Source organism: Lepisma saccharinum, chromosome 20 (genome assembly GCF_977018435.1).
Source record: "Lepisma saccharinum chromosome 20, izLepSacc3.1, whole genome shotgun sequence".
Lineage (NCBI taxonomy): Eukaryota > Metazoa > Arthropoda > Insecta > Zygentoma > Lepismatidae > Lepisma > Lepisma saccharinum.
Window position 1 is genome coordinate 2,255,089 of NC_139248.1, and position 144,179 is coordinate 2,399,267.

The 144,179-nt window shown below is 37.2% G+C and overlaps 3 protein-coding genes across 8 annotated transcripts in view; 1 reads left to right on the forward strand and 2 right to left on the reverse strand.

The window, feature by feature from the left end:
• The first annotated feature begins 27,316 nt into the window (after positions 1-27,316).
• LOC146003640 (uncharacterized) lies at positions 27,317-67,828 on the forward strand. Of its 5 annotated transcripts, none has more exons than XM_083141964.1 (8): positions 27,317-27,450; positions 31,640-31,803; positions 33,572-33,709; positions 34,629-34,717; positions 36,674-36,879; positions 43,933-44,070; positions 48,267-48,400; positions 65,954-67,828. In XM_083141964.1, the coding sequence occupies exons 2-8, from the start codon at positions 31,736-31,738 to the stop codon at positions 67,662-67,664; spliced, it is 2,484 nt and encodes an 827-aa protein (XP_082998090.1). In that variant the 5' UTR covers positions 27,317-27,450; positions 31,640-31,735; the 3' UTR covers positions 67,665-67,828. The 5 variants fall into 5 exon arrangements, with proteins under 5 accessions (XP_082998090.1, XP_082998093.1, XP_082998094.1 ...); XM_083141967.1 differs by lacking the exon at positions 65,954-67,828 and adding an exon at positions 55,831-57,219; XM_083141968.1 differs by lacking the exon at positions 65,954-67,828 and adding an exon at positions 55,834-57,219.
• A 24,424-nt stretch (positions 67,829-92,252) lies between these two features.
• Positions 92,253-116,496, reverse strand: LOC146003641 (uncharacterized). Its single transcript, XM_083141969.1, has 7 exons — positions 116,170-116,496; positions 111,629-111,806; positions 109,702-110,074; positions 107,945-108,159; positions 103,364-103,516; positions 99,022-99,095; positions 92,253-94,057 (listed from the first exon to the last, which is right to left on the reverse strand). The coding sequence occupies exons 1-7, from the start codon at positions 116,238-116,240 to the stop codon at positions 92,533-92,535; spliced, it is 2,589 nt and encodes an 862-aa protein (XP_082998095.1). The 5' UTR covers positions 116,241-116,496; the 3' UTR covers positions 92,253-92,532.
• A 4,491-nt stretch (positions 116,497-120,987) lies between these two features.
• Positions 120,988-144,179, reverse strand: part of LOC146003642 (uncharacterized) — a 27,006-nt gene continuing 3,814 nt past the window's right edge. For both annotated transcript variants that reach the window (XM_083141970.1, XM_083141971.1), the window contains exons 2-7: positions 142,129-142,324; positions 140,308-140,548; positions 139,248-139,447; positions 131,281-131,433; positions 130,232-130,305; positions 120,988-124,890 (exon numbers count right to left, since the gene is read on the reverse strand). In XM_083141970.1, the coding sequence (XP_082998096.1) occupies positions 123,513-124,890; positions 130,232-130,305; positions 131,281-131,433; positions 139,248-139,447; positions 140,308-140,548; positions 142,129-142,324 (2,242 nt within the window). In that variant the 3' untranslated portion in view covers positions 120,988-123,512. The remainder of the gene's footprint in view (positions 124,891-130,231; positions 130,306-131,280; positions 131,434-139,247; positions 139,448-140,307; positions 140,549-142,128; positions 142,325-144,179) is intronic.

Here is a 144,179-nt window from a genome sequence, read left to right on the forward strand (position 1 = left end):
CCTATTCACACCATGTTTGCTACTACTGTCAGGTTTTCAAAGATGTGCATTATGTTCTTGAGAAGAAATTGTCTGCTTTGATCACTAATGGCATTTTGTTTCTGCAAGACAATGCACACCCACATACTGTCCACCACATGAACTTGGCTGGGAGTTACTGCCACATCCCCTTACAGTCCTGACCTAGACCTAGTCCCAAGCAATTCTTCACCTGTTTGGGCCCTTACGAGTTCCTCAGAATTTAGCATTTCAACAGTGACAAAGATGATAAGCAAGCAATCCGATCATGGTGCTGGCATACTTATAAATCTTTCCACTCTGCTGGTATCCAAGCACTACTGAAACACTGGGATAAGTGCACCCGTGTACAGAGGAATTACATCAAGACATAGAAAGTATTTTCTATATATGCAAATGTGTTCTGCAATTCTAAAAAAATCAAGTCCTGGTTTGACTTTAATGTCCCTGTACAAGAGTTAAAGCAATAAAGTTATTGTTGTAAAATATGTGTCAGTATTTTCTCCGGTACCCTGTGCATTCTCCCCTTGGACCATTCCAGGCAGGCTGCATGGTTTGTTATCCTATGCTTCATAAAAGTGTTTCTGCAGTTACGATGAAGTGTGTGAGTCTATTTACATATGTTATTACAACAAACTAACAATTTTAAGGACATTCCTGGCCACAAAATTTGAAGCAATGATCCATGGGTTGAAGGGCACTGGAAATGTTTACAATTGCAAATACAGAAGAGGAGGGGGAAAAAATTGAGCTAGAGCTTGAAGAATGTGCTTGTAGTCTGAAAATAAAGATTGTACTGTTAATACAGCTGTGCAATTCCTCGTAGGTAAATATTTTTAATGTGTGTATTCAAAGTTTATTATTGTATTTTTCTTATTTTGCATAAATTTTCTACCACTTTTGACTAATCCCGATGATGATGATGATTACGGTCCAGATAATTATGTAATTGAATGTTGTTGTTTTTTTGTTGTTTTTTTAATATCAAATCAGTGAAACATTGGCATTTCGTACCAAATTGAGCATGGTATTTTCATATGTAATAAACATACATACATGGCAGAACATACATACAAAACACTGTCTTGAAATTCTTCATGCAAAGTGTGGGAAAAATCATTTTGGTTGAAGAAAGAGATGTCTTCCATTTTGGAGGAAATCACAGGGTAGTGGATACAATAACAATTTTTGTTGTTAACTGCTGAGTGGAGACAATAGTTCTGACAGTGTGTCCTGTTACGTGACGAAAGGAGAAGTTTGATATTTAAAAATTGGAAACTAATTTTTTGTTCTTTACTGTATTATGTATTGAACAGGAATAATTAAAATATTAAGTGAAGTATTGTATTTCTGTTGGTCTGTCAGACTTGAGTAACTTGTTTCTAAAAAAATAGGACAGAATGGACATTTCGACTCAATATTTTTTAAAGCAATTTGAAAACTACACTCTGAGAAAATGACCCCTGCAATTTTTCGTGTTTCTCTAGGTTCAGTTTAAGGGGAAAACGAGACTTCCAAAGTTGCGAGGCTAGTGTTGCACTGCAAGCCCCGCCCCGCCATGTTAATACGTCACTGAGAGCGTAGCTGACGTCAAGAGAGAGCTCGTTTGTTGTCTGCTTCGAGCGTCCAATTTACTGGAGGTAGCCCACGGAGAGCCAACGTGTACAACAGTTTTGCAAATCTATGTAGAGTTAAATAATGGAAGGGAAAGCTATGCTTTATAATGGTCATTCTTCTATTAAATATCCCTGCTGTTCACGTGAAAGATAAACGAAAGAGTTCTGCTGCTGGCATGTTTTCATCAAGTCACGAGAAAACTATTGCTTGTAAAATTGGTTACTGACCAAGTTTTCAAAAAATATATTTTAAACTTATATTTATCGAAATTTACCATAAACCATGTAGTGCAAAATAAGAATTTTCACTTTACTTATAACGCCTATTTTTACTTTACTTTCCATAAAGTGGGGTGTAAGGGGTGCTCCTTCCACATAGTGCACCCAATAGTCAACCTCACTTCCATGTAGTACACCCTGGACTGCAGACTAACGAGGCTCTGGCGACTGGCCCAATGCCAGTATAATTTTGTTTGTGTTGTCCTGTGTTTTGTCCTTATTTTTGCTGAATGCTCCTTTACAGCCTCAGCTTTTAACGAAAGAATATTTTACGGTTTTAGTTATGCAACGTTAGAGTTGTTATGTGTAACGATAAGGGGCTGGACCCATATAATGTGACGGGTGCAAAATAGCCTTATTGCTGATGCACCCAAAATTTCAAATTCAAATTTTCCATAAAGCAATTTCAGTCTGTGTTTCATTTCTGTTACGCAAATTAAGATAAAATATTTTTGTGCAAATAAGAGAAAATACACTGAAAAGATTACATCAGTTGCACAGTACATTTCAAAGCTAAGTTTATATGTAATTATTACAAGGAAATAATGTATATAACATTATATCACATACTGAAATATATTTTGAATTTTGTACTGTGTTACTCATCTCTTCCCCCGAACGCATTAATTAATTGGTTCACAACCTCATCACTAGGGATCCTATTGAGATGAGACATGGGAGTCTTGGTTTCGTTCTCGTTGAGAGTTGTAAATGTCTGTCTCGGTTTCATATGGCAATTGTCATTTTTGTCTCAAGTCTCGAAAAAGATAGAATTGACAACTTATGCAAAGGCTTATCATACAAACTTTTACAGTGCATAGTGATCATAAAGACAAAACAACGTTTCTTAATTATTTTTTTATTTGTTTGACTCCTCGTTTCAACGCTACGAGCCTTCTAAAACTGGATATTATCCTGCTTATAAGTGTATATGCAAACCAAACTGCCAATTCAGAATTACCACGAATGAACTGGCGTTGTAATTATTATACACAAAATTCATAATTTAACTGAGGAACTCGCATGTTCCAGGTTTGACTCGAGCTGGGCATGACTGTTCTTTGTGAATGTCCTTTCATTGAAGTGGAAGTTGTTTAATGGAGGAGGGGGGGGGGTTGCTCGAGCTTTTGGGGAAAGTAGGGCTAAGGGGATACTTTTATTGTTAACGTTAGTGTTGCCCACGAGAAGAGACATTTCCCGTCTCATCTCATAAAAGGAGACTGGAAAGCGAATGTTTCGAAATGAGACTGGACAGACCAGAGTTTCGTCTCGTCTTGTGGGCAGGTTGGGTGATACTTAGATTGTGCTGGTTGGTGTTGGTGGCAGTAGGGGTGGGGGAGTTTCTCCTGCACCCCGACTTCAAATACTGCTCATAGTCATTGTCGCGATTACCCAAAAGTGGAAGAAATTTGACATTAGAGAAGATACATACTAACCATTAGACAATATGACTGAAAACTGACGTAAAAGTAGGATAAATTTGCCATATATATATTAACTGAAGAAAACTGTCATTTACTACAGGAAATTGAAAACTCCATGTACCTTTTTTTTTTTCATTACCATATCACCTCTTATATTGAAGAAATTTTTTTTAAACCCGAGTGTTCTAAATGCAGGGTGCAAAATCCAGAGGGGAATTTCCCCCCCACCAATGAACTTGTCCTGAAATTTCCCCCCATCAATCTCTTTTTGATTTAACAAGAAACAAACAATTAATTTGGGATTTGAATATACCGTGCGTCCATTTCGATCTGCAGCCGAGAGATCGGGAGAAGCGTGGCGGGCGGCGCTGACGGAGATGCCGACATTTGCGGCCTGAAATGCCCGCTTATTTTTATGGACATATGCAGACATTTATATAAATATTGCAAAACGAGCACTAACCTGTGTTATAAGAGTATGGTTTTAATTTTAGTAGCTTAGTGACTGTATGTGCCGATGATTTTGACACGCCCACCTCTTGTGAAACACGGCGTAGAGGTTTGTTTGGAGAACGTTCTAACGCTGCACCAATATCATCGAGTTTTGCTTCGGTTAGAATCCGTCGTTTTTGCTTAGGTGTTTTAAAATTTAATGATACAGTTTCTCGTAATTTAAGGACAAGATGTCTAACCGTATCTCTGTGTGGAGTTGAAACGCATGGGAATTTCTGTACAAATTACCTACACACATCTCGACACGAGTTTGTTTTCACGTAGGTACGTGTCATACATAAAAAAATCTTTGTTCTAACGTGAATCTTGCGGCTGGCATTCCAATCGTCTCACTGACACGTCACACATACACACTACAATAACACAAACAAGTAACTGCAAGTAACCAAGAATACCACTCTTGCGCACAGTACGAAATTAACACGCTCTTGGTTTACATTGCTCGCCACTATATTTACAACTCTGTCTTCATCTAGTCGCGAAGGAACAAAAAACTCGAACTCGGAGATTTCGGATTGCAAGGAAGCTCACGAACACTATTGACTTTTAACGGTTTCTTCTACAGCGTAATCTTGATACAGTGTTGCACATTCAAAACCTCCAAACGATCCCCATCGGCACAAAACTCTTTCAAGGATATAAACTTAAGCAGGACGTTACTGGTCAAAACTATGATTAAAATGTTTTATTATCTGTGGCTCTTAACATCGTTTCTAAAGCGTATTTTTTTGTGTATATAAGAGCAGAACTTGGATGAATTACAGAAGAACTTTTGCGTGTTATAACACAGGTTAGTGATCGTTTTGCAATATTTATATAAATGTCTGCATATGTCTATAAAAATAAGCGGGCATTACAGGCTGCAAATGTCGGCATCTCCGTCAGCGCCGCCCGCCACGCTTCTCCCGATCTCTCGGCTGCAGATCGAAATGAACGCACGGTATTTGACTTGAATAATATCGAAAATGTACAAAAGGAATGGATATCAAAGAGCCTCATCTCTAAGGACACTGAACACAGCTATCCCCAGAACACAGAAATGAAGACTGACTTGTTATTTCTTCTCCATTTCTCATCGGCTTTCGTTAGCAACCGCAAAGTATATAAATATATTAATAAAACATGCAATAGCATTTATATGTGGATTTTATACAGGAAACTATTATCTCCTCTTAATGTGTCTTAATTTTTGTCCCTCCCTCCTTAGGCAAATCATTGTTCATAGCATCAGTAGTAGCTACATTAAAATCTTCAATTTGCAATTACATTTTGAATGAAGGACTGCCCATATAATATGTAGTATAATTTAATATCATTATTTAATAATTGACACTTATTTAATGACATTATATATACGTGTGTGTGTGTATATTCACCTAGGAATATAGTGTGTGTGTGTGTGTGTGTGTGACTGCCTGCTGCTTCCCCCCACCAATCTGCAGTGATTTCGCACCCTGTATAAACATATTGTTATTTTAAAGATTGCGAAGAAATATGACGAAAATAATTGTAATTCCAGAAAAGACATTTTTGTAACAATAATTTATTGACAGTCAGAACCTATGTATTGGCAATGAACAAGGCTGTTCACGTGTTCAGCCATTGACTGTCACCTTACCAGTATTGCTTTGTCAGCGTAATAAAAACCCTCTACCGAGTGGCTGAATTATAGTAAATACTGCTATACTGTTAGGGTATAATTCATATCTAACTAATGGAGCACACATTATTTTTGCACTGGAAGTTATAACAAGATATAAGAGCAGAACTTGGATGAATTACAGAAGAACTTTTGCGTGTTATAACACAGGTTAGTGATCGTTTTGCAATATTTATATAAATGTCTGCATATGTCTATAAAAATAAGCAGGCATTACATGCTGCAAATGTCGGCATCTCCGTCAGCGCCGCCCACCACGCTTCTCCCGATCTCTCGGCTGCATATCGAAATGAATGCACGGTATTTGACTTGAATAATATCGAAAATGTACAAAAGGAATGGATATCAAAGAGCCTCATCTCTAAGGACACTGAACACAGCTATCCCCAGAACACAGAAATGAAGACTGACTTGTTATTTCTTCTCCATTTCTCATCGGCTTTCGTTAGCAACCGCAAAGTATATAAATATATTAATAAAACATGTAATAGCACTTATTTAATGACATTATATATACGTGTGTGTGTGTATATTCACCTAGGAATATAGTGTGTTTGTGTGTGACTGCCTGCTGCTTCCCCCCACCAATCTGCAGTGATTTCGCACCCTGTCTAAACGTATTGTTATTTTAAAGATTGCGAAGAAAATATGACGAAAATAATTGTAATTCCAGAAAAGACATTTTTGTAACAATAATTTATTGACAGTCAGAACCTATGTATTGGCAATGAACAAGGCTGTTCACGTGTTCAGCCATTGACTGTCACCTTACCAGTATTGCTTTGTCAGCGTAATAAAAACCCTCTACCGAGTGGCTGAATTATAGTAAATACTGCTATACTGTTAGGGTATAATTCATATCTAACTAATGGAGCACACATTATTTTTGCACTGGAAGTTATAACAAGATACTACTTATTTTACGCAGTAAGAAATGACTGTCACTTGCACGGCCCATGCTAGTTTACGAGACGAGCAGAAGCCCTGCCTGCACACATTTCTAAAGGATGACGTCTGGCCTGTCTAGTCTGTGCAGAGGACGTTTTCAAATGTGTGATGTAGGAGGTGAATTTCAACAGTGTTTGAAGGCATGTATCTCGAAAACCAAAACAAATATCGCTGAGATATTTTTGCACATTTCAGTTTGATATTATTATCAGTAAAATGAATATATTTAAAATGTTTTTCATGTCATAGTGGAAATATCCATTGTTGGTAATATGATTTTGATATTTTATTTTCCAACTTTTTGAATGGTCTCAGTATATATTTTAATACTCATGTATGTACATATTTTACTTTTTTTTTACTACTTAATTATCTGGTCCCTAATGATGATGAAATGCTGATTTTACAAAATTGATGATGGGATGCACTGAAAGGAATGAGCACTCAAACACTCAGTAGCAAGACTGATTGAGTTGACTCAAGGAAGAGAAGTGGTGAAATTTATCATAATGTTAAATGTAATGCATTCTTTCGTACACCATACTTTCATTTCTTAAATTCTTTGTGTACTGTAATGACTGCCCTGGGAAGTTTAGTAAATCAGAAAGTCAAAATCTGACAAATGTGTTTGTCGTAAGTGTGTACTGGACTGGGAAAAACTTCCCCGTTTCGATCCACAACAGTCAGGGAAATTTGAAATTCTTTTGTTTAAAGTAGTTAATTCTGTCTTTTTTACAAGTAGTATCTTAAATTTCTTGCAAATTGCGTTTCTTATTCAGGAATAAAAAGAACAATTTCTTGAAGCTGTAGAATAGGTACAGACCATACCAGCTGTCTCCAGTCCGTATGCTTGGTTTAAGTATTTTATAGGGAAATATTAGGGATAAAACAGCAAGTGCAAATTTTGACAATCCATGCATTTAGCGTACGGACTAAGGTCTGGACCGTACGTCCATACATTTGTCAGGACCGTTTGGTTGGCAATGCTGCCCTGCTTCACAGCTGGGACAGGGTATAGTAGGCCTGTAACCTGAATTTTATTTCAGGTGGGGGCTCATCCATTATCATGAGCCAACATCTATAAAGTGAAAAAGTTAAGGTAGAAGCACCTAACTATTCTATGTTAGAAGCCCTGAAGATGAATTTCTCAGGATATTTCAACTTATACAAGATCTCTAAACTAGTAAAATTATGTACCACTATATTATTTTAATTAGATATTTTTAGGATTTTGGGAGGGGCTTCAGGACCCTGACCCAGGCTTCGAGCCTGGGGTGTAGAATTTGAAATTTTACAGTCTCAAATTGCCGCCCACTTGCAGGGACATCGTTAGGGAGGGGCACGGGGGTCACTGGCCCCCCGAAACGTTCACGTGGCCCCGGCAAACTGTTCTACATTTGCTGAAAATTTTACATTCATGACAAATATTGCGACTTTTTGTCATTTTTCTTCATTTAGCCTCCACCATTGTTGTCAAAGGTCCAGGAACCCATAAATTCTAATGGGTTTTTTGGGTTCCGTTGCAGGACCGGAACCTTTTTTCTTGCACAATTTAAATTCGGTCCTAGTAGTGTATTGTTCCATTAAAAAAGGTTCCTGGACCTTATTAAAATTCAACCGGAAAAAGGGTTCCTGCACCGTATTTAAATTCAGCCGCAAACAATCTTCCTGCACAGTATTTAAAATCAACCGGAAAAAGAATTCCTTTACAGGATTTAAATTCATACGTAAAAAAAAGTTCCTGGACCGAATTGAGGCCTAGAACCCATTTACACTAGTTGATTTTCTCTCCCGGATGGGAAATGAATTTATTTACAATTCCTGGACCATTAACAACCCTGGGATTGTTAAAGATCAAGGAACGCATAGCTACATTCTAATTTGTTCTATAGGGTTGGTTGGTTTATTTGGGGTTTTAAGTCCACTCTATGCACAGTAAGGCTAATCGGGACTGGGCCTATAGTTTAAAGTGGGATCCGAATCACTATGTGCGTCCACCGGTTATCGAACCAGGGACCCCTTGATTACAAGGCAACGACGCTACCACTGCGTAATCGGGAAGGCCCTGTTCTATGGGGTTCCGGAACAGGACCGGAACCTTTTTCTCGCACAATTTAAATTCGTACCAAGTTGCTAATGGTTTCATTTCAATATGGAACTACGACCCTATTTAAACTGATCCGGAAAAAAATGTTCGTTGACCGTATTTAAATTCATCAGGAAGTAAGGGCCCTGGACCGAATTTAAATTCATCTGGAAAAAATATTCCTGGACCGAATTGAAAACTTTACAGATGAAAAGGTTCCTTACAGTCCAGAACCCATTTACGCTTGCTGATTTTCTCTCCTGAACGACAATTGAATTTATTTAAAATTTCTGGATCTTTAACAACTCTGGCCCAACAAATGCAGACGCTGTGGTTGCTGCGTAGGCGGGAGTTGGAGAGTTGCTGTTTGAAGTCCACTTTATGCACAGTAAGGCTAATCGGGACTGGACCTACAGTTTAAAGTGGGATCCGAACCACTTGTGCCTCCACCGGGTATCGAACCCGGGACCCCTACTGCGTAGGCGGGAAAGTTGACTACACATACAAATAGAATTAATCCGAAGTTACAAGGTGTCGATCAAGGTTGACCAGGACTTTTATTTATAGACAGGAAATATACATACAAATGCATAGAAACACCAAAGTATGTCAGTTTTTCAAAGTATTCCCCCTGAATACCCAGACACCGTTGCCATCGTTGTGGAAGTTCCATGATGCCTTTGGCGTAGAAAGAACTAGGTTGGTGTCGTAACCACTGCAGGACAGCGTTCTTCAGTTCCTCATCTGTCGGGAAGCGTGTCCCGTCCGCGAGTTTTTTTTTTCCAGTCAACTTGTGAATGAGGTTTCATTTCTCGCCATCTGATTGGCTGCTGGAAAGTTACGGTGCTTATGGTATCGCTAAAAAAGTAATCGCTAAAACTCCGCAGTATGTGTTAACAGACGTACATTGAAATCGAACCATGTAAAAATTGCATTCCTAGCATGATGAAATCGCAATAAAACAAAAGGAACTTGGGCCAAATTAACTTTGCAATAATGATTAAGACTTGAGGAATGATACTACAGTCCAAATTAAGTTTGAATATACTTTTAATTAACAAAACTTGCTACATCTTAATTAGAGAAACACAATTAGATTTTATTGACAGTAAAAATGTTTGTATTTTTAGTAACGAAGATTTTTTAAAAAAATATATTTACCTTATATCCATTTTTTTAAAAAATCTGCTATTGCTTTTTTTTTTTGCATTTTCTGCCTGATGTATTACATGCCTCTATTGAGTCTAAAATTCAGGACCTTTTTTTTACCTTGTATTGTACTTTTTAGATATTGAGACGAATATTTTTTTTAAAAAATAATGAAACATAATCAAGACTTATACTCATCCATACATGTCTCTACCAGAGCTAAAACTATTCTAAATAAATGAAAAATTATAATACAGGTGTTCATGTTTCAAATTATAAGTGCATTTTTTTCCCACAGAAAAATCTACCAGATGGCTACGATTACCACATAACATCTTATCAGCAAGAATCTGGAGGATTCGAAGTTGAACTGAGAATGTCTATTGATGATCAAAGTGATGTTGAAAACTGGTTTAGAGCTTTTCAAAGTAGGTCCAAAACTACTTTCCGAGTTGACAAAACATTTCCCAACCTGGGACCTAAAGTTATTTTTAAGGTAATGTCTCAAGTTGTGTGATGACACACTATACATGTAGCCTACAATCAAGATAAAATTATAATTATTCTGGAGTCACTCAAGAACACTAATATTTTAATAATTTATATTCCTTTTTGTAAAACAAGCCAGGAAATTGTACAAATCTAGAGGCAATGCATGATGCAAAGTTCTTTTCAGAATGGGGCGTAACATCCTGGGATTTTTTAGCTTTATTTTTACACATACGAGTAAGTAACAATGGCAATTTATTCTTGACTGTGCATGTGAAAGCTGTTTTTTAAGAACTGTCTTGAATGTTTGAAGATCCACCAGTTCACAGTAATTTGATCCAATTTCCAGGGTCTTCATTACAAGTTTAAAGTATTTAACATGGTTCAACACATTAAGCATTTAATATTTCCAGAATTTGTAATATGTTATTTGATCCATTAAATGAACTCTTGGGCAAGCTCCTGAGAAACTAAGAAATAGGATTGAAGCGCCAAAAGTTTTGAGACAAAAGCAGTAATTATATTGTTACCTTGTTTTACTTTACTGAGAACAAGCAATTTCAATATTAAGACTGCATTAAATATGTTAAGATTTGTGATGAATTAGTTGTACTAAAGTGTAAATGAGCCAATCGGTAGAAAGTATTCTATGTAAATGGAGTATTGTCCTCTATCAAACAAGCCTGATCTCCTGTTTGAAGTTTTATTTGGTCATTGTTAAGTTTGCTTTAGCTGGACTATTAGTATTATTATTATTATTATTTAGATCAGTACAGGATACAGTATTTTTTTCTTCAGTGCCATTCACATGTATCTGTGAATATGCCAAATTCTACAATTTTTTATAGTTCGTTCACTTTGTTGTTTTGTTATTTCTGAATACTAGACTGAGAATACATTACAGGGTTGCTACGCTAGCAGTCAAACAAAATTCAAGTATAATTCATATAATTTCAGACTCTCTAGGCTCAAGTTCCCAAATTTCACTTGGAGACAATATTTCAAATGACAATCCTGATATTCGTCAGTTTCCAAAACCTGAGACTGTATTTTACAACAGTCTTATATAACCAGAATTAAATTACACATCCTTAAGGAGCAATTTTTGATAATGAACATTACTAATATACTAGGAAAGATGGAAGTGTTGCATGTGATGTCTCCTTATGTATGTGTGTGCTTTCATACTGTGTACTTGTCCATTAGACTAATCATATTTTCTTTACAGAAAACCTTCCGATGTCAACATAATACACGCCCAGCTACCCATGATGTAGTTAGATCAGTGAAACATACAGGTTGCAATGCCAAAGTGACAATCACTGTAAAGAACAAGCATATGAAAAGGTGAGCACATTGCAAATTCTGGCCACGTGAGCATGTACTAGTATTAAGGAAACATATATATAAAACTTTTGTCATTAGCTATTCTGAGCTTGCATGGTAGTCAGCAGTTTATTGTAGTAGTGTTCACTTGCTGCATTGTGCAAAAGTGGAAATTTCAAGTCCATGAATTAACCATAATACAATATTTTAAATTTTGTACATTTTTAAATTCCACTTGGAAACACATTTATCCTGGATCAAGCACCATATTTCACTTTGTGGCAACATTTCCATACCTCATAGTTCTTTCATTGGGTTATATGAACCAACAAGAGTGTGTTGCAACTTTGCTGGTAAATGAAATTTATTTATTGCTGAAGTGTGAATTGTAGAATTTTAATATTGAAACAGTTCATGCATGACACATATATGTTCCTTTTGAGTTAATGTTTTATTGTGGGTGTAGGAAAACTGAGGTGAAAAAAAGAGATACACAGATATGTGTTCCAAATACATTAATGGTAAATATGTATGTGAAGGGAATTAAAAAAAAATTGGAATGTTACGTTAATTTCAATCTATCATTTATCACTTTACGTATACTCTATTTGAAGGCATTTTATTAATTTCTTTGCAGAAGTAAAGATTCTCTATTAGCAAGCCATCCCACTGTAATAACAATGAGGCTCACACACAACCATCCAGTATATGCAGCTGATGCTCTTCGTCATCGCAGACCAAATGATGACGTTAAGGAGCAGATCAGAAACCTCTTCGCAAAAGGTCATTCCCCATCATCTGCCTTGGAAGTATTAAAGTATGACCTACAGGAAAAATATGGTGATAAATATTATCAGGTTGGTAATAATTTACTTTCTTTAAATAATGTAAATGCAAATTGATGGCGAAGCCATTATCTTCCTTTGAAAGTGTGTGTTTTATCTTTTATCATGAAAAAATCAAGGAATCGTACAAATCATTGACAATATTTCACTTTCCTTCCATGGGAATGAAAAAGAAAACTGTCAGTGAAAGAAGTGATTAACATGATAACTTGCTTGGAGTTTTGTGGATAGTACCTACATAAATAGTTAAAAATAGATGTATTTAGCATGACCAAAGTACACTACTTTCTTAGGTAGCTTGTCTTGTTTTGACACTATATGTAAATACATTCTTTAATATTTTTTTTTTTGTCAATTTCTTTGTAAATAATTGGTAAATAACTTTTATATTTAGTTTAGTTGATTTGACAAATCTTATGTAGCAATATAAAGTTTACTTTTTGAAATAAAGCAATAACTTAGCTTCGTTGGTGACCAAGTACATTGGATGGTCCACTCGCAAATTCACTATCACTGTTCCTGGTTCGGATTTGTGACTGTGCTTGAGGGTAAATCTGTTGGCTTATGATAAGCAAATTCATGTGTAACATCCAACCATTAGTAATAATAATATCTTACTTAACAAATGAAATTGAAGACTCTGTATTATGATTACAACTAATGTAAAAAGTTACATGACAACGTAATGCACCAAGCTGGCATCTTGCATGTAAAGATGTTTTCAGAAGTACAGTAGATTGACAGGTGCTTGTCATAAATAATCAATTGCAGTAAATTAAAATTAATATTCACTGAGAATAGTATCACAAAATAATCTATTGTTTAAATGGCAATTTGGTTGTCATGCTACTGCATACTAGAATGAGTAAAGTTCCAGTGTATGTAAATGGTTTTATGTATTGTATTGATTGTATTGTATCTTGTATCAATCACACACACCTTTGGTCAGAATCAAATTCACAGAAAAATGCACCAATTGCACTCAGTTTGCCATTTTGTTGTTAGGTGAAATGGTCACACATCACTTTCTTCTTTATGCTCCTCAATCTAAAGTGAAGAAGTTCAAATATCTCCGAAGCTTCAGTGGCTACTCATACATCATAGCTCATACATCTTGTCTGTAGCATTATTATTTATACATCAACATGGATTGGCAAGGACAACCAATTCAATGATTGCTTATAGGTCGAAATTGGAAGGAATTTATGAAAATCATTGTTTCTGTAGTTCTTTCACTGGATATCATGTATTTACTAGTCAAATCTTCAGTCATTTTGTGTGAGTTCCTAATGAATCATATTTGAATGAAGTCAATATTTCCATCAGAATAATTAGCAGAAAATTGAATGGTAATTTTAGTCTTTGTGGCTACAAGCTCCAGTGTTTAAGTTATTTTTAAGGGGATTTTCTTCAGCCAGACTCCTCAATTCGTCCTTAAAATGCTAGCTGTAGTATTGTCTCGAAAATCTAAATAACAATACATGTCACATTTCTGGGACACACAAGTTGCGAAGAAGTTCCAAAAATTAAAATTGCATCTGTAAACATGAAATAATTTAATCCTTTTAGGTATGGTACAGTATGGAATGTAACACATCATTTTTGTATCTGAATGTTAGGAATGCAAAGAAAGGCAAATTAGTTATGTTGTTGCACCAATGCCAAAACCATGAATGTGCTCAATCTTTGTTATATAAATATGATATGTTATGATGTGGTCCGATGATACGTCAAATTCCTGCTCAAGAATCAACCGGTCCAATTCTATATTACTCTTTCAAATGCACGCACTATATGTGCTTCCAAATCTAAATTTATAAGAAATTTAGAATAATATAATGTTTTCATTTTTTCTGTCTTAATTTCTTTTAGATCGCTGCTGATGGTTCCTTATGCCCAGATTTGCAGTGGTGTTACAGAGAATATTATAAAATATTCTCAAAAGAATATGGAGCTTCTGAGGGACCAGAAATGCTCGAATCTTTGAAAAAATTTGTAACGGAATACAACAACAAAGTGGGTGATGTATGTGCCACATTGGATGAATCAGATGACCATCTGATTGTTGCTATTTGTTTCCCATTAATGAAGAGAGTCCACCAGCTTCTGAAAGCATCTGGGGAAGTTGTGTTCATTGACTCCTCTGGTAACATGGATAAGAACAACAATCGAGTATTCGTTTTGATGGCTCCAAGCATTTCTGGAGGCTTGCCATTAGGTATTGTAATAACAGATTCTGAATTTGAGTTTGTTATTACCAAAGGTTTAGAGCTGCTGTCATTATTATTTCCCTCAGAGGCCTTATTTGGTAAAGGGAGACAGGGCCCAGATATTTTTGTCACTGATGATAGCCGTAGTTTAAGAAATGCCATTAAAGTTAAATATCCGCATAGTGCAATGCTGTTATGCAAGTTCCGTGTGCTTCAGGCATTCTGGCGCTATATATGGAACAGTTCACAGAAAGTATTAAGAGAGGATCGTCCAGAGCTATTTACCATGTTTAAAATGATGGTCAATTCTCCAAATGATGAAGACTTAGACGAGGCATACCTTCAACTTCTGGGGAGTACTTTAAGTCAAAAGTATCCCAATGTTGTAAAGTACCTCGAAAGCAGGATGGAGAGATGAGATGAATGGAGTCTTGCTAGACGAAAGAATCTTTTGATACGAGGTCACAATACAAACAATTATAGTGAGGCTGCATTCCGAGTTTTGAAAGATAACATTTTACACAGGTTAAAAGCATACAGCATTGTACATCTCTTTGATTTCTTGAGTGTAAAATTGACATCTTATTATGAACAAAAAGTAGTTCATACTTTAAACAATAGGAGTAAGGCTGACAAGAGAATGAAACAGTATGAGGCACAAATGAAATTCCTCCATGCAGAAAAAATTGCAGATGATCAATACAATGTGAGTAACAGAGAAAAGGGCACAGAATATGTTGTAGATGCATATGTTGATACATGTTCCTGCCCTGTAGGTTTTCAAGGTGCTCCTTGCAAACACCAGTATTACGTGAAAGTTCAGTTTGGCTTGCCTTCTGTCAACTTTCAGGTAGAAGGAGACATGGAAACAAAAACAGTTTTCCATAAAATATTGACAGGCTCTCATCCAGAGGACCCAAACTGGTATAAGTCTCTCCGGTCATCCTCAGAAGGTCCAAACAATCCAGAAACATCATGTCTCGACAATACAATGCCAGCTATACAAAATACTGAAGATGAAGAATTGTCACAGCCTTCAAGTTCTTACCAAGCAGAACATGGACTTGAAGTTTCAGATGCCAAAAGAATGCTCTCTTTGGCATTCAAGAAAATAGAAGATAGTTTAGAGGCAAATGAGGAATTAGCAAAATCAATATCCAAATTTGCTTCAAATGTGCTTAAAATGTCAGACTCAAACCTTTCTTCTTTCTTGGTTTCTAGTGGGAAATATGGAGGACCTGTGTCTGGGAGAAGAAAAATAAATGTACAGCCTACAGCTGTAGCACGTAGGACAACATATCTCGGTGGGAGAAATATTCAGAACACAGGTCGCCCTTCCAAAGCACAAAGACTGCCAGAACATGCATATGCTTTGAAGAGAAGAAATCTCTCTACGTGGGCAGAATTACCAACACCCAAACGGAAGGCTGCACCACATGCTCTGAATGCATGTGTAGAAAGGAACATAGCTCTTGGAAAAACTCACCACAAGAAATCAGCATGAGTGCTTGCTTTACCTAGAAAAGGGTAATCTACATACACTGCTTCAAAATTGTCGTAAAGAAGATCAAACAACATACTATACTGTACTTGTCTTTGTATTTTTCTTTCAACCTTTCAGTCTTACACATGCTTTTCTTCATGAACTTAACAAGTGTAGTTTTAAAACAATGGTAAAATTGATAAAGGATAAGAGGAAGATAAAAGGTATGAAGAATTAAATCCTCATTCCTGTTGTTCATTCACATGGCTCCTGTACCAGATGTAGGACGGAAAACATTGAAAGAAGAAAAACTAGTATCCTATAGTATTGATTGTAAGTACTGTGATCTGTACAACTAATTGTACCTTCAGTGCTTTGAAAAGTATATGCCTGTTATTTTTAAATTAAATTATTTCAATGTATGATAATCTTGCTTCCCATGTTTCTTTATGTACACAGAGATATGATTCTTCATGCTAACCCGTGATGATTATTGCATTGCTTGTAATAAATTGAATTTTCAACTTTGTGTGTGTGTGTATGTGTAAATACATATTTACTGTTTGTGCATTTGTATTCAGAATATAACCTAAAACAATGATTAGTTATCTAACATGTACATTTGAAAACAATAGAATTATAAAGTATAAATCTGTCATGTTTTGAATCTGTAACTCCGATACATTTGTTTTTTCTTGTGCAAATTGATTAATCATACATTTAATTGCACAATATGGAGTGCACTGAAATTTCTAGTTCAAACCAATCAATTATGTATGTTACAATTTTTGCAACATTATTATATATGTTGTGAAATTTTCCAAAAAAAAGAGGAAAAAAATCAGATTTTTATTGTTGAAATACACGTTAAAAATATGTATTCAGTATGTCTTATTTTCCTTACTGTCATATTCTTTCACATGGTCTTATCTTGCCATATTTTTGGCCAGTCACTTCCTTCAAGCATTTAAATTAATTATCCATTTAAATTGAAGGCACTTATGTGTACTTTAACCCTTTATATTGAAGAAGTATGACCAACACAAGTCATGATTTTGCCAGTACGTCAGCGACAGTATTTCTTGCATTATGAAGGCAGCATCGCAATTATGCATTGAGTACAAAACATCACTTATAGTGTTCTTTAAGTACCTGTAGGTTAAGAAAGCATACTTAATCCTAGAAAATCCACATTGTGAGGCTGATGTTTTAAAAAACTATGTATTTTGCATCAAGACAATTGAAGGGCTCGGGTGTAAAACATGGTGTGTGATATTTTGGTCATTTTTTAGTTACAAAGTACAATGTGCCATCCTTCAATTTTAGAGTGAAATTGCCATTTCATACAATTTGCATTGGACTCGGTGAAGCCTTCTGAAATTGGTAAACACAACACAAACACAATTTACCTACAGTATAGCTTCTAATAACCCTTTTTCTTAATGAACTCAGAAATGACCAAAATGTCACTTACCATATTTTACACCCGAGCCCTTCAATTAATGAATTTCCAGCCACACACTTCTGCATTTCACTGATTCAAATGGATGTTATTGGCAGTGTTACAACCCAGAAGTGTTCATGATTGTACATTTAACACACATTGAACAACCAATATTCAAGAAATAATAATAGTAAATTCAGGCCAAGACAATTTCTAAAACCTAAAACTTTTGCTTGCAAGGCTTGGCATCAGTAAACTACTTCACAATATGTTCAATGTTTATCTGTTCCATTTGCCTATGCTCAGTATTCAAAATGGTTGTTTGTTAATTTTTGCTGAAAAGTACTATACTACTTATATTTTTTATTAGGTTTCAGAAATCTACATTCAGGTGTAAATTGAGAATTTGTGTATTTCACATTTGATTTTTAAATGATTTTTTTTCGGGGCCCGCAAAGCCACAATTCTATTCTGCACCGTATATATGCACTTAGTAAAATCTGTTATACTTGACAGGCAATGAGATATTATAGTTTTTTTTATATTTTATCTTAATTTCAATGCATAACACAAATAGAAACTAGAGTTCTTTGCAAGTTTAAAAACGAAATGCTAGGTGGGGGTACCGGTGCATGCATAATTTAAATTGTTATTGCACTGCAAGTTTGTAAAGTAATTGAACTTTTTATGTAATCTTATACTAGCGTGTAATACAATCAGGAAGAAAGGTAACATTATTATAATACATATCTGTGAAACTGGCAAGTTTCTTCATTCCAAGCTTAAATTTTAATTCTTAAATTTGTAGTGCACTGGCATTGATTTGTTATTAGACAAACATAGGAAGTAATTGATTTTTTAAATTTGATAGCAAGGAGAGGAAATTATTTGGTATATCAGTAACATGGTATGGAGAAAAGTATGTAGACAGAAAAACATATTAACAGAATGGAGAAATATGGGATATCTTGTCTTCTGAGTAGCATGACACAAGTCACTATAACTAGTGTTTGTACTCAAATTTTTACTACTGGTAGGCAATGTATTTCCTGGTATGTGGTATTTTAATTATGTTTAAGTTATATTACAATCTACTCAGTTCTTTTGTTATAGAACGACCGCAAAAGAATTTATGGTCAGAAAAAACTTTATTTTTACAGCGCAATTAGTTATCGCAAAGCAATATTTAAAACGGTAATTCAAGTAAACTAAGTTATCCACAATTGTCCATATTACCATATTCATTTATCAATAGAAAAAAGAGGTGTAGCTATGTAGAGTGCTTTTTTTTTTTCGGGGAATAAAGGTTCCAACACTCTTCAAGGTGGTTTGTTGTGTCCACAATAGGAACTACTCACAATAGCCTCATCTAGTCCACTACACTTTTTGACTCTCTCTGCACTTGTGCGTGCAACACAAACTCATCTACTTCGTTGATTTGGTGTTTGCACTATGTTATGGAGTGTGTGGTGTATGATCACGTGCTGCATGCTAACTAATCAAATGAGATTTCAAAGCAGCAGACAGACATTTGTTGAATCTTCTGAATGTGAACACAGCTATCGTCTAGTTGATTAAATGTCATTTTCTTGCACCAGCCTGGCACTGAGATACGCCTGCACTATACCACGCGTTAAGAAGTGTATCGAAATAGACTGGGACAATATGTTGTACTTTCATAAATGATCATGCATCCATGTAGTTACATACATATTTCTTTGGTTAATACAGCATACTGCCAGAAAAATCCACTGACTATGTAACAGTGGTATTGTTCAAGTGGACGTTTCAACTGATAAAATTGCAATACTCTTAAAAAATGCATCAAAAGGATATATATATGCTGTACAATTCAAGGAACTGAGGCATAGGAATTTTCTCAAATTGAACCAAATACTTGAAGTGGCAATTTCTGGGTGTGAGGAAATGAAGATGCAAGTGGTGGTCATACTGGAGTTTTCTTAGATTGGGAATGCATTCTCCATATTAGCCCCATCTAGTTCGCTGCACTTTTTGACTCTCTTTGCACCGAAGCATCTAATTGGTTACACAGTGCAACACCAAGTCATCTAGTTCAATGATTTGGAGTCAAGTAGTGTATTTGGTATTTGCACTACATTTTGGGTCGGTGCATATGTGTCATATGATCACGTGGTGAGTGCTAACTAATCAAATGAACGTTTAAAGCAGCAGACAGGCATTTGTTGAATCTTCTGAATTTGAGCACCGCTTTCAGTCTATTTGGTTGAACGTCATTTCCTTGCACCACTCGCACACTGGAATACACCTGTACTATACCGAGTGTCAAAAAGTGCAGTGCAACACTGAACTCAATTGACTACATGACAGTTGTTGAATTCCATAAAATTGAAAATTAACAGTGATGATTGATGAAACCCTATTCTTTGCAACATTATGAGGTTAGTAATTGTACTATATGTAACAAACACAGCTAAGTCGGAAACTATCCTCTATGGTAGGTAGTTAGCTTAGCAAAAGAGATGAAAGTTGTCTCGAGTGGTACAGGGTGCGATTATTAACTCTCTGTTTCACCATATTATCATCAATGTACATTATTACCAGGTGGTAGAGTAGTAAAGTAGAAATAGAAATTCATAACAAATGACTAAAATAAACCATATACATAACACATTCAGTGGGGAAACCATCTTTATGTGACTTGTGCCCATGTTTGATTTGAATTATTTGTTTATTTGTCTATGGTTTATTTTAACATTTTTATCAGTGTTGCAAATCATTTTTTTAATAAAATTGTACAAATGCTAAATATAATACATCCTTGCAACAGACTTACTGCATCTATCTACATCCTATATTTTCTAACAACGTATGGTGGTAGATATTAAAAATCCAAGCAAGAATAACATACTTGTATGTTATCATCAGCGAGATTAATGTTTCTCTATGTACCTTTACATAATACCATAATACAGTTTTAAACAGAAAAGGGAATAATGAATCACAATTTTTAATACCCACAATCCAGTACCTACCTGTATACTGTGTTTTATAAAATTCGGAACCAAAATTAACCAAGGGAAAAAAAAACTACTTTTCAAATAGCAATTATTGTAGCAAGATCTATCCTAGTTCTACACATAGTATACAAAATTTTCGTGGTTATTTTCATTATCAAGGAATAGTAAATCTAAACATTGCTTCATAAATCAAGCTGCACCACAACAGAAAATTCAGATGTCCCTTTTCTGAACCTATTTTTTTACTGTTACACTTCTGAGATGGAAAATTCTGGATAAGCACCTGTGTTAGACAGGGGTTTATCCACAATTTTTCATTTGGGGAGTGTAAGTTCAAATTTAGGTATTTTTCGAGCAAAAATAACCATAAATTTGCCCTTTTTTAAAATATTTAAATCACTGGTGTTAGGAGATGGCATTGTATTCATGGATGTCAGCAGGATTTTTCCCCCCAGAGAGAGACAAACAAAGCAATTTTTGCCACGTCAGGGAACAAACAAAGCATATTTTCCACCATAGTAGCATTACACCAGTCTGTGATTACACCCTTAAAAGGCACCCCTTCAGCTTAGACGTTATAAAGTTCCCCCAAAGCTCCTTCGAATATTAACACAGATTAGTGTGACAAATAAAATTGTGTGTGTAATTTTAGTAGACCAGGGTATGATTATATTGTATCCAATATCTACACAATATTTTTTTCATTTTTTCAATGCGTTTTGTAAAGAAATGGAATGACTAATATATATATCTATGCAAGCGCGCGCGCGCGCGTGTGTGTGTGTTTAATTCGAGTGTGCAAGTTCCCCTTCCCCCTCAAGAAACAGACTGCTACATTTATGCCAGATGTAAAAAAAGCAGCAAATTTGCGATGAAAAATATGAAATAAATTATTTTACAATTGAATTTGATAGTTCTATATCTGATTCCATTCACGTGTGTAATACTTCTTACATAATCATTCATAATTAATAATTATTCAAATGATCAGTTTCTCTACACTTTCTTTACTACTTTTTAAAGTCGCCTACATCATCGTGTACAGCGCAAATAAGATATTCTCACAATCACAGCACCATAACTTTCCAACAGCCAATCAGAGAGCAAGAAATGAAACCTCATTCACAAGTTGACTGGAAAAAAAAAATTCGCGTCCCGCCCAAATGCTTTTTAAGAGCCCCAAACAAGTGGAAATCACTGGGGGCTATATCTGGGCTGTAAGGACTGTGGGGTAAAACTTTCCAGTGCAACTTGGTCAGTGTCAGTAGCGTACGCAGGATTTCGTCAAGGGGGGGGTTATTTCTAAAACTTTCTCCAAATTCACATTACCTTTGATTTATTATACTTTAATTAAATAATAATAATCACAATTAATTAATAATACTTATAATTAATTAATTAGCTGAATTACTACTAATAATACTACTAATACCACTACTACTATTATGTAGTAGAGATGTACATAAATATACCATTTATGAAAACAATAGAAAGAAATTACTTTCTAATTATTCAATTTTTATCAAATCCTGGGAGCATTTTTTTGTTTTTGTTTTTGTTTTTTGTCTGGTCAACGAGGTGAGACATTTTAAGGGTGAAGAAATCCATAAAACAAGAAAATATATTAAAATAAATTGAAATAATTAAAGTATGGAACTCATCCAAGAAGCTGCGGTGGTCTGGTCGGTAGAGCATCTGACAATCACGCAGGAGATCCGGATTCGATTCCCGAAATTGGTTGGAATTTTTCCGACATCTTCCCCGCATAAATGTCCCCGATAATTCACATCTGGCTCACTGTTCTTACCAACAAAACATTTTGCAATAGTTAAGCTTATTGTCGTTTGAATAATTGTCTAGTCAACAAGGTGAGACTTTTTAAAGAGAGACATTCAAACGTAAAAGTGATAAAAGGTAAAGTGCTCCCCTGTGCATAGCACCACGCCATGAAGGCGTATAGGGGGTGTGGGGGTAACGCCCCACACTTTCTTGATCCGGTCGTGAGTGGGTGTGATGTGATCAGCATCACGCCCCTGACCGCCTTTACCCCCCAGGTACCCATGTTATTCGACGCTGGGTGGGCGCCGGGGCCGCTTTCACCGTTAGAAAAGTTCCCGGATTTGAACCGGCCGGGGATCGAACCCGGGACCTTTTAGCATGGTAGTCAGACGCGTTACCGACTGAGCCACCGAGACATTCAAACGTGCTGCGGTAAATAATAGCTACAATGGGAAGGCAGACTGGTGACTGTATTCTTGTCCGCCTAGCCTTTGTCTATACATTAGCCTCTAACAACGAACCAAGAACTTTCTTTAGTTAATTCTCATTGTTCACACAAAAATAATACATGTTCTTTGAACACTGGCGTACGTAGAGGCATGGCCGATGGTTAGAGGCACATACTTTTGGTAAATAAAAAAGCAAAATTTCAGTATAAAAACAGAGTCAATTTCGGGTTCAAAAGCTGTAAATAAAATGAAATTTCGCTGTTATAGCGGTATATAAAATTACATTTTAGTTTTAAAAATGTGAATATAATCCCAATTGATTTAAAAACTGCACTATTGAACAAAATAAACATATCCCTTCTAATAGCACATTAAATCATTACCAGAATATTAAGTTTATTCCTGTATAGAGGAGTCCATTTTTGCTTTTCAAATATTTACAGCAAAATTAATAAATTTTCCGTGAATTGCATAACACACAGGATACTTCAGACTTCAGAAAGTGTCGCGTCGGTATATAAACGGTAAATTTCGTGTTTAAGAGTCTATTTCGCATTTTGCAGTTCATTTCGCATCATTTCGTGACAAAACAGGGTAGGAAAATGCACCTCACACCTTTCAGAAACCTTAAAAATTAACATTGCAATGTGTTATTTCAAATTTCGTTTTCTTTTTGTCAAAAACGAAATATGCATGCCTCTACAGATGATGCTACAGCCCCTACCAAAATTTTGAGAAAATCAGAATTTTCAAATAAAAATCCGTTATAAGAACTTTAAAAAATCAAAATGTGTAAATACGAAACCTCATTTAAAGTGAGTCCCGATTACCAATTTTGTCTTTGAATACAATTTTAATAGACTGAAAAGCTCCAAAAATACGAAATATTTTATTATGCATCCTGCCCTCCAAAACGAAGCCATGTGTTATCCACATTTACTATTCCGGCCCCTCCCCACCCAAAAAAACTGCGTACGCCAGAGTATTGAACATTGTTGCAACTGAAACACTTTCAAGAACTTGTGCTTATTTTCAAGGCATCACTCTGAAAGACGCGTGTGCTTGCAATGCTGTGCTTTTCTCCATGCTACATGGAAATAATAATTCAAATTATTATTATTATTATTATTATTAGTGGTAGTAGTAGTAGTAGTAGTAGTAGTAGTAGTAGATGTAGTAATAGTATTGTCCCAGATCTTTGACTGGTAAATTGGCCATTTAAAATTTTTTCCACAGCATTTTTCATAATATTTCACAAGCTCAAGGGGGGGGTTTAAACCCCGTAACCCCCCCCCCTTGCGTACGCCACTGGTCAGTGTTGTTTGAGTCAAATGGGCCGTGTGTGCCCTGGCATTGTCATGGAGAAGAATGACATGATTCGACAACATTCCAGGTCTTTTCTTCCGAACGGCCCCACGTACAGCACCGTGAAGCAGTGTTGAGTAATACTTGGCATTAATTGTGGCACTCTTCTTCAAAATATCCACATGGATAACTTCTCAACGCCGATATTCACCGGAGTGACTGCAGTTGGGCGAACGTGTCCGTGCGGTTCATTTGCTACCAACTCCCGGCCTTCACTGAACTGTTGACACCATTTGTACACTCTTGCCCATGACAGTGTTTGTTCACCACACTGTGCTTGAAGTCTATGCCAAATTTCAGCAGGTTTCACCTTCTACTTCACGAGAAATTTCATTATACACCGCCGTTTCACAGCAACAGATACACTATGCCGCCATCTTTGTTTACAGTACTGCGCATGCGCCAAATGTGTCTCAAGGGATCATGGTTACTCGTAAGGAATCATGATCTGTCCTGCCGAAGTAATGCAGTGCTACATTGTTTAATTAATATTTTACGCACGAAAGTCTTGCCCAACCTTGAACGACCCTTGTATATAGCGAATAATAGTTACTTACATAATAATATCATGAAATATGGAGAGCCAAATCACTTATCAAGCATTTTCTGTTATTTGCCTATCCTAGTGGGAGGGAAAATCTTTTGCCCTTTGAGGTGAAAACTGTACCTGGAAATTCAAGATGGCATTTCTAATTTTCATTTCAATTTGGGCTGACAACTCCGTGGTGGAGTGGTTAGCACGTTACGCTACGAAACAGAGTGTCCGGGATTCGAATCCCGGCCTGTCTTCTTTCTAATGGTCCTTTCATCTATTTAATCTTAACTCATTCTCATCTTCACGATTAGCCAAAAAGATTGAGAAAAGTGATGTAAAATGAACCAAGTCAATAAATCATTTCTATTTCGTTATTTTACGCCGCTTTTTTACCTCTTGGGTTAAATGCGACGATGAGATTGAATGATGAACCGAAGGAATAGCGATGCGAGAGACATGATGCAACCACACCTGTTAGAGGTCCAAACCTGGGCCTCTGGTTTCGTAGCGCGTTATGCTCAATGCTTCGGGAGTGGAATCCTTTGAATGTATAACTATACAAGTAGGGTGAAAGAAAGCAACATTGTACTGTGCAAAAAAGCAATGTTTAGTTCCTCTAAAGAAAACTACAAATATTCAGTAAAATTAATTTTGAAGGACAAAGCCTGCGAAGTGTTTTCCATTCGGTGACGCGAGGTCATCACATTGAGTCCCATATACGTAGTTTTGAGAGTGGCTTTCGCTTACATATTGATTTCAAGTAGCTTCCCAATTGTCCTCACGATGTTGGGCCATCACAGACATTTTGGAGTTCCTTCCAGGGATCAAACCTTGAAGGTGTCGTACCAAAGACGAGAGCGCAATAGTTTTAGCGCGCGGGAATTTTGTTATTTCTATTGCCATCATATAATCAGTTTCGCACGCACAAAGAAGATTACTTTTAAGAAATTAGATGTGTGCATAAAATTTCATATATATCGTCATCATTCTCCAATATGTACAGTACGACGCCACAAAAGACTCGGGCATGTCCCATGGGATAGTGATTAACGGTGTCGCCTTGCACTAAAGGACGCCGGATTAGATTCTGGTATAAACAATATACATGGGATGCCTATCTTGAACACATTACACAAACATTTCATTTTCGCACCGTTGTCATACTTGTGCACCTGATTTCAACACCCTTTTATATCTAAACCCACGGAAGAGGGTTTTCTCTATTTCTCAATTTTCTTCAAGCAAATTTACAAATCTACGGAGTAACGACTAATGAAATTGTAGTTGGTATCTAAATCTGACATAAGAGAAAATCCATGGATTTTTAAAGACTCTCTAGATGCCATTAAGTTAATGCGTTCATTGTGCATTTAGATTATCGAATAATGGCCGGGGATTTCGCGAGTCTATATTCGTAAATTTTAGGGGGCTACAGGAGAATATAATATTCTCTTCCAACAAATATATATATATATATATATATATATATATATATATATATATATATATATATATATTAATGCGTTTCCTTGTCCTTGTTTCAATTACTAAAACTACGGGGATCGTTACTGTGAACGCACTAGGGGTCAGATGGTAGAGCTATGTTACGTTTATGGTCCCCATACAATCTCACTGACAGGCTTCTGGCAGGGAGTGGAATGATGTCAAGGGATGTGGACGACGTACATCTTACCTCTCGGCCAAGCGGTTGAGTGCGGACGTCAGGCGACAGAGCACGGAGTCCTGAGTTCGACGGCCCACGTCTTCTTGCCCGTGGCTGGCGACGAAGCACACGCTGGTCTTGGAGTATCGGCCCTAGAATAGGCGCCAGGACGATGGTCTGACCGACGGCTACAAGTTGCAGGCCGTGGTGCTGAAGATAGTCAACTCGCGAATGTACTGCGGTTGCCTTAGGCGAAAGCTTCGTCTCGGTTTCCCGAGCCGGGCTGAGACCTGAAAGGTGTAGAGGTCTTCGCCTGGGTTTCTTCTGGAGGTCCTTGAATTCTGAGCCGACTGAGAGTCGAATTCTGGTGCTTAGGTCTTTCAAGCTGCTGGCAAATACTTCCTAGCTGCTTGGACAGCACTTCCGTATTTGCCAGCCGATGGCGGGCTTGAACCTGGTAGTATCGAAGAATGCCGTGTCTCCTGACGTCATGTGTTTCCGCTATTTGTGGAATGTTACCTTGTGTTTGTAAATTGTGGCTTGACCGAGCACTGATGTCTGGCGAGAGATTTCACCTTTTTTACAGTCTCCCTTGAATCGTTCCACAAAATATATATATATATGATATATTAATAGTTTGTTAGTTTTTAATGGTTTGATAGAAAAAATCTTTAGTTTTGGGCCCCCCCAAACTGATCAACCTAGCTACGTCCCTGCCCACTTGAGCCACGGGATTTTAAAAATTTCCCGGCATGAGCATCACAAGTCCCGAAGTAATATTTATGTATCATACTGTACAAGTATAGTTTTGTATATTTATACAACGTAGTTGTTCAATTGTTATCTTATTAGTGGTTAGCTTCGATTTGATCATTTTCATTTATTCAATCGGGTCAGGATATTGAAGAGTTAAAATCAAAGATTTTATAAAATATATTTTCCAATTTATTTTTGGTGAAAGTAAGAAACTTGCACCATTTTATTTTGGGATTATTATTACGCTGTATAAGTTACAAGATTCTGCTTAGATCGTTCGTTTGAATTGTGTCGTCTGCTACGCAATCACGATTTTGAAATTTGATATTTTTCTGCAGCAAAATGTACGTTATTTCTCTTGTCTGTGATGTAACTGTAAAGTAAGTTATCGTTGAGTGAGGAAAATGACAATAGGTAGGTTCTTTATAATTGTGTTGTTTGTTAATTTTTAGTTTTTTTTACTTTGCAGATGAAGGTATTCGTAAGTTCATAAGTTCGTTTTGTATTTGGTCGTATTTAGACTTCGTGGTTTCGATATGTGTTTATAGTAGAATCCGATGTTTTGATTCGTCTTCATACGTGTTTTCTACATGAACAGGTTTTCAGGTTACTTACATTACAGCGTCTTTCGTGCAAGAGGTTTTTCCCGTCCCGCTCCTAATATCTTCACGTATGTATGTCAGAATTGGTGCTCTTTTCTATGTGCTCATACAGGGAGCAGCAAGTAAGTTCTTGTAGCAAGTCCGTAACCAGAATTTTATTTCGGGGGGCATTCCATATCAGCAGTCACCATCTAAAAGGAAAACAGTAGGGGTAGAACTTCTGAAGACGAATTTCTCAGTGTATTGCAACAAGAACTTACTATGCAAGATGTTTAATCCTGATAAGCAGTCGGTAACGCGTCTGAGTACAATGCTAAAGGTCCCGGGTTCGATCCCCGGCCGGTTCAAATCCGGGAATTTTTCTAACGATGGAAGCGGCCCCCAACGCCCACCCAGCGTCGAATAACATGGGTACCTGGAGGAAACCCTGGGGGGTAAAGGCGGTCAGGGGCGTGATGCTGATCACACACACCCACTCACGACCGGATCAAGAAAGTGTGGGGCGTTACCCCCTATACACCTTCATGTCGTGGTGCTATGCACAGGGGAGCACTTTACTTTTTTTTTTTTTAAGTAGAATAAAGGTAACTGTTCCGAATGTTTAATGATTTATCCCAAGTTGTGTAGGAGTTCTAGAAAGTACTTGAAAACACTGGAAACTATTGTATCAGTAAACTCTAGGCTAAGCTTGGAGAATTTAGCGCTGTTAAAAGCTTCACTAAAGAATTATTTACGAGATTAATTATGATTTTAAATGTAACTTACCTGAGCAGACGTTCTTGAGTTTTTGCAAATGTTCATGCAATGCTCAAAGGGGGTTTTATGTTTGAGACCAGATATTATGTTTCCGGTGTTTCTAGAAACGTTACATTATAATGCTAAGAGCCCCGAACCTGAGCCATCTAACCCAACAACAAAAGGATTAAGGATATTTTATTTAAATCTGGCCCACCTAATAACAAAAGCATTTAGCAACGAATTACGTCTTTGTATACCACGCACCTGAAGCAGATGTCAGTAACAGTCATAGCCAAGATAACAGCAAACAAATGGTGGTAAGAATTGACAATATAGAGAAAGTCTCCAATTTTGTTAATTTTCGGTATACTAACTAATTTTGGCCTCCTAATCACGAATCTGTTGTAAAAAACTGGGGGTCACGTCTGGAAATTGTACATTTTGATGAAACATTGTTCGTTAGACCCAAAAACCATTCACAGGTAGCCCTAAAAACCATCCACGGGTAGCCCCACGAACCATTCACACGAGGTTAGGTCTGTTAGGTTAGGTTCCATTACCACCCATTTCACCTCTAAATTCATCGAAAAAATAGGGTTTGTACTAAAATTGAACATCATAAATCATTTTCTTGTAAAACAACGGCGTGGTTGGAAACAATGACAGGAGATTACATTTTCGTTTGTAAAACTACGCATATACACCTATATATATATATAAAAAATTCAATCGTCTTTTATTTCACATTTCCAGACGTGACCCCTGGTTTTTTACAACAGATTCTTGATTATGAGGCCAAAATTAGTTAGTATACCGAAAATTAACAAATTTGGAGACTTTCTCTATATTGTCAATTCGCTCCCAAATGGCTGCTTGCAAACAGAGAATCATACAGGAGAATACGAAAGGGAGAATTCCTTTCCAGAAAACACACAATAACACTCTGAACTATGCGTTATCAGACATAATTAGAAATCCAACCATGAATAAATTTTCTATACACCATGATAAATTCAGAATTCAACAATGAGAACATCCCTTGAGTTAATTGTGCCAATGAGAAAGAATGATGAAATGAAAGAGTGTAGTTGCATATGCATCCATGATACAGATCCAATTTCTTAGGGGTCACAGTAGTTTAAAAGGGCCTCCCTGATGTCGCAGTGGTAGCATCGTCGCCTTGTAATCAAGGGGTCCCAGGTTTGATACCTGGTGGAGGCACAAGTGGTTCGGATCCCACTTTAAACTGTAGGTTGAGTCCCGATTAGCCTTACTGTGCATAAAGTGGACTTAAAACCCCAAATATATCAATCACAGTGGTTTAAACACTTTAGCAAAACATTTTATTGTTGTTTTTCTTGTATGTACGCATTGCTTGCATTATAGAATTATTTTCCTGTAGTTTACGGTTATTACAAGCATAAGAAAACAGTTTTTCTTTGTGACGTTTCAGGAGAACACACGCTCCTTTCAGACAACTGACTCAACAATTCAAACATCAGTCCATAGGAAAAAATTAGCGGGGGAAAAATATATCCATGCCAAATCAGAACATTCGCGTATAACAATGGATAACATATTTTTAAATTTTTTCCTGAGAGCACAAAGACTATGTTCTAATAATGAGGATATCAAAAATGAAGAAGAAAGGCTCTTTAATATAGCAAAAGAAAATGGTTTTCACACTAACAGAATAAACCAAATCAAAAAACAAGTTGCAAGAAAACTAAAGGAAAAGAGAAATACAGACAAAGATGAAAAATCTGTTGAAAAGAAATTTGTGTGCATTCCATTCCACAAGGGATTCTCACATAAAATTGCAAAAATTTTTAGAAGTTTTAATTTCAAAATTGTTTTTAAATCACCAAGAAGTTTGGAATGTACATTTAATGAATTCAAAATGAGAAACTCTCTACCAGATGTGGAAACCACAGGAATATACATATATGTATATTATACATATATATATGTATATATATATGTATAATATAAGTTGTTCATGTTCAAAAGATTATGTGGGACAAACAGCAAGGAAAATGGCAATAAGATGGCACGAACACGATTTGGACATTATAAATCTAAACCCAAGAACAGGTTTGTCAACTCATATCATCGAAGAGAAGCATTTGATTAAAAAGAGAAGGGTTTTAAAAAGATTAACGGGAAACACAGAGTTGAATGTCTGGGAAGCTTCGTTCATTGCAGAAGAACACTGGAATAAATTAAATAATGAAAATGGTAACATAGATCCAGTATGGAGTTTTCTTTTTCACAAATGGAGTAAGCCACCATCTTTAAAATTTAATGTAACAGAAAACATAAAGAGACTTTGTGAAAACAATGATGAATTTGAATTGCCTGATGATATTTTGGATTCATAATTTAAATAAAAATAAAACAGACTGCTTTTTTCACAGTTAAGTTGCTATATTACAACAATGTAACATTGACAACATCCATTATATAACAGATTCTTTTTGTTTAAAAATTACTAACCATTGTTATAACTGTATCTTTAGTCAAAATGAAAATAAATGTCTGATGAAAGGAGCGTGTGTTCTCCTGAAACGTCACAAAGAAAAACTGTTTTGTTATGCTTGTAATAACCGTAAACTACAGGAAAATAATTTTATTGTTGAATATCCCTATTTTAAATATTAATTTATTACTTTAAAAAAAACAAATTAACATTGTATTTTTTCCCCTAGAATATTTTCGGCATTAGGAATGATGAAATAGCACATGTGCAAAGAAATATCCATGCCCCCCTCAGAATTTGAATTTAGGATTCATGGCTTTGTACTGTTATAAGCTAACCACACCACCATGGATGCAGACCGTCGTCTGATATATAGTGTCATGTTGGATTCACATTTTTTCTCAAATATAATATATTTTTCAACAAGATGATGTGGTTGAAGAGATTGATCAGAAAGTAATATTTACTAAATATAGCACATTAACAAGCTGTTATATCTGTTGCCATACAGATTACTATTTGGAGCTAATCTCTGTGGCTGAATGGTTATCACAGTGTGCTATGATGTTAGGGGTCCCGGGTTCAAATCCTGACCTGGGCATTGGTGTTATTTCTGAGTGTGTGTACATCAATTTCATCACATCACTCATCCTCAATTTTGCAATTAGCCAGAAATGGGAGAAAAGCGAAGTAAAATAAACCAAATCAGTAATACTTTTAATTTGGTTTAATATTTCATTTTGTTCAAAAAGAGCATATCAAATGCATTTTTTCTTTCTTCTAGATTTACATCCAATATAGGAAGAAAAATGAAAGTTAGCAAATGTGATGTTGATATTATTTTGAGAGCTAAGTGATTTTGTAAAAAAAAAAAAAAAATATGCCAGTTTCATGCTGTGCTCCTAATTGCAATAATGTACCGAAGAAATCACACAGAGGATTTTACAAGTAAGCACGTTATTTATTACCTACAAGTGTTTCCATACAATTGTAACATAGTGATTTTTACAAGGTGATGTGATAGAATTTTTTCATATAAACAGTGTGTACTGTTCTTCAACGCACAGTCTCCACGTTTGTTCACGTGCCAAGTGCAGTGGCATATTCCCCCATGCTAACTGGTATACCACAGGTAAACCAACGTTTTTCATTTATATAGAACCAGACAATCTGAAGTTGTTGGACTCTTGTTTTTGTTTTACTTGATTGCCAGGCATTTGTATTTTATTAATTAATAGTTAATTAATACATGGATTGGAGATTTAATAGTGACAACTATTTATTTACAAATGATGCAAAAGAGATACCTCTGTGAAACTTTTAGAACTCTTCAATGTAGTCACCAGGATTGTGTACAACCCGATGTGGAAGTCGCAGTATGTCTATAGCAGTGCCTGTTGAGTTGATGGTTTGAATGTAGTGGTCTATTGCCTGAAGAATTTCTGGAACAGTTCAGAAGGGGATGCCCTTCATCTTAGGCATCAAATCAAAGTTACAGGGGCTTAAGTCTGGGTAGTATGGGGCTGGTAGAGCACCTGTCAGCCCCATCAAGCTAACCAATCAGCCACAGGTTCCGCTACAAGCGTCGGAGCATTGCCCTGCAAGACGATGGGAGGTTTCAGCAGAAAGTGTCGCCTCTTCTTTGGCAACGCAGGTCACAGGCAACGCCTCAGGAAGACCTTGATGGCAATGCCGTAGTGTACGGCCACGGGCATATCCAATTCGAAAACATTGTTGTGACTACACAACTTTAGACTGCCTACTCAAATGATACTCTATTCCTCTCATCACTGCGCATGCACCTAGTGTTGGAAGGAAGAGTCCATTTACTGGGAGGTAGATTAGATATCAAACTAATGTGAGGTGTAAGCGAGAAACTTCGGTTTCGTTTCATGGCTTATATACAGCAGTGTTGCCACTATTAAATATCCAACCCACGTATATACAATAAATATATATTTTCAATTCTTTGAAGATAATTACCACTGGATTGTGTACAAAATGTGACGCTTGTGAATAATTTTCTTGTGTTTTGTTTCTTGAACATTTTCTCAAAAAAATAAAAAAATATATATTTTTCATTATATATAATATTTTGTCGAAAATAACGCGTGGATAATTTAACATGTAAATATTTGTAAAATGATGAGAATATTAATAGAAACATAAACAAAGGAGTATTTTCCCCGATAAATTTAAATATAATTTTGTTTCATATTTATTTCAGTAATTTAAATAAAATGTAATAAACAGTTGCTTGCGTTAATAAAAAAAAAAAAGTAAGGGCAACTGAACGGAAATCGAACCCAGAACCTTTGGCACGTAAAACTGATATGCTATCACCAGGCCACCTGGCAGCTGAATAATATATTTGTATCATGAGGTGCACTTGGAAATTTTAGAAACTTTGAAGCACTTTTTATAGGAAATGCCTGGCTAGTGCCCACTAGTACCTTGGCATATGTATACCTGTAGGGTACCGTACCACTACACGAAGTCCAATCCCAAACTCAATTTCCAAGCCGTGCCCTCTCCTTGTTAGTTGTAGAGGATCGTTCTCTTCTTGGTACAACTGTATTGTGAAGAGTTCTAATAATTTGATGTGCCTATGATCAAGTTAACAAAATGCATAAGTTAAGATTCTTTGTAACTATTTGATGTGACTGTGTTGTCTCAATTTAACCATTGATTAACTGTATTTTTTTTTCATTTATAGGTTTCCTTTTGATAACAAAGAACTGTTGAAGAAGTGGATTAATGCTATTGATAGACCAAATTGGGTACCTACTAGAGAAAGCGTCATATGTTCCGACCACTTTTTGAAGCATCACTTCAAAAAAATTAAGAATCGCAGGTATGTTTTGATATCTCGTAGGAAGATATTTTGCCTAGCGCTGGTTTGTGTTGAATTCTAGTTCACAAAACAAAAATTATGGGGTGTAAGGGGTGAGCCTTTCTCAAGACACCCAAATGTCAACTTCCCTTCCACATACTACACCCTGGACTGCATTTTGCAGACTAGATTGTGGCTAGTTCCCAAGTAGCAAGTGTCCACTGAAATTAATAGAAGTTTATAAAGACCAGTTTAATGGATAAACCAGGTAAGTCAATTTTCTGTTGTAAGCAAGGTAGGCATTTCATTTCCTACCACGTTGATGCTGACACTTCCATTCATCAAAGCATTTTTTTTTTGTACCTTTTCATTTGCATGTTGAGTAATGTTTTGCAATTAAAATAATTTTTTCTGGATTGATTTGGTTTATTTTACTTCTCTTTTCTGCCACCTTTGCCTAATCGCAAAAATGTGAATGAGTGATGATGTGATGAAATAGATGAAGGGGCATTCACAGAGAACACCCATGCCCAGGACGTGATTCGAACCCGGGACCCCTGGTGTTGTAGTGCACTGTGCTAACCACTCTGCCACGGAGGCTGGCTCATTTTTCTGGAGTTTGATGAGCATTGATTTACCTGTTGTTTTTATTATTATTTTTTTACCTGACCCTTCATAACAGATATTAATTTGCTACTACATCTTTGTTTTTTCAAAACATGAATTCAAATTAGTCTTGAATCTTTCAAAGCTTTCGAGAGCTAACATCACTTGCACCTTCAGGGTACAAGTGCAGTGCAAATTGTTTCATTGTACATTGTTTTAGGATCAGTGTCGGCTTCAGTATTGCTATCTGTTCAGAGTACAGCATCATCAGTGCTGGACAAAACTCTTGATACAAATTTGCAGCTGTTGACTAATTTCGTTTCCTTTATTCCAGACACCTTGAGGAGTTTGCTGTGCCCACTTTTTTCACATCTGCACCTTCAGAGAAGAACGTGAATAGTCCTGGGTCATTTGTTAACAAAGGTACATACAAGGAGATATAGTGAGCAAGACATGGCGTTCTCTAGTTTATTAGCAACCTTGGAAGCCAAATGGGGAATAGGCTCAGAATCTTTCAATGCTCTTCCAAGCTTGGAAACCATTGAAAGAAGGAGCAAGGCATGTTTAGCTCTGGAAGGTATGAAGCTAGAATATCCTTGTTAAACCTGAAGGTTTATGGCTGCAGCAACACAAGCCTTCCATCTGTCCCTATCCTGGGCAAAATGAATCCAATCTTTTCCATCCTTACCAATTTCCTTTAAGTCCATGCCAGCGTTATTCCTCCATCTTCGTCTTGACCTTCCTACAGGTCTCTTACCATCAGGTTTTCCAACAAGAATCCTGTAAACTCTTCTTTCCTTTTCCATTCGTGCCACATGGCCTGCCCACTTAAGTTTTAGTCCAACAATGTGCACGTGACTATTCTGTGTTTTCAACTTTTCAAACACTGCCTCTGTATTTCTATAATATTTTAACAACCATTCTTCGAGTTTCATGTAGAGGGTTATTCAAAATTATTGATGGAGTTTTAGTACTTTTTTGTGAGTAGATCATGAAAGGTATAATACAGGGTGATTCATAATGATGTGAAACATTTTAGAAATTTACTACATATAAATGATACAACTGACAGTGGTAATTCTCAAAGTCTTTTGTATACACCTCATAAATGCTCTGTGTGTCCAACTTTCCTGATGCAGCAGATTTCTAACTGATACCACATTTTGTCCCACATGTGTATTAGCGTAACACGGTTGATCAGTGTGACAGCCATGATGATACAGTTGCAAAGTCCTTGTGAAATTCTGCTCTAAATTGTTGCTGTACATTCACTGCACACAAAGTTCTTGTGCATTTTAACACACAAAACACCTTCTCACGTTTACTTAGTGCCATATTTGCTGTTACTGACTTGTGTCTGATGTGCTCATGTGATTACCACTATCCATTGCATAGTTTATCTGTGGTGAATTCCTAAAATGTTTCACAAACTTATGAACCACGATGCAGGTATATATAAGTGCACCGGTCGCGGTCGATGGAGAAACAAAGTTGTTTTGTTACATACAGTGTTCATTAGGCGTGAATCTGACTACCAGGACCCAGTTTTTGCAAGATGGCATTAAATAGCAAAGAAAAGAAGTTTTGTGCAGAGTTGTTAAACGTCCAGAAATTTTAAATAAATTCAATTCCGGTTCAGGAGAGAAAATCAGCAATGAAACAAAATGCAACTTGGATCGAATTTAAATTGTGCTAGAAAAGAAGGTTCCCCGTCCTGTTACGGTACCAAATAGAACCTATTAGAATGTATGAATTTCTGGACGCTTAACAATCCCAGGGTTGTTAATTTCCAGGAATTGTAAATAAATTCAATTCCCGTCCGAAAGAGAAAATCAGCAAGTGTAAATGGGTTCTAGGCCGTAAAGAACCTTTTTATGTTTAAAGTATTTTAATTTGATCCAGAAACCTTTTTCAGGATGAATTTAAATACTTTCCAGGAACCCTTTTTCTGTCTCAATTTAAATATGGTCCAGGAACCTTTTTTTCAGGATCAATTTAAATTCGGTCCAGAAACATTTTTTTCAATGAAACAATATGCAACTTGGACCGAATTTAAATTGTGCGAGAAAAAGGTTCCGGTCCTGCAGCGGAACCCATTAAAATTTATGGGTTTCTGGACCTGTAAAAATCCTGGTTTTGTGTCCTCCAATTTTATGTAAGTCAGTCAGTTACCATTATCCAATGTCTGTAAGTTGTAAATTGCTTCATACACGTTGGAATTAGTACTGTTTAGCAGTCTATAAAGCAACACTTTTGTGTTCCATGACTTTAAAAATATGCTGAGAAGCATCAGTTTTTGCTTTTATTTTCAGTTGTTAATGTTAAAAATTGTAAACTTGTTTATAAGATGGATCTATTGAAGAGTTTTCAATTTTTCAGATATCCAGAATCTAGCACCAGTTGTACCAGAGATAGAGAGGCAAAAGAGGAATTCATCTGCTGCAGATGTAGAAGATCTCTCATCTTTCTCTAGGAGCTATTGTCGTTTATGCTCTTGCAAAGGAGATAATCTGATTTCTATCTTTGGTGAAGAAGGGGAACTGTTTGATGTCATCGAGAAGATAGGGAGATGTATACCAATGATAGTAAGTACAAGTTGGTTCAGGTAACTTTGAACAGATTTTGTGGAATGTGAATAAATGAGTGAATGAGTTTTTGTTTTAAAGTCCACTTTATGCACAGGAAATCTAATCAGGACTGGACCTACAGTTTAAAGTGGGTTCAATACCCAGTGTGCAAGGTGACACCATCAGGGAAGGTGGGGTGGTTAGCACACCACGCTACGATGCCAGGGGTCCCGGGTTTGAAAATGCATCCTCGGCATGGGTGTTTGTGAGTGTTCCTTCATCAATTTCATCATATCATATGACTCATCCTCATCTTCATGATTAGCCAAAAAGTGGCAGAGAAGCTAAGTAAAATAAACCAAATCAATCGATGAACCATCGGGGAGACAGAGATATTGTGGAGTATGTTCTTGTGTTGCCCTACGGAACACTTACTTCAAGGGTGTAAAGGGTTACCTTCTTGTAAGGCACCCAAAATTCAACCTCCCTTCCACACTGCAGTGACTGCTCCTTGCAGCCTAATGAAGCTCCAGCATGTGGACCCATGGCCAGAATAATCGTTTGTGGGATCGCCTTGTCCTTGTGTGCGCTTCACAGCCTTAGCTTTTAACCTAGGTAAGGATATGTTTATCCTCGCAAACGGTAAAGTTTTAGTTCTTGTTTAGTAGTGAATGAATGAATTAGTTGTAAAAATTGAGTAAGGAAGTTTTAATACATATTTTCTTTCCTTAGTAGGGGCCTGTTCTCAGTTTTGTTTTAGTCAAGAGCCTTATCCTCGTATTGTGCAGCAGGCAAAGATAGCCTATGTGCTGATGTGCCTATACTATAAAATCAATCAATTGAACCTGCTTCAATCTAGTCTTGTTCAGTCAGGAGCTATTTGAGATTAAAATTACCACCTGAGCGCTAGTGTCGCTTCCAATATGGCCACTCTATGTAGGATAAATCTTTGTTTACATTCAGTAACAGCGTGTTGTCATGGCTAGTATGGAAGAAACGTTTAAATTACGCGATATTTTTAAATATTGCGAATGCGATCTGAATTCCAGGATTATAACATGTATTTTTAAAATATTTAAAAATACGTGTTATATTGCTATTGTGAGTAATTCATAATGAGTTCGCTTATCGATACGGGTAAAAAGTGAGTGAATTTCAAAAGACTAGGATAAGGTTGAATGCCACTATCAATAAGATATGGTTTCTCAAGGAATGCAGGAGATTGGGGGTAGTTCCGAATTTTCTTAAATGGGGGTATCACCCATTGGGTAGTAAAGGGTGAGAACAGAAAAAAGCACTTCAGATTGGAATGGTAGGAAATTGCATCAGGGAAGCTTACGGGGTGGTAAATAAACTTAATAAGGTTTGTCTACAGTTGCACTTGGAGCTTGGCGCAATACTGGATGGGGTAACATGGAACAGAATCGAGGAAAGACACTATAAATATGTAGAGGCAGCCAAAAACGAACATAGGATTAAAATTCATGATAAATTAACTAGGCTAGGAGGTAAAGGAAGGGAAAATAACGGATTAAAAGGGAACAAGGATGAGAGAAAAGTGGGGGAAGAAGATTGTGTGTTGAATTTGACCGATAGAAAAATTTCTGCAGACCTGAAAGAGATAATGGGAAAAGGGCAAAAGTTTGCTATAGGGGAGGATAAAATTATGAAGGAAGAATTTATAATAGCAGCGGAGGGAATAATGACAATGCTAGATGAGAAGTACAACAAGAAAGAAGTGATACTGAAGATTCACGACATTATAGAACAACGAATTAGAAAAGAAAAGGAGAGGAATGTTGGAAACGTAGCTGTGGGTAAAAAGAGAGACAGGAAGCAGGGAAACTATAAAAAGAAGTTGAAAATGTTAAGAGGGAGTTAAGGAAAATAATGTTCTGACAAGAAGAATAAAATGGTTGTAATGGACAAAGATGATTACAAAAGAAAAATGGAGGAATGTTTTTGTAATAAGGACTATAAAGTTGTAGAACAAAATCCTATCAATAAAATTAGAAGGGAGGTAAAGAAGGGAATAGAGACTAGCATTTCATTGGCAAGGGTTGAGAAAAAGAAACTTATTGAAGAATGTAAAAAAGGAAATATCCCAATAGCATTCGGGATACCAAAAACGTATAAGGAAGGTATCCTGTTGAGGCCAATCATCCCATGTACATGCATCCAGGGTATAAATTGTCTAAGACTCTTGTCTCTGAAATCAAGGAAGCGGGGGGAAAAACAGAATTTACCGTCAGAAATGCATGGGAGGTTAAATGTGAAAGAGAAAAACTTGCAATGGTGAATACAGACAAGATCGTGAGCTTTGACGTAGTCAATCTATACCCAAGTGTCCCTAAAGACAAAGCCACGGGCTGCCTACAAAAATGGTTGATGAATAAAGGGGTTAATGTAGTTATCGCGTGGGAATATGTAAGGTGGTTTAACCTATGCACCGGGTACAATTACTTTTGTTTCAACAGGAAGACTTACTTACAGAAAGAAGGATTGGCGATGGAAAACCCGGTCTCGGGAATAGTGTCTGGCATTTTTCTACACTATATAGAAAGCGCGGCAATGGACCAATTTAGGAATGGGATTAAATTCTTTGGAAGATACATGGATGACATTCTGATCATTGGGGAAGAAAAGAGTTCGGAAGGAATGTTCAAATCATGAGGGGAGCAAGAAGATCACATTAGCTTCACTAAAGAGGAAATGATAGAAATAAAATTAGTTTTTTAGATCTTTGGATTTATAGGGAAGGAAAGAACTTAAGGACCGGAGTGTTCCACAAAACCTTATCCGGAGAGCTGTATGTTAATAAGGAATCTGCCCATGCCAGTAGAACGAAAAACAATGTGTTTGTAAATTTCTTTGCAATTAGGTTATGTAACCATAAGGTGAAAGGGAGAGGGTGGGCAAAAAGAAGAGCACATAAAATTTGCAGAAAAGAGTTGGAATATTCGAACAAAGAAAGTAAAGTGAATGTGGGGGAAGAAAAAGAAAATGAAGAGGGAAAGCTTCCTCTAGTCCCCTTCTGCCATCATAGCGTAAGGTTGGTTGCCTCGATTCGATCCATCTCCTCCATTCCTGTCTGTCTCATCATTCTCTTCATCATATTTATTGTCTTATTCCTTTCTCTTCCAATCTTTTCCATTCTGTCTTCAAACATTATCCTTGGTCTTCCTTTACCTCTCCTACCTTGCACCTTTACTTCTAGAATTTGCTTTACCTTTTTGTCTTCATTCATTCTGAATACATGTCCCCACCACTTTAGCTGTCTCTTTTCAATTATTTTCTCTAGCGACTCCTGTTCCACTTCTCTTCTTATTCTTTCATTCCTCACTTTATCTCTCCTAGTCTTATTAACAGCTCTTCTCAGGTATTTCATTTCACTAGCCTGAATTTTACTCAGATGTTTATCTTGAAGTGGTAAACTTTCCATTCCATATGTTAATGAAGGGACCAATACTGATTTGTATAGCTGCATTTTTGTCTTTACTGCCACTTCTTTCTTTCCCATTATTGTTTTACTGAACTGATAATATACTGTATTTGCTTTTCTTTTCCTATTTAGGATTTCTTCATCACACCTACCATCACTTGTTATGATGGTTCCTAAATATTCATATTCATCTACTTTTCCAAGTTCTCGTTTCCTTATCTAATTGCTATTTCATGATCTTTTTCTCCTTTTACCACCTGCATAACTTTACTTTTCTTAATATTAATCTTCATCCCTTTTCTCGCAAGTTCTTCTCCCCATTCTATTACGCTCCTCTGTAAATTCTCTTCACTGCTAGCAATTAAGACTATATCATCAGCATATAGCAGTACTTGCAGTTGTACTACTCTCATATTCCAATATCCTATTTGTACTCTTGGGGTTCTTCTTTTGCAAATTTTAGTTATTTCATCCATTACATTAATGAAAAGTAAAGGACTGAGACTATCTCCCTGTTTAATTCCTTTTTCTATTTGAAATTCCTTAGACACGTTTCCTTCTATTCTTACTATTCCTTTTACATCCTTATATACACTTCTTATTGCTTTAATAAGTTCCTTAGGTACTTCCTTAATTTCTAATGCCTCCCATAGATATTTTCTAGGTACCGAGTCAAATGTCATGGCATCTGGCATGGGGACCCTGACCTCTACCAGGCGCGTCCCTCAGGTGGCGGATGAGGGATCCCACCAGATATGGTGGGGTGGTCCGAATATAGAATAAGGACCCGTGGACCAACAGGGAGCCCAGTGCCTGGGGGCTTAATACTGGGCCACCCTCTCTCTAGGGGTTAAAATATAGAGAGCCGGCCCGGAGGGCGAAGACCAACAGTTCCAGAGGCGGAAGAGGATCATAGAGAAGAGGGAAAGAAGTTTAAATAATAGGTATCCCGTATCTCAAAGGGGTCTCGGGGAAAATTGAGAAATTAACAAGAGGGTATGGAATTAAATGCGGGATGAAGGCCCCAAAAACATTGAAAAACACTTTTTGGAGTACAATAAAGGTGGAAATGAAAGTGCAATAGAGGGGAAAAAGAAAGGGTTATACAGTATTAAGTGTGAGTGTAACAAGGAATACATCGGACAAACAGGCAAGAGCATGGATATTAGATGGAGAGAACATGACAAAGACATTAGGCAGAGGGTTCCCAGAACAGGACTTTCTGAGCATATTATTGATATGGAACATAAAATTTAAAAAAACAGGAGGTCATCCGTAACGAAAATAAACCAATTAGTAGGAATGTGCATGAGGCGTCATACATCTGCAGGGATAGAGAGACTAAATTAAATAGAGAGGATGCCAACGTAGATGAGCTTTGGGTTGGAATGTTTAGAAGATGGGAAGAAGAAAAATTGGTTTCCATGTTACCCCAGACATTATTCGGGCAGCTCAGATGATGCACAACTTCGCATACGACATGACGTAAGTGAGTGGGGGGGAAAAGTAGGGGAAGTAAGCGCGACGAGAACTGCTTGCGAACAACTTCCTGCGTTCAGTGAGGAAACATTCTGAGGTTACTGCGGGCTGTGAAATGATGCAGGCTGATTTTAAACTTTTTAAAATTGTTCAATGTTGAAATACGTGTTTTAGATGGAAAGGGTCTTTTAACCTCAGGGACTGTAAATTTGTAACAGAATAGAGGCAACAACAGTTTTAGGCATAGTTTTTAAATTCCTGTTTAACCCATATCTAACCCACATCCTTATTCCTGGTTTTTAAAATATCTTGACCTGGCTATGGAAAGTTTTGCGTAGTCGAATTTTTGGACCTCAAGAAGAGAACAGTAGATTCTCGAAACGTCTTGTAAATAACATACTCACAAAACGTAAGTACCACTTTTTTGTGTTTATTGAATATTTTTAAATATTTTAAAAATACGTGTTATATTGCTATTGTGAGTTCGAATTCCAGGAACTATAAGGAAGGTGAAGCTGTACTTTGAATTATGATAGGCAAAAATATCATGAAAAATGGAGACAAAACTAATGTATACGCACTGGTTCTTCAAAGCAGTGCTGTTTCATCTGCACCTCGGTTATAACTGGGGTTCTTAAAAATGATTTGAAAATTAAGCAATTCACCTGTATTTGCAAAGCTTGGACTGGAGAAAAATGTAAACATACCATTACAGTTCTTCCCCCAAAGAGGCAGGCTGGTTTAATAATGCAGGATAATAATAATAATATAATTCACAATTCCATCGAGACTATCTTAACTGAAAAAGGACATACTGAATGAAACCGCAACATTAGCATGTCAATTTTCTTTTTCTGGTTACCTTTATGATTACAGACATTAATTAATTTTCAAACTATTTTCATCTTCGCACTTAAGCGACTGCACCTGTTCCAAATTTCATACATAATACATTGTTTTTTTAAAAAAAGGTTTCATTCATAAATAGCAATTTAAAATTTACTTTCTTGGTAATAGAATCGTCTTTCGGAAAATGAAGTGAACAGACCCATGCATTCTTCTTACTTATCTTGCTGCATTGCAATGTTATCCCCGATGCCAATCTTCTATCAATCAATTGTTTTCCCTGATTTATTTACAAATTTCATTTTGTTGGTTCCACAGGGTCGAAACACATGTAAACATTTCACTTGTCCTGACCCACAAAATGATTTGGCAAAAACTGAACAGTAGACGTTATTCTTTCGAACATTTTCCATGCTTTGAACAACTTCAACACGAACATAGTATCCTACATAGAGTAGTTCCAGACAACACCACCAGATGGCATATGGGATAATTTTAATCACAAATATTTTAATTTGCAATACATACATTAGAAACTTCTGCTCTGATCTATATCACATATATTGTCACAGAATTAAATTTCCAACTTTTGCATATGGCCTTCAGAAAGTGTTGGTTGGCAAGCAAACTTTGTATTCCATATAATCGCACCGATGCCAAAACCACAAATGTGCAAATTTTGACTTTTTCTCCTAGAGCAGATTCCGACTACTTTCTGTTGATATATTCCTGTGCTAACTTATGTGACCAAATTAACTGTAATAAGTAGATACATATTTTACCGATGGCAGCATTTCTCCAATATTAACCCTTGTTTTACCCAGGAAATTAAATATTACTTTTATCCCCAAATAAGATTTAGCACATTTGTAGTTTTGGCATAGCTGCTATGATATTTTAACAGGTGATTTTGCATAATTTTGTTTCACAATATAGCCAGCAGTGGTACATCTCACATTTTGGAACCATGACCTTCCCAATATTTCATCTACTATGTTGGGAGACGACGACAGTGTTTTATCCAACGCTTTTGGCTTTTTGAGAAGAGCAGGCTTTTTACACTGTTTCTGAGGTAGTTTTTGGACTATCCCTATTTTTAATGTGTTGTGTTTGTCCTGTGCAGGTCCCTTTACAACTTGATTTTTTAACCTTACTCAAGGGGCTCTTTACACCCCTTTTTTTTAATTTTGAGGTAAGGGTTTCAGATAAGGGTGAAAAATGACAACATGAAGATGCACCCAAAAATTTTAAACCAAACCATGAAAGTGAAGTAACACTGATTTTATATGCTGGTTGTATTTCAGGTGTTGCCAAACGATGACCTGCCGACATCCATCTGCTACCAGTGCCTAACCAAGCTGAACACCTGCTTTCTGTTTATTGACTCTGCACTCAAGGCTGAAACGACTTTGAAGAAGAAACTGGACAAAATCAAAATACAGGTATTACTAAATTGTTTCTGATTTTTATGATTCTGGAGTTCACAGTTTTCCATTTTGCATGCCATATTTTTCCAGTCTTCATGATAGACTTTAAATTTATAACTCTCTCTGTGTGTGTTATTTATTTATTTTGCAAGTTATATGGAATTAGCCGAGCGTTTCTGACAGTGGTATCGGTATTGGAAAATATCACTTACTTACTTACTTATTCCGATCCTCTTCTACCGATCGGTGTGGAGGTTTTACAGAGAGCTCACCATCTGTCACGATCTTCTGCCAACTTCCTTCCTTCACACCACGAGATGTTCCTCCTACTCAGGATATCCTTCATTCCCTCATTCCATGTCCTACATGGTCTTCCTTTTGGTCTCTTTGCATCCAATGCTCCCATTCTTTCTTCCCATACCTGTTTAGGTTTCGATGTTCAGGCATTCTGCTGAGGTGTCCAAACCATCCGAGTTGTGCTTGCTCAACATCCTGATATATTGGTTTTGTGTTTAATGTTATTCTGATTGATTGATTTCTGATTTTGTCCCTTCTGGTTTTTCCCACTGTTCTCCTCAAATATTTCATTTCTACTGTTTGTAAGTTTTGTTTTTCATTAATTATCCAGGATTCACTTCCATATATCAATGTTGGTACATAAGTTGATTTGTACACAATCATTTTTGTTTTTTGGCTTATTTCCTTTTGCCCTAAAAATCCTTTGTTTATGGCATAATATAATCTGTTTGTATTCTTCATTCGAGTGTTTAATTCTTCATCTATTTATATTACTATTGATTGTAATCCCTAGATACTTAAAACTTTGTACTTGTTTTAGTTCTGAATCTTCAAGGCTTATTATGCAGGGTTTTTCTATTCTCCCTATCCTTAACACAGTTGTTTTATCTTTGTTTATTTTCATATATTTCTTTGACATATTACCATTTATTATTTCTAAATTTCTTTGTAGGTTTGCTTGTGAAATTTCAAACAATACAATATCATCTGCATATAAAAGTTCAGATACAGTTACAGTTTTCAGTTTCCAATTTCCTACTTTGAATTTTCTCATCTTTAGTTTTATTTCTTTCAGAACATCATCCATTAGAATGATAAACAAGTATGGGGATAAAATATCACCTTGTCTTACTCCTGTTGTTGTTATGAATTCCTCTGATCTGTTATTGCCAGTTCTGACATAGCATCTATTTGTTTTGTAGAAACTTTGTATTGCTTCTACTAATTTCTTGTTTACATTGTTTTTCTTTAGGGGTTTCCATAGCTCTTGCCACGGCACCCTATTGAAAGCCTTTTCCAAGCCTATAAAGCATAGGTATAATTCTCTATTGTATTCTATAACTTTCTCTATTATTTGTCTTATTGTAAATATGTGATCTTGGACACCTCTACCTGGTCTGAATCCACTCTGTCTCTCCTCTAATTTATCCTCTATTTCTTGTCTTAGTCTAGTTTCCAAAATTCTTGAATAGACTTTGCCAGGCACACAAAGTAGTGAAATACCTCTGTGATTTCCGCATTCCCTGTTATCTCCTTTCTTATTTATTGGTATTAGTATTGATATTTCCCAATCCTTCACTATCTTCTTTTCCATCCATTCCACATTTATTATTCTGAGCAACAGATCTTCTCCTTCCTTTCCCATATACTTGATCATTTCTGGTGCAATGCCATCATGACCAGCTGCCTTTCCTAGTTTCATTCTACTAATAGCTTTCTTTAACTCTTCTTGTTCTACATCTAGGACATCTGGTTCTTCAGGCCTTCTCTCCTCCTCTTCATTTGGTACGTTTCTTCTTTCATTTTCATTTAATAATTTTTGGAAGTAGTTTTTCCATCTTTTCATTATTTCTTCAGAATTTGTTAATATTTTCTTATTTTCATCATATATAAATTTTAAAGGGCAATCTTTTTGTTTCCTCATGTTCTTCAAAACTTTGTAAAAAAGTTTTTGATTTTCTTTTCGATTTTGCTCCATATTTCTTCCAAATTGCTCCCACATTTCTTTCTTTGCCTCTTGAACCACTTCCTTTACTTTATCTCTCTGCTTTATATATTCTTCAAATGCCTCCAGAGTACCCACTGACAGGTATTTCTTCCATTTTTCTTTCTTTTCTTTTACCTCTGCTTCTATTTCTGGATTCCACCAATTTGTTATCTTCTTCTTGCTTCCTACTCTAGATGTTCCACATACTTGTTCAGCTGCAGATATTATTGCCCCTTTCCATTTACTCCAGAGTTTTTCTAAATCCTCTTCTCTTTCTTCTACTTGCTCATTCGCTAGTTCTTCTCTAACTTCATTTCTAAATTCTTCTTGAACATTTTTCTCTTTCAACTTGTATACCTTTATCTTCTCTCTTATGTTGCAATTTATCGTTTTCTTCCTTTTATTCATCCTTGATGTCTTACTTTTAACCCCTATGGTCATATCTAATATGAGAAGTTTATGATCAGTGTTTACTTCTGGCCCTCTTTTAACTCTTGCATCTCTTATGAACTTTTTCATCTCTCTCACAATGATGTAATCTATTATAGATTTTTCATTTCTACTTGGTTCTTCTCTAGTATATTTGTGTATGTCTTTATGTATATACGTAGTGTTGGTGATAATCAGATCATTTATTATGCAGAGTTCCAATAGTCTCTCTACATTGTTATTTATCACTTCTTCTCCATACTTTCCTATTGCTTTACCCCATCGATCAGTTTTATTTCCCACTCTGGCATTCATATCTCCTAGGATGATAACTTCTTTATCTGTGTTTTCAATAGTTCTTTGTAGTATTTCATAAAACTGATCTTTGTTGTTTGAAGTTCCATTCTTGTTAGGGGCATATACAATCTCTAGAGTTAATTCTTTCTGCTCTAAAATATCTACTGTCATTATTCTCTCATTTATAAACTGCAAGGTATTTCACTTTTGTTTCGTTTATCTCTCTTACTAATTCACATTCTTTCCCATTTGGACCCCTTACATTCCATGTTCCAACATTCACTGAGCCATATTCTCGCCAATTCGTCGTCATCGTGATCTGTCCGGCTTGCTCTCTTGTTCTTCTTTTAATCATTGTAGGTTCAAATGTGCAGGGGATTGGCCTACAGCATTTTAGCCCAGTGGAGGGGCTGCCTCCTTTCTGCCTCTGAGCTTGCAGTGAGCATAGCTTAGCTATTCTGCTCTATGTTTTACGGGCACAGTTAATATCTCTCACTCCAACCCCCAACCTGGGGGACCAGGTTTTTGCTTTCGGGGTTTACTCCCTTAGCGTTTGAAGTTCCCCTTCTCCACAAGGCAGTGGTTTCCCTCTTCTCCCAAGAGGGTGGGTTGCCTCTTCCGCCATCTCTGCCGTTCCAAAGGTCTCCTTCTCCGTCACAGATGTCGTTGAGGTCTTCACCGTAACCCTGGCAAGGGACCCTTATAAGGTGCTACCATCTGGAGCCAGATGGACCAAGGTTTTTTATAGAGGTATTACGCCTCTAGGTTCTTCCGCCTCCTCAGCCGTTGAGATGACCATCCATCTTCTTCCGCCTTTGGAGCCGTTGACCGTTAGGTTGCTTCTTAGTCTGGCTCTTTACCTGCTAGCCTGCCTGGCATGGGAGACCCTGCCAGTAGCTATGCTACCGCCAGTATAGCCTAGGGGATCATCAGAGCATGCAAGCCCCACCACCAACTACAAGGTCCTGCAACCACTAGGTGGGGTGGAAAATATCAATTGGATTTTATTTACTGATATGGACCGATACTTTTCTGGCGTTTTTTGGTCTTTTACTAGGTCCACAGAAATGCCATGCAATGCTTTCATGGGGGGATCATCCTGGAAATTTTGTAAAACTGAAACTTTGCATTTAATGTGGGAAAACTATATTTTGAGACAAAACTGTGGCAAATTGATGCATATAATTGGTGTAGAATACTCACACACTAATATTAATCAATATTTTGAACAAAACACAGAAATATTGTGTAACATAAGAAAAACAGAAAATAGAAATGTACCACCATTCAATAATTGAGTCATTTGTTGTCACTATTTCAAACCAAGTTAGATTTTTTCAGGGTGGATTATGTTTGTTAACTAAAATTGTTGAAGAAGAATAAAGAATAGACCTTCTACAGTGTCTTGTTAGTGACAAACAGTAAAGTTGCATCTCAATAATAAATGCACTAATTTTTAATTTCTGTATGTTGTACCCAGGCTCAAACAAATCCAGATGTGAGTTTCATGGAGACGGATTCAGTTGGGATAAAGGAAGAAGTTGCTTGTCTCCCAACTTCAGATTCCACTGAAGACAGGAGAGGGAACGAAAAAGGCTTTGCTTTCAGTGAGGGGTAAGTGTGGAAAAAGTATTGAAAATCAATGCACGTATGAAATTTTTTGTACAAGTGCCTTACTATTCGATAGCCAACAGAGTTGAATGGTTAATGCCATCTTCTTTGTGGTTAAATATTTTAGCTCCTTGCTTGGAAATAGGAAACTTGTGTTTTGTTCATCAGGATAGTTGCCGGCCTATGTGGCAGAGTGGTTTGCGCAGCATGGTACAAAGCCAGAGTCCCAGATTTGAATCCCGGCCTAGACATGAGTATTTTTTTATGAGAGATCTATTTCATCATGTCGTCACTTATCTTCACAATTAGCCAAAAGTAAATAAACCAAATCAACCAACCTCAGGGAGATTTCACACCGAAGAGACGCATGTCGCTTCAGGATTTCATCAATCGAACGCAGCCTTGTGTGGCTTTCCATGCTTTCCGATCTGAAATTGCCCTCAGGATAGCTTTATCAGACATCTTTGTTTTCCTGATATAGTCCCCAGTTTCTGTTGTATGCTTTTTGTGGACTCTTTCCAATCAGACTTTGATCTTTATTTGATCAAACATAGTAATTTTCAAAAATGAATGAAAATCCAAGCTATTTTCGAACAATGTTTTTCAAGTTTTTCTTTTACTGTGAAAAACAGACCCTAGTGACTGTTCATATGTGAAATTGCTAGACAACAAAGGAAATCTGGTTACACTTTGTACACATTAATTCTAGTAGTGTAGCTTTTATTTTGTTACCGGACATATCTCCCATCAACTAGGAAGATGTTTGAGCATTACGTGTGCTGTCAGCAAATCACAAGTCTCAGAAATCTGTCGCCTGCTAACTTCTGCATTCACTAGGCTTTCTGTGCTTTCTTTGTACCCCATTTCCCGTTTTTTAGTGATTGGGAACAACCTTTATTGCTTCTCTCTTTGTGTGCATTTGCCATTATCTTTATGCTAGTTGCTTTACTAGTTGATGTGGACCTCAGTAGGAAAGACAAGCATGAAACCAGATAAGAAGTAAGATTTCTGATTTGAAGTGAATTTAAAGACTTCCCAGTGTACACCTTGCATTCCTTATTACTCTCGGTGCATAAAGTGGGCTTGGAACAACCCAAACATTGCAGAGCTTGCTAGTGGCATGTCCAGGAGGCAGGGGTACTTAACCTTCCCATCTTTGGTGTGGCAATTTTAATGCATCAAATAATAGAAAAATTTAAAATATTGGACTGACTATTAAAAATTAGGGCTGAACCGATTCCAATGAATCGGTAATAGTTTTCCATAATTTTGGTCTTTCACGAGACATTCGTTACTTATCTTGTAAATTATGCAAAATTTAAATATTCTTTTTGTTTTGCACCAGTTTTGTGTGAAGAAACTGAATTTTTTGATAACATAATGTGTAATTTAATATTCTTGAATATTTTAAACTAAAAATCTTGGCAAATTGATGGAAAACTTACACACTAATACCAGGTGTAGAAGTATGAAACCGGAATTGGCCGATAGATGGTGCTAGCTGGCAGTGGAGGGTGCGGAAGATCGCGTAAGCAGCGCCAGCTGCTGCCCGCCACTCCCGAGGACGTTATATCGGAACACAGTAACCCGAGTGCCAGACAGAGGAAGGCGTTGCACACCCGGTACATGTCGAGTTTTGTGCCTACGAACTACGATTTGCGGACAGCATTGGTGTTCTGTTATCATTTGAAGAAAACCGCTGCAGAATCGCATCGAATGCTCGTCGAAGCTTACGGCGAACATGCTCTCGTTAAAACACAGTGTTTCGAGTGGTTCAAGAAATTCAAAAGTGGCGATTTTGACTTGCGAAACGAGGAACGTGGGAAACTTCCGAAAAAGTTCGAAGACAACGAATTGCAAGCTAAAACCCGGTGAAACCGTTAACGCAGATCGCTACCAACAGCAAATGATCAATTTACATCGAGCATTACGTGACAAACGGCCGAAATATGAATCAAGGCAACACAAGGTCATCCTGCTCCATGACAACGCCTCACCACACACTGCAAAACGGGTCCGGGAAACGATCGAGGCGTTCAAATGGGAGATACTAGGGCATGCGGTGTATTCTCCCGACTTGGCTCCTTCAGATTATCATCTATTTGCCTCACTGGGACATGCTCTTGCAGAACAGCGCTTCAATTCGTATGAAGATGTACGAACATGGCTCGCGGACTGGTTCGCTTCAAAACAAGAACGTTTTTTTTGGCGTGGCATTCATAACCTGCCGGAAAGGTGGGAGAAATGTGTAACTAGCAATGGAGCTTACTTCGAATAAAATATTGTTTCTCAGTTGCAAACACCAGCCTTCATACTTCTACACCTGGTATTAATCAATATTTAGAACAGATTTTAATTATTACAATTTTCAAGTATTGGTATCAGTATTGGTTGGAATCTGTGAGAGTATCAGCATCAGTTTCAGTTCAAAGTGGTACTGGCTCAGTTGTAAAGTGGTACTGGCTCAGTTGTATTAAAAATTGAAGATAAACTTCATTATTTGGGAACATAACCCCCTCTCAGAAGTCCTGGGCAGGCCATTGGAGGTTGCAGTGATTTTAGTATTTTACAAATGTTACCAGACCGGCAACACTGCAAAGAAACAACTTGGGGGATGACATCACCGAAAAACCAATACTAAAAGCTGAATATTTTCTTACTTCAAGAGTAAGTATGCGTTTCGACTGGCTGTGATCATTTTTACCCCCTTGTTTTTCAATCACTTTGGGATTGAATGGCCAGGATCTAAGAATGTGTTGGCAAGGACATCTTGGATGCTTAAACGAAAGTGTGGTACAGAAGTGCATGTTGGAAACCAAACCTTTGTTACATTTCCTTGGTCTAATTTGGCTGAAACTGGATTTCTACTTGATATCATAAACTTACCACAAACATTTGAGGACCAGGACCTGTTAGGTAGCTTGTTGTTCGATGAGTTCAGTGTAACAGTTAAATTACAACTGATAATTCTTTTTGATGGTGGCACTGCTTGTCATTCTTGCTACAGTTTGGCTAATGATGAATTCAACTTTGTATTTAGATAAGGCATGACTTACACCACATGCCATGATTTCTGAAATCCAGTTTTGACATTTCCTTACTGTTTTACACTAGCTTTTGCCACCTCATGTATCTTCTTCAGGATTTAGAAAAGAGTAGTGAAAGTTTAAAACATGGGAAGGTAGGTTGCGTTATAAAGGTTAAAATTGAAGTTAAAAGTCTGTTGCCAGCCTCAGATGCAGCAGGAAGCAGTGACAGGGCATTCTATTTTACCTTAAATTTTAAACCTTTTTAACCTTCACATGTTTCAAAACTTTGACTATTCTTATCTTAACTCTAGTTTACTTGTGCAGTACAAGAAACTTGCTTACCGGGAGGGGGGGGGGAGGCTTATCAGACCCACACATCTTTTCATCACTAAAATTCAATAAATAATTTTGTTATTGAATCACGGCTTCATTTGTTGAATATATACGAGCAGTTATTTATTAATTAATTATAATTATTACAAAAATTTCTATCATTAATAGGAAATAACAAATTATGGCATGGGTGTCACACACATATGTTACCTTTCACTAAAACTCACAAAAACCGTAATAATTTTTCATTAATGCTTTTTTTGTTCATAGAGCTGCAGTTGATTATTAATTATAATAATTACAAAAATTACCATCATTACCAACTAATTGTATACTCTCACTACCATGAGTGCCTCAAGGGGTGTAAGGGGTGACCTTTCACGTAGTACACCCAAAGCTAGAGAAAACAGTAAACACATGCCAAAACTGGACTTCAATTACTTTTTGTATTTGTTTCCTTGGTTTTATTTGCACTTACCACCAATCACTATCGTAACAACCCTTTAAGGGCAGAGTCCTGCCACATGACACTTTGCTAGGTGGTGGTGCATTATTAGTGCATCTCATCCATTGCCACTGTTATTTTGACACTTTCTAGTCTGGAACTTTTTGCTGCTCGGATCAAGGTAACTGCAAATTGACCTCCATCAAGGTGAGTAGTGAAATTGGGGGATATGCAGTTGGGATCAAAACCAGGATTCCTCATACCAAAACCAAGAATACCAACCATGTGGATATGTAGAAGCCCTTTCACTTGTAACTGGATTGAATTATAGTGATCCTCTGATATTTTTCATATCTCACAGGATACATATAGTCCAGAATGGAGTTAGTGATTAAACCCTCTAACCTATGCCATTATTATATTGGAATATAACAGGTGTTTCATAAATACTTGAGGGGTTATAAATATTTATTGCAAGTAAACTATTAAACTTTCGTTAATGTAACCAGTCCAGAATGAACGAGGAATTCAAACAGTTTTTTTAACACCTACAAATGTTCAATGTGTGCAATGGGTGACACGGCACACACTGACACGGTAGTCTATTTCTTTCCACACTCTCATGAACATGGGCCTGCCGATAGTTTCTATTGCTGCGATGATATGCTCCCTTAGGGCTGCGATATCATGCGGCATCGGTGAGACGAATACCCTGTCTTTGATGAAACCCCTCAAAAAGAAGTCACATGGTGTAAGGTCCCGTGATTTTGGGGGACAAAAACATTGCACAAAACACTGTGAGTGATGTGGGTGATGTGAGTGTCACCTAGCTGCAGGGATATGAACTCTCAGCTTAATGAAACATCACGTACAAACTATTTGCGTTCCTATCGTGTTGATGCATGCCGTGTCACCCGTGGTGCATACATTGAACATTTGTAAGTGTTAAAAAAATCTGTGAGTTTCTCGTTCGTTCTGGACTGGTTTCATTAACGAAAGTTCAATAGTTTACTTGCAATAATTTTTTGTAACCCTTCAATTATTTATGGACCACCTGGTATAATGGATGGTTGTGTGGTAAATTTACTGATACCAGTACTCAACTAAGTTACAACGTATTTCTACTATTGGATTAAAAATTATGGATACTCAAGTTTGGACTCTCAATTAAAAATTAACCAGGAGACCTACATAAACACGAGCTACATCAACGTTTAGCTTATTCAGTTTTACATTAAGTTATGGTACCCAATTTTTTTTTCAAGTATGCCTTCGATTTTTATCGTTTTCCAAACGATTGCTCTCTTTGAAATTCTATAAATATAAAACTTGTGGTCCAATCATGATGAAATTTAAGTACAGTGTAGGTAGAAAGGTTTTAAATACAATTCTTAATTTTCAACCAAATCGGGTTCGGTACTTGGTGGAAGCACATAGTGGTTCGGATTCCACTTTAAACTGTAGGTCCAGTCCTAATTAACCTTAGTGTGCATAAAGTGGGCTTAAAATACCAAATCAATCAACCAAATTGCCCAAAAAAAGGTTCTTGCAAATTTTCTGAAACAATAGTCCTACAAATACAATCTTAGTCGTGTTTTGAAGCTCTTTGCAACTGATTTTAATTCATTATCATTGACAATTTACATCCAGAAACCGATTTTATACAGATTTTTATTCAACTGAATGAACATTGATGTTGAACGTTGCAACATTGGCGGCCTGCAGTTTCCATAGTTTCATGGACATCGCTGTTGACAGCACCTGCCATGTTGCCATTTCAACAAACATCTTTACTCTATTGAATTAAATCTGCATAGAATCGATCTACTGGTTAATTTTTAATTGGAGTTCACACTCTAGTATCGATAATACCACTAGACCAATATATATGCCAGCCTCCATGGCAGAGTGATTAGCACAGTGTGCTACAATTCCAAGGGTCTTGGGTTCAAATCCTGACTTGGGCATGGGTGTTATTTGTGAGTGTCCCTTTATGAATTTCATCTATCACCACTCATCCTCATCTTCGCGATTAGCCAAAAGTGGCAGAAAAGCGAAGTGAAATAAACCCAACGAATGAATAGACCAATATGCCTATGCCAGCTATTGGTGTACTAGGGTGTAAGGGGTGACACCCAAATGTCTCTTCCACATAGTACACCCTGGAGTACATTTTACAGACTAATGAGGTTCTGGCATCTGGAACTCGCAACCCTGTGTGACTTGTGTTGTCCTTTGCATGTATGTTTGTGATTTGTCCTTTCATCTTATTACCATTTATCCTTGTCTTCATGATTTGCCGAAAGTGGCAGAAAAGAGAAGTAAAATCGATAGTCTATTGCTTAATCTGATTCATTCTTAACATAGCTCAAGGTAATGGAATGCAATAATTATTAAATTTAAAATACAGATCTTACTTACGTGTGGCTTACAAGGTTCTTGTTAAAACTGACGTTTTGGTCTGTCACCGGATCCTTCTTCAAGGTTTTCCAACAAAATCACAATAAAAAAGAAAAAGGTTAAGAACGGAAAGAAAAATGGTTAAAAGGATAAAAGGATCAAGTCACTTGATTAAATACTGCCTCATGGTCGTCTGCTGTCTTGCATTAACAATGCATGTCATTGCCATCGCTTGCATGCATTATACAGGGCTATTCTAAATGATCTTCCCGATTATAAAGTTTAATATCTCACGTTTATTTAATCACAATGACATGCAAATTATTTTAAATGAAAGAAAAACTCAAAAAGTTTTTTTTTTACATACATACGTGTTATGTTCCACGTCAAAGGTGCTCAATGTGAGTGCCTTTTGTAATTCAGCACATATCAAGACGATAGTCAAATTCTTGCCACACTCTTCCCAACATCTCAGAGTCAATGGACAATGGACAATGCTTCTTGGATGCGTACTCGAAGTTCAGGTAAGTTGTTAGGCAGGGGAGGCTCATACACTTGGTTTTTAACATAACCCCACAAAAAAGGCACAGGTGATATCTGGCGAAGGAGGGGGGCAAGGAAGCAGAACCTGATCCTCACGACTAGCTCGCCCTATCCATTGATTTGGTAACCTTCTGTTGAGTTCCCTCCTGACATCCCGGTGCCAATGTAGGGGTGCCCCATCCTGCTGCAAATAAAATTTTCCATGTCCTCTTCCAGCTGCGGGAAGAGCCATGTCTGCAGCATGTGAAGGTAGGAAAGTCCGTTTACAGTGTCCTCTTCGAAGAACATAGGGCCATAGGCCAAATGGTCTATACCACTTCCGAATTGAGTGACCGCTTGGTGGATCTAACCCGAACTTCATCGTAAAACTTCGCTGGACACAAAAAACTGACTGTTGTACACGAAATTCCAGGACACAAAATACTCTCCTGTCTTAGTTTCCAGCCATCTTGATTTACTGTCACCCTAGCGGCAGAAAGCGGAACTAAACATCAGCTTTGCCAGACACTAAAACTTTTTGAGTTTTTCTTTCATTTCAAATCATTTGCATGTCATTGTGATTAAATAAACGTGAGATATTAAACTTTGAAATCGGGAAGATCATTTAGAATAGCCCTGTAGAATGCAGTAATTATTAACAAAGAAATATGTCAGTCAGTAGCTACAAGTGATTTCTTTTTCAGAAGGCTTGAAGTGTTATTAGGACATAAAGAAAAAGGAATGACTGAAAATAGTTTGCAGGCAGTGAATGAAACAGAGCCAAGAACTAAACAGCAAATTATTTACTCTTCAGCATTAAAACTAAAAGGACCAATAAAGTGTGATGTGTGCGATATATATTTTGCAAATATGAATTATTTCAACGAACATACCAGGCGTCACGAAGCTAAGGGGATGTATGCCTGCCAGTTCTGCTACATGAGTTACGACACTCCGAAGGGTCTGATAATGCACAAAACAGAGATGCATTGTAAGAATTTGATATGTTGCGTCAACTGCAGAAGTGAGAAGGTGAAGATGAGAAGACGAGATCCTCAGCCTGTGAACTGCCAGTATGAGTGTGAATTGTGTGGTGATGTATTTGTGTCAGCAGGTCAGTTGACGTGTCATTATAGTGCTCACCTCTTTAAGATTCTTTGCAACTCGTGCAATAGGAAATTTCCATCCCTAACACTGTATAAACACCATCGAGCAACCTTTGGTTGTAGAGTTGGAAGAAAGAAGTTGAATAAAGGGAATGAAATAGCACAAGAAGGAAATACAGGGTCTACCAAAAAGTAGTTCACATATTTTACTATTAGTGTATGTACGTGGGCTGTTCAATAAATAATGATCATAATTTTTTTATTCACAATTTATCGGGCTAAAATTTAATTTTATGTTATATTGTTTGTTTAATGTGTAACGTACAGATGGTACTAGTTTCATTGTTTTGACTTGAGTGACAGCTGTGCAGGTAGAGACATGTTCAATTCCACCTACAGCAGTAATAATTGAGTTAACACATAGTGAACAATATCCTGTGTTGAAATTTTGCTTTCGTCTGAACAAATAATCAGCTGAGGCGTATTCAGTGTTACAGGAGGCCTATGGTGAGTCTGTTCATCCCTATAGCACAGCTTGAAGGTGTTTTAAAATGTTTAAAGAGGGAAGACAATCAATTTCAAAGGAAGATCAGGCCGGAGCTCTAGTCAGTGCTCTTATGGAAGAAAACATAAACACATCTGCTGTCATTGTGGAAGTAGATTGTCGAATAACGTTAAGAGTACTATTAGAAATACTGAAAATTTAATTGTATCCCACTCACGTCGGTAACAGAAAAAAATAAACACCAGACGTGTTTGTGCGCAGCGGGTGAATAATGTACGGTTGCACATCACAAATATTATTTGTGTATATCGCGAAAAAGAATGTGAAGTGTTTTCTTCATCCTCTCTATAATCCAAACCTAGACTCATGTGACTTTATTTTCCCCAATTTGAATATGAGCCTTTGCGGGAGGCAATTCTGAAGGACCTATCAAAAAACTGCTTCCACCAGGTCTTTGAAAAGTGGCAAAACCAATGGGACAAGTGCATGTACGGGGACTACTTTGAGAAACACCATCAAAATTATGAGGATGAGTAAAGATATGTTGTGAAAAAAAATAATGATCATTCTTTATTGAACAGGGCTCGTATATTTCTTGCATATGTAATCTGATACAATCCAACATTGCTTTTCTAATTATTTCTCTTTGTAGTCTACGGTTGTTACAAGATTTGAATGTCTCAAAAGCTTCATTCATTGCAGAACAACACTGGAATAAATTAACCCTTTATAGCCTGAATTTTTGTTGTGGAAGAAAATGGAAGTTTGAAACATTTATTTGAATGGGTAAGACTTCCTTTGGCAGGATTGACAACAAAAAAATCATCTGACATTGTATGAGGACAATATAACAGGTGAGTCTTTTAAAAGAGGCCCCGTGGAAAATGTGCTCCTTGCTTGTAGGCAACCCTGGTACACCGAAGAGAAGAGCGGGGCAGAGAACAGTCCAGGATATGTCATGTCATGTCATGTCGTCGAATATGCTTGGCACCGATATCCTGGACTGTTCTCTAACCCGATCTCTTCGATTCGGTGTACCAAGGTTGCCTACATGCAAGGAGCGCATTTTCCACGGGGCCTCTTTTAAAAGACTCACCCAGTATAATGAAAAAGGTAACATAGACCCACTATGGAGTTTTCTTTTCCACAAGTGGAGTAGGCCACCATCTTTAAAATTCAATGTAACTGAAAACATCAAGAATTTCTGGTAAAGGGATGATGATTTTGAATTGCCTGATGATATTTAGGATACAAAATAAATACGTAAGTAGTATTAAAACTTTTCAAACTTACGTGAGTGAGTATACGTTAATCCGGACGACGTTTCAGAGGTAAATACTTCCTCCTTCTTCAGGTCTAACTAGAAATCTAGACACCGGACATGGTGTCACGTGAAATAATGTTAAATAGGAATATGGTTGAAGGAATTGGTAAAAAAACACTTACAAATCCTAGTTATTAAAATCGTAAAAATCCCTATCCAGGTAAAACATTCTAAAAAATACTCATATTCAAAACTAAAAGACTAAAAACCAGGTGCCCACATGGCAGCCGAGTAACTCCCGTCCAGCAGTAAGGTGACGCGTAATACGCACTTCCTCATCATGTTGATATTGACATGTCCTTTCCCATTGCACAAATATTTATTGTTATTAATTATCTTTTCTCTTGTGCAAATGTTTATTGTTCTTTCATAATAATTTTTGTAATTTACCTATCACTGATAATGTCAGGATAGTGACTAACCTGTATATAATTATCTTGTTAAGAGCTGTTGCCATGGCAATTACGAGTGTCTTTTGTCTTGACTTGAGAGTTCGGGCTTCGAGTTTTAAGGAGTGGTTAAGTTGAATTGTAAGAAGCTGTTATTTCTTTGACTGAAGTGGATTTTATTCACATAAGTATTTATTTTGCTAAGACGTAAAATATAATTATTTTCTCTTAGCAAAAACTTGACTTTGATTTGTTTTGACCAACGAACGAAGAGAGATATTACCCCATACCCTGAGAGGCATCACGTGTATGCTTTCGAGTCTTTCATGTGAACTTATTATTTGTTCTTTTAGTTAAATCATGTTCTTTTGACTAAAGAACGTGTCAATATTTTGGCGCAACAACGCGGGGCTCGAAATCTGTTGTTTCGTTAGTGGTGTTCACTTTTGTGTGTTCGTGAAGAGTAATTGATTTGTGATTGTGATGGAAATTCTGTGCTAGAAGAATATGGATAAGAAGATGTTGAGAAGTGCAGGTAAATCATCGGCTGAGGAAAATGAATCTCCAGTGCAGTCAGTTCCAGTTACAGCAGACCTGCTTTCTTCAATACGGATTATGTTGGAGGAAAGTACAAGGGCTATGGAAACTAAAATTCAGGGAAACATTAGAGAAAGTTCCAGCAATCTGGAAGCAAAGATCCAAGAAAACGCCATTGCTTTGGATTCTCTGGAATCAAAAATTAAGGAAAACATTAGAGAAAGTTCCAGCAATCTGGAAGCAAAGATCCAAGAAAACGCCATTGCTTTGGATTCTCTGGAATCAAAAATTAAGGAAAACATTAGAGAAAGTTCCAGCAATCTGGAAGCTAAGTTTCAGGAGAATGTAGCCATGTTGGAATACAGTTTGAACTTAAAGTTAGAGGAAAGTGGTAGAAATCTGGTGGAATCAGAAAGGCGCTTAGAAGAGAAGTTTTCACAGGGTTATTCGAAACTCACAGAATCTGCTTTGGAGATGGGACAGAGACTGGACAATTTGACTGTAAAAATGGAAGAAAATCAACAGAAGATAAAAGAAAGCATTCAAATAGAGATCGTTAACTTACGTCAGACATGTGAAGCAAACTCTCTACAAGTGGAATCAAATGTGCAAAAAGAAATTGCCCTGTTGAGAGAAGAGGTTGAACAATCTCAGGGTAACTTTCGTAAGGAAATCGCTGAAGAACCGAGCAGTTTCAGAAAGGAAGTGTTTGAAAATGTGAATCACCAGGTAACTGTTATCACAGACAAGTTAGAAGATACCATTAATCGCAAAGTGGCAGAGAAACTTGCTGAATATAAATGAAACTGAGGGATACCGAAAAGCTGACGAAGAATGGAGGAAAACAGTTGAAACTAAACAAGACAAATTTTCCTCAGATGTTGGTCATATCTGTAGTGAAATTGTTCATATTTCTGATCAGCTGAATAGGTTACAGATCCAGACGAACTCTGATCATCCTAAAATCCACCGTGTTGATGAAGGTTCTGGAAGATCGACATTTTATCCCATCTGTTCAGATGAAGCTTCAAACCTACAAGGAAAAACCTCACGGAAAAAGAGGTACAAGAAGATGAACGAATCCAGCTCCTCAGACAGTGAATCAACTGCTCGCAGCAGAAGAAACAGAAGAGAGCCTGCTTCACGCATGGTACACACTGGGGTAACTCCTAGAATGGCAGACATAAATTCTATGAGAAAGTTCGACGGCAATATTATCGCTACTTCAGCTGAAATATATTTAAAGGAATTAAATACAAACCTTGAAATTCTACAGATTCCTCAACATTATAGGCTTGAAATCATTCCACGTTTGTTAACTGGAAAGGCCTATCACTGGTTTTATTCACATAAGAATGATTTCCGCACTTACTCTGATTTTTGCAGAGAATTCAAGAAGCGGTTTGCTTCAACAGAAGCGAAAGAGAGAGAATTGGCGTCTGTGAGGACTAGGTGGTACAATAAGCAGAATGATAACAATGTGGAGGAATATGTTTGGTCTGTGTACTCTGCCTATAGGAATCTGAGTAATCATTACACCGAGCAGGAAGTAGTTAACCTAATCATCGGACAGCTACCTTTTAGAGTAAAGCAATTGTGCTTGGCTCATGCTCCGAACACCGTGGATCTCTTAGCGGATTTTGTTAAGAGATATGAGCAAGCAGAGGAACAAGATGCTTGGCGGTCTACATGGAGACGAGAAACTGGCTCTCAACAAAATAGCAGAGATGTTCAAAGAACGTCTAGAATTTGCTTAGTTCAGCACCAAAATAGGAGTAACCTAGCTGAGAGTCCATACCCTAGAAATGGAAATAATTACCGTCAACAGCGTCAGTTTAGATCACGACGAGAATATCAAGCTTCCAGAGGTAATCCTGATAGACCGTATCCTATCAGCGGGTTTTCTTCGCCAAGTCAACAACGTTTATCTCCACCGAGAGATAGCAATAATGCTCCCGGAACTCAAATGACGAGCAGTGGCGTGCAGACAGACATTGTTGAACCATATCCCAGCGTTGAGCAACAGCGTAGTGTGGCAGTAACGAGGAACTTCTGTTGGGATACCGGATCTAATCTTGACCAGGTGCGGGATTTTACCCCTCGCCTAGCATAGAACTATTCTTTATGTTATGCAGTCTCGGAGGGAACTGGTGGTAAGAAGAAAGATTTTAGAGTCTGGTGACAAAGATATTATGCTGATGTTCGTACAAGTCAGAATTTACTTGTACATTAAGGCAGATCGTCAATATAAAAATTCAGTGAGCTAGAACTAGAATTCAGAACTTGAATTTGTAGGCAAGCGTAACTCAGTGTTCGAAACTACTGAAAGCACCATTCTAATGGAAATCTTAATTATAAAAGATTCACCATAAGATCTGGTGTTGGTTAATCGTTTCTACGAAAGTATAAAACTGAAATCAGTCTTATACATAGAATATTATATTTAATGGTGGACGGAGTGTCGATTTAAAAGGAGCTAGAAGAGAATAATTCCGTAGACAAGTAAATAAGGGTCCGGAAATTTAAAGCTAGCCATTAGAAATGGATTCCTTCCCCAGAAGATATGAAAAACAAGATTGATTCCAGTACAATTACTGAAAATGGAACGAAGAACTGATTTAAGTTGATATCTTCACGATCAACAGAAAGGTGTCTTTGGAAAGGCCTGGCACTGGAAACGTTTTCTATGAGTTTGTGGTTACGACATGTTGTAGAACGAGAGCATATTTGAATAGGCTGCTGAATGTTTATTTGATCTGGTCTTCTTAGTTGTATGAAGTGTCATAGTTTATTTATGATGTATCAGAAGTCCCATGCTGTACAGAAAGTTGAATATTTCTTCAAGCATCCAGTTTTATCTCGGAACCTGTGAACTAAAGACATGAAGAATTGTAGACTGTTTTCCAGAGATTGAAACCAAAATCTCCTAGACTGTTGAAAGTTTCCCAGTTCGTCGTCGATTTTGATTTTTCTTCGGAGGGGGCAATTGACACGTCCTTTCCCATTGCACAAATATTTATTGTTAATATTTATTGTTATTAATTATCTTTTCTCTTGTGCAAATGTTTATTGTTCTTTCATAATAATTTGTGTAATTTACCTATCACTGATAATGTCAGGATAGTGACTAACCTGTATATACAGTAGAGCGTCGATTATCCGAACGTCGGTCAACCGAACGACCGCTTAACCGAACTGTGTACTCGCTCACTTTCAGATATCTGTAATGAAAAAAGTACGTGACTTAGCTGCTCGTAAGCGTGTAGGCTTGCTTAGACAGACCAAAATAAAGGATTTTTTTAAACGTTAATTTTGTGTACTGTGTGTATTGTTCATGCAAAATGCGTATGTAATATGTACATATTTTTGTTTAATAAACTGTACCACATACTATATATTCCTACTAAAGTTGCCTTTGTACGTTACTTTGTAATACATACTTAAAGAGATGCCTGTTTTTATGAATAAATTTACTGTACAGTACTTCTTTTTGGCAAATAAACATGTACAGTTCGATTATCCGAACAAACCAGTTTTCCGAACACCCATGTCCCCCAATTACTTCGGATAATCGACGCTCTACTGTAATTATCTTGTTAAGAGCTGTTGCCATGGCAATTACGAGTGTCTTTTGTCTTGACTTGAGAGTTCGGGCTTCGAGTTTTAAGGAGTGGTTAAGTTGAATTGTAAGAAGCTGTTATTTCTTTGACTGAAGTGGATTTTATTCACATAAGTATTTATTTTGCTAAGACGTAAAATATAATTCTTTTCTCTTAGCGAAAACTTGACTTTGATTTGTTTTGACCAAAGAACGAAGAGAGATATTACCCCATACCCTGAGAGGCATCACGTGTATGCTTTCGAGTCTTTCATGTGAACTTATTATTTGTTCTTTTAGTTAAATCATGTTCTTTTGACTAAAGAACGTGTCAATATTTAGGATTTATAATTTTTAAAAAATGTGATGAAAAATTTTTAATTTTAAATAATAAAACAGACTGCTTGTTTCGCAGTTAAGTTGCTACAGTCGAACAAAGTAACATTGACAAGATCCATTGTATAACCAGGTTCGATATCTGGTGGAAGCACATAGTGGTTTGGATCCTACTTTAAACTGTAGGTCCAGTTCCGATTATCCTTACTGTGCATAAAGTGGATTTAAAACACCAAATCAACCATTATATAACTGATTCTTTTTTTAAAGATTTGTAACAGTTGTTATAACTGTATCTTTAATCAAACTAAAAATAAATGTCAGATGAAGGGAGTGTGTGTTCTCCTGAAATGCCACAACGAAAAGCTGTGTTTTTATGCTACAAACAAGACTACAAACAGAAATAATTCTACAATGCAAGCAATGAGTACATACAAGAAAAATTGATTTTCTACTTTTTAAAAAATAATTGTGACACTAACAACGAATGATGACTGAAAGAGATGAAAGAACAAACACAATGAACTTCTCAACTGCCGACCTCTGTGGTGGACTGGTTATCACTGCATGCTGCAATGCCAGAGGTTCTCGGTTCAAATCCTGGCCTGAGCATTGGCTGAGTGTTCCTTCATCATTTTCATCATATCACTCATCTTCATCGACAGGACTGGCCAAAAGTGAGAGAAAACTGACACTAGATAACAAAAATGAAAATCATGCCCTAACAAGGATTTTTTTAACTTTTTCCCCAACAGCTAAGTCACATAGCAAGAGATCGTGATATAAGTGTTTTCATATTTCATTACTTGTGCAAGGTTTGTCATCAGATTTAATGTTTTATTGCTGTTGATGTAAAACAATAAAGCAGTGCAGTTATAGTTTCCATAGTTCTTAATCCCTCCCTCTCCTAATTGATTTTTAAATAAAACTTTTTTTTTCTTCATTTTGTACACTATTGTTTACATTAAGTGGCACATATATCAACTGTTCAACCATGTAGAGTCACACTTTATGTGAACATGAGTAGAAAATGGTTACTTGTGTACAGTGATCAGAAACTTACATTTCTAAACATAAATATAATTTGGTAGAATTATTTGTTATATAAAAACACTTTTTTATTAGGAATAATTATTTTATTTTTAATAGACTAATATGAAGGCAATACTGAGAATGGAAAATTAAAGTTTTTCATCACCAACTCCTTCTATGATGACAATTGTCATGAACATTTTTTTTTATAAAAAAGGGGGGAACCCCTGAAGTAAGCCCACCTACACCAGCATGCTTTCGAGGGTATGCACTTAACATCCTGGTACCTTTAAATAAACCAAGACATAACCATGTCATTGATGGATATCCAAATAATTATGACATATTCTGTTCAACCTTCTTAAATGTCCTCTCCTTCCCCCCAGGAGAGAGAACCACAGCCATAAATGTAGGGGTGCATTACACACCTACAAAGAGATGCTAGTTTGAAGTTGCCGAGCATCTTGCACCCCCCCCCCCCCACCAAAACAAGACAGGGAGAGGGTGGCATTATTGGATGTTCTTCCCTTGCTCCCTCGAGCAGTGACCATACCCAGAGGGTGGCTGGCTACTTACAGATGAGAAGAGAGAAAAAGATGTGGCAATGTTTTCAACCATCAATCCTGACATACGGTAGGTAGAGGGATGGGGCAAGTCACTTATTCGTGGCACAAGAATTATCCGAATTGTCTAGATATCCACCAATGATATAAATAACTCTTTGATTATTCAGAGTGTGTAACTCTGGTGTTGAATATGCTCAATTTGGATATCTAGATATCTTGGTACATTTATCTGAGCATCTGACATTTCGATTATCCAGGTCAACTGTATATATGGATATATCCCTTTCAGATACTCATGCTCTGCATGTTTGTTTGTGTCGAGCAAAGTATCAAGAACCATCGATAGAATTATATTGATACATGTCATTGATTATTTGAATATCAGGACACCTGTCACGTGGATTGCCATTATATTGAAATAGACTTACTCTTTATAAAGCTCCTGAAAAATAAGCAACATTTTTGATATTTTTTTTACACTGTTGCTGCATACAAAATTTACCTCAAAATGGAAGAAATGTAGCTATAGTAAAATTTCTGCTACAAGCTAGAATAATTTTATAGCAAGGCTACAGTAGTGCTGCTGCAAGTGGTGTGCTACTATGATAATTGCTTATGTAATACATGCTTCTTGAAATTTAAATCAGACTTCCTGAGATTCCTTCATTGTTTTTCTGTCATGGTAGCACTAGATCAGGATGATGATATCTTTTGATTGCTAGAATGCTTTTACTTTCTCCAGTACTTGACAGAAAAAAGGTCAGTAACTGCCCACCACCTTTGTATTTGTTGTGAAGTTAGTGAATATTTTGTAATAAGATAAGAAAATATCTATCATACTCTCGCTAGTAATTGTCTTCAAATAAGTCTTGTGTAAGATATGACAAATCAACGATTGTGGTGTACATACTTCGATGTCTCCTAACCATGGACATCTTGGCAGTGTAAGGAAATGCAATTTTGTCACAGAAGTTCCCGGATTTGAGTCCAAGTTTAGGCATGGGTGTTCTGTCATGGACGTCCGAAAGAAAGGGCAAGGTGGGGCCAGAGCCCCCTGGAAAATGGATGTTCACCTAAAAATTATATATTTCACACATATTTTATTTCAGTCACAGTAATGTATGTTAAATAAATTCGTTGAAGAAACATGATAATTTCAGACGAAAGCAGTGTGTTTTTTAAGGGGGCATCACTATTATGGGAAAAATACGCCTCCTTTGCCCCCCCCCCCCCTGGAGAAAATCCTGCAGACGTCCATGGTTCTTTTCTGAGAGTCTCTGAACATCAATTTCATCTAATCAGTCAAAAGTGGCAGAAAAGAAATGTATAGAATAACAAAAATACAAATAAGCTCTGAATTTTAGTAAATTTCACTAGGAGTACCATAGTTACCTTGAATTGTATAACACTGCATGAATGTTTGTTCGTTTACAGGTTACCACCAATAATAAACAGTGTAAATGGAAATACGAATGATGAAAACCTTGTCAAGGATGCTCACATTCTTAATTCAGACGATTATGTTCAAGACTATGATCAATATCTTTCCTTGTCCTCGGAATCTTCACAGTTCAAACCACTTCCATGTGATGTTTGTTCAGAGGTTATTCCAGATCTGGCAACACTTGATTCTCATATGGCTAAACATATAGAAAAAACAAATTGGAAATGCCAGTTTTGTTTCGAATGCTTTGATTCAGCTGAAGATTTAATTCTGCATAAAACAGAACAGCACTTGGACCAAATTATATTTTGCTCTGCTTGTAACGATTCTCAAAGTATTGTAAAGGGATTGGAATCATTTGATGTTAAATCTGGAAATTTCCAGTGTGTTTTATGTGGATTTTGTGATACTTCTTACTCTAAAGTGTATCAACATTATATACTTCACATGCTGAGAAAGGTGGCATGCGTTACATGCGGATTAACTTTTCGTTCTCTCTTGAAGTACAAAAGCCACAGGAACTCGCACCTTGCAGGAAAAGCACAGAATATTAACCCATGTGACACTTGCGGGAAAAGAATTCTGACAAAGAACTTACGGAAGCATAAGCGCTTCACTTGCCAAGCTACACCACGGAACTGCACACAGTGCCAAAAGTCATTTAAAAGGAATTCTAGCCTGCAGGTGCATTTAAGACAGCACGGAAAATATAACTGTAAAACTCTTGCTCCAGCAAATTACCCATGCAATGGGTGTGAAAAGGTTTTTGAGAAAAAATCAGGCTTGTACATGCACATGAAGTGTCATAGTGGTGAGAGAAGATGTGATATTACTTGCAAATCTTTCAGGCAACAAGAAGAGTTATCTAAACACAAAGAGGTTGGTCAAAATGTTATCAAGTGTGACTTGTGTCCAAAAACTTATTTACATTCATCAGCTCTGGAGGCTCATGTGTTAGCTTGTCACGACGTGTTGGAGTTTGTCAAATATGTTTGTTCAACATGCGGAAAATCTTTTCACCTCCAAATGCATTTGAGAGAACATGAGCTCGTGCATGCAAGTGAGAAACTGTGGGCTTGTGAAAAGTGTGGAAAGTCATTTTGCAGCAAAGGCCAGCTGAGCGTCCACACAAAGCAAGTACATGAAACAATGAAAATCTGCATTTACTGTAAAGAAAGCTTTGAAACTATGAAGGAACTGAAGGAACACAATATGGCAAAACACAAAAAGTTCAGTGCTACGCTGCACCAAAATAGTGAATACTATGTACAGCACACTGGGCCAAAGTCATTTAGCTGCTCAGCGTGTGCGAAGGTGTTCACCAACAAATCCAGTGCACTTGGACATTTACGAATTCATTGTGGCGAGAAATCTCACCTTTGCACAGTTTGTGGAAGGAGATTTTGTTCGCTGGCAAATTTTTGCCAACATAAACTCATCCACACCAAACAGAAAAAACACACATGCACCACATGTGGAAGGCAATTTAAGCGAAAAAATGAACTTTATATACATTTGAGAAATCACACTGAAGAGAAGCCTTTTTCCTGTGACGTATGTAATGCAAAGTTTTCGCAAGGAAGAAGCATGAAGATTCACAGAAGGAGGCACACAAAAGAGTATCCACATGTATGTCAACTGTGTAACAAAGGATTCAAGAGGGAAAAACTTCTCCATACACATGTCTCAGAATGCCATTGATGCTTTTTCTTCTATCTCAGATTGAAACAACAGAAGTATGTATTCTTTTCTTGTCTAGTCATGCATACATTACTTCATTTGTAATTTATTTCTTGTTTTGTTACACATACATACTTCATTAGTAATTTATTTGTTCATTTTATTTTTTTTGTTCGTTCCTTGTTTTGTCATACATACATTATTTAATTTGTAATTTATTTGTTAATTTTACAGTTACTGTAACACTTGTGTAACTGTGCATGTTTGAAATTTTGTCATTTTGCATAATAAACTTGTTTCCAAAACTACTTATATATTTTGTCATAAGAAAGGTAATATTCTATGCCACATATTGTCATCAGCCATTATCCTAGGTAGACAATTGACACCTACATTTTCAAACCCATTTAGATTCTTCAGGGATAGTGAGGGTAATTAGTAAAACATTGCAAAGATTAAAAATTGAAGATGATTGGCCTTTAAAGGACACCAAAACTGCCACATGGCACTCGCAGTCTAATTATTCTAGAAGTTATGAGAAACTGCAAGTGAAATGTGATACATGTAACGGGACAAATTGTCACTCCATATGTTAATTTGCTTTGCTGTATGTAATGTGAGATTCAAGAAATGAAAGAAAAACCCTCAACAAATTGACGAACAATGTCTGTTCCTGCAACAGGACAGTTTCTTAAGTTAGAAACATGCAGGATTAGGGATGAGTCGATACCGATGTTTCGATTTTACTTACCAATATTGGCTGGTAATTTTCTGGCATTTTGGGGTCTGCTAAAATGCCTTGCAACACTTTCTCACAATCTATCTTGGAAGTCATGCAAAATTCGAAGTTTTCCAATTTTTTTCTGTAGCACTATTGCATGGAAAACTAACTGAATTTTCTGTGTACATAAGTACTTCACATTTTGCCACTATGCATGTTACACATTCACATTTTTATACTTGTTTACTTTGCCTGTAATTATCGTAATCAATTCTTAATTTACCCTGTACTGTATGGTATTGCAATGCTGCACAATATTCCGGGAGAAGCATGTGGCATTTTTGGCTAAAATTGAGGCTCGTACCAGTGTACAGCCTGAACAGTGCACGATATGTTGAAAATTCAAGCATTTTAGATGGAAACCCATCTTATCCCAGCAACTTTCCATTTTTCGCTATGTGCACTAATAACAGAGTTGCCTATGCGACCAGACTTTTGAATCATCCTGTATTTATAATAACTGGGAATTTATACGTCATATTGATGAATGTTAATTCAAAGAATATTGTCTTTGAAGTAAGACGAAGCTTTCCTGGCGATGAATGATAAACAGATACTCTCGGGCTATGGACCAGGTAAGTTGGTCGATAGCCAGAGAGAATCTGTTCACCAATATTGTCTTTCATTTCTGTTAGATCTTCACTTTTGAATACTAGAAATTTGTCTATTAAAATCTGTTATAATGCATTACCCATCCTAACCTCAATCTAACCTAACTCCAGATTCCATTGGCATCCCATTCCATTTTAAAATTTTGTACAGATATTGAGTAATAAAGAATTTATGACATCATTTTTTGAAAAAAATAATAATAATAATAAATAAAAGACCCGGTTTTGAGAAAATTGCTAACAAAATTATCTTGACGCTGCCTTCATTTGATTCTTTACCCTAGCATAGGCACACTATATCTTGTGTAAAAAAAAGCCCTTCAACACCTTTGTAATGCCATCTGAATCACTTCTATAGGCTACCGAAATATTGCAATTTAAAGTTAACAAAATGTTTGAATAGGGTGGCTACTCACCGGGAATTCCTTGAATTCTGGGAATTATTTTCTTAGTCTTATCTAGTTTATAACCATAGCTAGGGGGCGGCGGGAGTCGGCCCTATCTAAATGAAAAAAATGTAAAATTGATTGATTGATTACACTGGGGAACAGTGAAATTGCGGCACAGTGTTTGAGAGCTAATTTAGGGCAATTTCATGCTGCTGAATAATGATATAATAATATATTTCCTGAATTGGCTCTAATTTATGAAATAAATGCAACTAAACCAAAATGGCGGAAACATAAGACATACATATAAATGAACTTCCAACAACAATTTAATATTTCTTTTTGTGATTACAATCATTATTATAAAAATAAATTTATATAGGCCTATGATCAAAATAATTAGGAAAATATGTACACAATGAAGTAACAAACTATGTGAAACGTTTTGTATACGATTTCCTGCTGTATTGCTTTTGAGGACGATCCGTCTGTAAGTTCCAACAGTAGTCAGCCATCACGTGGCGATCCCACCGTCCCTGGTACCTTTCTTCCATTATCCTTATATCCTGATGGAACCTTTCTCCCCGTTCTTCACTAAAATCACCAACGTGCTCAGGGAATCTGTCAATGTGGCTATGTACAAAATGTATCTTCACACTCATATTAGATCCCAATTTCTCAAAATTTTTCAACATATTTCCAACTATATCGGGGTACTTTTCTGCTCTGTGATTCCCCAAAAAGTTTTTGACGACGGACACAAAGCTCAGTCAGGCCTCAGATTCGATGTAAGACATGTAAGTTGTAAAATTGGCATCATTTATAAGTGTACGAATTTGTGGTGGTCCGTCAAAGATTCCTGCCTTCAATTTTTCAATACTTAGTCCTGGAAAAGTGTGGCATATATATTTGAAATAATCACCACTTGTATCTAAGGCCTTGACAAACTGTTTTATCAACCCAAGTTTAATATGCAGTGGCGGAAGGATGATTTTGTCCCTATCTATCAGCGGTTCATGAATGATATTAGCTTTTCCTACTAATATTTTCCCTTGGGGGCCAAACTTTTATCGTCCAATGCTTTTCTCTAGCACGACTATCCCACAAACATAGGAAACAGGGATACTTTGTGTACCCACTTTGCTGTCCTAGTAAAAAAATCACCATCTTCAAATCCACACACACGAGCCACTTATGTTCAGCATATTCAATTTTTTTCTAAAACCATTTTTATGTTTTGGTATTCTTCCTTAAGGTTTGTTGAGTGTCCGATATACTATTGCGTAGCAATGCTTCATAAGTTGCCTAGCAACAATTTACAAATAAATAAATAAGTTTATTATGGGAATTTCTGCCCATTATCAAATTTTGATATTACCGAGAAAAGCGTAGAGTAATTTTACCTCCTATATTTTCCATGGTGTGTTTATTTTTATAACTGGAGTCAATTCAACTGAACCAATCGTACAATTGGCAATAACAGCTGTTTGGTGTGCTGAAACTGTTATTAAACTTTATGCCGCAAAATAAAATCTTTTTTTTGTTCCCCAGTGTTATTTGTGGTTTTTAAGTCCACTTTATGCACAGAAAGGCTAATTGGGACTGACTGGACCTACAGTTTAAAGTGGGATCCGAACTACTGTGCCATGTGTTGAAAAAAAATTGAAATCGTTAGATCGAACACAAATACTTTAGCACAACTTCTACCCCCTTTTTGCATAATTTAAGAGGATAATAACGTCTTTAATACTACTACTAATAATAATAACAATGTTGGTCCCGGCGGGTTCAAATCCCAGCTTGGGCATGGATGTTTGCGACTTCATTCATCAATTTCATCAGATCACTCATCCCCATCTTCGCAAATTAGCCAAACGTGGCACAAGAAGCGAAGTAAAATAAAACAAATCAATAATAATAATAATGTTATAATATTATTAACACTATTATTATTATTAGTATGTTTATCCTGGCACTTTCTCCCCACCCGCTCAGACAAAAATTTGTGGTTGCGCCTCTGATTGTAAATAGAAACTCGGCACCTTAAATTAAATATTTTAATTATATTACGTAGACATTGCCAGGAGCTGACATTAATTCAGACCACATCTTGTTAATAGGAGAAATCAATCTTAGATTGAAGAAGATAACACAAAATCAGGTGAGCAAGAAACCCCACTTAGAGAAGCTAAGGGAAGAAGAAGAAAAACAAAAATTTGCAGAAAATTTCCAAGGAAACTATACTAAGTTTAAAGCTAGTTGTAACAATAGGGATGAAATATGGGATGTAATAAAAAGCTGCTTACAGAAGGCAGTGGATGAAACAATAGGATACAGGGAAAGGAAAAGTGCAAAGAAATCATGGATTACTGAAAGTATGCTGGAAAAAATGGAGGAACGGAGAAAATGGAAGAATGTACATACAGAAGAGGGAAGAATTAATTACAGGATACTGAATAACCAGCTAAGAAGAGAAACTGACAGGGCAAAAGAACAATGGATGAAACAAAAATGTGAAGAACTGGAAAAAAGTGGAAAGTATGACTTGATGTATCATGAATGTAAACTGCTTGGGCTTCCAAAAGAAGAAATGGAAAACAATATGGAATAGAAGACGAAGGAGGATGTGAAATCACAGACAAAAAAGGAATATCGAACGTGTGGGGAAAGTACGTTGAAGAGCTCTACCAGAAAGAGAATTGCCCAGACAGTCTGAATGTAGGAAATGAAGACGACGTGCCTGATGATGAGAAAGGATACTATATCCTGAATGAAGAATTTGAGCAAGCACTCAAAGAAATGAGGAATAGGAAAGCAACAGGCACTGATGAAATTCCTGTTGAACTTATCAAATGCCTGGGAGATGGAAAAAGAGAAATACTGCACTTATGCAATGACATCTATGAGAAAGGGGATTGGCCACAAGATTTCACGGAGACCGTTTTGGTACCTCTGCAGAAGAAAAGCAATGCCAGAAAATGTTCTGAGTACAGGACAATCAGCTCGATATCTCACTCGGTGAAAATTCTTCTAAGAATTCTGAACAGACGCCTATACTCGAAAGTCAGTGGCGAGTTAGAGGAAGAACAGTTTGGTTTCAGGAAAGGAAGAGGTACAAGGGATGCAATTGGTTTACTGAGGACCATTGGGGAAAGATATTTAGAGAAAGGAAAGGAGGTGTTTGTAGTATTTGTAGACCTGGAGAAAGCCTTTGGTAGAGTGAATTGGGTTAAATGTTTAGAAATTCTGAAGAAAATTGGTGTAGATTGGAAAGAGAGAAGACTTCTAAGCAACTTATACGTGAATCAACGAGTTAAAGTGAGAACAGGAGACAAAATGACAGAAGGCTGTGAAATTGGAAGAGGAGTACGACAAGGATGCTGCCTATCACCTACTTTGTTAAATATCTATTTAGAAGGAGGTGTCAAATTGGGAGGAAGAAGAATAAACTGCATAAGATTTGCTGATGACATGGCATTATTCGCTGAGGATGAAATAACCATAAATAGTATGTTAGAAGAGTTAAACAGCAGCTGTGAGCAGTATGGAATGAAGATTAATGTAAACAAGACAAAGGCAATGGTTATAGGATGGAAACCAAGGAATATTAATGTGAGAGCAAACAGTGAAAGAATCCAGCAAGTGGATAGCTTCAAGTACCTTGGATGCACTATAAGCAGTGACATGAGCTGCAAACAAGAAGTGAAAATGAGAATCGCAAGAGCAAAATAAGCTTTCAATAGAAGAAAACATGTTGTTTTTTTTGTGAACCCATGGACATAGGTCTAAGGATGAGAATAGTGAAATGTTTTGTGTGGAGTGTAGCACTATATGGTGCAGAAATCTGGACGTTGAGAAGAAATTAAAGAGAAACGACTCGAAGCTTTTAAAATATGGACATGGCAAAAAATGGAGGGTGTAAAATGGACGGCCAAGGTAAGAAACGAAGTCATACTAAAAAGAGTTGGTGAAAAAAGATCTATACTGGAGACCATCAAGAAGCGGAAAAGAAACTGGTTAGGACACTGTCTAAGAAAGAACTGCCTGCTAAGGGATGCCTTGGAAGAAAGATATATCAGCTTATGGATGATATTAAATTAACTGGGTCGTAGCTATTATGAAGTGTAAGGCAGAGAATAGGGAAAGCTGGAGATTGCAGTGAAAAACCTGCCAATTAGGCAGAAAACAATGAATGAATGAATACCATTTAATTGAATTATAATTTTCGGATGTTGGAATCACATAGACCCTTTATATTATTACGATATTTGTGTGTGGATGTTGAGAGACGGTAATACGTACAGTTGAAATAGACAAAACATCTGCTTGAATTTTTGAAAAGTTTGCCTTGAATACCGGTAATTATACTTGAATTTTATCATGGTCCTAGAGTAGCCACCCTGTTGAAGAAATGATCAAAATAGCAAAGTTTGCACCACTGTAATTTCGGAAATACAAAAGATATGGATCTGCATATTTTCCTACCTCATGTGACCCTTCAAATGAATCAAAAAAATGTAAGATTGAGGACCTTGTTGATTTCACATGGAATGGCCCAATTCTTAAATATTTTGAAGCAAAACTCTAGTAAATTGATGCTTATAATTGGAGTGGAGTACTTATGCACAAATATTAATCAGTCTATTGAACAACTTTTCTTGCAATTGTTAAGAATTGGTTCAAAGTATTATTGGCTCAGTCTTCTTAGTACTACATTTTCTTCCAGCTGTACACAGTCAAAAATACCTTATGTTTAACTCTGATAAGGTTCAGGATAATAGCCTGGCTTGGGCATTTCTTTGCAAAGTGTTATCAACAATTTCATCCTTGTGAAATTTCTGCCACTTTTGGCTAATTGACAAAAAAGAACAGAAAGGTGATAAGAAATATGATGGATTCAGAGCACAAGCGACATAACTCCACTTCATGGAGTTATGCATAACTTAGAACTGCGAAGTATCAACAGTTCAGTGCTAGAAGTAAGTATCTCTTAAGTTTCAAACTCTTGCTCATGGAGGCTCCAACAGCTAAACATGGTAGTAAGTTATCTAAATGCATCTTTTTCTCAAAACTGTCTTGAATTGAGTTATGTTACTTGTGCTCTGAACCCCTCATGTACATATACTTACAGTGGAATCCTGATTTTTACATTCTCAAGATTGTATATTTTCGTAAATTATACAGGGTAATTCAAAATGAATGGTGCAACTTGACATAAGTTATTATGACTACTATTTATGATAGAAAATCAGACAAGGCATCAGCGTGCTTCAAAATGTTTTGAACGATAAGAAACCGTTCCAGGAGCGATAAAACTTTATCAACAATTAAAGTTCTATGTAAATACTTTCAACCTTATCCTCAAGTTTTGTTTGCAACGGTCATAGTAGTTCCAAATTTCTCCACTAGGTGGCAGGGTGATAACTTCCAAGATGGCTGCCTGTGGTGCAGAGAAAGCTTTTTGCATCCTACAGTTTCACGTTTGTTGGTCTGTTGTTAGTGTTAGCGTGAGTTTCGTACGAAATTTTGTAAGGAACCACCATCCAAGAACTCCATACGTAAGTGGTATGATAAATTCAAGACAACGGGATGCATTTGCAAAGGGAAATCGTCCGGTAGACCATCCACGTCTGAGGCAGATGTCGAGAGAGTTCGAGCTAGTTTTCAATGCAGCCCCCAAAAGTCTACAAGGAAAGTGAGTCAAGAGCTAACGATGCCTCGAGCAACTGTTTGGCGAGTAGTGCGTAGGCATTTAAAGATGTATCCCTATCGAGTGCAGTTGTTACATGTAACGACCCCGCATGGTCGCAATATTATATTTTGTTAAGAAGGTATGGATGAAGAATGCATGCTAAATGTTTAAATGTGTTAACGGATCCACCTCTATGGTTATTAGTTTCGCTTATTATTATTTGACCCTGCGTGGTCGCTGTATTCTGTAAATGTTAACGGGTCCACCTCCACGTTTATTAACTTCACTCATTATTAGACCCTGCGGGGTCGTTGTATTTGGTAAATGTTATCATTTATTGTCATTTACACTGTTCAACTCGATGTTTAGGATTGCGGAGTCCTGCGAGGCTCATTATTAATTGTATTGTCTGAATGCACACAGTTTTAGTTTATATTGACACGTGCATCTAGTGATTTTCCCACTAGTGTTTTCTTCATGTTACTTCTTGGATGTTTCTCAGTACGAAGTTCGCTATATGTAAAAAAATGAGTTAGCAACGCGTACTTGTAGTTACTATTTTCACCACCCATGCGCCACCGCGAGTATAAAGCCAGTGCAGCGAGGCCCGCAGTTCAGTTGGCTTTCAGGTCGGCTCCCGATAAGATCTCTCTTACCAACGGACCTGGAAGAAGGATCACTCCGCTCTTGCGAGAGTTCAAGCATCCTAAGGAAGGAAGGAAGGAAGGAAGGAAGTTGCACTCTGCTCTTGCGAGAGACCAAGCACCCAAGAGAAGTTGTCCTCCGCCTGCGGGCGAGAGAAGCCGTACTCCGCCTTCCAGCGAGAGAGGTTGAACTCTGCCTTTGGCAAGAGAACCCACTCCACTTTCGAGTAAGAGATACCCCACTCCGCTTATTGGCGAGAGAGAACAACTCCACTTTAGAGTGAGAGGACCCGCTCCGCTTGCTGCGAGAGGTCTAATTCCCCTATCAACCTGCGGCACCCCGCCAGGGTAGTGTGGCGTTGGGTTTCCAGACAACCTACTCTCTCTTTCAGGGGAACCCGTGACGACTGCGGCGACCAGGCCCTAAATAAAATTAGTCCCCATACTCCCCATTGGCGCCTCACTGCGAGGAATGAATTGGATGTTCCCTGCTCCCTCCCTTATCTCTTCGAGTCTAAAGGTGGTACAGGTAAATGCACGTGAGTGGTAAGGGTAAAGGTAAAGACACGTGTGTAAGTGTGCTAACGGACATCCTTGTGATAGGATTATAATAAACTGTTACATCTATATATAAACCTGGTTTAGTCTTTCTTTACACCCAGCAAGCCCTGAGATATTTCTGAGACTTTGTACTACGACTGAATCAGTTAGCACATATGGGTAAACTTTTGCCGACCACCCAACTGCAGTGTTTAGCGTGTTGAACGCAGCCAGTACCAGTACTCCTGCACCGTGGTTCTGAGCACTGAGTGGGTGGACATTGCATAAAGTTTTTGGCGCCCAACGTGGGGCCCGATTTTAAAGACTGAAACCAGAAAGCCATTTGGGGGCCTATTAGCTACAAGGACTAGAAAGGGCTCATAAGTGTGAGTGTTAGTGTTCGTCCAAAGAATTCACGAAGGAGAAGATATAGTGTTGTGGAAGAAACCATTCAAGTATGAACTTAAGAAGCAGAGGGAGGAAAACCGTAGATGAATAGACTGGGTTCGAATGCTGTGAGGATACTGGAGGAGAGATGGAGTATTTCCAGTGTTGCCAATGTCTCCAGAAGTTCCATTGGAGATGTGAGGGGCAAGAAGAGACCTCAGTGTCCACTGCAGAGTCCAGATGCAAGACGTGCTCAACAGTACCCTTGAAGGTCTCCGGGCAAGAACCAAGTGCTCCTAGTACGACCGCATCAGACCATTGGTTATTAGAATGGCTGATGAAAGATAAAGAAGAGAGAAAGAAAGAGAAAGCGGAGGAAGAAGAACATAGACGAAAGGAAAGAATAGAGGAAGAGAAGCAGAGAAAGAAAGATATGGCGCAAATAGAGAGAGCTAAAAAGAAAGAGGTAATGGAGCTAAGACAAGTAGTGGAGTTTATGGAGGAGAAAAGGCTTCATGAAAAAGCTGAAGAAGCTAAAAAGGCACTTGAAAAAGCAGAAGAAGAAGCTAAAAAGGCACTTGAAAAAGCAGAAGAAGAAGCTAAAAGAAAACTAGAGACACAAGAATTTAGGTCGCTAATAGAGTCTCTTGAAAGGAAGAGAGAAATTGAAAAGCGAGAAGCAGAAGAGAAAAGAGAAATTGAAAAACGAGAAGCAGAAGAAAAGAGAAATAAAGAAAAAGAAGAGGAGAATGAGAGAAGACAGCAAGAAGCTGAAAGAAGCAGAGCAGAATTACAGACTCTTTTCTCCCAACATAAGACAGACCAGTTAGAAAGTCTTAGGGAGGAATTAGAGAAAATTAGAATCTCTTGTCTGCTGGAAGTAGTGAAAGTAGTGGAAGAACAATTAGAACCTTTAGCTGTCTGGCGGGATGAAATGGAGCAAGAGCAGGCACAAATGAAGAAAAATTTAGATGTCTGTTTACAATTGGTAGCCCAGTCTACGACGGAAAGCGGAAGTGAAGAACCAGAGAGAGTGAAGCAGATAGAAGCATCTATAGAAACCATAAGTTCAGCAGTAAAGACTCTGAGTGAGCAGGCCGTAGAACAGAAGGCAGCTGCAGAAACGATGGCCAAAGCAACCGGCGAAAAGGTGAACTCTCTTCGCGGAGAGACACAGAAATTGGAAGTATCTCTTCGGCAAGAAATACATGAGCAGACTGGGTCTATAGTCAGAAGAGTAGGCGAACTGCAAGATAAGATTGAACGGTTGCAAATACAACCAGGAGTGAATTCTCATGTCCTCCCCGATTCCATTGAACGGGATGGAAATTTAAATCCGGAAGCCGCCTCTTATGTACCTCCTAGAGTGGTGCAGAATCCTTTCTATCTGGGAACCATTCAATTGGATAGGCGTAAGCGGCCTAGAGAAGCAGATAGTTTGGACGGGACATCTCCTCGGTGAAGAACCGAATTTAAGATGCCTAGAATGGCTGACATCGCACACATCCCCAAGTTCAAGGGCGATATCGAAGCTCAGTCAGCTGAGAAATATCTTCGTGAGCTCAATGTAAGCTTCGAGCTCATGCAAGTACCCGACAATTACAGACTCGAATTGCTACCTAGAGTATTCACAGGTAAAGCTGAACATTGGCTGGCAGGTAACATAGACAGTTTTGCTAGCTATGCTGATTTCTGCATAAAGTTTAAAGAAGAGTTTGCCTCCGAGAAGGCTAAGCAGAGACAATTAACTGCGATAAGAAATAGAAGATATTCCCGTCCCGTACATGAAAATATGGAGAGCTTCGCTTGGAGCATTTACGCCTCCTATAGGAATCTAAGTGACAACTTCAGCGAGAGCGAGGTGCTGAATTTAATCATAGGTCAGCTACCTTATAGAACTCGAAATCTCTGCCTTGCGCACTCTCCCAGAACAGTCGAAGAATTAACCAACTTCCTCAAGGATTTTGAAATATACGATGATCCCGACTTCTGGAGAAATAAAGAGGACTTCAAAGGTAAAGAACTTCCCAATAAGAATTTCAAAGTGCGAAGCATTGGGACCAAGAATGACACTAAACCAGAAAACTTTTGGAGAACTCGGAATTTTAATAGAGGCGGAGGTAACAGAGGACTGAGCCGTAACCAGAATGGTCGATGGGAACCTTATCGACCAAATCAAGGGCCAGATCGCAGATTTCCCGATTGGAGGAGGAACAATCAGGGACGCGGTAGTCTTAATTCTCCTAGGCGACCCTCACCTAGAGACTCGGGACCAAGTGGAAGACAGTCACCCTCCAGAGAAGTTTTGACCTCTGAGCAGGAGGAAGCCCTAGAAACAACCCGGGACTTCCTGCTTAATCAAAGGTCTCAATCCTGCCAAACAAACTAGATCCTTGTCTAGGTGCTTCGTTCCCATTTAGGCAAGGGGCCTCAGAGGAGCGACCTGATACAGCTATCCAAGAACTGAAGGTTAACTTTCAACTATCTGAAACAGAAGAAGTAAAATTACAGAGTGAACTGAAATCCGCAAGGGAATCAAGGACTAGATACAAATCACCAGCAGTGGCGGCAAAGTTAATAGATATACCAGTGACTTGTGTAATAGATACTGGGAGCGAATGCTCTATTTTAAGTTATGAAATTTGGGCTAAATTAAAGGAACAAATTCCAGGTATTCAAGTGCAGAAGGTTCCAGAGATAAGATTGGTGGATTTTTCTGGGAGCCATAGGAAGCGTGTCTTTGGCAGCAGACGTGTGGAACTGAAGATTGAAGGTATGGTATTCAGTACTGAAGTTTTTATATTGAGAGGTTTTGGTACAGATCTTCTTTTAGGCATGCCATTCTTGAAGCAGCACGAGGCCGAGATAAATTTCAGAAGAAACTCGGTAAAATTGTATTTTGGAAAAACTCCAGATCAAGATGTAGGGAATCCACTGGATGTTGAAATTGTGCGGTACATCCAAAAGGTCCAAGAAAGAGACGAAGAGTGGATGTATAAACCGGCAGACCTCAAGGAGAAGGTCGAAACTATAGACATTCTGAATGATTCCCAGAAACAGGAGTTGCTGCAAGTGCTGAATCGATATATAGCTGTGTTCTCAGAGAAGCCCGGTACCATGGAAAGTGCAGAATGTGAGATCCTTTTAAAAAGTACCGAACCAGTTCATCTCCCACCATATCCAGTGCCGTTTTCGAAAAGGGCCTCTCTAGAAAAAGAACTTAGCTTGTGGAAAAGCTGGAACATTATTCAACCATCGGTATCACCCTATCTTAATCCATTACTAGTGGTAGACAAGCCCGATGGAAGTGTAAGACCCTGCCTGGATTTTCGACTATTAAATGCTATTATGATTGTTCCTAAAAGTTCAGTGCCACCTATTGATGAGTCATTGCAGAGATTTAAACAGGCCCAGTATTTTTCAAGTTTAGATCTAGCTTCAGGCTATTTACAGATTCCTTTGAAACCAGAATGCCGAAAATACACTGCTTTTTCGTACAAAGGTCGCCAGTACGAATTCTTGAAGATGCCTTACGGCTTATCTAATGCTGTGTCTACCTTTGTGTCGGTTATGCATACAGTTTTTGGATCTGAAACTGAAAGTTATCTGACAGTGTACATAGACGATCTTCTGATTTTTGATGAGGATTTCGACAGCCATATTCTACATATAGAAGAGGTGCTCCATAGATTAGAAGAGGTTGGACTTAAGGTGAAACTTCGCAAATGTAACTTTGCTAAACGTGAATTGATTTATTTAGGCCATTTAATTTCGGGAGATAAGATTAAAATAGACCCGAAAAAGAACGAAGCCATCCTGAAGTTTCCACAACCTAAAACTAAGAAAGATGTCAGGAAATTCTTGGAACTCGCAAATTGGAGACGGAAATTCATAAAAGATTTTTCGGTTAAGACAGAGCCATTGCTGAAGTTACTCTCTAAAACCGCTAGATGGAATTGGGGTTCAATGCAACAATCCGCCTTCGACCAGCTTAAACAAGAACTGGTAACCGCTCCTGCCCTGGCTCAACCTGATTTGGACCAGGAGTTCTGCATACAATGTGATGCTTCGACCAAAGGCTTAGGATGTGTCTTATTTCAGGAGCAGAACGGAGAGAAAGCTGTAATCCAGTATGCTAGCAGGAAGCTAAAGAACAATGAAGTACACTACTCCATTCATGAACTGGAATGCCTGGCCATACTTTTTGGAGTAAGCAAGTTTGAAATTTATCTTCGCGGGAGACATTTCAAAATCTACACTGATCACAAAGGGTTAGTTTGGCTCCAAAATTCCAGGAACTGGAACTGTCGACTCACCAGATGGTCCCTGAAACTACAATCTTACTCTTTTGAAATTATTTATATACAAGGGAAAGAAAACACGGTTCCCGATATACTCGGCCGTTATCCAGCCGAAGAGAGCGTGAAAGATGAGGACACCAAATTTTTCCATGTGAACTACGTTTGGCAAGAAAGGGGAGAAGTGGAGGATGTAGAAAATTGGATCCAGGCCCAAGAAGAGGATAATTTCTGCAAGCCGGTCTTAAAGGTTCTGAGGCAAGAGGAAGTTAATGACTCCCCAGTTGAATCCAGGATAAAAAGGTTGTATCAAGTGTATGGAAACCTCTTATTTAGGAAAACATCTGGAGATGAAGTCTCCTGGAAATTGTGTGTCCCCGAGAATCTGAAAAAGAGGGTCCTAAAGGAGAACCACGACGAACTAGGTCACTTCGGCATGGCTAAAACCCTTAAGAGAATTAAGAGTAGATATTTTTGGCCTAAATTGAAGATGGATATAGCCAAACATGTTAGGGATTGTCTAACCTGCGCTAAAACGAAAATGGACAAATTAGGTATTTTGAAGGATAAGCTACACATTAACCAGAAAAATCCTCATGAACTTTTATCAGTCGACCTAATTGGAAAGTTACCTATGTCTCATGGGTACCAGTATATTTTGACCATGGTAGATGTGGGGACCAAATTTGTCTCCACTTACCCTTTGAGACGAGGAACGGCCAGGGAAATCCTTAATGTAATGGAGAGAGGATATTTCTCCCATTTTCCAAAGGTGAGAGCAATACTATCTGATAGAGGAACACAGTTTACTTCTGGATTGTGGAAGGAGTATTTAGATAAGAAAGGGATTAAGTATTACTTCACCACCGCTTATCACCCCAGCAGTAATACCATCGAACGAATGAACCAAGAAATAGTGCGGTTACTCAGATTGTTCCGTCATCGTGAGCACCAGTCTTGGTCAAAGTATCTACCCGAAATTTCATGGCTCCTAAACAACTCTGTTTCAGACGTTACAGGATACGCACCTTCAGAGTTATTCTTTAACAGGCCTGTGCCTAATGAAGTTCTGGACCACTTCAACTGGCCCATCGACGAAGCCGATTCCCAAATAGACAACTGGGATCAAAAGTTATTCATGGCAAGAACTAGAGAACGCTCCAAAAGTGAGAAAAGAAAGTTTAAAGTAAAAGGAAACGCATTCCAGTTGCAAGAAGGTGACGTGGTTCTTGTCAGGTACCATAAGCTGAGTTCCAGAAAGAATAAGACAATCGCCAAGCTATTTGAGGTGTTTATTGGCCCCTATGTCGCGACGGATGTTCGAAGCAACACTGCCCTGCTGTTGAACCCGACGACCAAGAACCCAGTCGACAGAGTCAACTTCGACAACCTTCGCCTTTACAGATGTTCTCCGGAGCGAAGAAGAGAAGTAGTAGGGGAAGAAGAGGACCAAGTGACTGAAGTGTAGAAGAGACAGAGACTCTTACCAGTTTGATCTTTAATATTTCCAGTAAAATTTTTCCAGAAATTGTAAGTTTTAAATTTCTATCAAAATTTTTGCCCGAGGAAGGGGCGTATGTAACGACCCCACGTGGTCGCCACATTTAACAACCCTGCGAGGTCGCAATATTATATTTTGTTAAGAAGGTATGGATGAAGAATGCATGCTAAATGTGTTAACGGATCCACCTCTACGGTTATTAGTTTCGCTTATTATTATTTGACCCTGCGTGGTCGCTGTATTCTGTAAATGTTAACGGGTCCACCTCTACGTTTATTAACTTCGCTCATTATTAGACCCTGCGGGGTCGTTGTATTTGGTAAATGTTATCATTTATTGTCATTTACACTGTTCAACTCGATGTTTAGGATTGCGGAGTCCTGCGAGGCTCATTATTAATTGTATTGTCTGAATGCACACAGTTTTAGTTTATATTGACACGTGCATCTAGTGATTTTCCCACTAGTGGTTTCTTAATGTTACTTCTTGGATGTTTCTCAGTACGAAGTTCGCTATATGTAAAAAAATGAGTTAGCAACGCGTACTTGTAGTTACTATTTTCACCACCCATGCGCCACCGCGAGTATAAAGCCAGCGCAGCGAGGCCCGCAGTTCAGTTGGCTTTCAGGTCGGCTCCCGATAAGATCTCTCTTACCAACGGACCTGGAAGAAGGATCACTCCGCTCTTGCAAGAGTTCAAGCATCCTAAGGAAGGATGGAAGGAAGAAAGTTGCACTCTGCTCTTGCGAGAGACCAAGCACCCAAGAGAAGTTGTCCTCCGCCTGCGGGCGAGAGAAGCCGCACTCCGCCTTCCAGCGAGAGAGGTTGAACTCTGCCTTTGGCAAGAGAACCCACTCCACTTTCGAGTGAGATACCCCACTCTGCTTATTGGCGAGAGAACAACTCCACTTTAGAGTGAGAGGACCCGCTCCGCTTGCTGCGAGAGGTATAATTCCCCTATCAACCTGCGGCACCCCGCCAGGGTAGTGTGGCGTTGGGTTTCCAGAAAACCTACTCTCTCTTTCAGGGGAACCCGTGACGACTGCGGCGACCAGGCCCTAAATAAAATTAGTCCCCATACTCCCCATTGGCGCCTCACTGCGAGGAATGAATTGGATGTTCCCTGCTCCCTCCCTTATCTCTTCGAGTCTAAAGGTGGTACAGGTAAATGCACGTGAGTGGTAAGGGTAAAGGTAAAGACACGTGTGTAAGTGTGCTAACGGACATCCTTGTGATAGGATTATAATAAACTGTTACATCTATATATAAACCTGGTTTAGTCTTTCTTTACACCCAGCAAGTCCTGAGATATTTCTGAGACTTTGTACTACGACTGAATCAGTTAGCACATATGGGTAAACTTTTGCCGACCACCCAACTGCAGTGTTTAGCATGTTGCACGCAGCCAGTACCAGTACTCCTGCGCCGTGGTTCTGAGCACTGAGTTTGTGGACGTTGCATACAACATTTAACACCTAATGATCACACGTCCCGCAAAAATTTTTGCGAGTCATTTCTGGAGTTATGCAGGGGTGATGATTTTATTGACAAACTTTGTTTCAGTGATGAGGGTACGTTCCATGTGACAGGAAGAGGGAAGAAGCAAAATGTTTGCATCTGGGGGACTGAGAATCCTCATCAAATCGTTGAAGTTGTGTGTAATTCACCGAAGACAAATGTGTTTTGTGCCATTTCATCTACCAAAATGTACGGTCCGTACTTCTTTCACGAAGAAACTGTGACTGGACAAACATTCCTACACATGCTTACTACATGGCTTATGCCGCAGCTTGAACGTGATAATGCAAACTTCATCTATCAAGTGGATGGAGCCCCATGCCACTTTCATAGTCATGTTCGAAATTACCTTAATAACAGATTGCCAGACCGCTGGATTGGGCGATCTACTCAAAATGATCAACAGTTACTACGTTGGCCACCAAGATCCCCGGATTTAACCACCTGTGATTTTTTCCTGTGGGGACATCTAAAAGAAATTGTGTACAAACCACCTCTACCCGCAGATGTCAATGAACTGAAAGAGCGCATTACTGCTGCAGAGCAAACTGTTGATGTGGGTCTGGGCAGAATTGGATTACCGAATTGATGTATGCAGGGTAACAACGGTGGCTCACACAGAACATTTGTGAGATACTGTGTTCAAAATTTTATCAAAACAACTTGAGACAGTTTTAGGAATTACATGTAAAATCTAAAGCAATTTGGACGAAAAATAAAAAAAATATAAGGAGTTAAAATCGTTCACATCATTTTGAAGCAGGCCTGTACTATAAAGACGAACTCTGGAAGTTTTACTCACATTATAAAGATTCAACATGGTGTTATATATTAGTTTAAGTTATGAAGCCATGGGCTGAAACAGCCATATATATTATTGTTGTTATAGTTACTTGTTGTTGTTTTTTTAGACATGTGTTATGGAGTTAATATAAAAAGGTTCGAACCCAAGTGTTTTCATTGAATAAGTTCTTTGAATCAATACATGATAAGTGGCGACGATGGATTGGATACATTTGTGAGTTTAACAATTATTTAATAAGATTATTGTAGTTGAATAGAAGATTCAAATCTACTGTAAGAAGTTTGAAAAATGAATACGTTGCCATTCTTCGAATCCTATGAGGTAGGAAGTAATATTAAAGCTTATGTGCGAAGATTTGATTCATTTTTAAAAGCACAAGAAGTTAAAGAAGATAAAAAGGTTCATTTATTGCTATCAGTGATTGGAAATAATGCGTATGAGGCATTGTATATTAAATTAGCTCCAAATGATCCTAGTAGTTTTCCTGTCGAAGTTTTGCTGACTGAACTCGTTGATATTTATGAACCTAAAACAAACAAGTTGCTTGAGATATATAAATTTAAAAATGCTAAAAAAGAGCATGGTGAATCAATGGATGACTATATATCACGAATTAAAAAGTTGTCATTAACATGTGGGTTTAAACCAGAAGATTTTGATGAAGAATTAAAGCAGCAAACCATTTTGTACGGGTTGAATCTCATTGCATAATAACTCCTCAACATCCTTGCTACTTTCTTCACTTTTATGCTGTACAGTATTTATTACATTTATACTGAATATATTGTGCTGGCTTCCACTGTAGTCAAAATTATTACCTCGGGTTTTGTTTATCCCATCTTCCTCCTCAGGAGGTGTAGAAGAAGATCGTACATGTAAATCGATATTAGATCCGGACAAAGCAATTTCTCCTACAGTATCTATGAGATGGAAAAGATGGAGGTTACTTCTAGCAAACTATGATTATTCCATTCTAACTAACTCACTCACTCCCTAGCCTTCTTAAACCCGAAGGTTCATGGCTGCAGCAACACAGGCCTTCCATCTTTCCCTATCTTGAGCAAATTCTATATACTCTTTTCAATCCCGACCGATTTCCCTTAGGTCCATCTCAACGTTGTCCCTCCATCTTCGTCTTGGCCTTCCTACAGGTCTCTTACCATCAGGTTTCCCAACAAGAATCCTGTAAACTCCTCTTTCCTCTCCCATTCGTGCCACATGGCCTGCCCACCTAAGTCTTCTTGATTTAATCATTGTAATAATATCTGGACATGAATACAAATTATGTAGTTCTAAATTATGTAACCTTCTTCACTCACCTTTCTCCTCATCCCTTTTAGGTCCAAAGATTTTCCTAAGGATCTTATTTTCAAATGCTCTCAATTTATGTTCCTCTTTCAATGTAAGGGACCAAGTTTCACATCCATATAATACTACAGGCAAAATTACTGTTTTGTATATTTTAACTTTTAGTTTCTTAGATATTAAACGAGAAGACAAAAGTTTATGAAGAGAGAAGTAACATGCATTTCCTGAATTAAGCCTACTTTTTATTTCCTCTTTAATATAATTTTCATTTGTTAATATTACTCTTAAGTATTTGAATTTGGAAACTGGTTCAAAAAAGTTGTTATCAATAATTAGATTTTGATTATTACCTAACACTTGGTTTCGGCCTGTAAGCATATATTTAGTTTTCTCTTTATTAACTTCCAAACCTATCTCTTTAGCAGTTTTGAAAAATATTTTAGCATTATTCTTAATTGTATTCACATCATCCCCCAGTAAGTCTACATCATCTGCATATGCTAACAACTGAGTCACACCATTTAATTTTAGTCCTCCTTTAGTTTCTTTTACCTTCCTTACAGCATATTCTAAGGCAAAATTAAAGAGCAATGGAGATAATGCATCTCCTTGTTTTAACCCATCATGAATTGTAAATTTGTCAGACATATTAATACCCACACGAATTTTACTTTCTGTTTCACTGGTGCATATTTTTATCATATTAACAAGCTTCTTAGGTATTCCAAACTCTACTAATATATTATATAATTTATCTCTTTTGACCGAATCATATGCTTTTTTGAAATCAATGAATAGCTGATGGACATTTTGATTATATTCCCACTTTTTTTCAAGTGTGTGTCTGATGTGAAAAATTTGATCTGTAGTTGATCTGTTACGTTTAAATCCACATTGATAATCACCTATAATTTCATTAGCATATGGGGTTAGTCTTGTTAAAAGAATGTTAGATAATATTTTATATGTTGTTGAGAGTAAAGAAATTCCACGGTAATTATTGCAGTTCATTTTATCACCTTTTTTAAACGCAGGAACAATTATGTATTCTTTCCACTGTTGAGGGATTTCTTCTTTATTCCATATTAAACAAATTAATTTATGAATTTGACATATTAATGAATTTCCACCATATTTAATTAACTCAGCTGGTATTAAATCAATGTCAGATGCTTTGTTATTCTTTAGCCTTTTAATAGCATCTTTAACTTCAGTCAAGTTAGGTTCTGCTGTGTGGACTTCATTTACTTCTGATTTATCTCCTACATGAACATTGAAAAGGTCATTAAAGTAGTTCTTCCATCTATTTAGAATATCACTTGAGTCAGCTAGAAAATCACCATCTTTATCTTTTATCAAGTTTACTTTAGGTTGCCACCCCTTTCTAAACTCATTTACACCTTTATATAAATCTCTGATATTTTTATTTTTGCTGTTTGTTTCAATTTCGTTAATTTTGCTTTTCAAGTAATCTCTTTTTTTACTTCTAAACATGCGGTTAACTTATCGTTTTATTCTATTATAATTGTTTAGATTTGTATCATCAGAGTTATTTAACCACCTAAGTCTAGCCTGATTTCTTATTTCTATTAGATTATGACATTCATTATCAAACCATGGCTTACTTTTTCTCGGTTTATGGTATCCTATACTTTCTTTAGCTGCTGATTCTATTGCATTACGTATGTGCTCCCAATTCTTATTTACGTCTGTTTCATTTATATTTTCATCATCATTTAAATCCTGCAAAACATCAAATCTATTTGACAGTTTAATTTGGTAATCTTTCTTAATTCTTTCATCAGTAAACTTTCCTGTATCAAATTTCAGTACTTTTAGATTTTGTTGCTTATGATTTATCACTGAGAGTCTTTCTCTTAATTTAGCAATTACTAAATAATGGTCACTGGCACAGTCAGCACCTCTATGTGTACAAACGTCAATTATACTAGTATGCCTTCTCTTATCAATGAGAATATGATCTATCTGATTATGAGTTTTACCATCTGGAGACGACCAGGTATATTTATGGATATCTTTATGTTTAAAAGTGGTACTTTTCACAATTAAATTCTTTGAGGTTGCAAAAGTAATCAATCTTATACCATTGTCATTACTTAATTCATGAAGACTTTCTTTACCAATCGTGGGTTTAAATGTCTCTTCTTTGCCAATCTGTGCATTACAGTCACCTAACAAAATTTTCATATCATACTGAGAAAATTTATCAAAGACCTGTTCTAACTCTGTATAAAAATCATCTTTAGTATTATCATTTTTATCTTCCGTTGGTGCATGTATGTTTATTAAAATAATTTTATACCACATACCCTGTAAAACTGCATATGATATCCTATCATTAATAAATTCTACTGTTTTAAGAGCCGAGATAATTCTATTATTTATGAAAAAGCCTGTTCCAAAATTATGATTTTCAGTACCACCATAGGAAAAAGTATAATTTTTAGTTTTACAATTCCCTTCTCCTGGCCACCTAACTTCCTGGACAGCTACTACATCTAATTTATACTTAACTATCTCATTAACTGTACACTGAGGGCCTCCCCTATGGCGCAGTGGTAGCGTCATTGCCTTGTAATCAAGGGGTCCCGGGTTCGATACCCAGTGGAGGCACTAGTGGTTCGGATTCCACTTTAAACTGTAGGTCCAGTCCCGATTAGCCTTACTGTGCATAAAGTGGACTTTAAACACCAACTCAAACCAAACTGTACACTGAAATGCCCCAGGCCGGTAAAGGCTCAGAACATTCCAGGTGCCTAATTTAATATCCTTATTTCTAACGTAGATCTTATCCCTAGTCCAGGGACCTCCCAAAGTAGTCCCCACCCGGAGATCCGAACGGGGGACTATTTTACCTTGGGAACATCCATGGCCTTATATTGCTGTTTCTTGACAATTTTTTTTTACAGTGCAGAGTTGTCAGCTCTACGCCTAACCCCCAATATGAATGGAGGAACTACTACACAAGACAAACACAAACACATTAGACAGCACAATTACTACACAAGACGAACACAAACACATTAGATAGTACAACTACTACACAAGACACACATAAACACATCACAACTATAACACAATATAAACACAAACACACCACAACTACTACACAATATAAACATCAACAAATTAGACAGCACAACTTCTACACAAGACAAAACAAACATACTAGATAGCACAACTACTACACAAACATACTAGACAGCACAACTACAACACAAGACACATATATACACATCACCGATACTACACAAGACAAACAGAAATACATTAGACAGCATAACTACTACATAAGATAAACACAAACACACTAGACAGCACAACTACTACACAAGACAATCCCAACCACACTAGACAGCACGCCTACTACACTACTACCTGATTATTCCATTCATTACACGAAGAATGTAGGGATAGCTGATGTTTTGTCCAGATTACCTGTGTCATGTTTAGTGAATGAAGAAGAGGACTTAACTATTTATTTTTTGGATAATGAGACATTGATGAGTGAAGATCCTTTAAGAGTTGAGGAAGTAATTGAAGCAATGAAACAGGATGAAACATTGTTACTAGCATATGAATACACAGTGAAGGATTGGAGGAATATAGCACGTAAAGAAGCTGATGGAGAATTGAAAATTTATTCTCAGAATAAAAATGTCTTAAATTGCAATAATGGAATGTTATGCCATGGTGAGCGAATTGTAGTGCCAAAATTATTGAGAAATAAGGTTCTACAAGACTTGCACAAATTTTATTCTGGAGTTGTGAAGTCCAAACATGTTGCAAGAAAGTACTTTTGGTGGCCGAGCATGAACCAGGATATAGAGAATTATGTTCTGTCGTGCGATGTGTGCAGAAGAAATTCAAGAGCACCAAATAAACAAGAGTATGTTTCATGGAAGCCTGAAAATGAACCATTTCACAGAGTACACATAGATCATTTTTTCTTCCATGGATATAAATTTCTTATTTTAGTGGATGCATTTAGTAAATACGTAAATGTTTGGCAAGTTGTTCATTTAACGGCTGAAGAAACTGTTGAGAAGTTGACAAATCATTTTTCCATATTTGGAATACCAAATACCATATGTTCTGATTTGGTCCATTTGGATTAATTCATAATGATAGAACAAGGGTTATTTATGAGGCAGAGCATTACAAGAAAGGATCTGGAGTATATTATTATTGTCCAGAAAAAAAGCGGTATGAAAAAGGCGAGATAGTAGGACAATTATCGCACTCAATTTTCAAAGTTAAGAGGGATAATTACACAATGTTCATTTTTCGTTTTTGAAGCTAGAGATTTCCAGAAGGAATGAGAGTGGAAGATATGGTAATGGTGAACGCTCGACACGATGTACAGAAGAGTTTGGTGGTGAGCAAAATCAATTTGCTAACCTGGACTATATGGAATTACCTTCTGTGGCTCACAATGAAGAAATGGAGCAGCAGAGACAAGGAGGTATGCAGGGTCTGGAGAAGCCAGGATGTTCGAAACAAGAGTCCACTGCAGCATCATTATTTCCACGAAGGTCTGCAAGGATACATAAACCACCTTGCAGATATGAACCAGATTAGAAATGTTAAGATTGTTGTTATTATTATGTTTCATTTTGCAACCAAGGGGAATATTGTTATATATTAGTTTAAGTTATGAAGCCATGGGCTGAAACAGCCATATATATTATTGTTGTTATAGTTACTTGTTGTTGATTTTTTAGACATGTGTTATGGAGTTAATATAAAAAGGTTCGAACCCAAGTGTTTTCATTGAATAAGTTCTTCAAATCAATACATGATACATGGGAACCACGTGTAACGTGGAAAAGGCCCAAACAATAATCAATTACTTGCCATGCACACGACAGCAAGTCGTTGTCAACAGCTGTCGCAGTTGTAACTTTGGCAAATCTTTCGGAAGGGTGAAACATATGCCAAACTGATATCTTTAGATATAATATGCATTACTACTGAAAAGTCTTTGCACCATGGTGATTGAATCAGTTCTCGATAGCTCCAACACACAATATGCCTTCTATGTCATTAGCCATTTTGCAACACTGGCGATCCTGGTGGAGCATCGGCTAAGCTGAATAAGCCTGCTAAGTGGGAATAAAACTCCCAGAGTATTTTTTTATATTGATGCCTTGTCCTATTTTCTATCATAAATAGTAACATCATAATAACTGTGTAAAGTTGCACCTTTCATTTTGAATTACCCTGTACATTAATTCTTCATGGTCCCCCATTTTGTTTTTCATTGTGGTCTCATGAAAAACTTAAAGTTCAGGTCCCATTCTGTAAGAAAATATGATTACAACTATAAAGATCTTCCCCATTTTTCATACGAAAAATGAAGAAATATGAACCAGAATTATAAGAAAAAAACAGACTTTATTTCTATAATTATTATTTTATTACAAAATATGTTGGCACAAGGTGTTAATCATGATTTAAGTACAAACAAAAAGTGATTTGCACTAAAATTTTTGGTATATCCTTGAGATTAATACCTTCTCTTCCTAAAAAAAAGGGGGGGAGGGGAAAGCTTTGATTGGAGTATAATGAGTGATCTCCACCCAAAATTCTGGGTTTGAATTCTAGTCTGATTGTTTCTTGGTTACTTTCATACTGTCACAATTGCCTACACATGAAATAAAAGTGATGTAAAATATAATCCATTGTCAATAAGCTTTGAATTCATACAAGATTTAATGAAAACCAACTGTCTTACTTTTGTTTCATTGACATAATTATTTCATTTAAATATTGAAAAAGGGACAATATTTACATATTAATGTCGGTAAGTATTTGTTATATTAATATCCTTATCATCTCATATGTAAAATTATGAATATTTCAAGTGCCAATACAACACTTCCATATTAAAATTAAATTCCTTAGTACAGTTTGTTAAAATCCTTTAAAGCATGGATGGTTTCAAATAAAACCTCCACCACATGACAGCAATTGACACATCATTTCTTGAAAACCTTCACTTCTGTCTTTTTTCTTTATATATATACATATGAAATTATGACATACTGGAATAAGAAAACAATATATTTATTGTTACTATTTTTAATGAATGTATAATGAAAATGTCAATCATTACTCTTCAACCATTTTTTTTTATTTCAGATATGTTTTAATTTGATATATAACCATAAAAAAAATGTTCACAACATGCAACGATTAGAGGTTCAGCGAGAGATGGCAAGTTTTTTTCAAAATTTTCCAACAATTGTGTACATTTGCGGAAAGTTGGAAAAAAAAGAGTTCCCATCTACTAAAGGTTAAGTATCAATATTGGTGGGGACTGTATAAGGGTACCAGCATCAGTTTAAAAATATCATCTCTGCCATAATTTCAAACTTACTGTTCTTTGTTGCTAATTTTGCAATGCTGCATGCACTTCTTCTTTATGCTGCCTCATCTCTCTGCGGGAATTAAACCCTGCACCACACAGATTGCACTTGTACGGGAGTTCTCCTGCATGTATCCGGCAATGACGTATCATATCATCCCTCAGTGCCAATTTTTTCCCACACGTTTCACACGAATATCGCTTTTCACCAGAATGAGACCACACATGGTTCTCAAGGTGGCATTTTGTGACGAATTTCTTTCCACATAAACTGCAAGCATGACGTTTCACCCCGGTGTGACTGCGCATATGTTGGCTTAGATTAGCGGCTGCTGTAAATCTCTTTCCACACACGCTGCACAAGTATGGAAACTGCCCTGTATGTATGCGTTCATGATCTACCAAGCTATATTTTGAACCCAAGATTTTGTCGCAATATCTGCATTTCAATTTTTGCTTATTCTTTGCTCCTTCGGCTGGCACACTCGGTTTCATTTCTGGATGGTCACGACCCATATGAACGGTACGATCTATGCGGGTGTTGAAAGTTGCACTGCAGTATTTGCATTCACAATATTTCTCCTTAAAATGCAGTGCCCTATGTCTGACCAATGCCCCTGTTCTTTTCACAGCTGTTCCACAAATGTCGCACAAGTGAGTTTTCGCAGTCGTGTGACGAATTTGATGCTGTCTTACGTGACGGAGGCACTTAAACATCTTATCACAAACCGAGCACTTAAGTCTGTCGTGCGTCGCTTGATGCTTCTTTAGATTGTCCATGTTTTTGTAAATTTTTGAACATAAATTGCAAGTAAACTTTGTCTGATTGTGAGATTTCATGTGAAACTTTAAACTGCGCAAGTCTGCAAACTTCTTATCGCAATCCTTGCAGTCGAACTGCGTATGTCCCCGTAAATGAATCCTCAGACTGACCCAACGTGCAAAGGTTTCTCCACAAACAGCACACAAATAAGGTACCGTGCGGCAAGGATGTAGCTTATGCTTATTGAGTAAGGCCTGCGATTTGAACTCTCTATTACATTCACCGCATTTAGCCTTGTTCATTTCATAATGCGTCTTCTTGTGAAACCTGTACTTGAAATAAGAAACACACTTCTTTCCGCACACATCACACACTATTGTTCTCGGCAAGTGAACATCATAATAATGGGCCATCAATTGAACTTTATTTTTGAATTGTTGTTCACAAAGCTTACATTCAAATTCTTTGCTTGAACCTTGCGCAGAGATGGGTTTTTCCACTGCTCGGATGTGCTGGCATTCTTTACAGGACACTAGCTCCTTCAGGTGAACCTCTGTCTTGTGTGCCACCAAATTCCTGAACCCAGAACAACCAAAGGAACAGTACCGACACTGAAACTTAGGAGTTTTAAAATGACGTGCCATGTGCAAATCAAACTCATCCAAGGTAACAAAAACAACATCACACTCATCGCATTTTAATAAATTATTTCTGTCTATCACTTTTTCGGCAGGTAGTTCGCTAATGGATGCCAGCTCATTTTGATGTGTGTCCACGTCTTCTGTCCTGAAACATTACATGGGTATAATTAGTTTAGAACTGATTCCAACACTTGGGCATTCCAACTAGTTTATCTGGACTTAACTTTACATGTTAAACATGATAATTTTCATTGATAAATTATGGAATTATATTGTGTTTAGAAGTATTTAAGATACATAAAAAACTGCTTGAGTGGATTTTATCAGATACAAAAAGCAGGGCATTGTGCAAATAGGAAGCTCAACAGATCACAAATACAGAGCGATCCATTCAAGAGTAGACCGCTGTGCCGCTGCTTGCGCTATTGACAAGAGAGGCACCCGCGGCAGTTTGTCGGCATCGTAGAGTGTGGATGAAGCAAGCACACAACTCCGTAATTATTTTAAAAAGTGATTTACTTACCAGATTTATAAAAGGTGTTCAAAATAGTTGAATAGTGCGCACACATTTACTTCATCAAGAGGTGTCAAAACAAAGGCAGCCAGTTTCAGCACCTTTTTTCATAAATTGGTAAGTAAATAAATCACTCTTTAAATTAGTTACGGAAACTTGCGTGTTTGATTCATGGACAGTCTACAGTGCTGACTTACAGCTGCAAGCACCTCGCTTGCTGATAAGTGTAAACAAGGTGGTCTACACTTCAATGGATCGCTCTGTATAACAACTAAAATAAACATCTAGTATAACCATAGACAAAATCCTGGAAGTTATTTATGTCCTGATGGAATTAAGGCTCGGCAGTTCCTTTGAACAGTGGTAAGGCAGTTGTTTTCAGATTTCCCTCTCCTTTCGAAAAACCATTATGATATTCCAAAATCTGATACTGTTGCCTACATATAGTTTTGTGGATATGCAAGTCTATTAAACTATTGAGAATATCTAACCAACAGTGAAAGCAAACCACATGAAGATTCACATGAGTGCTCCAGAAGTAATTTTAAAAGACATGTAATTTTTCAGATTTTGGAATATAGTAGCAATTTTTTGAAAAAAATTCTAAAACGGCCTGGCGTTGATCAAAGGGCTAGCCCCATCCTTAATCACTGTACTCCATGAAATTAGTAGAATTGCAACTAAACATATCCATTTTGTGGATACGTGGACAGAGGCAATCGGTTTGAATCAAAATGCTATTCATTTTTTCATGCTGTTTTTTATTGCCTGGCAACTTTGTCAGCCATGTACTGACTTGTGTGGCATGCTTCTTTCTTTCTTCCGCCACCAGGCATGCTAGTGGAATGAGAAAAGAAGCAGGTACATGTCTAACAAAGTTGCCAGGCAGGTGGCAAAATTCAATGCAATCCAAAAACTGTGTGGAAAAATGAGTAGCAAGTTGTTTCGAATAAAATTAGTAGCAGATAGTATCTGCAATTGATCCATGATGGCCCAGTCAGTAGAGACAGGTTTGATTCCCAGGACAGATGCTTTCAAGAGGGGAATTTCTGCAGTAATATCCCTGCATGGAATGGCTCTGGGGTTCATCCCAGTATCATAAATTGATAGCTGAAGGGTACAGTTAGCTGGAGAATAGTGCTGATAACATTACATACATTGTGACTGTCAGCATGTTGCAATGTGCAGAGCATACCTATAATATCTACCGCTGATACCACAGATGCATCGGATGGAAAGGAAGGGAAATTTTGAGGACTAAAAATCTTTTGAGTTCTACCCACTTTTTCTCCATGCATTTCTGGAATGAAAATGGCATTTTCAAGAAAAATATCTGACACTTTTAGTGCAGAAAATTTCAACAGAAGAGCTCTTTTAATACTCAACCATTTGAAATTCCCTGTTCTAAGTCAAAAGAAATTTGAGAAACCATTTCTGTAAGTCAGTATTGGGATGGGTAGCGCCCCCCCCCCCCCCCCCCCGATCTCAGTACCCCTAGTAGATATCCTCACTATAATTTTCTCACAAATTGTGTAAAAGACTTGGTGTTGGCTCAGTGCACAGTATCAAAGATTTTAATGGTTCAGTTTGATAATTACATTTTGACTGAAATTAGGAGAAAAATCATCATAAGGGATAAATTTCCTATCTAGGACCATGATAAAATTCAAGTATAATTCCCAGTTTTCAAGGAGAACTTTACAAAAATTCAAGGATACAAGCACATAGTTTCTTTAATTCAACCTTACGTATTACCACCTCTCACCCCCCCCCCCCCCCCGCCCCACACACACACAAATACATTAACAATATAAAGGGTCTGTGTGATTTCAATGTATCCAAAAATTCTAATTCAATTCAATTAAACTGTGTGTATATATATATATATATATATGCCCCATACTCATCACCTCCCCCACCCTCCTGATCCCCACAGCGGCAGGCAAGTTCATCCTTCACCCTAAGGGCACCTGCCACTCATCCAACCTAATTTACACCCTCATTTGCCAAATCTGCGGCAACTTTTACATAGGCAAAACCTCTACCCACTTGAACCTAAGGATTAATAATCACCGTTCCAAAACTCCGATTTCACTGTTGCCATCCACACCAACAGCCATAACACCACCTTCAATAACTGCTTCCGTGTTGCCATCATCCATCTTTTATTACCCCCCCGCTCTGACACATCTTTCCGCAGGCGCTGGGAAAGGGCCTACATAACAGGCATGCACGCCACTATACCCCCCGGACTCAACCTAGCCAACCAGTAACCCTTTCCTCTCCTCCCCAAAATTACCCACCCACCTTACAGTAAACACTGGTGAAAGTACTTCTCGTCATCTATCAACTGTTTCTGGCAACACTGATCGTAGAGACGCTACGGTCAGTATTCTGTGCCTCTTCTCTTAGTAACGCCGATCTTTCTTCTTCAACTTGAAAATGCGACATACAGAAGGTTGTTTCACGTTGATGGTAACGATTTCGGTCACCACGGAGCAGCACGTAGGCATAGCATAGAGCAGCCAGAGTCAGTTGGACGAAATTACTATGTGTTGACTTGCAAAAACGATGGTTGGTGTGTGAGTGAGTGTTTATATGGCACCAAAAATTCCAGTCTTTTGGGAGGGGTACATCTGTGCCCTTTCCGACGTTGGTTATAGTTATAGCCAGATAATTAAACAGTGTCACATGAAAGCATTCCATGTGTCAAAGAAGGGCATCAATGCAGTGTTGAATCGCCACAAAGCTTGCACCGTACCTGTTGCTGGAACCAGTCAAAGTGGGCCTCGGACATATCGGAAGCCCAAGCGTTCCTCCGATGTTGTGCGGAAAGTGAGATCCTTGGTGCGATGTGAAATCCCCGCAACGCAAAGAGTAATTGCACAGGCAGTGCAATGTTTCCCTGCAACTGTAAATCACATCATAGCCCAAGATTTACAACTTGTGTGGAAACACAAGGCTCAAGTTCATAAGCTGCGTGCCTCACATGTCCAAGAGAGGAAAACCAACATTCGGAAACTCTACGAACGCCATCTGGCATGGGACCGCTGAAAGTCTGTGGTGTCCCTGGATGAAGCATGGGTGTATCTGTCGGGATGTGGTAAAAAAAGGGCCATCTACTATCGTCCACGTGATGCAAGAGGTCGATCTGAGTGGGTACGTGAATGTGCTGAAAGTTTTCCATGCGGGTTCATGGTTGTTGGTGATTACTGCCATAGCGGCAAACTTCCACTGCGCAGAGTGGAAAAAAAGGTTAAATAAATGCAGCCTATTACCACACGAATATTTTGGAGCCACTTTACAGACATGATATTCCTTCTCTCTATGGCAGCGACACATCTCGTGTTGTCATCCACCAGGACAAGGCTTGCAGTCATACGGCAAAGTCCAAGCAGGCATACATGGATCGGATGGCACGTGAAACGGGCATTCATGCAATCCCCTTTACAGACATCCCTGTGAAATCCCCTGATGCCTCTTCCATGGATTTTTGTGGGTTTTCGTTGTTGTTGAAACGAGCCTTGAGAAGCAGATGGACCCGCACAATTGAGGGTCTTTGGAAAGCTTGCCACGAGGAATATGATCGTTTGGACCAATGTGTTCTTCAACGCAGTCTCCTACACTGGAAAATCCGCTGCAGGGCCATTGCTGCAAGACAGGGTATCACGTGGAGCACCACCGCTCGTGGCGTCATGGTTTTTCTTAAGGTAAGGTGGGTTCTAACTTTGTTACCATGGACATGAAACGACCTTCTGTAGATCGCGAAATATAGAATAATTTCTCTTCGTGTGGTAAGTGTTTACTGTCTCCTTCATCATTAGTGTTTATCCGCCCTTCTGGCACCTTTTCTGATCCTATTCCTGTGTTTATATATATATATATATATAATTCAAATATTTAATTTAAGGTGCAGAGTTTACTTTTGCCATTTCACTTGCTCAGACTCGAAATACATCTACAAACACAAGGCACAAATGTTACGGAATATACTAATCTACGAAAAATTGTTAATTGTATAAAAATGTCAAACTCAAATTTACCTAATCAAGTTCATTTCTTATCTTGCAATTATCTTCCGTCCAGTCAGATAGATTGTTCTGCAAAGGACACTAACCAAGTAAACGGATTGAGAGAATTCGGTTTTACTTTCAACACAGCTTTCTTTTCTTTTTCTTTCTCAATAAAAGTAAAAGCTAAACTGTAAAAAACTTTCTTCGGAGCACTTGTAAATGTATGAATTCATTTCGATTAAAAAAAGTTGCAATTTTTCACGTCTACAGAGAAGAATTTACGTAGAATTCACACATAATTCCCAGAGCCAATAATTCCCAGAATGCAAGGAATTTCCAGTGAGTAGCCACCCTGCACTAACTAAATATCATCAAGCTGGATTGTGCTGACAACTTTGTAAACTACTCACTGCTATTTTCAGCTTTCCCACATCAGTTTGTGACCAATTTTTCTGACTTCCCCTCGTATATTGCTTACTGTAAATGTCCATGTCTTGAAGGTCTCCACTTTGGGACAATGTTTTCTACTTTTTGTTTAGTGATATGTCTGCTTTACTTAAAAAGCTTTTATATCATACTTACACTGACGGCTGAATTTCAGTTGAAGAATCATCATGTCCCAATTTGGCTTCTGGTTCCTGTATATTGTTTTCCATCTGGGAATATAAAATAAAAAGATATGGAATGAGCTTTTCAAATAGAATATTTATTATGAATGTACAGTGTAAATCTTTAGTAAGGCCTCACCTTTTACAAAAAAACAAAACCATATTGACTTGGAAACACTGCAGCATAAATGCCGAAACTCTATGCAAGATAAGGAAGAGCTGCACAGCTATCGGTCGTGAACACCACACAGAACAGCAATGTTAACCGTGAGTCATCAAGGAATTAGCACAGCGTTTCTTTCTGTGGTCATTCGGCCTCGAAAGAAATATTTCTTGTCCATTTTGAGCTTTCAAGAAATCAGGTTCTGAGCTGGCGATTTATTTCCTTCATGAATGAAAATAGGTTGTTCATTTTTTCGTTTCTTTTCTCTCTTGTCATTAGCTCTAAAACAAATATAAAAAGAAAACAAGCAAAGGTCGTTTCTTTCGGCACATAACTTTGCTATTTTTACGACCATATTATATCCCTGTTGTTTACTTTCAACGATAAGGACGAATGTTGGAGTGACCAGAAAAAATGAACAAACACAATAAGCTCTTAAATATTACCCAAGCTTCGAAAATAGATGCCGGCTCCAGTAGCAGAGTGGTTATCACATCACGCTATGACGCCAGGGGTCCCGCCTTCAAATCCTGGACTGGGCATGTATTTATGAGTGTCCATTCATCTATTTCATCATATCGTCACTCATCCCCATATTTGATTGAGTTTGTGTTTGAAGTCCACTTTATGCACAGTAAGGCTAATCGGGACTGGACCTACAGTTTAAAGTGGGATCCGAACCACTATGTGCCTCCACCAGGTATCTAACCCGGGAACCCTTGATCACAAGGCGACGATGCTACCACTGCGCCATCGGGGAGGCCTCCCATATTTGCAACTTAGCCAAAAAAGGCACAAGAAGCAAAGTAAAATAAAGCAAACCAATCAATCAATCGAACATAGGGTCTCCGGTTTCATAGAGCAGTATGCAAAGCACTCGGTCATGAAGACCCTCAAAATTGAAATAATAAGTGGAACAAAAAACCTGATATTAGAGTATTTTAAGAGTTTAGGCAGATTAACAGTTCACATCAACCTACAACAATTTCACCTGTATTGTGTGATATATGGTTCTGCCCTAATATAATTGAACGTGCTCTTGCGATAATACTTACACATTTCCGTCTTGCAACACACAACCTCGACTCGGCACGATATGTGCATTTCCTTGCCCCTTTTCTGCATTTTTTTTCTATTTAGGATATATTACGTTGCCTTTTTGCCTCTTGGTTAATCCGTGGCAATGAGAATGATTGACCAATTGATAACATGGATGTGATGGGGCACACATGCCTTAATCATGGTTCGAACTTAAGACCTCTGTCTTCAAAGCACGTTACAATCTGCCACGTGTGTCTTTTCGTCTCCAGTCACCATTAATTTCAAGAGGTAGAAAAACGATGTTACTCAAACAAATTGTATAAATAATTTCCATGACCATAAACATTTGTTGCACTTGTTGAGAGAAATCCATACCCTTGTAACGTTATAAGTAAATGTCGACCTAGTTGATGTCCCAGGAACGCTTCCTTGCACGAAAATCACACTGTGTTCACATGATTTACGACTGAACGCCTACTAATGTAAAAGAAATGTGCATCCCCATTTCCATTAATCGTTCACTCTTCATATATTTTGAGGTCATCTAATTCGAACATACGACCCTAAGACAGCTACACACTGCCAAAAAAAACTGCAGTGTCAACAAAGTAATTACTGTATTTTATATATTTTATTTTTGGTAATGGAATATTTTTCCCTTCAGCTTCTTATTTATTTTTGATTTGGTTTATTTTACTTCGCTTTTCTGCCATTTTTGGCTAAACGCGACGATGAGGATGAGCGACGAAATGATGAAATTGATGAAGGGACACTCACAATGAACACAATGCCAAGTAGGTGTTTAAGCAAGCTGTGTTAACCACTCTACCACGGAGGCCGGAATCCTTTTTAGTTAGGAAAAATCGTTCCTTGACAGCGAACTAAGAACAGTTAATATGCGTCACGTCAGAGTTATAATATTTTAAATTCCTAACAATCAATTGGGATTTACTCTTAACCATTGTTTTGCCTACATAAAAACTTCCACACAGTTAAGATCGTTTACACTACGGACAACAGCGTTTTAGTCTATGTTTTAAGGAATGATTAAGCACACTGTGATGACAGAAAATAATAATTCACATGACTATAGTGATGCATTACATCAGTGAAACATTAATTTTTGATCAGAAAGAAATATTGAAAAACGCAGGGACACAATGACCAATTGATTTATTTATTTTACTTCGCTTTTCTTCCACTTTTGAGTAATCATATACAGTGGTGGCCAAAAGTCTGGAAAATGCTTTAAGAAATCTCTTTTTTGGATTTCACATATAAATAAATTTTATATGGCCTTCTATTCTTTTGTTTTCTATTATCCTACACATTCATACAAGTGGCAGGATATTATAACAATTGTTTCTGTAAATAATAATATATTTTTCTTCTTCTTCTTCATCTTCTGCAAAGGTTGGTTTCTCATTTGAACTATATATAATTTTATCAGACTTCAAAGCTTATTCTGATGTAGCAAAAAATATTATAAGGGTATTATTGAGTACATTGTGGAAGTTTCTGTTGCAACATTTTTGGCTTCATTTGTTATTACTGTTAGCACATTGTTGCTTGATAAATACCAGTGATTGTTGTTGCGAAACAGTGGATATCTGTGAATTGAGAAGGTACAGTACAGTTGAATTCTGAACACTTGTTAGTGGGATTTTAAAATTGACCAGGGCCCAGATCAGCATATATAGCATCAAGAGCGTAAGTCAAAATCCGAAATTGCAGCCCAATTCAAGATAGCTCTAAGTAGTGTCACAAAAACACTAAATAGAATTCAAGAAATCGGTTCATTCAAGTCTCGCACATGAAATGGCAGGCCACGTGTTACGTCTAATCGAACAGACACAGCAATCGTTAGATTATGCAAACAATCTCCCAAAACTACTTCTTCTAAAATAAGATCAAACCTTCCAGAAGACATCAACAAACCGAGTTGCCGAACCATTAGACGTAGACTGTTTGATGCAGGTCTGAAATCCTACACTCCAGCAAAGAAGCCGAAACTATCACAAAAAAATATCACTGATCGTATAAAATTTTGTACATATGAAGATATGACATACTCGAATTACAAAACAATATCACACTTGTTACTATTATTAAGAAGTGGGCATTGAAGAAGTCCTTTGTTATATATATTAGGCCTGTAATATTATGGAATAGATTTGTAGAAGTTGCTATTAACTTCTAAACTACTGCATCTTTTTGAAAAATTTAAATTCTGCAAGCAAGAATGAGTAAAATACATTTTAAAGCAAGGTCCAAAAATTAAGGATGTAGGGGAGATGTAGGGGCAAAAAGCCAGATTGTCGAAATTTGCCCACACCTCATGGTAGCACACGGCAGCAATTAACGTGCCATTTCTTTAAAAACTATACATCAGGGGTTCCCGAAATTTTTCGTTTGACGGCATCCTTAGTGTTTCAAGATTTTTCCATGACGTCCAAGTTAGAACACTTGGAACACTCAGTTAATGTGGTTATGTTGCTGGCTTAAAATATTTCAAATTCAGAAACATTTTGTGTGTAAAAAGAACTAAATAAGCACATATTTGGAAAAATCATATCATTTCAATGAAAATATTGGAACATTTCATGGCAGCCCCACCTCGTAAGCCGTGGTGCACACTTTGGGGAACCACTGCTATACACTAATATTTCAGTCTTATTTTGTTTATTAGTATACATCTGAAGGTATTATATACTCGAATTAAAAAACATTATATCCATTTTTACTATTATTAACAAGCCCTGTTTGAAAAACCCTTTGTTTCCCTTTCGTTACTATGGGATAAATTGAAGATAAAAAGTTATAACTGCCCAACCACCGCATATTTTTGAACAATTTAAATTCTAAATGTAAAAATGGGTAAAAGGCAAAATTTTAAGTAACATAGGAGAATTTACAGTTCAGGGAGGAAGCAGGGGCAAAGGCCCAAAGTTCAAAAATTTCTGTAATTGCGCAAAATTTCCAAACACCCGTACTTGTATGTACACAACAAAATATAAATACATTTAAATAAAAATGTATTCCAATATATACACAGATGCATTCATCCAGAAACCACATGCAAAGCAACAAATGTAGAGAAATTGCATATTACCTGTGTGGAAGCCATGTTGCTCTTTATCGCTTCAAGCTTTTGTTTCAGGACTGTCTCAGCTCGTAAGGTGGTTTCAATGAAATAATAGCTCGTGTTTAACTTCTGTATGCATAGATAGCAAATTGATGTAGGGAGTTCATCACCAGACATCAGCTACAATCAAGAAAATTAAACTTTAATAATAAAAATAACAATTAAAAATGTTAAATATAATTAATCAAGGCACTGAGACTAAGAGTTCCATCTACCATATGTAACTGTTACATACAAGAAACGTTGTTAAGTGTCCTTCATTACTGAATTTCTCTGACATTTATATTAGACTGAAATACCTAATCTCTCGCCATCGTGTTATGACTTGTGCAAATTCTGTGTATGAAATTATGATGTGGATGCTTTTCCTGGCCTATTGACAATATCATACAGGAATACACAAATCAGTTTTTCTAGGGCATGTTAATCTTACCATACTGCCATATTGGTTCCTTCTAGGCATATACAGAGAGTTCATGGATCGTTTAGATGCACAATTAAGATTTCATACCATGCACCTTCCTGCCATCTTGCAAAATGCTTTTAATGAAACAATGGCATGTTCCATTAACTACAAGTGTGATTTTTGTACAATACATCTTCATTTTTATGCATAAAGCTTTTGAGTGTTTGGTCTGTGGAATTTCCCACCTCTCTCTTTCTTTCTACTTAGGTTATTTCCTTTTGCTTTCTTACATGTTGGGTTAACACGTTCTCTGCCAGGGTGGTTTCACCAATTCTTCCTCTTGTGCCAAAGTGGCTATTGGACGTTATTTAGCTTTTTTCTGTAAATAATATAACAGCCAAAACACTTTTATGTGCACTTGACTCCCAAGGGTGTCTACCAAAACCCAAAATTCTCGACATTTATTTAATCACCCCCTACTATATATAATTGGAAATTAAGAAAATGTATTTTTTTATTCAATGAAAAAGCCCTACCACAAGGTTGATTAGGATTAAAAATGCTGTACCTTAACAAGAAATTTGGAGTTGCTTTAATAAGTATTCCATAAAGTATAAAAAAACAGTTTACTTACGTTATGTGAGTACGTTCCGTTGGTAAAGAAATGGGCAAGTTTCTAACAATTTCTTTACCAATTGAAACCTTTTACCTTATTCCTTGTTCAACGTAAATTGATGCGGCATGTAGCAATAATATGTGCCAAGGAAGAAGCCTGAAGAAGGGAGCAGTAGACCCTCGAAACGTTGCTTTTATAAATGGAACGTACTCACATAACAGAATATAAAAAAGGGAAAGTTAAAAACTGTACTTACGTATGTGAGTATGTTGTTTCTACTGTAGAACGACGTTTCGGAGATTGACTATCTCCTTCTTCAGGTTCGTATAAAAAAACTAGGTACTTAGCATAGTACTGCGTCGAAATGTAACATGAGGATTGTGGATAAGGGTTGGTTTGGATACATTTAAAATATTATGTTTTTGCTCTAGAGTTACGTAAAAAGCTCGTCGTTCACTAAAAAAACTTGCACAATAGACCTATTCACAGGTAAAAAAGTTTAAAAAGTTAAAAATCTTAAAACCTGCATGAATCACTATACAACTTGCAGGTTCGGCCATTCCTACCCAACTGTGCATCCTAATCCACACGAAGGTCAGTTCTCCACGAATGTTTCCCCTCCCCTTTATTTTCTCATTTCCCCTTATTACGTCACAAATCCAACGTAAATTCACGTTCTTCCTGTGCAGCTTGTATAACTTCCGGAGTGACGTGGAAACCGATATTGGGTTCAATCTTCCAGGCTTTGTCCCATTTTTTGAGGAAATTGATCCACCCTTCTTCCAAATTTCCTTCCTCCCTATTAAGATCATTCTTCCCCCCCCCCCTACAAATATTCGCTGTTTCATACACGTTTCTTCCTAACTTCCTCCCCTCTTTTCTAATTATCTCTTTTTTGCGATTCTATGCCCACTTTCCAAAATGTGTTCTGAGAGACCCATTTTGGGAACTTTTCCCCTTATATCCCTTTTCATGTTCGCTCCATCTTTTACCCATATTTCGACCCGTCTGTCCTATATACTCCTTCCCGCATTGACATTCTATTCGATAAACGCCCTTCTGTTTCTCCTGCATTTCCCTAGTTGTCTTTCCTTTCTTATAATCGGTAAAGTATTTTTCTACATTCTTTGGGGCTTTCATCCCGCAAACAATCCCGAAATCTCACGTTATTTTTCCGATTTTTTCCGATACAATTTGATGGTAAGGGATGCCAACGTACTTTACCTTCCTATTTTCGATTTTTTCCCTTTCTTTTTGATCCCCTTCCTCTTTTTTGGTTTCTTTCCTAATAATTTTCTGTGCTCTGCCCGCAATCTTATCCATTTCTCTATTTTTTAATCCTGTTTTTCTTATCCACCGAATTTCGTTGTCTTTTTCTTTTCCATTATTGCATACTCTACCAGCTCTAATAAAAAAGTTTAGGAATACATTTTTCTTTGTTTTTTCGGAGTGCGCCGATTCCTTGTTAATATATAAGATCCCCGATAGGGGTTTATGATGTACTCCTGTTCTAATCCTATTCCGTTCTTTCAAAATACTAAGATCCAGAAAATTTATTTTTCCATCGCTTAAGTTTTCCTTAGTGAAGTTTATTCTTTTTTTTTTTTTTCCAATTCTTCAAATACCTTGTTCAGTGCTACCCCCTTTCCTATAATTATAGGAAACAGCGAATATTTGTAGGGGGGGAGAGAATAATCTTAATAGGGACGAAGGAAATTTGGAAGAAGGGTGGATCAATTTCCTCAAAAAATTGGACAACGCTTGGAAGATTGAACCCAATATCAGTTTTCATGTCACTCCGGAAGTTATACAAGCTGCACGGGAAGAACGTGAATTTACGTTGGATTTGTGAAGTAATAAGGGGAAATGAGAAAATAAAGGGGAGGGGAAAACATTCATGGAGAACTGACCTTCGTGTGGATTAGGATGCACAGTTGGGTAGGAATGGCCGAACCTGCAAGTTGTATAGTGATTCATGCAAACATAATATTTTAAATGTATCCAAACCAACCCTTATCCTCAATCCTCATGTTACATTTCGACGCAGTACTATGCTAAGTACCTAGTTTTTTTATACGAACCTGAAGAAGGAGATAGTCAATCTCCGAAACGTCGTTCTACAGTAGAAACAACATACTCACATACGTAAGTACAGTTTTTAACTTTCCCTTTTTTATATTCTGGATTTGTGAGTAATACGCGACAAACCTACAAAACTCACATAACGTAAGTAAACTGTTTTTTTATATTTTATTAAGTACTTATTGTTTACTCAAGTGAGTAATTCGCACCTGTGCAAATATGAAGACTTGCTTTAATTATTAATAGCATGTAAAAATTAATGCTTCAGACTTCTTTCTGGATGGGGAATGGCCACATTACTTTATTTAATATTTTTATAAAACTTCACGCATACAAGAACGTAATTCTTAAGAAAGAAAGTGAAAAAATCTTAACCACAACTCAATACAATTTTAGATTTCCAAATATTCAATTTTAACAAATACCGGGTGATTATAAAGTTTCGATCCATTTCTGTGAAAAACAGATATTTGAATCAAACCCATAATGAGAATGGAAAACCTAGCACTTAGTAACACATAATCTATCAAAACTTCTACAGATAATGTAAACCCAACCTCAGAGTAACACATAATCCATCACAGATTACACTGAGCCTTATTCCAAATGACCACCCTGCACATCCACACAAAACTCCCAGCACCGCTGCACGAAACACCTTCTCTAGCAATGTACGATGCTAGAAAAGTTGTTTTGTGTGGACATGCAGTGTGGTCATTTGGAATAAGGCTCAGTGCAACCTGTGATGGATTCTGTGTTACTCTGAGGTTGGGTTTACATTATCTGTAGAAGTTTTGATAGATTATGTGTTACTAAGTGCTAGGTTTTCCATTCTCATTATGGGTTTGATTCAAATATCTGTTTTTCACAGAAATGGATCAAACTTTATAATCACCCTGTATATAACAATGTAAATTCTCTACACAGTAAAAAATAGGAAAAATTCTTGACCACAAGCATAATTTCTCGACTTTTTCTTGACAGGTACACACACTGCTCTCCACGACTTATGGGTCATGCCTTTTGCGCATCATTGTTACACTCGTGACAAGACAATACGCTAGGGAAACCAGTCAACCAAGCCACATATTTCGGCCATAATGAGCAACGTGGCGTGATTGGTGTTGACAGACGTGGCAGAGACCATGTCAATCATGACAAGGATGAAGAAATCACGCTTAACCAAGGTTCGAACCTCATACCTGTGACTTGATCCTTCGCAGCTACAGCTCCGTTCCTTACTATTCCAAGTTTATATAATTTTAAAATCTAATGTATGCCTATAGTGCTACATTTTAATCCCACTGAACATTACGCCATGAAGGCTGGCAAGCTGAAATACATTCCAGCATAAAATACTTAATGGGAGGACTTTAGCTAGATTTTTTTCTTAAAATATGAAAGTATTTTCACATTAATAAAAAAAATATAATTTAATACTTACTACAATGGGCAGAAATCTGGAAATTTTTTCCACTATATCTAGAAGTTCGCCTTCTTCTCCAAAAGCTGATACCAGGTCCCTTTCCTTTTTTGCACACAAACGACAATAAAATTTTTTCAAAGAATGAAGATTATTATCGTCATCATTAAATCTAGGAGTCTGAGTGACGAAATTGTTGGTAGGAGGAGGAAGCTCCACTTTTGTCGTCGGCAAATCTATGAAACAAAATGCAAATATTATTGTAAAACCAATTAAGACAAACCAAAGGATGTTTAAAAATGAAATGGCCTCCCTGATGGTGTAGTGGCAACATCGTCGCCTTGTAATCAAGGAGATCTGGGTTCGATACCCGTGGAGGCACACTTCATAGTGTTTTGGATTCCACTTTAAACTGTAGGTCCAGTCCTGATCAGCCTAACTGTGCGTAAGTGGACTTAAAACAAAGTCTAATATAAATCAGGTTTTAAGTTGGACAAATGTTTGTTACACGATCTTTTTTGTAATTAACAAGATTCTCTGAGTTGCAAACAGTTATACATTGTAAATTTGAGATTTCTGTCACTCAAGTGAATACATGACGTTAAGAGTATGTTTGGACTCAAAAAACAAACTCATTTTTATGCTGAATATGGCTTGTTTTTGAAAAACATGAATTATAGGAAAAGAAACACCAAAAAATTCAGGTCCCTATCCATAAAAACAATAAAAAACACAACACAATTAGGTCATCTATATCCAGAGAGAGTATGCCACAAAATTTACTGAAATAATCTCGAGGAAATACAGTGTCTTTCACAGCCGAAGTGGCCGTGGAGCAGCAGCTATCACGTCGGGACGTAAGAGTGCATCTGCTGGCAAATAGGATGCAACATCCGCATAACTGGAACCGCTAGCTATGTAATGAAATAAGCTCGCACAATTACACTGACAGTTAAAATTAAAATGAGCATGTGCCTTGTTACAAGAGGTGTTGGAAATGATGATGTCCTGCATCCACACATTTATGACATATTTATAGAAAATTTTCACTAACTCGTATCAGTTCCTCTTCCGAAATTGCTTCAATTTCTCTCCTGATATTTTCTTTCAATTCCACTAATGCACGACTTCAGGTTTAAAAGCTTGGTAGCTCACCACGCAGACGTCATGAAAATGTCTGTTTCTTGTGGAAGGCACTGGAGGGAGTTTTGAGGAGTATGTTCCAATTGTGCTCCACTGTTGTCTATTTTCTCCTCAGTGAGCAAACGCTCTTTTATCCTCAGCTTCTTATCAAGAACAGACCATATTACCTTTAATTTATTCACCAGTACCTGAATAAACACTGTCTCTGTGTGAAATAGGAACATTTGGAAATTCTACTGCAAAACTCATTCTAACTTCCTTACAAGAATTTGTAATACACAAGTGTCATACATAAAAATGTTTTGTTTCTAATTGTATGGATAGCATGGCATTATTAGACTGCAGAAAAGCACCAGTAATAGTTAAACTAAAAGAAAACAATCTAAAACACTTGTTAACACCATAACACATAACACATCACCAACATGTGCAAACTGGACACCAGTTATCTGAACACTGAAGCATGATGTGTCCAATGCCAAGGCCAGCATACAGCTATGGGTCTAAATACTGGCATATGCACTTTATATTCAGACATGTTAGCAGCCACTCTACGGCAACCTCAGCCGTTAAAGGCACTGTACAATGTATCAACTTCTAATACTTTGAATTTTTTTTTAAAAAAAGAGACATACCTTCTACATTTGAAGCCTCTTCAACATTAAGTTTCCTTGACTTGGCTACACTTTTTTGCTGCTTTTTTACATGTGATGGCTCCTCCTTTATGGAAGTTGCTTGAAAAGACTGAGAGATGTCTTCTACATTTGAAGCCTCTTTGTTATGTTTGCTTGACTTGGCTACACTTTCTCGCTGCCTTTTAACACATGATGGCTCCTCCTTTGTAGAAGTTGATTGAACAGAGTAAGAGATGTCTTCTACATTTGAAGCCTCTTGAACATGACGTTTCCTTGACTTGACTACACTTTTTTGCTGCTTTTTTACATGTGATAGTTCCTCCTTTGTAGAAGATTGTTTGGCTGCACGTGTCAGCCGTGGTTTATTTCCAACCTGCCAAATAACAATTATTTTCTTACAAATTTGTTAATATGAGGGAGTAGAAGACTATGATTGCAGTTCTGTTTTATGATTTTCTTCAGTACTTACGATTTAACAATTTCTTGAATGCTCGTATAACTACTGTTCCACCCTAAGTAAAAAAAGGTACTTACACGTGGTTCTTATTCTTGTAGGGTAAGAACCAGATGCAGTACTCTCCTTTATTCTCCTCTTATCTGCTGGTTTTGTAGCAGCACAAACAAAGTGATCAGAGTAATGTAGTCAGCTCAGTGGCAAAGCACGGTCTTGCCACGAAAGTTCTTCATCAGTTCCATCTTATCATCACGCATCCTCATTGTCGCAATTAGCCAAAGTGGCAGAAGTGCAATGCTAAATAAATAAAATACAAATACAGAATAATGTAAATGAGTGTGAAGTTTCTAAAAACTAAGTATCTGAGTCACTGGCTCAAAACCCCGAAAGATACCCCAGTGTAGATTTCTAGTGAATAAGGTCCCCTTGTCTCAAGAAAAGAAATAATAACTGAAATGCAATTTACATTTCCAGGGGACATTCTGGAATAGGTGGTCAGCATACACTGAATTTAGAGTAAATGACAGGACTGCCATAGTTCAATTCCCACCACCAGCGAATATACAGGGTGTCTACCAGTCAAGAAAGACAAGGAAAAGACAAGAATTTTTGCTATTTTTTACAGTGTAGTGAATTTACATTGTTATGTACTTGAAAAATTGAATATTTGGAAATCTAAAATTGTATTGAATTGTTGTTAAGATTTGTTCAGTTTGGTGCTTAAGAATTACATTCTTGTTTCCACGAATGATTCATTTGGTGATTTAAGTACACTTTATGCACACTAAGGCTAATCGGGACTGGACCTACAGTTTAAAGTGGGACCCGAACCACTGTGTGCCTCCACCGGGTATCGAACCCAGGACTCCTAGATTACAAGGTGATGACGCCACCACTGCACCATCGGGGAGGCCCTTGTTTCCATGAAGTTTTGAAAAAAATATTAAATAAAGTAATGTGGCCATTCCCCATCCAGGGTGAAGCCTGAAGCATTAATTTTTACATGCATTAATAATTAAAGCAAATCTAAATCTCTTGTTAAAGTACAGCTTCAGTTTTCATCTTAACCGGCCTTCTGATAGGGGTTTTCGATTAAATAAAAATATATATTTTCTTAATTTCCAACTATACCGAAGTATGTGGTGATTAAATAAATGTTAAGAAAAATGAAAAAAAGGTCAAGAAAAAGTGAAGAATTTTAGATTTGTTATTTTGGTAGACACCCTGAAATAAATTTGTTCCCCTGAAGACAAGAGAAAGGGTGTTCTCTTGAAACATAGTTTTAGATTAGCCAAAAATAGAAGCACTACACAGTGCATAACACCCAATTAACATTCCATGCTAATATTGTGCTGAGACTTTTTAATTATTATTTCAAGGCAAAATCAGGAAGGCTGACTCTTGACACATAATGGAATAATAATAATAAATAAAGGAATTATTATTATTATAACAATTGAAAAAAAACAATACCTTCAGAAACAAAGTTGGTACTGCGTCACTTTTTAGTCTAACAGAACCTGAAGACCTCCGTTCAATATATCTTTCTTCAAAATGAACAGAACACAGAGAACTGTAGTTTGTTGGTTGCCAATTCTTTGTTCTTACTGCTTTTATCCATAATTTCCTTCTTTGTGGGTCAACGGGAAATCTGAAATCCATCAAATAACATATTATCAATAAGTTAGTAATGGTCTATACACTTCACCATTGTAAAAACTGTCATTAAATAATATAAATATTTTTTAAAAAATTCAACGATGTGTACTTCCAGGTTTAATTTTCCCTGGCGAAAATTACATTGTAAATACTCCACTATATATACAGCATCGTAATGTAACATGTATGTGAAGAGGATTTTTATTTGCATTAACTCTCTGGCATTTACATTAACTTTTCGTGACATGGCAGCCACAAAGTGCGGCATATGGTTGGTACCTTTACTTCTGTACTCCCTAGAGAACGTGAAATATTTTGCATGGTTAATGAAGATTATGCTGTTATTAATGTTTACCATTGTTTTTATCTTGTGGAAATGTGTTATTGTGAAGTAAAGTATGTCTGTTGCCTTAGCATGAAGCAGAACAGCCCACGTAATATAGCATCCAATATGACATTCCACAACACCAGCAATGGGATGTTGCTTAAAGTTTCATAAATGTATTACAAAATAAAGTAAATCAAATATGAAGGACCGTAAAACCAAAATAGAAGTGAAATTATCGTTAGGTTTGGGGATGATAGTTGTTTTTGACAATTTTTGTTAATTTAGGAGTGCTAAGTTTGATGGCATCATCATTTGCATGTGTTCTTTCGCTATTTGAGTGTGCATGCAACTGGTATTTACTAATAAAAAGTGGCGAGAGTACTCAAAGATGGCAGGTTTTTATTTACATGAGCTGTACCTTGCGATCAAAAATCTCCATTATTTGTGTTCTCCACACACTGGAACTTACTTTATATTACGTAAAACGGCCCACGTTCCTTTTGCTTTATTGCAATTTCATCATGCTACGAATGCAATTTTTACATGGTTCGATTTATTTCTGTTAACACACACTGCGGAGTTTTAGGATTACTTAAGATTTTGTTCAATATATGCTTTCGTAGTTAGGTTAGGCAGGCCAGGTTTGATTTTTTAGCATTAAAATAAATGGTAACAGTTCGTTATATAGGAGACACATTTCTTCTTTTTTTACAGAAGAACCTACTTACGGAAATGAGTTTCGCTAAGGTTTCCAACTTTCGTCGAGGTATTTTCTTTCATCGTGGAATCTATTTGACCGGGAAATCATGTATTTTTCAAGAGAAATATCTCACCGACGCACAAGTGCCATTGCTCTCGCTACGTGAACCGGATGCTGCATACGTTTAATGATGTCAGTGTTTCCAACCCCCCTTTTTTTTTTAACTATGCTTGCCTAACCTAACCAAATCTAACCTTATCGGAAATGGTTCGGGGGGCTATCCGTGAATGGTTCATGGGGCTATCAGTCAGCTACCTGTGCATAATGTACAATTTGCACACGTGACAAACACAATAGTAGATATTTTTCGGTGAAGAAGGTTGGAAACACTGCATACCTACAACACTAGTCAACCTCTGCCCACCATATTGTGTGTTACGGAAGTGAAAAAAGGAATAACAAAAACTACTCTCTATGTGAAAAATTGTGTTTGTTTTCGTGTAAAAAGCATAATGGCACCTTGAACTATGTTCCGCAATACACAGTTGGTAAGTACAAACCATGCAAAACACAAAATATCCGATTTTAATGTGTCTTCGATATAACGAACTGTTACCAAATAAATTTGAATGAATTCTACTAAGGTTCCGATTTACTTCTACATTAATTCCCACTAGTCTAAGATACTTGCAGTCGCTTGTCAACGAGTCCATGGGAAGCGCACAGGCTTGCATAAGGTAATTTTTAAGTTTTTATTTTATTTTATTAAATGTTAAGTATGCCTGAAACATCTGAAATTCCTTTATTTTCTCCTTTTTCACATTGGTACTTACGTATTCTGCATTCCTAAGGATTGTTGAAGGTGCCATTTCATTTATTTTCACGCAAATAATCTCAATTTTCGACATATCGAGTAATTCTTGTTCGTTCGTTTTCGCTTGTCTTACACGCAATATGGCGGAGAAATCGGTAAATATGCAATATCACCCGAACGGATTTCTTCAAATTTACAGGAGAAACTACTTACTGAAATCAGTTTCTGTAGCATTGTCGAAGTTCTTCGAGGTATTTTCTTTCGCGGAAACGGAAAAATTCACCACAGAATGCTGCAGAACAAGAAATAATCACTTTTTATGTAAGGAACTTGCATTTCCTCTAAAGCGACAACATTATGCCCTTGTTTCCATTATGTACCTGCAGATGGCGTGAGCGTCAAAAGTCATGCGGTCTCGCCAGTGTTTCCAAACGTGCATTTTTTTTAACTATGCTTACCTAACCTAACCTTGCTGGAAATGGTCCGTGGGGCTATCTAGAATGGTTTTTGGGGCTATCGTGAATGGCTTTTGGGGCTATTGTGAATGGTTTTTGGGGCTATCGTGAATGGTTTTTTGGGGCTATCCGTCAATGGTTTGTGATGACATAATTAACATGAAAGGAGGTATTTTTTGGTTAAGAAGGTTGAAACACTGCATACCCACTCCAAATCGACAAAACACAAGCACAACGTGCGACGATCCCTTACGAGTGCACGCCATATTGTCTGTTACCCAAGCGGAACACTGAAGACAAATAATAACTCTTAATATGAAAAGTTGACACTATTTTATGGGAAAAGGCATAACTTCACCTTAAAGAATCTTCCGCAATGCAGAATAAGTAAGTATCAATTCTAAAATGAACGAAATAAACGAGTGAGAGGTGTTCAGGCTATATTGCATAATTACCAAGAAATCTTGACTAGCGTTGATGATCAGTGGTTATGCAGTGTTGCAACCTTCATCGAAAAAATACCTACTTTCGTGTTACTGATTTTGTATTTTTTTCCAGGTTCGAAAACCCCATGAACCATGCACGGATAGCCCCATGAACCATTCATAAATAGCGCCACGAACCATGCACGGCAAGGTTAGGTTAGGCAAACAGTTAAAATTGTCATGTACTTGGAGAACAACGGTGTGGTTGGAAACACTGACCGGGGGTTACATCATCGAACGCACGCAACATTTGATTCACGTAGTGGGAGGACATAGAGGCAACAGCTTTCCTGCATTGGAGAGACATTAATCTCCATAAATACATGATTTACTGGCGAAATAAATTAAGCAATGGAAAAAAACACTTCCACGACCTTTCAAAAGTGTACGGAAATTTACCTTTTTTTTTTCAACATAAATAACTTTTGGGAATGGGTAAATGTCTGTTATATCGGAGACACTTTTCTTCAAATTTACAGGAGAAACTACTTACGGAAATGAGTTTCTGTTCCATTTATCAAACTTCGTGGAGGTATTTTGTCATTATGGAATGCTGCATAACAGAAAATAAGCACTTTTGATGTAATAAAGTAGCCTTTTGTGCAAAGCGACAACATTATGCCGTTGTTTCCATTATGAACCTGCAGATGGCGGGAGTTCGCGAGACGAAGAAGTTTCCAAACGTGCCTTTTTTTTAACCAGAATTTTTTTTTTTAACTATGCTTACCTAACCTAACCTTGCCGGAAATGGTTCGTGGGGCTAACGTGAATGGTTTTTGGGGCTATCGTGAATGTTTTTTGGGGCTATCCGTCAATGGTTTTTGGGGCTATTGTCAATGGTTTGTGGGGCTATCATGAATGTTTTTTGGGGGCTATCCGTTAATGGTTTGTGATGACATAATGAACACGAAAGTAGGTATTTTTCGGTTAAGAAGGTTGCAACATTGCATGCCGACTCCAAATCGACAAAACACAAGCACGACGCGTGATGATCGACCGCTGTGCGCGAAATATTCTATGTTCCGCAACGGAAGAAAGGACCCAAAAGAATTACTCGTAATGTGAAAGATCGAAGTTATTTTCGTGTAAAAAGCATAACGGCACCTTGAAATAGGTTCCGCAATACACAATTGGTAAGTACGAACCATTTGCAACTAAAAATATGCGTTAGAAATGTGTCTCCGATATAACAGACATTTACCTAACTTTTTTTCTAAATCCAAACGGAGCTTATTACTTTAAGGAAGGTTCAAATTTCGTGTGACAATGATTGCCAAAATTCTACGATAATTAGTCTTCCTGCTAGATGTGGTGTTTCGATGAGACCGCCAGGGAGTTAATGGATGCATTCAATAGCTGAGTAACGTAAATAATGAAACAAATTCCTAGTGCAAGGCGAAATCGTACGAGCCTTAAAATTAGTGTTATGTATTACACCCTGTTACGAATGTGCAGAATAACACACACAAACGAACAAAAGGGTAATGATACATTACACTGGCATAGTAAATAGATTCTCCCAAATCACAGAATTACGGGGCCGTACATTACAAAGGGGAGGAGGACTACTTACTTATGACATGTAATTCCGTCTTTTTTCTTCTCACTCCCATTTGGGCATTGATATGCTGAACACTTCACCATTATTTAATAAATCGCATATAAATACTCCTTTGTTAAATTCTTTAGCTTGCAATACGCGAACCAGGGTGTTGTGTTCCGGCAATTTCGTACACACACAAATTCGGTATGGTATCCCTTATTGCACAACATTTGAGCAACATTTTGTTCCGACGTGACGTAATATATACGTTATTAGGTTTGGTTCTATTAGCAAAAATAGACTGATTTTTATTTTTTGCTAAGAGAACTAAGCTAGCCTAATCTAACAACTTAGGCATTTAGCCTAAAATTAGATGCATTCTCTGACGCAAGGTAGCCCAAGGGTTGTGCGGTAAGGGAGACCCACATCGTCAAGCTCTCGCATTTCTCGTATGAATGTAGGGGTGGAGCGGGACAGAATTTTTTGACTCGGGATGGAATTTTTTAAAATCCCGACATTCGAGACGGGAAATGTTAGAAATTTTCCGAAGCTCTGGAAATCTTGAATTCTACACGTCATTTTCACTTTTAGTGATTGTTTTTGCATTTCTGGAATAAAAACTAACAATTTCCGATAAGTTCCAGAAACTTACAATGCAGAAAACGTCGGGACTTAACGACTTTTTAAAATGACCATTCAGTATTTCCCGACTGCTCGGGATCCCAAAAAGTCGGGAATTCATTTCCCGAAGTCGGGATGAGGACTGGAATGTTTTTTTTCCCGGTCCCGACTTTTCGGGAACCCACACTATCCTCATCAGCATGTTTTGCAGTAACAAGGCCGAGTCTGCTGCCACGTGTATTTCAGCTGTAAGAATAACCGTCAAATTTGCTCCTGCAACGTAATTCGTCTGCTAAGAGGATGTTATAAATCTTAAGAACAGATGAAGACGATAAAATGAAAATCTGAAGTTATTTGAAAATGATTCTCTCAAATTTCGGAGATGGGCTGCAGCTCCATCTCCCCACCCTCTTCTACGCCAGTGGCTACAAACTCCTGCAATGGTTCCCTCCGGGGGGGGGGGGGTCCGCTGGGTGAAAGAAATATCACGTGAGGTATATGTGGGCAGTAATTTTACTTTTAAAAAAATAAAGGCAAATTTCGTTAGGCCTATTGTTAAATTCATCGTGTATGTTCATTTTGGTGGATTGGATTGATTGATTGTTTATTTTACTTCGCGTTTTGTGCCGCTTGGCTAATTTGCGAAGATGGGGATGAGTGATGAAATGGATGAAAATGGACATTCACAAACAACCATACCCGACCGGGATTCGAACCCGGGATGGTGGATTGGAGTATGTACACTCACCTCACTTAGTACTCCGGCAGTTTGTTTCTTTATACAGCATATTTGCAGAGGCTACATGCACCTTATTACTGACTTCTTTGGCCGTACTATGCCCACTTGCAGAGGAAGATGATTAGAAGGCCAGTGACATGCACAAGGTGTAGGGGGTCATGCCCCCTTGACTCAGAATTTCTATTAAACAAAAAAGCGTCAAACCGATAACATGATGGCAGACTACTAAAATAGTATTCGCAAGCAGCCTCTCCTTTTTTTAAAATTCTGGGCACGCCAGTGTCTGCGCTCACTGCTGGAGTATGGCCCTTGCAAAACTGTAAGGGCATTGAGCATATATAATTCCACAGTTCTTAGATTTTTGGAAAAGCCAAGCAGCTGGATAAGTGAGTTGCCTAGCTCCTCACTGAACAGCACATGGTGTTCTCGCCTAGAAGTGTGCCTTTCTCTGCTTTCCTGGAACCGGAACATTCCATTTTTGCAGTGACATGCGACTGAAAATGGTTATTATGTGAAGGGCTCGGGTGTAAAACATGGTAAGTGATATTTTGGTAATTTTTGAGTTACAAAGTAAAATGTGCCATCCTTCAATTTTTGAGTAAAGTTGCCATGTCATACAATTTGCATTGGACTCAGTGAAGCCTTCTGAAATTAGAAAACAAACACAAAAACAATTTATCAATAGTATAGCTCCTAATAACAGTTTTTCTTAATGAACTCCGAAATGACCAAAATGTCATCATGTATTACACCAGAGCCCTTCATGTGATAATCGTCTCCAAGATATTGAATCACAGCTGGCAGAACTCTAATGCAATCAAAGGCAACAGTCCATCATTATTTTCATTCTATCTGTATTACACATTATCAAATTGTCCATCATTATTTCATTCTATCTGTATTACACAATGTGATAATAATGACGTCAATAAGCAGAGGGCAATGCCTGCTTAAACCCAACATAGTTTCATTCCTTAAAACAACATAGAATGCAGAATAAAAAACTAATGAAAATGGTGGTGGACAATTTGACTACCATTATCTTTGCCGTTGACTGTACACATGGTCACTTGTCTCCATAATTACATGTATTCTAAGTTAATCCTCATGTTAGGAGGATGCATGATGAAATGTTTAACAAGGAATAGAACTAAAACTTGCTTCAAGCACTGAACTACCAGTTAACAAAAATCCGAAATGCAGCATTATAGTTCCAATTGTATACCGTACTTTGCAGCGTAAACGATGTACTCCCTTTTTTGTACACATTTTTGACGAAAACGTTTTATCACTGAATTTAAAATTAATTTACAGTATTTCAAATATATACAGTATGTTACATTCTTATTCGTACACACGGATTTTCAAAGAAAACGCTTTAATATCTGAGAAGGAAATACACTCTTTTGAAATTGTTTCCTTACAATTCAATAACTAACATCATTAGGAACACAAAATCTTACCCAAATTCTGTATAACCAATGACAATAATAAATTAAATGAAACTGAAAGAGAAACATGCCATTTTTTGTACAACTTTTCTATTCGTACACTTAATAATATAAAAGAAAAAAGTATATTCAGAGCAAATTGACTCACAGTTCTAATACTTTGATGCGTATCCTTTAGCTTTAATTACTGCTTGACGCCTGTTCTTCATAGAATTAACCAGTTTCTGACATGTTTCAGAGCTTATTTTATTCCACTCGGCTTGCACAACAGTTTTCAACTCTTGTTTGGACTTGACGCCTGCTTTTTGGACTCCCCTCTACAAAATTGCTCATAAATGCTCGATGGGATTTAAGTCTGGACTTTGAGCTGATGTTTGTAGTAGTTTGGGCACATTTCATATTACCCAATTCATGTTAACTCACGCCTTATGCTTACTGTCATTGTCTTGTTGGAATCTGTAGATAGGCGGCATGCCCATTTTTTGGACACTCTGCTTTACATTGTTCTTCAATATGTTCCAATATGTGATATAATGCACCCTGGAACACACGATTCACTAATTATTTGTGCCTGACATATGCATCCATGATACCATCAATAAACTGGATGGTACCAACACCTTTGGACGACATACAGCCCCAATTCATTAATGACCCACCACCGTGTTTAACTTTTGGAACTGTATTAATGAGATCATTGTCTTTATTTGATTTTCTCCAGACCCTATTTATCCCATCTGACCCGTATATATTAATCTTGGACTCGTCTGACCATATAACACTATCCCAAAATTCCTGGTCCTTGTGGATGTGCTCTTTCGCGAATGAAAGTCTATTCCTGCGATTCACATTACTTACATACAGCCTTTTTCGTGGTATTCTGCCATGATATCCATGCTTCCACAAGGCACGTCGGACAGTTTGATCGGACATCATCTTGCCAGCAACATTTTCTACTAACGGTCGTAACTGAGGAACACTTGGTCGGGGGTTTTCTCGCACTCTTTTTAAAATAAAGCGTTCATTATGTTTATTCAACATTCTCTCTTTTGGTTTTCTCACTACATTCTGTGCTAACCATCCTCTCTAAATTTGTTTACTATGTATTGAACTGTGGAGTGTAATTTATTGACTGTTTGTCCAATTTTTCTTAACGAATAACCTCTAAGGGCCAAATTATAATAATATCCTTCAGATCGGAACTAAATTCCTTCACCTTGCCCATTTCGAACACTCTGATAGATAGACGATAGGCCTACAACAATACCTACGCCAGCATTCCGTTTGACGGGGAGCGCGCCTGCATGTTCAAACTTGTTACGAAGTTGCAAACTGCACGAAATCGCCCGAATAGCGTTGGCGCTGTATGCGAGGAAGATTGAAGCTCTTGCCTGTACGAATAACAATGTTGCATGAAACAGCGTGTTTTTCTCTTTTCACACAAATTATATGCTCTTTTTATACATTTTGAACATACAATTTTATTGACATTTGTTGCTGAAACCTTCATTAACATTAATTTCCATGTACATATGAAAATGATTATATTTACTAGTAGATATGACATTTTTTCCTCGGAAATTCTATGTGTACGAATAACAATGTTACATACTGTAGTAATATATAGGACTGACTACTTGCAACAAATAACTTACCTAATGTAACTAGGGAAGAATACATTTTAATCATCTTAGTCACACACCACAAGGAAGCAAGAAAGAAATCATCTAACTCAGAACAGTGGAACCGTATTATGCATTCACAGATTGAATATTTGACTACATTATATATTCAATCTTCATGGTCCCACATCTTAAGTTCCTTTTTTCATCTTTTCATCTTTGTCTCAAGAAAACACAGAGACACACACAAAATATTCTGCAAGAAAATATACTTGGGATTACAACCAAGAGTTTCCCTATGCATCATATTAAATAATAAAAGGTGAAGCATATAAATCAAAATTACAATAAAACACTGACTTCATATGTATAATAATTTTTTTATTACAAAATTTAAAAATATGTTATTCATGCTTTAAGTATAAAAAAATGCTATTTGCACTGTCATTTTGATGTACCTAATGGAGATACATCTGAATTCATTTGAGACTAACACCTCAATAAAACAAGTAATGGAAAGGATAACATCTTTGATAGGGGTTCAAGGTCCTTATGAATCCAAGATCTTACCACAGAATTCTACTCTGCTTATGAGTGCTTCCTGGTCACTTTCATCTAATCATCACAATTAACATAAATATGAAAAAGTTATGTAAAAATAAATCCAATTATGATAGTTATTATTGTCAATAAACTTTGCATTCATACAAGGTTCAAGCCAAACAACTCTTATTTTGTTTCACTGATGTTAAATTTGAACCATCATGTATAAACCAAATACTTCTCTTATTAAGTGACAGCTACTTAAATATTCTGATTATCTCATGTGAAATTATGAACATTTCAAATTCCAATAGAACACTTCCATCTTAAAATTTACGAATATTCTTAAGTACTGTAAAATTATTAAAACGTTTAACCTTTTGAGGATGGCTGGTCAAATGAAACCATCCATATTATGCAATTGGTCACAAAGAGTGATAATTAGGGGTCCAGCAGGAGACCTCCCAATTTTCCAAAATTACTTGAATACTTTCCTTTTTTTTTTCAAACTTGCAGGGCAGGGATTACGTGTCCTTGAAGAGTGGTATTTTGTCATGCTTCTCTGCAAATTTAACTCATCCATTGTCGATAGGGCTTATGAAGCAATTTTCTGGAATTTTTACCTCTAATATTGCAACACAGCTTTTCTCATACATTATTAATGATTTTTTTCCCCAAGAAGAATTTCCTGCAATCAATGTGAGTATGATTGGTTGTAGAAATACACCACTGCTACATACATTTTTTTGTTTCTGGATACAAATTCATATGTAAAATTTTGATTTTCTTCTTTTTTCTTTAACTTTCATTATTAAGAGGGTAAATTGTACAAATTTCCACCCACTTCCTCTTCGAGTTATTTTATTGCAGAAATAATAAAAAATAATAATGCAATTTTCTTCTTTTTTCAGTTTTTAGGTACATTGTGGTAAGTTTGAAAAGGAGGCATGTGGAAAGGTCCCATCTGTAAAGCCTGTTCAGCGAAAGAATAAACTTCAAAAAAAAAAATTGGGCTTTTCCGTCGAAAGCCAGGTAGGATCACATGAACCGCTGAACCAATCAGCTTGGTCCAGTTGTCGTGGTAAGGGGAAATTCTCGTGGTGTTCTGCATTACCAATTTTTTTTGTTTCAAGTAGTTTTCGAAACAGGTGGCACCTTCAAGTCCAAGCATGGCGAAGCCTAATGGTTACCGCAACGTAGCAAGTGAATGGGCCTCCGAATTCCTGCCTCTATCTGAATGCATGTTGCTATAAAAGGTGTTTTGTACGACTGAACAAAAATCATGCCCCCCCCCCACCCCCATTGGAGGTAAAAATGTCTGAGAATCCTGAAGTTTATCAGGGTGTCTACCAGTCAAGAAATCAACAGGTAGGTCAAGAAGTTATATGTGTTTTCAAGAATTTGTGCTTTTTTTTTTTTTATATACAGTATATAGTGAATTTACATTGTTATATACCTGTACTGGGATTTGATAAAATTAAATATTTGGAAATTTAAAACTGTATTGCGTTGTGGTTAAGAATTGTTCACTTTGTTTCTTAAGAATTATATTCTTGCACACCTGAAGTTTGGAAAAATATTAAATAAAGGAATGTGACCATTCTCCATGCAGGATGAAGTCTGAAGCATTTATAATTAAAGCAAGTCTAAATCTCTTCTTCCAAGTACAGCTCTACTTTCCATCTTAACCAGTAGGAGTTTTTAATCGAATAAAAACATCTAGTTTCTTAATTTCCAACCACCAAAGTAGAGGGCAATTAAATAAATGTTAAGAAAAAGTGGAAAAAAGCTCAAGGAAAAGGAAAGAAAGGTCAAAAATAAGTCATGAAAAAGTCAAGAACTTTGGATTTGGTATTTCGGTAGACACCCTGTTTATTCTTTGTCCAGTTGGGCTTTAAGAGGGTAATATGCCTAAGAGGATCCTGTCCACTAAGAGAGGATTCACACCGATGCATGTCGCTTGGGACTGAGTCAATCAACAGCAACACTTCACACCATTGTGGCATAACAGACTGCAAGAACATAAGTTGGATTTGTGAAATCCACCAGGGGCATGTGTTGCTTGTCGCTTCAGTGTGAATTCTCGACTTGGTTCATTTTTCTTCCCCCCTTTTTTGTTTACCATTTTTGGCTATTCGCGAAGATGAGGATGAGTGATGAAGGGACACTCATACAGAACACCTATGCCCAGACTAGGATTCGAACCTGAGACCCCTGGCATCATTGTGTCCTGTTAAAAACTCCACCATGCAGGCTGACAGGTATCATCTCATCCATAATTACAAACTTACTGTTCGTTGTTGCATGGCCTTCTTTGTGCTGCCTCACCTCTTTCTGCATGTCTCCCGGCTATGCTGTATCATATTTGCCCTCACTGAAATATTTTTCAAACATGTTTCATGCACATAGCTTTTCATCAGAATGGGACCACACATGATTCTTTAGTTCTTGTTTTCTGGCAAATTTCTTTCCACATAAAATACAAATATGACGTTTCTCCTTGTGAGTGATCATATGCTTGTATAGATTAAGAGATCCTTTAAATTTTTTTCCACAAACATCGCACAAGAAATGAAGCTGCCCTGTATGTATGTGCTCGTGATCTATTAACTTAAGTTTCGAAGACAAGACCTTTTCGCAATACCTGCATTTGAATACCTTTTGCTCCTTCTCTACACTTTCAGTGGGCCCTGCTCCAGTCAGTTTTCTCTCTTGATGTTCAGCATTCAGATGAACAAGAAAATCTATGTAGCTATTGAAAGTTGCATTGCAGTATTTGCATTGACACCATTTGTTCTTAAAATGCCGTGCTCTATGTCTGGCCAACGCCAATTTTGTTTTCATAGCATTTCCACAAATGTCACAGGATTGAATTTCCAGATTCGTGTGGCACAATTCATGCTGTTTTAAGTGACGGCGGTCCTTAAATATCTTATCACAAAATAAGCACTTGAATATGCCATGCATTGCTTGATGCCTTGATAGGTTTACATTTCTTTTGAAAGTTCTTGAACATACATTGCATGTAAACAACTTTGCCACATGGCATTTCACGTGTAACTTTAACCTGCGCGAGTCTGCAAACTTCTTATCACAATGCTTGCAGTTGAACTGAGAATGCTTCCTTAAGTGAATACTTTGACTAACATAAGTTGCAAAAGTTTCTCCGCAAACCGCACATACAAGAGGTGCTGCTTGGCAAGGATGTAGCTTATGCTTATTGAGTGACGCCTGCGACCTAAACTTCCTTTTACATTTGCCACATTGAACCCTGCTCGTGACATCGTGTGTCTTCTTGTGGAACCTGTACTTGAAATAAGACACACACTTCTTTCCGCATACATTACAAACAATTGTTTTCGGAAAGTGAATGATACAATGACACTTCAATTGAATTTTAGTTTTGAATTGTTCTCCACAAAGCTTACATTCAAAATCACTGCTTGAACTTTGGGCACAGATGGGCTTTGCCGCTGCTCGGATGTGCTGGCATTCTTTACAGCTCACTAGCTCCTCTAGGTGGACTTCCGTCTTATGCAGCACCAAATTCCTGAATCCAGAACATTCAAGGAAGCAGTACTGACACTGGTACTTAAGAGTTCTGCAATGACGTGCCATGTGCAAATCAAACTCATCCAAGGTAACAAAAACAACATCACACTCATCACATTGTAATACATTATTCTGTAATAAATGATTCCTGTCTATTACTTCTTGCGCAGGTGGTTTGCTATTGGGTACCAGCTCATTTTGATGTGTGTCCATGTCTTCTGTCCTGAAACATTAAATGGGTATAATTAGTTTAGAATTGATTCCAACACTTGGACATTCCAACTAGTTGATCTGGATTTTAATATTGTGTGTTAAACATGATAACAGTGATGTAATCTGTTATCTCTTTTACCACCAGTAAATCAACTTCTACCATATTTTTTTATACATTAGCTATGGGAAATTGCTAACTCTGAAGGTGTCAGACTAAGTCAATGTACCGCTGTACCCTAGAATATAATGGACAGAGTTCAATGCACCTTCACAATCCTATCCGTCCTATGATGCCCCTCCACTATACCTGTCTTATGGCAGGCAGCCTACATGATGGCAAGGGAAGTGGCAAGTGAGGAAGCCACCAATCCATCCCGATGAGAAACACAACAGCCTGTAAAACAAGGTGCAATGTGTGACAAATTCTCCTAACTTACGTTACAACTCTCCATCGCTGTGCTTGGAGGAAACATCGCGTAACCTTGCATTCTTTCGACATGCTTTTGCATTCACTCAAGAAATGGCACCACCGATACCTTTACACGATTCAGCTTATCTCTTAGCTTTGCGAGTAGTTCGAGTAGAAGCATAGCAAACACAATGCACCAGACGTCTTTCGCAATCGCTTGAGTCGGCAGTGGCCGCGACTCATTCCTTGCGATGCAATGCAGCACGGAAAAGTTTTATTCGAAGTTACAATTTTCTCCCACGTGCTATTATCTTTTCTGTGCTTCGAACATTATTATCAGGTTTGCTTAGTAATTGCCTCACGTTGTAAGTAATGGAGGCAACATTGTGCTTCAACAGTGTTTGATAGTTGATGGCAGACGTGTTAAACTCAGTAGAATGCACGCATTAGTTTGTAAGTGTGCATGCACTTCTGTTGTCTTCAGTTTTTGAAGGTTACGTGCACGTAAAAGATAAATGAGTACCCAGTGAACTAGTATGTGCTGCGAAATTAGAGGCAAATAAATGGGAGAAAACGGCACATAAAATTTACGAATAAGAAGGTACGTTACGTCATGCTTCTTGCTTATGTGAAAAGAGGCGAAGTGCAAGTTTCCGGATTTTGAGCTGTCAGTAAGATCGAAATATCATTTTTACCTGCACGAGACTAGGCCAGAAATCTGGTTTTTGACTGCTAGTTGTGATTAATTGTTCGATAAGACGAAAGGACGGGATTTATTAAATTGAACTAGGAAGCAAGCATGCTGGACTAGTAATCAGGTATGTTCATCATCTTATTCAAAAATACATAAATGCAACGAAGTGGTTGAAGTCAAATTGGCGTACGTGTTTGCCGTCGAATAGTGTTACCAATTTTGGACAGTCAGGATGCACTATCTTACACTGCATCTCGTGACGAACGAATATATAGTTACAAATATGAATATTTACTCATGAATTGAAAGTTTGCATGCATGTCAAGCACGAGGACTAATCAAAAATTACTTGATTGCAAAAAGAGCACAATAACCCAACACTTTTCTTGACCTTTGGTCCATTTAGATTTTACGTACCCTATTTATGAGTGTCATTAGGCGAAAGGTATATTTAGTGAGAATTAAATACGAGTTGTTCTTAGCTTGAAAGCGTATAATATAGTCCAAAAATCATAAATGAAATTGAGAGAATAATTATTGTTATTTATTGTGATTATTGCCAAAGATATTTGCACCGAAGTGTGCAGGCCATGTTTTACGTCTAGTTTTGCACATTAATGAATATGATTTAAACATGTTGTTCTTGTTATCATCAAACAAAGTGAGAATATACTCATGAATGTTAGGTAGATACGGATGAACTAAAATTTGAAAATTGATAGTTGTTTCACGATTAATCAAATTTTGAATAAGACATATATACTAATATACATTTATATTGTACATCACTGTACGGTGTGCTCGAAGAAGACGTTATGCTAAATAAATTGCATTGTTGAAACTTAAAACTCTGACGTACATCTTTTGTTCAAAGTAACTTACTTGTTAGTACCTGATTTGACTCTAAACATGCGTTGCACAACGTATAATTAAGGTAGGATAGTGATATGCATTGATTATGATCTTTATTGCAGGTTGTCGAGTCGACATGTGTGTGCTTGCATTTTTTGTGTATTTGAAGTTGAGATAATAACTTGTTTTGCGGTGTTGCTTGATACACAACGTGACCCCTTTACAGGGTTGAAACGAACGTTCTACCCACCGTTCAGTTTCCAAAAATCAATACTTTATGTGTTACTTGGTCGAGGGGTTTACCCTCTACTTCCACATTTGTTAGTAGCCCCCCAATAAACGACCCAAGTAACTGTAATAGACATCATAACTCTTGGTGCCACCACTGTTGTCTGGTTGGGTCTGTGGAATATACCCCACACCCAAATTCCCTTGCCAGCATGTAGATTGCCCGCCATAAGACTAACAAGAGCTATAGTAATGACCTGTTCCATCCTGTTTCTTGCTGAATTAGGTGTTCAGACATTGTCCTTAGAAACATCACTGGGGCACGTGCGTGTGTGCTGTAATTGTTTGTACAGACTAACCATTTTGAAATTTGGTCGCATCAAGACATTAATGATTAGTCACAACTAATATTTTATTAATGAATACATATATAGTGACAGGTATATACAAGATTTCAGGACTTAACCCCATGTAGGGAATTCTGAAAGACCAAGTTTTTGCCGTGAATCCGTGAGATTTGGAACACTTGAAAGAACTTATAGAACTTAATTTTCATAAATATTCACACCACAATTGTGTAATAGCATCTGTACATCAGTATCAAAACAGTGTAATGAGTGCATCAAAAACAATTGTGGCCATTTTGTGCAGTTGTTGTAACATGTAATTTGTATTTCTATGTAAATACAAACAGTAACATAGATTGCATTCATATTTGGGAAATGAGAAATGTGGCAGCAAATTAATACAGAGAAACTAGTACTAACTTTTTCCACAAAAATTGCTTTTTCATAGCTCTATTGGTTTCAGTGGCGACAGTCACCATCCTCGTTGTAACTTGTTGCTTAGCATGCTTCTAATGTTTTAGTTCATTGGCTGCCACTAGGTGTGCTGTTGTGAACTGTCCATCTGAGTCTGTGTTGTCTGCTATTGTCCAGCGTCAACTGTGCATGATGACATGCCTTTCCTTGATTTTGGAGTCTATGAGTGTGTGGGCTGTGTACCTTTTGGGTTTTATGGCTGTTGTATTTCATGTGCTTAGCAAGATCAGTGGTGGGTTGGGCTTTTTTTACATCAGTTAGGTGTTGTTGGATTCTTTCGTGATAGATCTGACGGACCTGCCAATGTAGTTCCAACGAGGATGGTGGCGAAATTAATAGTGCTACAAAAACAGTTTCAAGGAAAAAATGAGTACTAGTTTCTCGGTATTCATAGTTTACACTTTCTGTACACTTGACTTATGCCGTTCTGTGTACTATGCAAATTATTTAAAGAAGTTATACACTGGTTTACGTATGACACTAATTATTCTCCAATGCAGGCTACTAAAGACAAGGTTTCCTTTCCGGCTGTACGCAGATAATGCAAGGCTGCCAATGGTTATCAAAAAACCACATCCCATTTTACGTATTCAGTTCCGATACTACAAACAAAGTTGACGGGAAAAGACTATTTGTTCCTTCCTGCTTTCTTTACAGCAGAGACAGTGTTACGAAATGAAAGGAAATCCTAACTAACTCACTCTCTAGCCTTCTTAAACCTGAAGGTTCATTGCTGCAGCAACACAGGCCTTCCATCTGTCCCTTGAGCAACATCTATATACTCTTTTCCATCCCTACCGATTTCCTTTAGGTCCATCGCAACGTTGTCCTCCATCTTCGTCTTGGTCTTCCTACACGTCTCTTACCATCAGGTAAGAGGAAATCCAGTAACAGTTTTTCAGTGAAAGGGAAATTTTACGAAAAATATCAAAATTGCCAGAAAATTTGTATTTGGACATCTTTTTTGTTTTGTTTTATTTCAGTGTCTTCACTTGTCTTTTATTTATATTATATCTAATTATTCTATATTGTGTGTAGGGGGAGTTGACACCATGGATGGATTGGGTAGAAAACAAGGAAAATTTTCAAGACTTCTCCATGACGTTTGCTTTTGTATTTCTGGAAAGAAAACTGTCATTTCAAGAAAACTTCCGATACTTGTAGTACACAAAAACTCTTTCTTTAATAGCTAACCATATGAAATTTCCTGTTCTACATCTTGAAATTTTGGAAATCATTTCCCTAAGTCAGGATTGTGATGGATATCCACCCCCCACCCTCAATTTTAAGTACCTTTCATCATCATCCTTTGCTGTTTCCTGCCTCTGCTTACCCTGCTTACCATAATTTTCTCCAACATTCTGTAAAAGGCTTAATGGTTCAGTTTGATAATTACATCTTGATGAAAACTAAAAATTTGCTTTAAACACGTGCAAAATTACAACTCCGGGAATTTTGTGCTGAAGATTCTTTCAAAAATTAACTCACTTTGAACAGTTTCATATTATTTGCTAGCATTTCCTTGTAAAATATTAATGTGGATGACCATATTCTACATTTTGGACAATGTTGTTATTGTTGTACAAGAAAATACTAAATTAAGGATTTATAAAACCATAATTATACCAACAATGCTCTATAGCATAGAAAGCTTACTGCTCCGAAATAAGCATAAAAGTACATTGTAGATTAACAGCAACAGAGAAGAAATACCTCAGAAGAGTTTTAAGAAAAACCAGACGAGATAGAATCAGGAACACTAAAATCAGGGAACAGCTACAAGTAGAATTAATTGAAGAGATAACAGAGAGAAGAACATTGGGCTGGTATGGCCATGTCATAAGAATGGTAGAAGAAATTAAACCGAAACAAGTAATGGAAGCGAGACCAGAAGGAAGGACAGGAAGACCTCGGATAGAATGGGAACAATACTTGTCAAAAGATGGTTACTAAAAGAGGGAAGACACTAATGGAAGTTAAAAGAATGGCACAAGATAGGAAGAGTTTCAGCAGATGGCTGAAGGACCCCAATGCCTAACAGCATGAAGGGGAAGAAGAAGTAAATAAGCTGTTATTGTTGAGTAAGTCCGCTTTATGCACAGAAAGGTTAATCCCAACTAGACCTACAGTTTCAGGTGGAATCTCAAGCAATGTGTGCCGCCACCTGGGACTCCTTGATTACATGATGATGATGTTACCACTAAAGCAACAGGGAGGCCATTTTGCTTTTAGTGAACTGGTAACCCTTACGTAGTTTCTTCTCTCACTCCACAAATAGTTTCTGAAAATGTGAGCAACTATTTTTCAGGTGTATCTGCTTTACTTAAAAAGCTTGTATCATACTTACACAGAGTGCTGAATCTGAGTTGAAGAATAGTTATGTTCCAGTTCGGGCTCTTGCTCCTTTGGTTTTCTCCCCATCTGAGTATATAAAATACAAAGGTATGGAATAAGCTTTACAAATAGAATATTTATTACAAATGTACAATAGTACAGAATTTATGTAGAATATCAAAAATTCTAAGAAATATAGTTTTTTAATTATTTTTTAAAATAATTTATTTACAAGGCTTAAAAATATTCTTACATTCACATCAAGGAAAACACTTTCTGGCAATTGTGTGCTGTTCATACTGTCGAGGAATTATTTCTGGTACATGCAATGTTTGGTAAAATAATGAAGTATTATTTGAAAATTTTGGCAAGCTCCAATTAGACATCTAGCCTAGGCATTAAGAGCCAGTGAATTAAGCAACCTGTACCTTACCACATTCTCACTACAAAGGTAAACAAAAAGAAAGTAAATTCTCCATGCATACAGAACATTGTCATGAAGGCACATTTAGGGGATATGAGGGTAAAGCCTCCACACATTCTCGATCTTCATAATTTTTGAGGTGATGTGATTAGCACCATGTTCCAGCCACCTTTATCCCCCCCAGAAAGCCCCCAGGTACCCATTGATTTGAGGCTGGATGAGCTCAGAGCTGCTTCATGCAGGGACAAGGCTGAAAAAATTCCGACTTTAGATGTCCCACCCTGGGAATCGAACCTCGGTCTCCTGTGTAGCAGTCGGACCACTGACTAGACCACTAAGGTACTTAAAAACTTCAATGCACTGTCATTTTTAGATTTCATGTTATCTATGCTCTAATTACCTCACCGAGACAATTGGGAAGTTTCTTGAGCAGAAGACCAAACACATGCCATGCATCATCAAAGAACTCTAAATCAGGCTGATCCACTCTAAAGACTGTCATATATGGATGAGTTTATATTTTAGCATATAAAATCTCTTGCTTGTAGAAAATAAAAATAAAAATATTAAAAATAACTCTTATGCATGCATCCAGAAACCACATCTATTCCTGAAAAAGTAGAGGAATTACATATTACCTGCATAGAAGCCATGTTGCTCTTAATTGCTTCAAGCTTTTCTTTCAGGACCGTTTCAGCTTGAATGGTGGTTTGAATAAAATCATAGCTAGTGATTAATTTATGCATACATAGGTAGCAAATTGATGTAGGCAGTTCATCACTAGACATCACCTACAATGAATAAAATTAAATGTTAATAAAAAAAATAATTAAAAATGTGGCAAGAGATTGCACAAAGGGACTAACAGTTTCCATATTCAAGAAGGGTGACAGAAAAGAATGTAAAAACTACAGAGGAATAACACTTATGTGCCACTCAGCAAAGATGTATTGAGAAAATATTAGAGAAATGAATAAGGCAAGTAACAGAGCTGAACATGAGAGAGGAACACTATGGATTTGGAAGAAGCAGATTAACAGTAGATCTGATATTCACCATAAGGCAAATGCAGGAAAGGCACTACGAGCATGGAAGCGATTTGATTATGGCATTCCTAGATATAGAAAAGGCAACCATAGCATGGCCAGAACAAAGATTTGCAAGGCTCTAAGAGAGAAAGGAGTTACGGAAGAGATAGTGTGTAGAGTGCAGAGCACAAACAAGGCCAACCAGAGCTGTGTGAAGACACCAATGGGAAGAACAGAGTGGTTCAGTATAAGTAATGGACTAAAACAGGGAAGTGCTCACTGCTCTTCATAATTGCAAGGCATATTTTTTAAGTAAGTTCCGTTTTGATATTACATAAACACAAGGACACATGTTGTAAAAAGGTAAAAATAAAAAAAGGTAAAATGTTCCCTGTGCTTAGCACCACGCCATGAAGGCGTATAGGGGGTGTGGGGGTAACGTGTTGTAATAATTTTATTTTTGCATGAAAGCCTTGGCCTACATCTACTTTTCAACATAATTGCCACCTACATTAAGGCACTTATCGTATCGTACGACCAACTTCTGAATACCATCTTCATAGAAATCGGTCACCTGATGTGATAACCACTGCAAGCACGGCCGTTTTCACGTCATCTGCGTTAAAGCGCTGACCGGCAAGGTGCTTCTTTAAGTGCAGGAACAAGTGATAGCCACTGGGTGCTAGGTCAGGGATATAGGGAGGCTGATCAAGTTGTTTCCAACCAAATAACGCGATGTGATCTTGGGTTCGATGCACCGTGTGTGGACAAGCATTGTCGTGAAGCAATACGATCCCTTTACATAGTATGCCGCACCTTTTGTTTTGGATTGCACGACACAGCTTATTAAAGGTTTCACAATTGCAGCATTTACTTTGTCACCCCGAGGCAAAAAATCTACAAGCAACACCAGCCAGCTATCCCAAAACACTGTGCACATGAATTTCAAATTGTTTTCTTGAACTTCACTTTCTTGGGTGATGTTGAATGCCTCCATTCCATGGACTGTTGTTTTGATTCCGGTGTAACGTGAGACACCCATGTCTCGTCACAATTTGGCTTCAACAACTGATCACCTTCGGCACCGTACCTCTCAAGGAAAGTCAAAGCACTGGCTAACCGTTCGGTTTTGTGTAACTCAGACAGCATTTTTGGTACCCACTGTGAGCACAACTTCCGGTAATTTTAGCGGACTGTCACAATTTCATACAAAACACTCTGTGACATTTCCGGAAACTCCGTAGATAAGGATGAAATTGTAAATCATCTGTTTATGCGCACTTTTACATCAACTTGCTGCACCAGGTCATTGTTAATAACGGACGGTGTAATGACCCCAAGTTGGCCATTACTTCGTTGTTATATTATTATTATTTAACTAATATTATTATATAATGGCTAGTATATTATCTCATGTTTATTATAGTTTCATGTATTATACAGTTAATAATTCATACCATCAATTCGTATCGGAAAAAAACGAGAGATTTAGGAATAGTTTGCGGGATGAAAGCACCAAAGAATGTAGAGAAATACTTTACTGATTATAAGAAAGGAAAGACAACTAGGGAAATACCGGAAAAACAGAAGGGGGTTTATCGAATAGAATGTCAATCCGGGAAGGAGTACATAGGACAGACGGGTCAAAATATGGGTAAAAGATGGAGCGAGCATGAAAAGGATATAAGGGAAAAAAATCTCAAAACGGGTCTCTCAGAACACATTTTGGAAAGTGGGTATACAAGGGTTGATCAAATGAAAAGGTACGAAACGTCGTAACAACGGAATCGTTTATATAATACCGATGCCGCGATGGGAGAACGTAGCGTGATATGTAGGGGTGTGATTGGAGTCGCCACGTGGCATCGGAGCATGCAGGGGAACGCGCATGCGCAGGAGAGAGCAGAGGCTCCGATACAGAGCGCCGTCCAAGTGACGTGGCAGTGCGTGTTCGGACAGGATGGCGTTAACATTGGCAAATTCGACTGTTGAGGAGCAGCGAGGCGTTATCCGTTTTCTGACAGCGGAAGGTGTTAAACCGGCCGATATTCATCGCCGGATGGTGAACGTTTACGGGGAAGACTGTGTGTCTGGCAAATCAGTGAGGAAATGGAGTGCCCGTTTTCGTTCTGCTCCATGATAACGCACGTCCACACGTCTCCAGGGTCACACACACGGAACTGGCCAGTTTCAAGTGGGAGCAGCTAGACCATCCACCCTACAGTCCGGACTTATCCCCCTGTGACTTCCATGTGTTTGGTCCCCTGAAAAAGCATCTCAAAGGAAAGTGCTTCACCTCGGACGATGAACTCAAGGACGCTGTGAAGGACTGGGTCGCATCACGGCCAAAGGGATTCTGGGAAAAAGGAATCATTCGGCTCGTTCATCAATGGGATCAATGTGCTCAGGCCTATGGAGGATACTTTGAATAAAGTATTCATTTACACTGACAGTGTCGTTTTGTATCTTTTTATTTGATCAACCCTTGTAGAATCACAAAAAAAAGTTAATTAGAAAAGAAAGGAGGAAGTTAGGAAGAAACATGTATGAAACAGCGAATATTTGTAGGGGGGGGGGGAGAATAATCTTAATAGGGATGAAGGAAATTTGGAAGAAGGGTGGATCAATTTCCTAAAAAAATGGGACAAAGCATGGAAGATTGAACCCAATATCGGTTTCCACGTCACTCCGTAAGTTATGCAAGCTGCATGGGAGGAACGTGAATTTACGTTGGACTTGTGACGTAATAAGGGAAAACGAGAAAATTAAGGGGAAGGGAGACATTCGTGGAGAATTGACCTTCATGCAGGTTTTTTAGATTTTTAACTTTTATACCTGTGAATAGATCTATAGTACAAGTCTTTTTAGGGAACGACACGTTTTTTACGTACTTCTAATAGCAAAAACATAATATTTTTAAATGTATCTTAACCAACCCTTAACCACTATCCTCATATTACATTTTTGACGCAGTACTATGCCAAGTACCTAGTTTTTTTATATGAACCTGAGGAAGGAGATAGTCTATTTCTGAAACGTCGTTCTACGGTAGGAACATATATTCACATACATAAGTACATTTTTAACTTTCCTTTTTTATATTTTGGATTTGTGAGTAACACGCAACTAACCTACAAAATGCTATAATTCATATATAAGTTCATAAATATTATATTAATGCCTTCAGCTAATTTTCCAATATGGCCACCTTTATAATCGTTAACATTATATTCTGATATATCTACAAGTATAAATAGCGGCAAATTTAAGCAATTTTTATAAACTCAACATCAATAGTTTGATTCGCCTTTAAATGTTCTAAAGATTGTTGTAAGTTTCATTTCGATCAGGTTAGTGAAGCCTTACTTATTAATTTCCGAGTTAAATTCCTTATATCTATTCGTTGTTTCATGTTTTTGGCAAACGCAGTTCTTTACTCTTATTATATTTTGAGAGCCATTGTAGATTTATTAAAATTCTTGTGGTGTGAGAAGATCACACGTTTCCGATTGCATTGTTGCCACCACATACCAAAATTCACTGTGCCAGATTAATGTACATTTCCAATATATTACTGTTTCCTTTTATCTACTTTCTAGTATTAAAATTTTATTGTGTCTGGTAACCCTGTGTCAGTGGGGAGGTATAACCGCTTTCCAGAGAACGGTTAACAGTTGAGCGGAGAGATTTTGAGAAGCAAGAGGTGCTTCATGTTGCGGAAGATTAGGTTTACACATCTCTCGCGTTGTACAGGTTGGAATTATTTTAATTGTATTTTAGTATTATGCCATATACGTGCATGTTTCTAATAAACACCAATTGGAACATATTGCGGTCTTTTTTTATTTCAAAAGTTTAATACGTACTTGTGGAATACGTGAATCGGGAAAACAGCCTCGTGGGTTTTCATTGGACTTCACCTGTGGATACAAGGGGAGGGAACGCAGTATCTCAGCAAGGTAAGTTGTACAGACCAGTGCAACACTAAGAGGACGTAGCAACAGTTGCCCACATCATCCCTCATCGTACACGTTTGTATGGCCATCTTTAAAAACCGTCACTCATCTTCTTACCATGCTATCGCTCATAGCACTTCTGCAATCTTTCGATGGATTTCGGCTGCTATCACATCTCTTGCACTTAGAAAACGGATGACAGCGTGTAGTTCACACTCCGTGGGACTTTCAATCGTCTGAGGCATTGTAACCACACCTGAACAACTGTCTATTTGGGCGAACGGTTGCGTACTGCCATCTGTGGCAATCCCATAGATGCAGGTCCTTAGCATGCATGTGCAAAATGGCGAGTGCAGCGCTACAACAGCCTAATTGCAAAACAGAACTTACTTTAAAAATATGCCTGGTACAATGGATGCAATTAACGAAGAGGTGGGGAAGAAGATAAGAGAGGAAGAGATGAAGGCCTTGTTTGCTGATGACTTAGTAATATGGGGAAACAGGGAAGAAGTAGTACAGAGACAGCTTGATAGTTGGAATGAGGAAACCAGAAGAGCAGGAATGAAATTCAGTGCAGAAAAGAGCAAGGTGCTAATAACAACAAGAAACAGAGCAAGAAATGAACCAAGAATAAAGATGGACAAGGAAGAGGTGAGGGTAGTGGAGAGTTTCAATTATCTACGAAGCATAATTGAGAGAAGTGGAAAAATAAATGGGCAAGTAAACAGAAGAGGACAAATGGGTGGTGGACTATATCAAAGCATTTGAAGATTAATATGGAACAGGGATGTACCTATGAAATGCAAGAAGGTAATATATAACACATACATATTATGTGCCAAAAATTACATACGGAGCAGACTTGGACAATGACAGAGAGACAAAAGAAAGATTCAGGCAGTGGAGATGAAATTTTTAAGGAGTATATTGGGGAAGACTAGAAAGAATAGAATAAGGAATGAGGAGATCCGACAGACAGTGGGTGTGGTGAAGCTTCAGGACAGGATAGATCAGGCACAGATGAGATTGTTCAGACACATGAAGAGGATGGATGCAGAAAGACTACCAGTAAGAGCTTACCTTGCACAAGGAGTGGGAATAAGGCCAAGTGGGACACCAAGATGTTGGTGGAAAGAGCAGATAGCGGAGAGTGTTAGGAGAAGAGGACAAGATTGGAAGAATGTGGAAAGAGAGGAGTGGTGGAAGACCAGAAAAAAAATGGAGAGGCTTACTTCTATGCCGACCCAGTCAGGGGCAGGAAACGGTGAAGGCTGATGAGGAACATGCTAAATTCAGTGACACTGAAAATTGTCAAACTGTTGACTATGCACTTAGATAATGGATCACTCAACTGATTGCACTTTCAAATTATAAGATGGACTTAAGTCTATTATGCAATAGCATACAATTACTAATTGAAAAAAAAAAACGGATATCACGGAGTCAAATCCTTGATTAAGAATTCTTTCTACCACATGTAATTGTTACATGTTACATACAAGAAACGTTTGTGTCCTTCATAATTGAATTTCTGTGCAATTTTTATTAGATGCAAAATAATCTAACATGGCTATTTTTAGTGGTTTTTATTGATTTTATCTGCAACGTTTTGTTCTGGTTTCCCAGAACTAAAAACAGCATTGAGTGAGCATATGTTGACAAATGGGCAGAAGATGAAGAAAGTACAAATGAAGGAGAAGAGGGAAAATGAAATAGAGAGAAAAGTAGCAGAGACAAAGCACATATGCATAAACAGGGGAGAGAAAATAAACAAAAACGAAGGAGAAATTGGTATGAAATGGGTGGAATTGATAAAACAGCATGTGAAAAGTAAGTTAGTTAAGTTTCCTGAGCCACCTTAAATTTTTTGCCAAATGAGTTAAAGGAGAAAGAGAAGGTCAGTGCCACCAGAAGGAGGAGGGGAGGGAAGACAAGAAGAGTAGGTTACAGGATGGAGGGGAGAGGGAGAAACAGCCAGCTGTAAGGAACACCTGCAGGAAAAACCAGTTTACCTAGGAGGAAATAAGGACACACATTCTTTCCTTAGAAGTGTAGAGTGACTAGCCATGTGAGGTTGTGTTTTTGTATGTATATCTTAGTGTAGCTTGAGAAAGTTCTGGGAAACCAGAACGAAACGTTGCAGATAAAATCAATAAAACCACTAAAAATAACTGTGTTAGATTATTTTGCATGTACAAAAATTGGTTACACGAACCTTCAAGAAGAACATTTTTAATAGGCTGAAATCTTCAATATCTTGACATCGTGTTATAACTAGGAAAAACTTGCCTAACTTGCTTCTGGGAGATATTGCAAAAATAATTAGGGTTTCTGTGCCTTGAGTTTTTAATTAAAAGTAACTATTACAATACAAATTTTGCAAATTCTGTGAATCAAGTGTGATGCGGTGAACACTCTTCTCTCTCTATTCTGGAGTTTACCTGAGTATTGACATTGACAAGGATATCTGGCTAAGTGGATTCATTTAAATTGGGTTGATTTAAATCAGATGATTTTTTGAAAATACATTATTGATATAAATAAAAAAAACTTGAAATAAATAAATTATAGAATAACGTACATAAAGATTTTGTAGATATCAGAATTACTTTTGGTGGAAGTACATTAATCTCATAATCATTTAAGGGTGTTTATTAGGCTATAAGAAAGAAAACAAAAGATATGTACTGATGGGGTGAAGCTCATACGAAAGGAAATGTTACACCGTAAACACACTTAAATTTATCTTGTTTTAAAATAATTTTGTAGGCAAAAATAATAGGTTCATTATCATTAAACTGTAAATAAACATGGCAGCTGATATTTTGCAAAGTATCATGACAAAAATTTCAAAATTCAGCTACCAAGACCATAAAAAATGTTTTAAGTTACAATTATAGAACCTTTTATTTTTACTGGAAGAAAAGTTATTGAAATTATTAGTTTCATTAACACATTCCACAAACATTTCCATAGTAGTACACATCTATAGGTGTAGTGCCAAAAACTATACAAGCAATTTAATTATACATATCAAATTTTAAAAAAAAATATCATCAAAAATGATTTTTTTAAAATTAAAAATCATAATTTTTCCACTCTGATGTCTAGTTTCTGAAAATCAACGAAAGCACCCTCTTTGGGACAGAAAAGGTGAGATAGGGAGGGAAGGAGGGAGGGAGGAGAGAGGGGGAGGGGAATCAAAATGTTGGAATGAACAAAACCTCCTTCCCCCTCACGTTACTTCCATTTACGAGGGTCATACATACTGAAGGTATCAAGTCAATGTATGAAATGGTATTCTGATTATTACTTATTATTTTGTCTTTTGTATTTGTGTCTCTCTTACAAGTATATATGTAGTATTCTACATGTAGCTTACTGCTCCATATGCAGTTTATAACATATGTAACATTGACGAGGGTTAGGTGACAGAGCAGCCTATAAACTGAACCTCGCCAGCTTAATAAAGAAATGTATTATTATTATTACTATACTGATCACTAGTCCATGGAGACTGGTACATTGAAATACATTCCAGCTTAAATACCAGCTAGATTTTTTTTCCTGAAAACACAAAACTATTTTCACATTAATCAAAAAATATAGTTGAATACTTACTACAATGGGCAGACATCTGGAAATTTTTTCCACTAATTCTAACAGTTCTCCCTCTTCTCCAAAAGCTGATATCAGGGTGCTTTCCTTCTTGGCACACAAACGACAATAAAAATTTTTCAAGGAGTGAAGATTATCATCACCAATTCTATGAGCCCAAGTGAAGAAACTGTTGGTAGAAGGAGAAAGCTCTATTGGCAAACCTACGAAACAAAATTCAAATATTCTTATAAAAACACTTACGACAAAAGAAAGTATATTTAAAAATGAAAATTTTCACATATACAAACAACTGCATTTTGTACGAGTGCAACCAATAGTTGACATGAACATTCTAAATAGGTAATTTAGTACAATGATAATGAGAGATTATCCATCCATTTACTGACAAATCATCTGTCTTCTGTGTGGCCTCTTGAATATAAATCAGGTTTCAAGTACAACAAATATTTCTAATTAAAGCTTTTTTTGCAAATTAATAAATTCATTGAGTTGCAAGCAAGTTATATGTTGGGAAAAAAACTTCTTATGTCATGTGCCAGCAACATACTTGTTAAAAACTACACAAAACACACAATAAAAACACATTAAGAATTTTTCCAAGCTCTCGATTCCATCTTGTAATCATCATGACTCAATCTGTCACTCGAGTTCTGTAGTGAGTATATAAGGTCAAGCATGTATTTGGACTGAAAAAACAAACTCGTCTTAATGGTGAATATGGATTTTTTAAAAAAGTGAATTTTAGAAGAAACACCAATCCATCCATAAATGACACAAGACAGTTAGGCCATCTGGATCCAGTATCTCAACAAAGTTTCTGAAATTTGATTTGATTTATTTTACTTCGCTTCTTGTGCCACTTTTGGCTAATTTGTGAAGATGGGGATGAGTGATGATATGATGAAATTGATCAATAGACATCACAAACGTCCATGGCCAAGCCAGGATTTGAACCCGAGACCAGTTTTGGAAATTACCTGAAGGAAATACAACATAATGAAATATAATGACATCAACTTCTAATATGTTGAACATAACTTTTTAAAAAAGAGCGGCTTACCTCCTGCATTTGAAGTTTCTTCAACATGATGTTTCTCCGACTTGGCTACACTTTCTTGCTGCTTTCTTACATGGGAAGGCTTCTCCTCTGTACAAGTTGATTGAGAAGAGAGAGAGATGCTTTCTACATTATGTTCTCTTGAGTTGGCTACACTTTTCTGCTGCTTTTTTACACGTGATGGTTCCTTCCTTGTAGAAGTTGATTGTCTTGCTACAAGTATCGGTTGTGGTTTAATTCCCTTCTGCAAAATATTTTTTTTTCTCACAGCAATTTATGTACCAGGTGGTTATAATTAAAGTGACGGTGTTCAGAGTGGTACAGCACGGGCTGTAATGAGAGTAGCAGCCTGAAACTTCGTAGATATGCTAATGAAGCAATGCGCTCGCGAATTATGCAAAAAAAAAAAAGAGTTCCAATTCTCGCCACCAGGGTAAAAAATGGCGCTGTAAGCAGTCAAAACGTGGAATTTTTCGTAACTCTGACGTCAAAGTCGGTGACATTGCCTAACCATTGTGTGAGCTCCCTGGTTGTTGTTGGTGACGCTTGTTGCTTTTTCCTTTAGTAATGTTCATGTAATTCGAATAGTGAAATTGTAGCAATATTTTATTACAAAGAGTATTGTTTTCTCCGTTTTATAGTGTTTTTCCTGTAACTATACCAAGTTTTGACTGCTTACAGTGCCATTTTTTACCCTGGTGGCGAGAATTTTTTTTTTGCATAATTCGCGAGTGCATTGCTTCATTAGCATATCTACGAAGTTTCAGACTGCTACTCTCATTACAGCCCGTGCTGTACCACTCTGAACACCGTCACTTTAATTATAACCACCTGGTACAGTGGGATCCATGAGTATTACCGTGCAAATTGTCCATGACTATTTTCATTAATTTTTCTCTTACATCCTGTGTGTTTTTAAGCGATGGATTTTTATGTATGTTGGTGCAGAAGTTGTCAACAGCTTGTTTGAGTTTTCTTATAATTCTTGAAGCTCTTATTGGGTGAAATAAAGTGCATGAACATGGTGATGGACAATTTGCATGATAATACTTATGGATCCCACTGTACAAGCAAAATATGATCATAGTCTTAACAAAACTGTTTTGTGATCTTCGGTAGTTGCCATTAAACAATTTCTTCAATGCATAACCAATGTTCTGAAGTAAATAAAAATAAAGAATACTTATATGTGATTCTTGTTCTTGTAGTGTTGAGAAACAAGTGCAGTACCTCCTCTTTATCTTCTTATTTTCTACTTTCATAGTAAGATGAAGAAAGTGACCAGAATAATAGAGCTGGTTCTTTGGCCAAGCATTTTAAGTGGCTCCCTTCCAATCTTGTTTCCCCCGTGTTCCTTGCGAGTGTCCCTTCATCAATTTCATCACTCATCCTTCATCACAAATATCAAAAAGTGGCAGAAATGCAATCCAAAATAACAAAAATACAAATACAGAATAATGGAAATGAGTGTGAAGATTGCAGAAACTAAGCATCTGCAAGTCAGAGTAACATGCTCATATGCACTGGCCCAAAATTCTATAAGCCACCCGAGTATAGATTTCAAGCAAATATGGTTCCCTCTGATTAGAAAAAGAATTAGTAACTTAAGCACACCATTTCTCTAGTAACTGAACTACTGGGCCAGCTTTGCAGAAGGCTAGATTCAAACTTGCATTTTTGCTAAAATTTCTGCATTGTTAATTGTTATTTGATAGCAAACTAAGAAAGAAAGACTTCGTTATACATTATACAAACATGTAGTACAGAAACTAAGTTGTTCAAGACATAGGCTATTTAAAAAATAAAGAGAAAAAAAGAAAATACCTTCTCACGACGTGAAGGATATCCAAGAAACAATGTTGGTACTGCATCTTTCTTTAGTATAGCATTTACACATGTTTTGTCAAAATATCTTTCTTCAAAATGAACAGAACACAGAAAACTGTACTTTGTCAGCATCCAATTCTCTCTCTTTACTGCTTCTATCCATAATTTCCTTCTTCGTGGGTCAGAGGGAAATCTGAAAATCAATGAAATAAAAGTATCTCTTTTTAAAAATGATCTATACCTTTTTAATAAAATGTAATCTATACACAAATCACCATTACGAAAATAATGTAAGAATTTTAAATAAAATTCAAACCTGTGAGATTCCAGGTAGAATTTTTGGTACCCTTGACACCGTCTGCATGGTTTATGAAGATTTTGTTGTTTACGAACATTTTCAGTTTATGTTAGATCACGGAAATGTGTTATTGTGAAGTAAAGTACGTCTGTTACCTTAGCATATTACTTTACCATGTAGGAGAGAGCCTGAAGGCTTCGCGCAAGCGAATATAGGGTAACGGTTCCGATTATTTTAGGATTTCTTTTTCAAATTCTAGCAGGAAGACTAATTATCGTAGAATTTTGGCAATCATTGTTACATGCAAATCTATACACAAATCACCATTACGAAAATAATGTAAGAATTTTAAATAAAATTCAAACCTGTGAGATTCCAGGTAGAATTTTTGGTACCCTTGACACCGTCTGCATGGTTTATGAAGATTTTGTTGTTTACGAACATTTTCAGTTTATGTTAGATCACGGAAATGTGTTATTGTGAAGTAAAGTACGTCTGTTACCTTAGCATATTACTTTACCATGTAGGAGAGAGCCTGAAGGCTTCGCGCAAGCGAATATAGGGTAACGGTTCCGATTATTTTAGGATTTCTTTTTCAAATTCTAGCAGGAAGACTAATTATCGTAGAATTTTGGCAATCATTGTTACATGCAATTTGAACCTTCCTTAAAGTAATGAGCACACTTTGAATTTCGAAAAAAACTTATTTATGTTGAAAAAATTATCTTACGCAAGCATGAGTGCTTCTCATGGATAATGTATTTTCCATTGACAAGCACCTGTATCATAGAATAGTGGGAATTAATGTAGAAATAAATCGGAACCTTACTAGAATGCATTTAGGCACTTTATTTTAATGCTAAAGATCTAAACCTGGCCTGCCTAACCTATTTAAACATATATTAAACTAAATCTTAAGTAATCGCTAAAACTCCGCAGTATGTGCTAACAGAAGTAGCTAAATCGAAATCGAACTATGTTAAAATTGCATTTGTACAATGATGAAATCGCAATAAAACAAAAGCAAGGAACTTAAGCCGTTATTTTCAACGTGCATGCAAACAGTTGTTGTTAACACAAAGCTGTGAAAGTACTTCGAAATTGGACGTTTGTACTTACGTTGGACGTACTTTGGGATCAAATATCTCCTTTATTTGTGTTTTTCTAATGGTGGAACCAACTTTATATTAAGTAAAACATCGAAATCTGTAGATTTTGAAAGAAATTCAACATAATTCTCGAGGCGTTATAGTGGGTCAACAGCCCTCATAGTTTTAAGGTATTTACGAATTCGCCTTGAACTAGGAAAATTGCCTTCCTGAACTCTTGATGCCATCTTTAAATGTAATAAAAAGGGCCGTTTACCCACCGTACCCCCTCGAGAATTATGTTGAAATATGGGTAACAATTGCATTTCCGAACAACAGATTTCTTCATTTTTATACAAGAAAGTACTTACTGAAATGAGTTTTTCTAGCACTTAGATAGTTCCTGGAGGTATTTTCTTTCGTCGTCGAATGTGCTTGAGCGGGAATTCATGTGTTTTTCACGAAAAATATCTCTCCAACGCACAATTGCCATTGCTGTTCTTTCCTTCCTCTATGAGAGCCGGATGTTGTGCACGTTTGATGACGTAACCTCCTGTCAGTGTTTCCAACCAAGCCATTGTTTTGCAAGAAGATGAAAAAAACTAAATATGCATTCCTGATATTACTACAACCCAAAATTTTAACTATGTTTGCCTGACCTA

Bases quoted from the DNA above. Each gene is read 5' to 3' on its own strand.
- LOC146003641 (XM_083141969.1), bottom strand. From the start codon at position 116,240: ATGGTGAAGTGTTCAGCATATCAATGCCCAAATGGGAGTGAGAAGAAA. The intron at 110,075-111,628 runs GTATTGTTTTTT...GTTATTTGGCAG, and splicing joins TACCAACTTTGTTTCTGAAG to GTTGGAAATAAACCACGGCT. The intron at 103,517-107,944 runs GTAAGTATTAAA...TCTTGATTGTAG, and splicing joins CCAGATTTCTGCCCATTGTA to CTGATGTCTGGTGATGAACT.
- LOC146003640 (XM_083141964.1), top strand. From the start codon at position 31,736: ATGCCAGTTTCATGCTGTGCTCCTAATTGCAATAATGTACCGAAGAAA. The intron at 31,804-33,571 runs GTAAGCACGTTA...TTTCATTTATAG, and splicing joins TCACACAGAGGATTTTACAA to GTTTCCTTTTGATAACAAAG. The intron at 44,071-48,266 runs GTATTACTAAAT...TGTTGTACCCAG, and splicing joins TGGACAAAATCAAAATACAG to GCTCAAACAAATCCAGATGT.